Source organism: Cetorhinus maximus, chromosome 20, assembly GCF_964194155.1.
Source record: "Cetorhinus maximus chromosome 20, sCetMax3.hap1.1, whole genome shotgun sequence".
Classification (NCBI taxonomy): Eukaryota; Metazoa; Chordata; class Chondrichthyes; order Lamniformes; family Cetorhinidae; genus Cetorhinus; species Cetorhinus maximus.
Genome location: NC_135898.1, coordinates 23,408,808 through 23,552,986, shown reverse-complemented (window position 1 = coordinate 23,552,986; position 144,179 = coordinate 23,408,808). Strand labels below are relative to the sequence as shown.

Genomic DNA, 144,179 nt, shown 5'->3' with positions numbered 1-144,179 from the left:
CATCCAGCACAGTGACACCCAGCACAGTACCATCCAGCACATTGACACCCAGCACAGTACCATCCAGCACAGTGACACCCAGCACAGTGAGCCCCAGCACAGTGACACCCAGCACAGTGACACCCAGCACAGTACCATCCAGCACAGTGACACCCAGCACAGTACCTTCCAGCACATTGACACCCAGCACAGTGACATCCAGTACAGTGACACCCAGCACAGTGACACCCAGCACAGTACCATCCAGCACATTGACACCCAGCACAGTGACACCCAGCACAGTACCATCCAGCACAGTGACACCCAGCACAGTACCATCCAGCACATTGACATCCAGCACATTGACACCCAGCACAGTGACATCCAGCACAGTGACACCCAGCACAGTGACAATCAGCACAGTGTCACCCAGCATAGTGACACACTGCACAGTGAGATCCAGCACAGTGACACCCTGCACAGTGACACCCAGCACAGTGACCCCCAGCACAGTGACACCCAGCACAGTGACACCCAACACAGTGACATCCAGCACAGTGACACCCAGCACAGTGAGACAAAGCACAGTGAGACCAGCACAGTGACACCCAGCACAGTGTCATCCAGCACATTCAGACCCAGCAGAGTGACACCCAGCACTGTGACACCCAGAACTGTGACACCCAGCACAGTGACACCCAGCACAGTGACACCCACCACAGTGAGACCCAGCACAGTGACATCCAGCACAGTGACACCCAGCACAGTGACACCCAGCACAGTGACATCCAACACAGTGACACCTAGCACAGTGACATCCAGCACAGTGACACCCAGCACAGTGATATCTAGCACAGAGATATCTAGCTCATTGACACTCAGCACAGTGACACCCAGCACAGTGACGCCCAGCACAGTGACATCCAGCACAGTGAGTCCCAGCCCAGTGGCATCCAGCACAATGTCACCCAGCAAAGTGACATCCAGCACAGTGACCCCCAGCACAGTGACACCCAGCACAGTGACATCCAGCACAGTGACATACAGCACCGTGACATCCAGCACAGTGACACCCAGCACAGTGAGATCCAGCACAGTAACATCCAGCACAGTGACACCCAGCACAGTGACAACCAGCACAGTGACACCCAGCACAGTGACATCCAGCACAGAGACACCCAGCACAGTGACATCCAGCACAGTGACACCCAGCACAGTGACATCCAGCACAGTGAGATCCAGCACAGTGACACCCAGCACAGTGACACCCAGCACAGTGACATCCAGCACAGTGACATCCAGCACAGTGAGACCCAGCACAGTGACAACCAGCACAGGGATATCCAGCACAGTGACATCCAGCACAGTGACATCCAGCACAGTGACACCCAGCACAGGGATATCCAGCACAGTGACACCCAGCACAGTGACATCCAGCACAGTGACATCCAGCACAATGACACCCAGCACAGTGACATCAAGCACAGTGACACCCAGCACAGTGACACCCAGCAATGTGACACACAGCACAGTGACACCCAGCACATGGATATCCAGCACAATGACACCCAGCACAGTGAGACCCAGCACAGTCACATCCAGCACAGTGACACCCACCACAGTGACATCCAACACAATGACACCCTGCACCGTGACATCCAGCACAGTGTCATCCAGCACAGTGATATCCAACACAATGAGACCCAGCACCGTGACACCCAGCACAGTGACATCCAACACAGTGATATCCAACACAATGAGACCCAGCACAGTTACACCCAGCACAGTGACATCCAACACAGTGAGATCCAGCACAGTGACATCCAGCACAGTGACACCCAGCACAGTGACACCCAGCACAGTGCCACCCAGCACAGTACCATCCAGCACAGTGACACCCAGCACAGTACCATCCAGCACATTGACACCCAGCACAGTACCATCCAGCACAGTGACACCCAGCACAGTGAGCCCCAGCACAGTGACACCCAGCACAGTGACATCCAGCACAGTACCATCCAGCACAGTGACACCCAGCACAGTACCTTCCAGCACATTGACACCCAGCACAGTGACATCCAGTACAGTGACACCCAGCACAGTGACACCCAGCACAGTACCATCCAGCACATTGACACCCAGCACAGTGACACCCAGCACAGTACCATCCAGCACAGTGACACCCAGCACAGTACCATCCAGCACATTGACATCCAGCACATTGACACCCAGCACAGTGACATCCAGCACAGTGACACCCAGCACAGTGACAATCAGCACAGTGTCACCCAGCATAGTGACACACTGCACAGTGAGATCCAGCACAGTGACACCCTGCACAGTGACACCCAGCACAGTGACCCCCAGCACAGTGACACCCAGCACAGTGACACCCAACACAGTGACATCCAGCACAGTGACACCCAGCACAGTGAGACAAAGCACAGTGAGACCAGCACAGTGACACCCAGCACAGTGTCATCCAGCACAGTCAGACCCAGCAGAGTGACACCCAGCACTGTGACACCCAGCACTGTGACACCCAGCACAGTGACACCCAGCACAGTGACACCCACCACAGTGAGACCCAGCACAGTGACATCCAGCACAGTGACACCCAGCACAGTGACACCCAGCACAGTGACATCCAACACAGTGACACCTAGCACAGTGACATCCAGCACAGTGACACCCAGCACAGTGATATCTAGCACAGAGATATCTAGCACATTGACACTCACCACAGTGACACCCAGCACAGTGACGCCCAGCACAGTGACATCCAGCACAGTGAGTCCCAGCCCAGTGGCATCCAGCACAATGTCACCGAGCAAAGTGACATCCAGAACAGTGACCCCCAGCACAGTGACACCCAGCACAGTGACATCCAGCACAGTGACATACAGCACCGTGACATCCAGCACAGTGACACCCTGCACAGTGAGATCCAGCACAGTAACATCCAGCACAGTGACACCCAGCACAGTGACAACCAGCACTTGACACCCAGCACAGTGACACCCAGCACATTGACATCCAGCACAGTGACATCCAGCACAGTGAGACCCAGCACAGTGACACCCAGCACAGTGAGACACAGCACAGTGACACCCTGCACAATGACATCCAGCACAGTGACACCCAGCACAGTGGCATCCAGCACAGTGAGACCCAGCACAGTGACACCCAGCACTGTGAGACCCAGCACAGTGACACCCAGCACAGTGAATCCCAGCACAGTGACATCCAGCACAGTGACACCCAGCACAGTGACACACAGCACAGTGACACCCAGCACAGTGAGACCCAGCACAGTGACACCCAGCACAGTGAGACCCAGCACAGTGACACCCAGCACAGGGATATCCAGCACAGTGACATCCAGCACAGTGACATCCAGCACAGTGACACCCAGCACAGGGATATCCAGCAAAGTGACACCCAGCACAGTGACATCCAGCACAGTGACATCCAGCACAATGACACCCAGCACAGTGACATCCAGCACAGTGACACCCAGCACAGTGTGATCCAGCACAGTGACACCCAGCACAGGGATATCCAGCACAGTGACACCCAGCACAGTGACATCCAACACAGTGACATCCATCAGAGTGAGACACAGCACAGTGACACCCAGCACAGTGACATCCAGCCCAGTGGCACCCAGCACAGTGAGACCCAGCACGGTGACACCCAGCACAGAGAGACCCAGCACAGTGACATCCAGCACAGTGACACACAGCACAGTGACATCCAGCACAGTGACATCCAGCACAGTGACACCCAGTTCAGTGACATCCAGCACATTGACACCCAGCACAGTGAGACCCAGCACAGTGACACCCAGCACAGTGACACCCAGCACAGTGACACCCAGCACAGTGACATCCAGCACAGTGACACCCAGCACAGTGACACCCAGCACAGTGACATCCAGCACAGTGACACCCAGCACAGTGACATCCAGCACAGTGACACCCAGCTCAGTGACACCCAGCACAGTGACACCCAGCACAGTGACACCCAGCTCATGAAATCCAACACAGTGACATCCAGCACAGTGATATCCAATGCAGTGATATCCAACACAGTGAGACCCAGCACAGTGACATCCAGCACATTGAAATCCAACACAGTGATATCCAGCACAGTGACAGCCAGCACAGTGACACCCAGCACAGTGAGACCCAGCACAGTGACACCCAGCACAGTGACACCCAGCTCAATGACACCCAGCACAGTGACATCCAGCACAGTGATATCCAGCACAGTGACATCCAGCACATTGAAATCCAACACAGTGACATCCAGCACAGTGATATCCAACGCAGTGATATCCAACACTGTGAGAGCCAGCACAGTGACATCCAGCACATTGAAATCCTACACAGTGACATCCAGCACAGTGATATCCAACGCAGTGATATCCACAAAGTGAGACCCAGCACAGTGACTCCCAGCACAGTGACATCCAGCACAGTGACATCCAGCACAGTGCTATCCAACGCAGTGATATCCAGCACAGTGAGATCCAGCACAGTGAGACCCAGCACAGTCATATCCAACACAGTGAGACCCAGCACAGTGACACCCAGCACAGTGATATCCAGCACAGTGACACCCAGCACAGTGACATCCAGCACAGTGACACCCAGCACAGTGACACCCAGCACACTGACACCCAGCACAGTGACATCCAGCACAGTGACACCCAGCACAGTGATATCCAGCACAGTGACACCCAGCACAGTGATATCCAGCACAGTAACACCCAGCACAGTGACACCCAGCACAGTGACACCCAGCACAGTGATATCCAGTACAGTGAGACCCAGCACATTGACACCCAGCACAGTGACATCCAGAAGAGTGACACCCAGCACAGTGAGACGCAGCACAGTGACATCCAGGACAGAGGCACCCAGCACAGTGACGCCCAGCACAGTGACACCCAGCACAGTGACACCCAGCACAGTGACGTCCTGCACAGTGAGACCCAGCACAGTGACATCCTGCACAGTGACACCCCGCACAGTGACACCCAGCACAGTGATATCCAGCACAGTGACACCCAGCACAGTGACATCTAGCACAGTGACATCCAGCACAGTGACACCCAGCACAGTGACACCCTGCACAGTGACACCCAGCACATTGAGACCCAGCACAGTGACACCCAGCACAGTGACACCCTGCACAGTGACATCCAGCACAGTGACATCCAGCACAGTGACATCCAGCACAGTGACACCCAGCACTGTGAGATCCAGCACAGTGAGACCCAGCACAGTGACACCCAGCACAGTGACACACAGCACAGTGATTTCCCGCACAGTGACAGCCAGCACAGTGACACCCTGCACAGTGACATCCAGCACAGTGAGACCCAGCGCAGTGACATCCAGCACAGTGACACCAGCACTGTGAGATCCAGCACAGTGAGACCCAGCACAGTGAGACCCAGCACAGTGAGACCCAGCACAGTGACACCCAGCACAGATACACCCAGCACAGTGACACCCAGCACAGTGACATCCAGCACAGTGACATCCAGCACAGTGATATCCCACACAGTGACATCCAGCACAGTGACACCCAGCACAGTGACACCCAGCACAGTGACATCTAGCACAGTGACACTTAGCACAGTGACACCCAGCACAGTGTCACCCAGCACAGTGACACCCAGCCCAGTGACATCCAGCACAGTGACACCCAACACAGTGACACCCAGTACAGTGACATCCAACACGGTGACATCCAGCACAGTGATACCCAGCACCGTGACACCCAGCACAGTGAGACCCAGCACAGTGACACTCAGCACAGTGACATCCAGCACAGTGACACCCATCACAGTGACACCCAGCACAGTTACACCCAGCACAGTGATATCCAGCATAGTGACATCCAACACAGTGAGACCCAGCACAGTGACACCCAGCACAGTGATATCCAGCACAGTGACACCCAGCACAGTGACATCCAGCACAGTGACACCCAGCATAGTGACACCCAGCACACTGACACCCAGCACAGTGACATCCAGCACAGTGACACCCAGCACAGTGATATCCAGCACAGTCACACCCAGCACAGTGATATCCAGCACAGTGACACCCAGCACAGTGACACCCAGCACAGTGATATCCAGTCCAGTGAGACCCAGCACATTGACACCCAGCACAGTGACATCCAGAACGGTGACATCCAGCACAGTGATACCCAGCACAGTGACATCCAGGACAGAGGCACCCAGCACAGTGACGCCCAGCACAGTGACACCCAGCACAGTGACACCCAGCACAGTGACGTCCTGCACAGTGAGACCCAGCACAGTGACATCCTGCACAGTGACACCCAGCACATTGACACCCAGCACAGTGACATCCAGCCCAGTGACACCCAGCACAGTGACATCCAGCACAGTGACATCCAGTACAGTGACACCCAGCACAGTGACATCCAGCACAGTGACATCCAGCACAGTGACATCCAGCACAGTGACACCCAGCACTGTGAGATCCAGCACAGTGAGACCCAGTACAGTGACACCCAGCACAGTGACACCCAGCACAGTGACACCCAGCACAATGATTTCCAGCACAGTGACACCCCGCACAGTGACACCCTGCACAGTGACATCCAGCACAGTGAGACCCAGCACAGTGACATCCAGCACAGTGACACCCAGCACTGTGAGATCCAGCACAGTGACACCCAGCACAGTGAGACCCAGCACAGTGAGACCCTGCACAGTGACACCCAGCACAGTGACACCCAGCACAATGATTTCCAGCACAGTGACACCCCGCACGGTGACAGCCTGCACAGTGACATCCAGCACAGTGAGACCCAGCACAGTGACATCCAGCACAGTGACACCCAGCACTGTGAGATCCAGCACAGTGACACCCAGCACTGTGAGATCCAGCACAGTGACATCCAGCGCAGTGAGTCCCAGCACAGTGACACCCAGCACAGTGAGACCCAGCACAGTGACATCCTTCACAGTGACACCCAGCACAGTGACACCCAGCACAGTGACACCCAGCACAGTGAGACCCAGCACAGTGACACCCAGCACAGTGACACCCAGCACAGTGAGACCCAGCACAGTGACACCCAGCACAGTGATATCCAGCGCAGTGACACCCAGCACAGTGACACCCAGCACAGTGAGACCCAGCACAGTGACACCCTGCACAGTGAGACCCAGCACAGTGACATCCAGCACAGTGACACCCAGCACAGTGACACCCAGCACAGTGAGACCCAGCACAGTGACATCCTTCAATGTGACATCCTGCACAGTGACATCCAGCACAGTGAGACCCAGCACGGTGACACCCAGCACAATGACACCCAGCACAGTGACACCCAGCACAGTGACACCCAGCACAGTGAGACCCCGCACAGTGACACCCAGCACAGTGACACCCAGCCTAGTGACACCCAGCACAGTGACACCCAGCACAATGACACCCAGCACTGTGAGACCCAGCACAGTGACACCCAGCACAGTGAGACCCAGCACAGTGAGACCCAGCACAGTGACATCCAGCACAGTGACACCCAGCACAGTGACACCCAGCACAGTGACACCCAGCACAGTGACACCCAGCACAGTGAGACCCTGCACAATGACACCCTGCACAATGACACCCAGCACAATGAGGCCCAGCCCAGTTACATCCACCTGGCCCACAGTGAGTTGCCGTGCAGATTCGGACCCACAATCTGGTGATCACAGATTAGCCCCAGCGGTTGTGCGAGGATGTGACAGCCACGTCCCCAGACAATCGGAGGATTTCTGGGGGTCTGGCCCCTGCTGAGCTCATGTTGATCACAGGTGTCTGAATGTAGCCCCGTGAAACACTGGACATTCAGCAGACGCACGGAGGAAATATGTTGGAGATACCAGGGATTATGCACAGCTTTGCACGGGATATGGATGAGTGGTCGCACACCATGGATTCTGCCATGTCTCAGGCATTTGAGCAGATGGCTTCATCCATGGAGAAGATGGTGACCGCCATGGAGAGACAGGCAAATGCCACGGAGAGACAATTCAAGCATTCGATCCAGATACACTCTGACTCACACTCCATCACTCTAGCCATTAGCTTTGAGCAGCAGTGGCTCAGTGAGAGAGTGATGAGGTCCCTGGACCTCCCTCCAGGAGCCCCTTCCCCTCAGGGAGAGAGGGAGGTGTCGTTGCGCACCTGGATGGAGGTGGAGCATGTGCCAGCTGCCCAGGCTGCTCTCTCAGAATACCCCCTGGGCTAGCAGCAGCTCCTCATCCCCTCCACCATTGATCCCAATAGCTCCAGCAGGCAAGGCCGATGGGAGTGCTCCTGTACCAGTGCAGGGCACCCCCAGTAGGCTGGTGCCCAGAGGACCACACACCACCAGAGGACACCCGGCAGGATCATTCAAGGCAAGGGGACATCACACGGAGTAGACTGCCTCCAACTGCTGGTGCTGGGGCTGCACTTACATGTCGAGCCAGAAACTCTCTTTTAAATACAAGTGCGAAGGTGGCATGGATGATTGATCCATCTGTTTTGCACTTGTAAGCATATGCACAATATAATGTCATTTCTATAATTGTTGAGAAGTGTTGGGGCCTGTCATCGTATCAGGTATAATGGTCATGACCCAGTCAGGTTTGTCACAATCTAATGCTGCAGAGTAGATTGGGACAAAGACATTACTCCTGAATGATGTGTTGCATTTTCGTGCATTCTTTATTAAATGTGCATTTGAACTGTTACTTCTGTGATGATCATTCCGTGGAACATGGTTTAAAATGCAAGTACACGTGACCCCACGCCTATCCCTGCCCTTCTAGGCATTCGAGAGGACATTAGTCCACATCACTATCAGTGGGTATAAATGAGACTGGTGCAGTTGCAACCAATGCACTTTACCAAAGGTTCTGGATCAGAATAATTTGGCCAGGCAGGCTGCTACATGTATGTCCACGTACCCATGAGGATTTCATTGGAACCAGCGCTCACCAGCAATGTGTGCGACAAAGCTCTACTCCCCATTCTATTCCAGGTGGTAGAGTAGACAGGTTTATAGTTAAAAACAAAAATAAAAATGCCTGGAAAAACTCAGCAGGTCCAACAGCATCTGCGGAGAGGAACACAGTTAATGTTTCGAGTCCGTATGACTCTTCAACAAACTAAAGAAAAATTTTTTCCTTAGTTCTGTTGAAGAGTCATACGGACTCGAAACGTTAACTGTGTTCCTCTCCACAGATGCTGTCAGACCTGCTGAGTTTTTCCAGCTATTTTTATTTTTGTTCTGGATTTCCAGCATCCGCAGTTTTTTGCTTTTATCTTAGGTTTATAGTTAACTTGACAAGGGATTATGGCAGGACTATGTCAGTACACAAGTAAGGCAGTGGAGTTCCGGCAGTGGACTAATAGTCACGCAGATTTGTTATTGTTGTGCGAGCCTTGTATGGATCAGGTTGTCCTGGGCATCCCTTGCACATCTCTCCACGGCCCTGACATCCGTGAAATGCTCATTTGCATTCATGCCTCCTCATGCTCCAACAAATCCGCATCATCTGTGTTGGCCTGATGTTCCTCATGCTCTTCCCCTTGAAACATCTGTCCATGTTGAGGAGCCAGGTCGTGCAATGAACAGCAGATCACTACTTATTCACGACACCCTCTGGGATGTGTATTGCAGATCCCCTCCAGACCAGTCAGGTAGCAGAAGCACATTTTAAGAAGTGCAATCGGTGCGTTCTAGGCTGGCTCTTGTGGATGCATGAGTTTGATTGTGGTGCTCCTCTACATTGCTTTGGGGATGCCTCACTGGTATCATCAGCCATGTAGGCAGAGGATAGTCCATGTCACCAAGGATTCGTCCGTCAATCTGAGTAGGGACTTCAAAAGCCTCTGGGACCCATGGGTTGCGCAAGATGTATGCGTTGTGAAAGCTCCCTGGGAAACAGGCATTGAACTGCATTACTCTTCTCCTGTGCTCCCGCATTCAGGAATAAAAGCCTTTATGATTTACAAATGCTGCTGGCTGTTCCCAGGCAGTTTTTATGGCCACACGAGTGCAGTCAGTGACCCCCTGTGCCCGAAGAAACCAAGCGATGGCACTGAGTGTGGCTGACCTTGCCGCCTCGCAGGCTTCATCGGTGTTAACGTGGATAAAACCATTGGCACAGCTAAATAGAGCATCGATCACCTCCTTTCTACCCCGATGTGAGGCAACCTGTGAGGTGTCACGTATGTCACCCATCGCACCCTGGAAGCCACCGCTGGTGTAGAAATTGAGCGCCGCTGTGATGTTGAGGGCCACTGGCATGGGGTTGCCCCCCAAATCCACATAGCTGCACGTCTTGATCATCAATCCTAGGTATCTCGGTGACAACTTCCTGGGAAATCCTTGGATGTCTATGGCATCGCCTCTCTGACATCTGGAGGTAGTTTTTCTTGTCCTCTGGATGAGTTGAGGCGCCAGTGCCTGTCTTTGCCAATGCCTTCCCTCGATTTCTGCATCCGGTCCAGCCTCTTCCTCTGGTGCAGTCTGCTGTTGGCCTTGCTGCCTCTGTCGTTGGGCAGCAATATGTTCTTCGCATCCTCTCCTCCTGCTGCTGAAGTTGCAGGAGTATCGGGTGTATGTGACCCGTGGTTATTGGGGTAATTGCTCTGTATAAAGAGGGCAGACATACATGGTTCTCATCCATTGAACTAATGATTAGAGAGGCACTTATGCACAAGCGGAACTCCACCCTCCTCCCACTCCAATCTAAATTCCTTCCAAGCGAGGCAGTGTTTTGATTGAGCCCCTCATTATGGTGCGGGTGACCTTTGAGACCCATTCCTGTACCTTCCGCCCTCCTCCTGTCACCTTCACACTTGCCCCCATCACTCCTGACCCATAACCACACACCTTGAGGCTTTACTTGTGTGCTTTGAACCTCTCCCTGTTACCCTGGACCCCATCACCATTTCCCTTGATGCTCCATCTCTCCTTCCTGTGCCTACGCCCGTGACTGTCCCAATGCCCACACTGACCCTGCGCCCTCCCGTTATCCATTTTTATCTTTTCCTGCGGCCTGCCCCATGAGGCTCGACCCTGACACCGGACCCGCCCTCCTACCAAATCCAACTCAACCCTCTGACTGCGACTGTTCCTTCTGCCACCCACCGCCATCAATTCGACCCACAGGACCCCAACATTGATAGCAGCAACCCCACTCTTTAGGCCAATGATCCATTTTATTACCCATGCCTGGAAAGTCCCCCAACCTCCCACAGTACCACCAGACCCTGAATGTTCCACCCTTCCCTTCTGCACACCTCTCCGAACCCGAATACCACCATCTTCCACACCCCCCCGCTCCCCCGGTCTTCATCGCACCTGCCAGGACCCACATGCCCCCCTCTGTTCATCCCCTCTTCCCTCCTCCACACTTTCCTGCACCTGGACACCACTCTCTTTCCTCCCTCCCTTCCCTCATTCGCAGCCTCCATCACCCAAATAACACTTTCTATCCTCCCTTTTCTCCTTCCCTGCACCCAGGGCTGGTTCTACCACTGGGCAAACTATCTGTATCTGTCAGCGTGAAGGTGATGAGTTTGGTGTCGCTATCAGCCGCTTTCACCCCAGACTGAGGCGCCACTCAAGGGGGAGAGTAGCGTCAAGGTTGGGAACACGTTATCAATCGGGATTGAGAAAAATCAAAGGGAATCAAAGAATAAACCCCAATGTCCAGGCTTGAGAAACTGTAGTCAGGTCCCCTTTGGGAATTTGATTCCGTGCAGCTTGTCGAAAATGCTGATTCCGCCTTTTCAGCCAATCCGAAATGCAAATGGATTACGTGTAGGAATCCACCACAGAGCAGCGTGAGGCTCAACACCCCGGGTGCAACCCTGCTGACTTTATCTCCGCATTTCAACCGACCGTCAGGAAATCAGAGTTTCACATCACACCAAATTAAATCACCCCTCACACCATCTTTCCCACTCTTGCGGGTTCCATAAAACCCCCCACCCACTCTCTCTCTCCCTCTCTCTCTCTCTCCCCCGCACCCCCCACCCGACCCAAGTTCCCCCCCCTCCCCACCCCCCCAAACCCAAGTTCCACAGCAGATTAGCAGCAGGGGCTTCCTCACAAACTCTGTTCTATATTTTAGGAATTATGAGCTGTCATATTTGTATTTTGGCTGTTTTTCTTTCAGAACGTCGCATTCTGTGAGGAGCTCGGCTGGAAATACAATAAACCTTGAAAAACAAACCTACCGATTAATTTAAACAGCAAAAAATTCCACTGTATCCTTGCTTAGAAATTTAATTCAGCATTAACACAAATAGTTCTGTCCAGCTGCATGTAGCATGTGTGTGTTTTTCAGTTTCCATCCCTTACAACTTGTGATTAATTGTTAATACAGCACAACCCCTACAATGTGAAATGTGCAGCTATGAATGAATACTGGTTATCCCTTTCCCCCCATACTTATCCGCTCTTCTGGATGGTGTTGTCTCTCAGTTAGGATTACTGACCTCTCGTATTGAATGTGAATTGTATATTTTTTTCCATGAACCAGGAGTTTAAAATGAGAACGCTCTGATGTAAAGTAAAACTTCTGAAAAAGATTGGGAATACAGTATTACTTAGAGCTCAAAGGGTCCACTGAATGGATGACACTAAAGAAACAGTCTCCAAGGGCAATGGGTACAATATGGTTCCAGGATTTTTTTAAACCTGCAAAACTTTCCCATTGTGTGTGTGTTGTATCAGAGACAGTGCTGTCCTCAAATAGCAATACGGAAGAGAAACAGTTCAAACTGCCGGTCGTTGTATGTTTTGAGAGTCTGTGAGTGGAAATATTCAGTTAAAACATGTTTACCTATTTAACAATCAGTGCAGTTTAAAAACAATTTATTGCGGGTGAATGACTCAGAGATATATCTGAGATGTGGTGAGGTACTGTTTAAGCTCAAGTCTTTCCTTCCTATATAATGCTGCTGTCAATGCGTTCTGCCAGCTTTTATCCAGGCACGGCCAAGCCAGCTACACTATTAGGACCAACACAAGTTTGCTGATTCAAGAGGAAAAAGGAAAGAAAAAGGAGAGTGATTTTGACAGAATTTTAACCATTGGTGTAGATCTGACTTAACCCGCTAACATTTATGGCTAATTATCCTTTCTTTGCACTCTGTAGCTGATGTGTGGTGCAATAATGAATGGTGACAGTTAGTCATGTAGACTAAAGTGCTTCAAAACCATGATTTGCTTGTTGAATAAACTTTTACTAACATACTTATTTGAATGAATGTGCTTCATTGCCCTGTCTTCCAATTTTTCTACTTCATACCTCGCTCAATTAGCCATTTATCCTGGGAGAGGCTCAACGTTGAGTGGCAGAAGGCTGTTTTCTTCAGCTGTAGCGAGCCATCAAAGCTGAGTCCGGTTCTTACCCAACATACACACCTCATCCAACCCAGAGCAGCTGAGGCAAACTGCAGTGCCACAACAGACAGGGTCACTCAGCATAGACAGGGAGTCACTATTTCCTTTGTTTAATCTTGGGTTAGAGATGTAACTAAATGAATGGTCTCAACTGGTGCAGTCAAGGGGCAGATTCTGAAAAAACAGTAATCCTGTCAACTCCTCATCATTAACAGCCGTCATTAACAGCAGTCATTATTAAAGCAGGATAACTATAAGCAATTCTAAACGCATCCTAGCTCCTCCCGCCAAGTAATCAAATGGAATCATCAGTCTTCTTGGAGTTCCTCTTGTAACAAGCTGAAAACAAGCACTGAGCCTGACTCTCTGCTTTACCTGCCCTCCTAAATCTTCATGGCACTTTGACCTTTCACCAAGCTTTCCCATTAAATGAAAATGACAGGTTCAGGACCCTGGAGTTAGAAAACTAACTATCTGAATGACAGTAATCACACCATTCTTCACTCAAATACATCCAGAGAAATACAGTTCAGCCTAGGCTTCCACTGCTGTGCATTGTTCTACTGGAAGGGGGTGCCTGGAGTGGAAGAAGTAGGTAGATGAGGACAGAATCAGACTAAGCACTCCATGGGAATATAACGTGCAGATGGCCACTTGAGTGAGACGTCAGAGAGATGTTGGTATCTTTGCAAGTGCAAGAATCACAAAGCCCTCAGGAGCAAAGAAAGCCAGGATTTTAAAACAATAGGGTGTATCATTCGTATTCGTGTTCATTCCCCCTGGAGGGGCAAGTTATTTTCATTACTAACTCTCTATGAACACGGCACACGTCCTATTCTCAGGCTGAAGATGGTGCCTCAAACACCTCCACCAGTAACAATGCAGAGATCCAAAAGCAACACACTCAACACTAACACCAGATGCCTGATACCAAACAGTGTTTCCAATGAGAATTTTATTGACCCTAACTGAAACACAGTAATAATCAATGCTGAAAATAATGGGAAAGTAGGCCACAAGTGAAATGCTTATATAACCTTCATTAGGACATGCAGCCTGCTCTAGGGAAGGGGAAGTCCTCAAGTACCAGGAGGGCCTGCAATAGGAGAGTGGAAACAAATGGTCCTACTGTAGAGAAAACTGCAGTGTACGCCACAGCAGGAGTTCCATCGCTCATGTTACACAGCGTCACATCATCATCAATATTGCATTACAACTGGAATTGGTTGGATTAGTCCTGGTTTTGGTCAAGCAGCTACCTGGTGAGACCTTGAGGCTTGAGGGAGCCTGGGTGCAGTGTCCCGTTCAATTCTCTGTTCACACACAAATTAACATTGAAACGTAAGGTTATCTCTTAGACGCATCCCTGGGACACCTTCTGGACATCGTGGAGGCCCACCATGAAGTCCTCTACTCCTGCTTTGACTGCAGGGGGCCCATCAGTCTCACCACTCCGGCTTGGGAGGTGGTGGCAGAGGTGGTCAGTGCCAATGCTGCGCCCAAGAGGTCGGCCACCCAGTGCAGAAAACAGATGAATGATCTCATCTGTGCCACCAGGGAAAGGCAACCATCTCATCACTCTAAACTCACACTCACAAGGCTATCACACATTCACTGGCATCTCACTCACTGCCAGCTCAAGGGACATCACCACTCACTCTCTCACGCACAGACTCTCACATCTCCACCTGGCCTCATCTCCTCTGGAGACTCCCTCACCATCTTGAGGCCACTTGCACAGATCAACATGTGCCCCCACACGTACAGCCTGGGATACCCTCCTTCCCCAGTACAGCCCTCGCCCTGCAGTCTCTTCCCTTGCCTGAGGCCACTTCTCCCCCTTCCCCAAGAAAGCCCTAGCCCTGCATCCATTGAAAAGTCACCCCCGGCTTAAAGCTGGTCTGGTAGGTAGGGACCTGCCCGTGAGCCCTCCTGGAGCTCCCTCCCTAACAGCACGGTGGGTGTACCTACACCACATGGACTGCAGCGGTTCAAGAAGGCAGCTCACCACCAGCTTCTCAAGGGGCAATTAGGGATGGGGCAATAAATGCTGGACTAGCCAGCGAAACCCGCATCTCCTGAATGAATTTTTTTTAAAGTGATGTGGTGCTGCCTGCCTAGCCTGGTGCTGATGCCCGCGAGTGCTGCCCGAAGCAAGGTAGGCAAACAAGCCTCAAAGTCCCGGGCGAGGTGCAGCCCACCAGGTGCCCGTCGCTCATGTTCAGTTGTGAAACACGTCGGTGAGCCTGGATGATCCAGTGAGGGAGGGGGGCGTGATTCCAGCGAGCAGGGCTTATAATCAGATGCTAAAGTACTGAAATTAGGTTCCCAACGTGTAACGGTGGGAAACGCGGCCCGGCACTGACAGGTGGAGCGGACAATCGCAAACTGGTTTCACGACATCGTGAAACCAATTTTTGGCCTTCTCGCCATATGTTACTCCCCCCGCTACCTGCCTGCCATGATGTCTAATGCCAGAGAATTCCGGCCATTGAATTCACACTAGTGGCCACGGGTGTACATATAGTTTTTGCACTTTGAAATATCTGTTATGTTGCACTGTTTAGAAGTCTCCTGGATTCATTCTTGCTGCTAGTTGTTTTAATGGTTGCACACCTTCCGGGGTAGTGGGGGGAAACCAAGGATGGGCCTCCCTTCCCCAATACATGGCTACAGATGAAGGCATCACTCTTTGAAACAGGTGATGACTGCCATGTGCGAGAGGCCTCTCACTCATGCTACTCCACTTGCCTGAACCGCACTCAAAGCTCTATGGAGAGGCCTTGTCTCATTGGGAAAGACTAACCACATGAGATCTTGTCAGGCAGGTCCATTCCCCCAGGGGGATGGAGGTTCGCAGTTGCCATTGACTGCCATTCACCTGCATGCCCCTTGTGGCCTGTCCACACCATCCCTCCCCCACTTCTTCCCTAACTCTGACTGGAGCTGATGGCAAATGGCTCAGAGTGAATGGCAGCTCTGCACCTTGATGTGACCTGGTTGTGGTGAGAACCCTCTGGGCCAGACCTGCTGCCATGTGGTTTTCACCAGCCAGTGAGGGTTTGCAAAGCAAAAGGCTCTCAAACAGACGCCACATGATTATTAGTGTTTCCCTTTAGTTGTCCAGTTGTGCTGACCTTCAGCTCCACTCACCTGAACTGACCCTCCCCCCACCTCGGGATGCTTTGCAGTCGGACATTGAGGGTGTTTCTTTGTTCTGGAGCTGGCTCTGTCTCAGGATGGTGCGTGTATCACATAAAACTGTCTCCACCACCTATCACCCTCCCCCTGTTACCCACCAACTTCCCTCCATCACCATCGACCCCCCCAGTTTCACCTTCGATCTCCCCTCACGAAACTCCAGACTCTCCCTATTACCTTGGACCCTATCACTGTGAATCTGGAGACATCTTCCATCCCCGCTGAGCCCATCACAGTCACCGTCCCTACTCCCATGATCCGTGCCGCCATCCTTGTCCCCCTCGATGATCCCCTGGATGAGAGCTATACCCGTCATAACCGGATCCTGACCCTTCCACCCGATTGCATCCTACTCCCCCCCCCTCACAGTCACCATCCCCTCCTAACACCAGCATTCTCAGTTCTCCCCCCAGGATTCCAACATTCACTCAACCAACTCCTCCCTCTCAAACATCCTGGCCTCATCCCACCTCCCCCCTCCCCCTGCCCCTTCATGCCTTCCTCCTTCCTTTTTCCCCTTCGTTCCTTCCTTCCCCCCTCACTCCACCTACACACCCCACCCCTCCCACCCCCATTTCTTCTCATCCACAAGCACCCTCCAGTCCCATCCCCTCTGGACACCTACCCCTTCTTCCACTCTGGATTTGACTGGGGCGCACAATTCCAGTCTGTTGGGCTTTTAATGAGCATGCATGAGATGCCAAACGGGTTCCTGCTGGAGCTGACCTGCCATCAACCTGCCATGTCCGTCAAGAGGGGAAGGTCCCAACATCGGGAAACTGATTTTTTGCTCCCCATGATAGCTTCTGCCCCCGGCCGCCACGAATCCCGCTGATAGAGGAAGGGGAAGATTCTGCCCAGTGTCCAGTCCATCAATTCTGCAAGAGTTCTGCTTGAACGCTTGTGGAGCTGGCTTCAAGAAAGGCTCTAGAATTTGTTCGACAGTCCTCCCATTGAATCCAGAGTATGGAACAAAGGCTTTGCTAATGGAATTTCTTTAGCACCGTCAAGTACCACGGATACCCAGTCCAGGTCTCACTGCAGTACAGGAGTGTGGTGACGGCAACTGCTGTATACACTAGGGCTTCGGTTGACTTGCAGAGGTTGTTGTTGTCCAGCACTCACTGCCATAGTTTGTAGAATAGGAAAAGGCCAACAGAGATTCAGATGGAAAACAAAGATACCTGGAAAGACTCAGCAGCTCCGACAGCATCTGCGGAGAGGGATACAGTTGACGTTTCGAGTCCGTATGACTCTTCATCAGAACTAAGGAAATAGAGAAATGAGGTGAAATATAAGCTGGTAGAGGTGGGGTGGGACAGGTAGAGCTGGATAGGGGGCCAGTGATAGGTGGAGGCAAAGAAGAGATTGCCAAAGATGTCATAGACAGAAGGACAAAGGGGTGTTGACGGTGGTAATATTATCTAAGGAATGTGCTAATGGGGACATTAGGTTAGCAAGCAGGACAAGCAAGTGACAGATAACCCTAGTCGGGGTGGGGTGGGGGGAAGGGATCGAAATGGGCTAAAAGGTGGAGATAAAACAATAGATCAAAATAAATTTAAAAATAGGTGGGAAAAGAAAAATATATATTTTTTTAAATTATAAATTATTGGAAAAAGGGGGGATCGGAAAGGGGGTGGGGATGGAGGAGAGAGTTCATGATCTAAAATTGTTGAACTCAATATTCAGTCCGGAAGGCTGTAAAGTGCCTAGTCGGAAGATGAGGTGCTGTTCTTCCAGTTTGCGTTGAACTTCACTGGAACAATGCAGCAAGCCAAGGACGGACATGTGGGCATGAGAGCGGGGTGGAGTGTTGAAATGGCAAGCGACAGAGAGGTCTAGGTCATGCTTGCAGACAGACCGAAGGTGTTCAGATGGGTTCAAGTTTACAAAAGATGGGAAAGCAGCCAGGAATGCATAGGAATAGTCAAGTCTTGAGGTAACAGAGCCATGGATGAGGGTTTCAGCAGCAGACCAGCTAAAGTGGAGGCAAGGTGGGAAATGTAATGGAGAGGGAAGTGAAGTCTGCGCAATGGAGCAATGTCTCGGAGTCAACTATGACACCAAAATTGCAAAAGTCTGGCTAAAGCCTCAAACAGTAACCAGAGTGAAAGACAGAGTCAGTAGCTAGGGAATAGCATTTGTGGCAGGGACTGAAGACAATGGCTGTCATCTTTCCAATATTTAGTTGGAGGAAGTTTCTTCTCATCCAGTTCTGGGTGTTAGATAAGCAATGTGACAAATCAGAGAGAGCGTGAAGGAGTCGCAAGAAGTGGTGAGGTAGAGCTGGGTGTCCTCAGCATACACGTGAAAAACTGTATTTTCAGATGATGTTACCGAGGGTCAAATGTAGATAAGAAATAAGAGAGACCAAGGATAGAGCCGCAGGGGACGCTAAAGGTAACGGTGCAGGAATGAGAAGAAGAGTCATTACAAGTGATTCTCTGGCAACAATTAGACAGTCAAGAATGGAACCAGGGGAGTGCAGTCCCACCCAACTGGATGATAGTGGAGAGGTGTTGGAGGAGGATGGTTGGTCAGCTGTGTCAAAAGCACAGACAGGTTGAGAAGGACGAGGAGGGATAGTTTACCTTAGTCACAGTCACATAAGAAGTCATTTGTGACTTTGTTAAGAGCTGTTTTGGTACTGTGGCAGAGACAGACACCTGATTGGAGGGATTCGAACATGGAGTTCAGGAAACATGGGCATGAATTTCGGAGGCGACAGCACATTCAAGAACTTCGGAGAGGAAAGAGAGGTTGGAGATGGGACAGTAATTTTGAGAGGACAGAGAAGACAAGGGGTTTTGAGAAGAGGGGTGATGACCCGCTGATTTGATGGTGATGGGGACAGTACCTGAGGACAGAGACTGTGAACAATATCGGCTAACATAGGGGACCAGGAAGGAGAAGTTTGGTGGGAAGCAAGTTGTTGGGAATATGTTTGAGGGAACAGGAAGTGGGTCTTATGGACAAGGTGGACTTGGAGAGGGAATGAGGAGACAGGTGAGAAACTAGAGAAAGATGTGAGTTCAGGACTGGGGAAAATGGGAGCTTTAGAGGTTGTTTGGCCTAGTGAGCTAGGGGAAGGGAGGGTTATGGAATCAGTGGTGAGAATACAGAGCTTGTGGTGGGGTCCAAAGATGACAGTCATTATTATTATACAACATTATTATACAACATTAAGACTCATGGACTTGGAGGTAAGGGAGTAGGAATAAACAGGACAATTTCAGGATGGCAGCTTTTAAATAGTGGAATACCACAAGGGTCAGTACTTGGACCTCAGCTACTTACAATCTATATCAATCACTTAGAAGAAGGGCCTTAGTGTAATGTATCCAGGTTTGTGGATGATACAAAGTTCGGTGGGAAAGTAAGTGGTGAGGAGGCCACAAAGAGGCTGCAGAGGGAAATTGATAGTTTGGCTGAGTGGGAAAGATATGACAAATGGAATATCATTTCACGAGTTGTGAAATTATCCACTTTGGTAGGAAAAAGAGAACAGAATATGTTACGGGCCATGATGGGAGGAATGCACAGTTAATTGTAGCCTCACTTCTCCACAGGTCATAACAATAGTTTAAATGTTTAATTCACCTGCAAAAAATTGGCCAATTGTGATTCCCAGCATAAAAAGATTCTAATCAGGCTTCTTTCAGTAAACACAAGGAATAATTGATTTATTATAAAACAAACTTCTTTTTCAAAACAAGTTAATAAACTGGTTAACACACAAGTTGTAGTTTAAAAGTGTAACAATTTTCTCCTTTTTAAAAAAACAGATATTCGAACTCCCATACACATACACACAAAGACAAAACAGGACAGAAAAACACAGCCCTGTGTAGAGGCTGGAGTTTGGGAGCATTTCTTTTAAAAGGATAAGATTCAAAAATATCTCAATGCTGTTGATCTAACAGAATTCTGGTCACAATAGATCTGGAAGTTCTTTCAGACGGATTTGTTGGTGAAGCCATTCATGATAACTCTTATCACAACTTTGCAGACTTTCAAAAAGAACAGATGAGTTATCTTGATGAGACATTTCTGAGGAAAGTTTAACTCACTCTAGACTGCATGTATCACAAAGGTTTCTTGCAACCTGCTTTTAAGGCACCCTGACATATACTCCCTGACAGAGTTTTTTCTAAAAGCCTAAAATGTTCAAAGAATACTTCTCTTAGGACAGGTTATTTTAACCAAACAGCAACAGTCTATAGCCTGACAACAGCAGTTCTTTGTTAACTTAGATATACAAAGTACCTCTTCCCTCTCCAAGTGTTCCCTGCCAGACATCTATCTTGACCCATGGTTTCTCGAAGAATGGCATATTCACGGCTCCGAATTAATATTGCAAACTTTTAAAAATAACTCAGGAGGAAGGATGTCCAAAATTCAATGTCCTTCAACTTTTCCAAAACCAGGTACCTCAGAAATGCCTTTTGAATGTTGAGAGACTGGGAAATGTTTTCATTCCGAGAGATCTGGGTGTCTATGTACATGAGTGAAGAGTACAGTTCACTTAACCCATTATGCCTGTGTTGGTTCTTTGAAAGATCATCCAACTCTCCTGCTCTTTCCCCACAGCACAGTGAAAAATTTCCCCTTCCAAGTAATTCCCTTTTGAAAGTCACTATTAAATCTATTCCCACCATCCTTTCAGGAAGTGCATTTGAATCGTGACAAAACTCACTGCTTAAGAAATTTCCCCTTGGCTCATAACTCCAGGCTCCGCAGCATCGTAACTCTGGGGGGGGCATACCCCAAACATACATTGGGGAACGCCCCACCCTGCCCAGAATTCTCCAGGTAAGGATTGCCTGGCAATTGCGTGGGATGTTCAAACTTCCAGTGGCAATGGGAACCATCGAAAAGCACAATTTACATTGTAAACTTCAAATGGTCCCGACTATCTTACCAGAATACCTATCCTGGAAAGGTTAGAAGAATTAAAAACACTTCTAACTCCTGAGTAACTATAGTACCCGCCCACCACGCAACGAGTACCTCCCCCCACCGCCCCCCACCGCCCCCCCCAACCATACAGGACTCCCTCCACACCCCAGACCCCCCATGACTACCTAACCCCCTCCCACCGACCACCCCCCCACCCCCCTCCACTGACCATCCCCTGACCGCCCCCCCCACACTGATCACCTGACCACACCCATTGACCACCTAACCCCCCAATGACCACCCGAAATTCCACTCCCACCTCGACCCCGCGCCATTTTCGTGCAAACTTTTCCAGGTTGGGACAACAGCGATGCCGCGATAAAGGAGCAGACATTTCACATCTCCTCTGGTGCACTATTTTTGTCCACTCTAGCACGTTTTGAAGACTTTTTTTAAAAAAGCACGTCTCCTCCATTGTGTCACGATCACTCCCTGCCATGGTGGGAAAGGCTCAGAGAAGTTGTGAGAAACTAAAGACATTTGACTGCATATAAGCTGCATTTTGTAAATATTCTTTGTCATTATTCATCTGTGGGATGTGGGTGTCGCTGGCTAGGCCAGCATTTATTACCCATCCCTAATTGCCCTTGTTCAGAGGGCACTTTTAAAAGTCAACCACATTGTTGTGGACCTGGAGTCACATGTAGACCAGACCAGGCAAGGACTGCAGAAGGACATTAGTGAACCAGATGGGTTTTTATGACAATGGTTTCATGGTCATCATTAGACTTTTAATTCCAGATTTTTTATAATTGAATTCAAATTCCACCACCTGCCATGGTGGGATTCAAACCCGGGTCCTCAGAGCACTCCCCTGGGTACCTGGATTCCTAGTCCAGTGACAATACCACTGTGCCACCGCCTGCCTGCCACCATAGCCATGAGGATCATGGCCATTGGCCTCATCCTGCAGGGTCCCATGAGGGCCCACTCTGCAACAGCGTTACCTGCATCTCTGCAGGGTCAGCTCTCTTTGTTTGGACCCGGCCAACAGATGGTGCATTTGGCTGAGGGCTGAGGATGGTAAGATTCCCTGAATATGCATGGATTCCCTTGGCCTCCTTTTCTGATTGCTCAGCCCTTGGTGAGCTCCCCCGATGGCTGGATGGGTTGTGGTGCTGGGTCACAGCTGCCATTCCCTTTAGCCACTGATCTGCCACCCGAGAAACACAAGGCGATCATGAGACAAAGTCATGCAGAGCATCCTCTTAATAACCTTCTTCTAAAGCTACGCTGGTACCCAGATACTGCTTTTCAATGCCTCCCTGGCTAAACACTCATACCTTGGAGTTACACAATTCCATTTCCACCCTAACTGCTCTTCACAGACAAGTGCACCTAGGAGGGGAGGAAATCCAACCTAGCCAATTACTGCCCCATCAATCTACTCTCCATCATCAGTAAAGCAATAGAGGGGGTCATCAACAGTGCTATCATACAGCACTTGCTTAGCAATAACCTGCTCACTGATGCCCAGTTTGGGTTCTGCCAGGGACACTCAGCTCCTGACCTCATTACAGCCTTGGTTCAAACATGGACAAAAGAGCTCAACCCCCAAGGTGAGGTGAGAGTGACTGCCCTTGACATCAAGGCAGCATTTGACCGAGTGTGGCATCAAGGAGCCCTAGCAAAACTGGAGTCAATGGGAATCAGGGGGAAAACTCTCCGCTGGTTGGAGTCATACCCAGCACAAAGGAAGGTGATTGTGGCTGTTGGAGGTCAGTCATCTCAGCTCCAGGACATCTGTGCAGGAGTTCCTCAGGGTAGTGTCCTCGGCCCAACCATCTTCAGCTGCTTCATCAATGATCTTCCTTCCATCATAAGGTAAGAAGTGGGGATGTTCGCTGATGATTGCACAATGTTCAGCACCATTCACGACTCCTCAGATACTCAAGCCATGTCCAATGCAGCAAGATCTGGACAATATCCATGCTTGGGCTGACAAGTAGCAAGTGACATTCGCACCACACAAGTGTCAGACAATGACCATCTCCAACAAGAGAGAACCCAAATAGGGGAAATGCTAGAGTCTAGTATAAAAGACGTGGTAACAGAACTCTTGGAAAGTATTAACGAGATTAGATAAAGACAGCACGGGTTTATGAAAGGGAAATCATACTTAACTAATCTACTGGAGTTTTTTGAGGATGTAACTAATAGAATATATAAGGGAGAACCAGTGGATGTGGTGTATTTGGATTTCAAGGAGGCTTTCGATAAGGTCCCGCATAAGAGGCTGGGCAAAATTAAAGCACATGATATTAGGGGTAATATACTGGTATGGATTGAGAATTGGTTGACAGACCGGAAACAGAGAGTGGGAATAAATGGGTCTTTTTCCGGGTGGTAGGTGGTGACTAATTATGTACCGCAGGGATCAATGCTTGGGCCCCAACTATTCACAATATATATAAACGACTTGGATGAGGGAACCAAATGCAATATTTCCATGTTGACGACACAAAACTGGGTGGAGTTGTGAGTTGTGAGGAGGATGCAAAGAGGCTTCAGGGCAATTTAAACAAGTTGTGCGTGTGGGCAAACACACGGCAGATGCAGTATAACGTGGATAAATGTGAAGTTATACGCTTCGGTATGAAAAACAGAAAGGCAGAGTATTATTTAAATGGTGATATATTGGGAAATGTGAATGTACAAAGGGATCTGAGTGTCCTTGTACAACAGTCAATGTAAGTAAATAGGCAGGTGCAGCCAGCAATTAGGAAGGCAAATAGTATGTTGGCCTTCATTGCAAGAGGATTTGAGTTCAGAGTAGGGATGACTTACTGCAGTTATTCAGGGCCTTGGTGAGACCACACCTGGATCATTGCACGCAGTTTTGGTCTCCCTACCTAAGGAAAGATATCCTTGTCATAGAGGGGGTGCAGAAACGGCTCACTAGGCTGATATTGGGGTTGGCAGGACTGTCGTATGAGGAGAGATTGGGTCGACTGGGTCTGTATTCACTAGAGTTTAGAAGAATGAGAGGGGATCTGATAGAAGTGTATAAAATTCCAAAAGGGCTGGACAGACTGGATGCAGGGAGGATGTTCCTCTGGTTGGAGTCGTGAACCAAGGGCCACAGTCCCAGGATATGGGGCAGGCCCTTTAGGACTGAGATGAGGAAACATTTCTTCACTCAGAGGGTGGTCAACCTGTGGAATTCTCCACCACAGAAGGCTGTGGAGGCCAGGTCACTGAGTATATTCAAGAAAGAAATTGATAAATCTTTAGATATTAGGGGCATCAAGGGGTATGGAGAGAAAGCGGGAATATGGCGTTGAGGTAGGGGGTCAGCCATGATCATAATGAATGGCGGAGCAGGCGTGAAGGGCTGAATGGCCGACTCCTGCTCCGAGTTTCTATGGGGAGAATTTTGCCCATGTCAGGCGGGCCGGTCGGGAGCGGGCGCAGGTGGGCGCAGACCCAATCACGGGCGGCAATCGGGTCCACACCGGCATTTTACACGGGCGAGCCAATTAAGGCCTGCCCAGCATACTTCACGACTCCAGTGCATAGCGGGAGTGGGCAGGAGGGCGGTGGTGGGCGTCCTTAGCCCGCCAGGTCCAATGACAACCCGGTAGCCTGTATAAAGGAAGACCTGACAGCCTTGCAAAGGCCGCTCGCAATGGCTGGGCGAAGGGCTCTGCAGAGGGGCAATGGAGGTGATGCAAGTCCGGAGGGTAGGCCATTGGGGCAGGCCAGGCTGGAGGGTAGGCCATGGGGGCAGGCCAGGCCGGAGGGTAGGCCATGGGGACAGGCCAGCCTGGAGGGTAGGCCATGGGGGCAGGCCAGGCCGGAGGGTAGGCCATGGGGGCAGGCCAGGCTGGAGGGTAGGCCATGGGAACAGGCCAGGCCCAAGGCTAGGCCATGGGGGCAGGCCAGGCTGGAGGGTAGGCCATTGGGGCAGGTCAGGCTGGAGGGTAGGCCATGGGGGCAGGCCAGGCTGGAGGGTAGGCCATGGGGGCAGGCCAGGCCAGAGGGTAGGCCATGGGGGCAGGCCAGGCTGGAGGGTAGGCCATGGGGGCAGGCCAGGCCAGAGGGTAGGCCATGGGGGCAGGCCAGGCCGGAGGGTAGGCCATCGGGGCAGGCCAGGCCGGAGGGTAGGCCAGCAGGGCAATGTGCCCCTCGTTTTTCAGACGAGTGCCTAGCTGCCCTCCTGGAGGAGGTGGCAGGGCGGGTGGAGGTCCTTTTTCCGAGGGACAAGAGGTGGAGGCCTCCCCATCTGACCAAATGTGCATGGGAGGAGGTGGCCGAGAGTGTGAGTTCCCTTGATGTGGTGCTGTGCACATGGCTCCAGTGCCACAAAAGGTTGAATGACCTCCTGCGCTCGGGAAGGGTGAGTACCATGTTGCCTCTAGTCCCTTAATGCAGCCGTCACCCTTTCCCCCAAACCCCCCAACACCCCCGCCAACTCTGAGTACAGTAACATCATTGAATCCCTCATGGTATGGATCCCTCGCTGGGTGTGACAGCAGAGATTGCCCATGCCCAGTTCACCCTGAGAGGGTTAAGCTAGGATGTATTCTGCATCCACAGCATGTGTGACACTGACACCCAGAGTATAGAATAGGGTTGAAAGTCAAGAATCTGCACCTAGGCAGAGTGCTGGAACTGGGAAACATGTCACAGTCAGGATGCTAACATGCTGGGAGGGGAGCTTCCAGTTGACGGGGCACCAATCCATCTGCTGGTGTTTGCACTCCACGCGCTTGTGCCTCCTTGCTTAGCAAATTGACACCTTATGGTGCCACATGTGAAGGAGGCAGAATTTGGCCAATGGGTGGGGTTGGGGGGGAGGAGGGGGGTGGGGGTCAGCCCTGGCTTGTTTGGGTGAGTGTGCGGCAGCTGCAGGGTAATGAAGAACTGGAGTCCTGCAATGTCCCAGTCTGGCTGGGTTGGCAGGGATGCGATGGGAATTCAGGTGCAGGCTGGACTAACCAATGCTCCTCTCTCCTCAGGAAAAGACTGTGCACAATGCGTCGGAGCGAATGGAAAGAGTGTCCTCTGCAGTCACTGTCGCCGAGTGAAAAAAAAAAAGTGGCATCACAGGAAAACCGTAAGTTCATTGGTTGGTAAGTAACTGCTAGTTTGAACTACCTATTCTGAGTTGATTTCAGATTTCAGATCCTGGGCCCAGGATCGGAGGCCGAACACTTCACCTTTAACTCAGCAGAGAGAGCGAGTTCCAGTTAATTTTAAAAAGTGTGTTTTGAATCTCCATTCTAACTTGCTTTCAGATTAAAGGTAAATAGGAGAAATATTTTACAGATTGATAAACTAAAGACCAATAGGAAATTTAAAAACAAATTGAAAAACGAATTGAATAAATTAGAGATGCAGGGCCAGGCGATGTGTTGTAGCTGCATGATGAGGGAGCTGGTGGACCCCATTGTGGTTCCGAGTGACCACATCTGTAGCAAATGTTGGTTGCTTGAGGAACTCTGGCCCCTCTGCCAGTGACCGTGGCATCCGACGAGGCTGCAGCGACTGGGGAGAAGCCCACTGTGGAACTGGCCGCCAAGGTCATCAAGGTCAACAGGACAGCACAGTGAGCAGGCTGTCTCAGGTGCCAGTGCCAGCGAGGGGACAGCACCCAGACGTAGCACCCGTAAGGCACCTTAGGCACACTACGGGTTTCTCACTGGTCCTTTTATGTGGCCCATGGTACTTAGTTGAAGACTTGTTGTGATGTCCAACACCGCTTTTGTTTTACTTTATGAATTTACTTCTGTTCACTCAATAAATTTTGACATGTTGCCATGCCTCAGGGTGATTCCTTATTTCTGCAAGTGGACGGGAAGCCAGGATGTAATGAGTGAGTTGTTTGACATTGAGCTTTATTGACAAGGGCCTTAGTTAATGTTAGTATCCAGGCTGATTTAGCACTCAGGTATCGAATATGGAGCCTACAGGCCTGACATGTGCTGAAGGTCCATCTGTGCTGGGCTAGATGAAGGTTCTTTGGGTTAAAGCCTCCCGGGTGTCCCTGCCTCCCTAGAGTATGCCCGGGTCAGCGCCTAGCCCCTCAGTGTTCTCCTGTGTGTGCTCATCCTCAGACTCACTGCTGGACTCATCATGTGCATATGGAGCAACTGTGTCCATGTCTTCTTCATCCACTGCGTCGCCCCTTTCCAGTGCCAGATTGTGGAGAGTGCAACATACAACCACTATCAGTGACACACGATCTGGAGGGTATTGGAGTGCACCCCCTGAGCAGTCCAGGCATCGGAAGCGCAACTTGAGAAGACCAATGGTTCTCTCCACCACAGCCCTTGTGGAGGTGTGGTTCCTATTGTACCGCTGCTCAGCCTCTGTTTTTGGATGGCAGAGAGGCATCATGAGTCACCATCTGAGGGGATGACCCTTGTCACCCAGCAGCCATCCATCCAGCCGGGCTGGAGCCCTGACACCTGGGAGTGTCTGAGGATGTAGGCGTTGTGGGAGCTGCCTGGGTACCTTGCACAGACTTGCAGATTCTGCACCCTGTGATCACACACTATCTGCACGTTCATGGAGTGGAAGCCCTTCCTGTTGACAAAGGCACCGGGCTCACCTACTGGCGCTTTAATGGCCACATGTGTACAATCTATTGCATCCTGGACACGGGGGAAGCCAGCAATGGCCGCGAAGCCTCTGGTTCGCTGTGTCTGACATGCCTGGTCCCAGTGGAAGTGGATGAAGGTCAATGCACGTCTGTAACCTGCTTGACACAAGTGTGGACAGCTGATTGGGAGACACTGCAAAGATCACCCACCGACCCCTGGAAGGAGCCAGAGGCATAGAAGGTGAGGGCAGCTGTGACATTTAGAGCCACTGACATGGGGTGTCCACCCACACAGTTAGCGGAGATCTCAGGGCCTATCATCTGACACTTGGAGGTGACTGTCTCCCTTGAGAGTCGGAGCCTCCTTCGGTACTGCACCTCAGACATATTGAGGTAGCTGCAACACCGCCTGTAAACCCTGGCAGCAGGATAGTGGCGTCTTCTGTGGCTCCTTCTGCCTTGGACTTCCTGTTGGCCCTTTGCCCCTTGTGCCTGCGCCTCTCCTCTCAAAGGTGGCTCCCCTGGTGGCTGAATTTGCACTCCTGGCCTCCTCCCCCTTCTAGCCCTCCCTCTCTCCTCAGGAGTTGCCCCCAGTGGAAAGCACAACTCCCTTTCCCAGGCTAAGGGAAGGCTTCCTGAAAGCTGCAGGCCCCAGAAATTATTTCTACTGTAGAGTCCTGACCAAGGCTTTTACTCCTGTCCTAGCAGCTGGTATGAGTTTTGAAGTCTTCCTGCTCATTCAGGCAAGTATAAGCTACTTTCACACTTAAATCCTTCAAACATCACATTCGCCACCCCACTCACCCCTCTTATCCCGAGGTTTACACAAATGTCTCCTACCCGCCTGCCCATTGCGTCCATGCGATGTCCTGAAGATCACACGGGCTGTGAAGAATCGAGATCAATTGCTGCCTCAAGAGCCTTAACCGGCCGGTTAATTGATGGTGGGTGCGCTTCCGAACTTATAGCGCGCGCCTTCCCAAATATCGCGATGGCGTGCGGTGACATTGGGATGCTTGCCCAACGTCACCACGCGTCATTTTATGCAGGCCCGCCCCCCCACACGCCAACAGGAAAATTCTGGCCTATGTTTCTAATCATCATCCCTTGACATTCAATGGCATTACCATCACTCAATCCCCCACTATCAACATCCTGGGGGTTACCATTGACCAGAAACTGAACTGGACCAGCCATATAAATACTGTGGCTACAAGAACAGGTCAGAAGCTAGGAACCCTGCGATGAGTAACTCACCTCCTGACTCCCCAAAGCCTGTCCACCATCTACAAGGCACAAGTCAGGAGTGTGATGGAATATTCCCCACTTGCCTGGATGAGTGCAGCTTCCACAACACTCAAGAAGCTCGACACCATCCAGGAGAAAGCAGCCCACTTGATTGGCATCACATCCACAAACATTCACTCTCTTCACCACTGATGCACAGTAGCAGCAGTGTGTATCACCTACAAGATGCACTGCAGAATTCACCAAGGCTCCTTCGACAGTACCTTCCAAACCCACGACCGCTACCATCTAGAAGGACAAGGGCAGGAGATAGATGGGAACACCACCATCTGGAAGTTCCCCTCCAGTCAATCACCATCCTGACTTGGAAATATATCGCCGTTCCTTCACTATCTCTGGGTCAAAATCCTGGAATTCCCTCCCTAACAGCACTGTGGGTGTACCTACACCACATGGACTGCAGCGGTTCAAGAAGGCAGCTCACCACCACCTTCTCAAGGGCAATAAATGCTGGCCCAGCCAGTGAAGCCCACATCCCATGAATGAATAATAAAAAAACTATTCCCTGACTTCTGTCTCTTAAGCAGTTTTGTATTCACATTGCTACTGTCCCTGCAATTCCACAGGCTTTTATTTTGCTCACATCTATTGTGTGGCACTTTAGCAAACATCCTTTGAAAGTTCGTTGACACATCATTCAGATCACCTTCATCAACCCTCTCAGTTATTTCATGGGGTGATCGAAGGGAATCCTAGAATCTTTCAGCCAATCAGCCCATTGTGCACATGCTGTCCAATTTAGTCCCAAATGGCAGTTTTTTTGCCCTGAAGCCAGCAAATTAGTTCTCGCCATGGGCATGTCTAATTGCTTTTTAAAGGTTGAAATCTGATTCCACCAACCTTTCAAGAAGCTTATTCCAGATCTTGATAACCCTCTGTCTGAAAAACCAATGGCCTCCTTCCATGCTATAAAGTCAGTGTTGTCACTGTTGGAATGTAGGAAATGCAGCAGCCAATTTGTGCACAGCAAGCTCCCACAGACAGCAGCATGATAAAGACCTGTTTTTGAATCTTTTTTTTAATGATGTTGACTGAGGTATAAATATTGGCCAGGACATCAGGGATAACTCTCCTGCCCTTCTTTGAAGTAATGGCACCGGGCCTTTTTCCACCCACCGAGAGGGCTGATGGAGCATCAGTTTAATGTCTTATCTGAAAGATGGCACCACTGACTGTCCAGCTCCCCTTCAATAGTGCACTGGAGTGTCAGCTTTGTTTTTGTGCTCAAGTCTCTGGAGTGGGAATTGAATCCACAGCCTTCTGACTCAGAGATGTGAGTGTTGCCCACTGATGCACAACTGAAGGATGACAGGAGGCTAAAAACATATTTTGAAGGAGTTCCCTCCAATATTTGCCTCCAACTCCTGAGAATACATTCCTACAAGATGTAGGATAAAACCCCTTCTAAAGACCCTACCATAGCACTGACTGTGGTCCTGTGGAGTATAAAGTGTAGACAACCTGGCCTGGCTGTTTGAGACTTGTATAACCCAAGACCCAAAGATTTTTGTCACTGATAATGTAGGATGTGGGTGAGAAAGTGAACACAGTAAAAATTCCATGGAAAAAATGTGAAATTCTCCTGAATTTCTTCACTAGCAGCCTTAAAGTGAAGCCGTAAATTTAAAGTGGCTTCCCTTGAATGTGAGATTTTAATTCTAACTCAGTGACTGAAAGGTGATACTGCTTTAAGAACTGGCACACTGCTATAAATCTGTCGCTTTGACTAAGGGGCGGGGATAAAGGCAGGTCATGGTCCCTATTGGGTGAGCCTTCCCCGTTTTACACTATCCTGTAAGAGGCTAACAAAGTCTTTGGTCAGGGCTGCTGCTATATAACAGAGAGTCAGTGTGGTTTGTACAGTAAGGAGGCAGAGATGGCTCTCTTTCTGTTCCTTGTCTTTTTATCCTTCTCTCCAGGTAAGATGTTAGCTGCTGTGCAAAATGATTTTCTTTAGTGCAGGAGCCTCACGCGCACTGACAGAGGGCAGAGTTCCACTGACAGTCAGTGTTCATCGCTTCACACTGTTATGTGGCTTCTTTTAAGTAGTTGTATTGTTGCTGCTCAAGTTGTAATCCGAAATTGTAATCTGTTTCCACTTTGTGTGCCCAATGACACTGATGTGTTTAGTTTTATTTCAGGGTCTAGTTGTGTCCAGTGTGAAGGGATGATGCAGTTATTAACTGTAGCTATCATGAACTAAATTTCATCACCTTTCCCATATTTACCCTGTTTCAGGATTTTTATGAGCACACTGTGGAAAACTGGCATTACTCCCACCAATTGGAGAAATGCAAATCAACTGAAACAGGGGCCAGGAAAGGCATTGTGTGCTTGTAGTAACTGCATCAGCCTGACACCAGAGACACAAGTAGAAAATATTGAACGTGTAGACTGTCTGCCAGGAACCAGAACCCTTTTTCTATTGCGCTAGTTCGGGGTCCTGACCATCATCTCTTGCAAAACTGGCAAGTTTTCAGTGTTGGGTGGGCAATGTCTGCTAGAAAGGGAGCATATAATCTAAGCAAGCAGATCAGTGCTGTCAGAGGCTAAACTCAAGGTGCCATCTGCCCTCTCGGGTGGACATAAAAGATGCCATGGCACCATATTATAACAATGATTTCAAAGAAAATGTCTTCATTGGTTGTAAAACGCTTTGGGACATCATGGAGTCATGAAAGATGATGTATAAATACAAGTTCATTCTTTATTTACCCTCTCTACACCTGTCCTCTCTACCTCTCTTTCCTCCTTTAAGACGCTCCTTAAAGCCTACCTCTTTGACCAAGCTTTTGATCATCTGATCTAATGTCACCTTCTATGCCTCAGTGTCATATTTTGTTTTACAGTGTCCCTGTGAAGCGTTGTGAAAATGTTTCATTAGTTTAAAGTGCTGTAGAAATATAAGTTGTTATTGCAGGGCCCTCAAGCAACTCAAAACCCAAACTTTCAGCTTGTTTGAGAAAGAACTCAGTTTAGTCTGAGAGCAAGTCATCGACTTAAACCAAACCGTTGGTTGTGCCTTCTCTTCCAGCTCTCACGCTAAGAGTCCAGAGAAGCCTTCTGCTTGTAAAGTCATGAGGACTCGAAATGTCTACTCTTTTCTTCTCCGCCGATGCTGCCGGACCTGCTGAGTTTTTCCGGGTGGTTCTGTTTTTGCTTGTAAATTAACCCTGCCGGCTGCATGCCTCCATTCAGCAGCTTGCTTCTAAAGTACACGGTATATTTGCCTATGTAAACCGATTTAACAGCAAGTTCCATAGAACTTGACACCTACTTCTTGAAGGGACGAGGAAGAGGAAGAAGGTGCTTTTAATTTAAATACTTCCCAAAAAGTGTGTGTTTGTGTGTATGTGTTTGTGTGTATTTGTGTGTGTGTTTTTTTGTATATGTGTTTGTGTGTGCGTGTATTAGTGTGTATGTGTATTTGTGTCTGTGTTTGTTTGTGTGTGTTTGTGTATTTGTGTGTATTTGTGTGTGTATATGTTTGTGTGTGTGTTTGTGTTTGCATGTATTTGTGTGTGTATGTGTTTGTGTGTGTGTATTTGTGTCTGTGTTTGTTTGTGTGTATTTGTGTGTATGTATTTGTGTGTGTTTGTGTGTGTGTATGTGTTTGTGTGTGTGTTTGTGTTTGCGTGTATGTGTGTGTGTATTTGTGTTTGTGTTTGCGTGTATTTGTGTGTGTTTGTGTGTGTGTATTTGTGTCTGTGTTTGTGTGTGTGTATTTGTGTCTGTTTGTGTGTATTTGTGTGTGTGTTTGTGTATTTGTGTGTGTCTGTGTGTGTATCTGTTTGTGTGCGTGTTTGTGTTTGCGTGTATTTGTGTGTGTGTGTGTGTGTATTTGTGTTTGCGTGTATTTGTGCATGTGTGTGTTTGTGTGTATTTGTGTGTATGTGTGTTTGTGTATTTGTGTGTGTATTTGTGTGTGTGTGTCTGTCTGTCTGTTCGTCCTATGGTCCACATTCACTGTGCAGACACAAAACTTGATTTTCTTTCTAACTCCCTCTGCCTGCCCAAAACCAATAGAAATGGTGCAGGTGACCTATCGGCACCAGCACCCACACAGCCCCAAGCTGGCCGACTGTAATTTGGAATTGCAGGTCGAGAGGAGACCAATACCTTCCCTGCCCTACAAAGGGTATTTAAATTTGCAGGTCGAGTTCCCATTCCATCCTCAGGGTCCAATTGGCCACTCTAATTTGAGTCCTGTTGTGCTGTGTAGAGTAGTGTTGGACCCTCCATCCAAAAAAACCTGCCAGGAACAGCAGCCAGAGCCCAAAGCCCTCCAGGAAAGTGGAATTGTACTTTAAATTTTTCCTTGTGAGTGAGTAGGGTCAGGCGTAACTCCTCTGGGCCCTACAAAGAAAGCTTTGGTCCCCTTTTTGCCCTGCAATTTCTCCACTGGCCAGGATTCACCCTCCAGAAGCACTTGGCTGCTGGTGACAGTACCAGAGGTTGGGGACGGTCCCTAGTGAAAGCTTCCTTGTTGACCAGCTTTTAACTGCCAGGCAACCACATGCTTCCCACCAAACATACCTCCTTTTGGTCAGGAAGTCAGCAAGCGACATATTTGTGAGGCATGGCCATTAAATTGCTCCATAGGCCGGAATTCAAACCCCATCAGGGGCAGCTGGGGGAATTTAAATTCAATTCATTAATAACTCTGGAATAAAATACTAGTCTAATTATTAATGATCATGAAACTAATGGATTGTCGTAAAACCCATTTGGTTCATTAATGTCCTTTCGGGGGCAAGTCTGTTATCCACACCTGGTCAGCCTACATATGACTCCAAACCCACAACACAATGGGTGACTCTTAGCCACCCTCTGAAATGGCCTCATGAGCCACTCAGCTACAAAAAAGCACCTCTGGGTGTACCTAACCCACATGGGCTGCAGCAGTTCAAGAAGGCGGCTCACCACCACCTTCTCAAGGAGAATTCGAGATGGGCCAAGAAATGCTGGCCTTGCCAGTGATGCTCACCTCCCACCAACGGGTATAATAAAAGAGCAGCTCAAGTCAAGCCTAAGGAGTAATCATGCGGGGCCCAGAGGAAACCCAAGGAATTCCATTAGAGCCAGGAATCAGATTTCAGGAGGGGAGGGAATTAGCAACAATCTCCATGTGTTTACCTCAGTTCTCATGTGTCTTTAAGCAGGGTAGCATTAAAATTTAAATACCTTTTGCAGGGCGGGGAAGGGGCTGGTATCCTCTCGACCTGCAATTCCAAATTACAGTCGGCCAGCTTGGGGCTGTGTGGGTGCTGGTGCTGATAGGTCTCCTGCACCATTTCAACTGGTTTCGGGCAGGCAGAGGGAGTTAGAAAGAAAATCGAGTTTTGTGTTTGCACAGTGAATCAAACCATGTGGACCATAGGGCAGACACACACACACACACACACACACACACAAATACACACATACACACACAAACACAAATACACATACACACATACACAAATACACACATACACACACACACAAACACACGCACACAAATACACACACACATACACAAATACACACATACACATACAAATACACACAGACAGACACACAAATACACACATACACACACAAAGACGCACACACAAATACAAACACACACACATGCACAAATACATACACACAAATACACACACACAAATACACATACACACACATAAATACACACATACACATAAACACACGCACACGCACACACAAATACACACATACACACACACATACACAAATACACACACAAACACACAAATGCACACACAGACACACAAATACACATGCACAAACACAAATACACACATGCACAAATACACACACACAAATACACATAGACACACACAAATACACATAGACACACACAAATACACATACACACACACAGACACACAATTTTTTGAAAGTATTTAAATTAGAAGCACCTTCTTCTTCTTTCTCATCCCTTCAAGAAGGAGTAGGTGACAACTGTTGTCAAGTTCTATGGAACGTGCTGTTAAATTGATTAACGTGGGCAAGTATACCCTGTACTTTAGAAGCAAGCTGCTGAATGGCGCAATCATGCGATATTTTGCTCAGCGGATGTGCGCGGGAGTCAGCAGCACTCCCACTGACAATTAACACGCCAATTAAGGCCATTAAAGTAACAATTGAATTAAATTTTTCGCTGCCCGTCCAATCTTATGGTCGGCGGGCGGGCGAAAAGGCCAAGCGGCCTTTTGGATTTTTTTACATAACCTCATCGACGGGTGGGATGAGGTTTCGATCCATCAAGAAAAAAATTTTTTAAATTCTCAAACTAATTTCTAACATGTCCCTGGGTCACATGGAGGGGACGTGTTATAAACATTTTTAAATTCTTTATTTTCACTGTTCAAAATATTCATCTCCCTAAGGCAGCTCTGTGCCTCAGGGAGTTTTTCCTGAGCGCACCCGCGTGCATGTGCAAAGTTCCCCGCTTGCCCTCCTTTCCCCTCCCCCTCCCGCCCACCCCATCGCAGGCGGCAGTCGGCTTCCCGCCTGCCCCCACCAAGCCCGCCCGACGAGGGCAAAATCCCGGCCCGACGTTTCTATCTTTCCTCAGATCCCACGGAAGGTCATCTGGCCCTGAAACGTTAACTCTGTTCCTCTCTCCACAGATGCTGCCTGACCTGCTGAGTTTTTCCAGCATTTTCTGTTTTTATTGCAGTTTTCCAGCATCCGCAGTATTTTGCTTTTGTAGGCATATTGCTCTAGCCACAGCTGATTGTAACCACTAACTTTGAATGAAACCGAACGTAAATTGAATGTAGGCCTCACGGACAAAGGAGGTTACGTCCTCAAATCGGTTCTGAGGCAAGCATCAGATGGTGCCAGGAGACAGGAAATGCAGGAAGCACAAAGCAGGTCAGGCAGCGTCTGTGGAGGAAGGAAGGTAGAGTTTACGGTTCAGATCCAACAAGCTAGATCAACAGGGGGCATGGAAACTGGCCTCAGCATCCACGGGCAAAAGAGGGAAAAGTCAACTCTGGTTCCTGCCCCTCATCGCTGTCCAGTGACCTCAGCCTCAGACCATGTACCTGGTTTTAACTCTGTGAAGTGAATGGGTTTGGAGGGAATTAAAATTTGAACTTTTGTGTTGGGGTGGGCAATGTCTATCTGTTTTTGATTTCTCTCAGCTCTGGCCAAATTTGAACGGACGAATAAGTCATGTCCTCACGACAGAATAAACCAATGCCAGGACCTGCAGGTAGCCATGCAGTGCAGAGTCGTGAGTGATTGTCTGGAGACTGAATGGAGAGAGCCTAAAGTGGTAAGTGGTCTCGAGACTAATGTTATTGCTACGTGAGCGCAAAAGAACGAGTTCTCTCCCACACTAGATGAAGCTCCTTAATATTTGATGTCATTAGCTGACCCATAACTAATATGGTTTGTGCTTCTTCATCATATATTTATAAATTTTTAAGTCTGCCGTTGATTCTTTCTTGAGTTCAGCAACATTAGTGCTACAGTAATAGGCCCAGCTTTATGGTTTTAACTGGAGTGGACACACACAGTCCTATATCTAATCACTGCCCCCTATTACATATTACATAGGGTAACCTGGGCTCTAATCATATACCCTCAGGCTCTGGGTCAGGTATTTGTGTCATGTGTGTACAATTCTCGAATGGTTACAGCACAGAAGGAGGCCATTCAGCCTGTTGTGTCCATGCTGGCTCTCTGCAGGAACAACTCACCAAGGCCCATTCCCCCGCCTTTTCCCTGTGGCCCTGCGATTTTTTTCTCTTCAGATAATTAACTAACTTCCTTTGAAAGCCTCAATTGAATTTGCCCCCGCCACACTCTCTCGGGGAATGCATTCTGGATCCTAACCACTTGCTGTGTGGAAAGGTTTTTCCTCATATTTCCATTGCTTCTTGAGCCAATCACCCTATATCAGTGTCCTCTGGTTCTCCATCCTACCGTCAATGGGAGCTGTTTCTCTCTATCGATTCTGTCCAGACCCCTCGTGATTTTGAACACCTCTATCAAATCTCCTCTCAGGCTTCTCTTCTCCAAGGAGAACAGTCCCAACTTCTCCAACCTTTCCACCTAACTGAAGTTCCTCATCCCTGGAACCATTCTCGCGAATCTTTTCTGCAGCCTCTCCAATGCCTTCACATCCTTCCTAAAGTTCAGCGCCCAGAACTGGACACAGTACTCCAGCTGAAGCCAAACCAGTGTTTTAAATAAGTTCATCATCCTTGCTTTTTAAGTCTGTGACTATTTATTGAGCTCAAGGTCCTGTCTGCCTTCTTAACCATTTCCTCAGCCTGACCTTCCATCTTCAAGGCCTGAATTTCACACTTGGCGTGCAAGCCAAGTGGACAGGCCTGGAAGCGGATGCGAAATGCGCTTCCGCCCGTGATCAGCCCCCCCCCCCCCCCCCCCCGAACGCTATTTCACGCTGGCTGGCCAATTAGCGGCTAGGCCGCGTGAAACACGCGCTGAGAAAGCCTCAGCGCTGCCATGGGGAGGGGGGCAGGAAGAGGGTGGGCGCCGAGGGTGAGGGTGCAGGTGGGCGACACTAGCGAGTTCCCTGAAGGCAGACAGCTGCTGCAGAGCTGGACAGATTAAATGGGAAGAAAAGAAATGCAGCAAACTGTGCCAGTGCAACACATTCAAGCGCCTGACAGCGCAACTCAAAAAACATCTATCCCCAGGTATCTTTTTTTTTACTATATTTCACCCCGGACACATCATCCCACCCTTGGATGAGGTTTCCTTAAAAACTGGCTGCCCACCTGCTTGTTTTGCCCGTGTGACGAGCGCAAAATCGCACGGGCAACGTGAAAGCGTGGACAATAGGGTTTTTAATGACTTTAATTGGCCCCTTTAATTGTCGGCGGGTGCAGCTCGGACTCCCGCGTGCTCCCACCGACCTCCATCTCGCTGACGTGTGCGATGACGTTGGGAGTACGTGCCCGACGTCGCTTTCACATGCGTTCGGGTCGGGCGCACACCTGCTCAATCAACGTAAAATCCTGGCCCAGCAATTATACCCACCCCACCCCACCCCAGGTCCCTCTGTTCCCCAACCCCCTTTATTGCCCCCTTTTATTTTATATTGCCTCTCCTCATCCTCCCGAACAAAATGAATCGCTTCACACTTCTGGTGCGGTAAGTTTCATCTGCCAGTCAATCTCTCCGAACACAGACTGTGTTCGTACATCAGGCTTCATCACAATCATGAAGCTGCTTTATTTTACAGCAGTGAACATGGAGAGCAAGTTATGATCAGATTTACTTGATTCAATCAGCTATAAATAAAGCACATGCCAAGGTAGCCCCCACAAGGGAGATGACTCAGTCGTCCTCTAACTATTCTGCAGCATTTCCAAACATCATTATCACAGTGAAGCCCTTCAGCTTCAGACAGCCTTCCTGTTACAATAAAACAAAGTATTTTTATTTATATAGCGCCTGGCATCAGGATGGTCCAAAAGGTTTCACAACCAGCGATCTACTTTTAAAGTGTAATGCCTGTAGCAATGCCTGTGTCCCAGTGGACCCGCATCAAAGACAGCAGTCAAAAGGCTATTGGTTGTTGTTTAGTCACTGGGGGGAACCATTATAATTTGATATTAACTGCCTCTCATATAGCTGCCTTTATTTTAAACTTGTTGGAATACATTTTTCTTGAAAGGAATTTGGCAGATTGAGCATAATGTGTAAAATGCGAACACTTTACTGTTATTTAAATGGAGAGAGGCTGCAGAACTTGGTGGTACAGAGGGATCTGGGTGTCCTGGTGCATGAATCACAAAAAGTTAGCGTGCAGGTACAGCAAGTGATTATCGAGGGCAAGTGGAATGTTGGCCTTTATTGCAAGGGGAATGGAATATAAAAATAGGGAAGTTTTGCTGCAGCTGTACAGGGCATTGGTGAGACCACATCTAGAACACAGTGTACAGCTTTGGTCTCCTTATTTGAAAAATATGATTGCATTAGAAGCAGTTCAGAGAAGGTTCACTTGACTCACCCCTGAGCTGAAGAGCTTACCTTGTGAGGAAAGGTTGACCAGGTTGGGCCTATACCCATTGGAGTTTAGAAGAATGAAAGGCAATCCATATAAGATCCTGAGGGGACTTGATAAGTTAGACACTGGGAGGATGTTTCCTGTGGGGTGGGATCTAGAACTCGGGGACACGTTTGTAAATACAAACATTTGCAAGTCAAATAATACAGCAAAGGTTTTAGGCAAGAGATGCAGGATGGATGGGAGGAAGAATTTTTTGACGCATTAAGTGGCAGTGACCTGGAACTCGCGGCATACGAGGGTGGAAATTCATCCACCTGAAATGTTAACTTGGTTTCTCTGTCCACAGATGCTGCCTGAGCTGCTGAGTGTTTCCAGCATTTACAGTTCTATTTCAGGCCCCACTTTCTCGGTTTCACTTCTGCTTGAGGACTTGAATATTAGCAGCAAAAGCCAGCATTGAATTCTTCCCAACTCTCACACGCACTGACCTCTCTCCAACTCCCACACTCACTGACCTCTCTCCAACCCTCACACTCACTGACCTCTCTCCAACCCTCACACACACTGACCTCTCCCCAACTCCCACACTCACTGACCTCTCTCCAACTCCCACACTCACTGACCTCTCTCCAACTCCCATACTCACTGACCTCTCTCCAACCCTCACACACACTGACCTCTCCCCAAATCCCACACGGACTGACCTCTCTCCAACTCCCACACTCACTGACCTTTCTCCAACTCCCACATCCATTGACCTCTCCCCAACTCCTACGAACACTGACCTCTCTCCAACTCCCACACTCACTAACCTTTCTCCAACTCTGACACTCATTGACCTCTCCCCAACTCCTACACACACTGACCTCTCTCCAACTCCCACACGCACTGACCTCTCTACAACTCCCACATCCACTGACCTCTCTCCAACTCCCACACGCACTGACCTCTCTCCAACTCCCACACTCACTGACCTCTCTCCAACTCCCACACGCACTGACCTCTCTCCAACTCCCACACGCACTGACCTCTCTCCAACTCCCACGCACACTGACCTCTCTCCAACTCCCACACTCACTGACCTCTCTCCAACTCCCACACACACTGACCTCTCTCCAACTCCCACACGCAGTGACCTCTCTACAACTCCCACACACACTGACCTCTCTCCAACTCCCACATCCACTGACCTCTCTCCAACTCCCACACTCACTGACCTCTCTCCAACTCCCACATCCACTGACCTCTCTACAACTCCCACATCCACTGACCTCTCTCCAACTCCCACATCCACTGACCTCTCTACAACTCCCACATCCACTGACCTCTCTACAACTCCCACATCCACTGACCTCTCTACAACTCCCACACACACTGACATCGACACAGCTCCCATGCACAGGGAATTCTTACTAAATTGTCGTATGTATGTTTTTCTCCCCACGTTTTGTCCCCTCCGCTCCTGAATGTGCTGCCTCCTTGCTCGGTCAATGTGTGGTGTAGCGGAGCCATAAGGGGCCACAACTCATATTCTCAGATTTCATTCTTCCCTGTGTGCTAACTGAGATCCACTCTAATAGCAGAAAGTGCGTAACTACTGACCTCCACATCCACGGAGTAGTGAAAATCAGCCAGTGATCCCTTCACTATCCATTACCTCTACTGGAAAGTGCAACCTGATGATTCACTCTCTCCCGGGGTACATTTTACTGCTGTGTTTTTGCACAAATCAGTGACTGTACTTCAAACAGTAACCCACTGGTTGTAAAGCATTTTAAGAGCATGAACATGTCATTGTTCTGCACAGAAGCCGATTCCTACTTGTTCATTTTTGCTTGTTGGTGTTCATTGTGATACCACTGCAGTCAAATAGCCCACCAACACTCACTGTATTGGCTCATATATTTCTGAAGCTCACTTGCACCAGATACCCAGTGCTCATAGCCTTGTGAGGAGAGGAGGTGGTAGAAAACTGGGAGGAAGTGTAGAATAATTGAATTGTTTTTGATAATTTGATGCCTCTTTGCAAAGGTTGTAAAGCAAACAAAGGGATGTTCATCATAAATTACAATCCCATCAAATTCATTCTTGTTTTTCAGGATGACGACATCTGTGAGGAGTGTAAAAAGTTCATAGGGCACATTACTGATATGCTGAAGGCCAAAACTGTGCAGGTACTGGTCACTGATAATACACTTGGATCAGGATGAGGGAAGCCCAGAGAAAGCAAACACTGCAATGCTAAATATTCAGCCATTCCCCATAGTTACCATTTAACCATTAAAAGACAGCCTCAGCAGATTGTACTAATCTGAACTGATGCTGCTGCAAAGCTGATTGCAGGGTCTGGCCCTGTGGTCACAACAGGATCACCCTCCCCAGTATTCTCCAAGTATTAGCATCTGGCGTTGGAGAGCAGTCCCATCTCTGTCTGTCCCAGCCCTTCCTGTCTCAGCTCCGTTAGTGACGTGTGCTGCACTTGAGTGTGACGAGTTTGCAGAGGGTTTTACTTAACACTGACGTCAGGGGAAAGATTTCCCTGACACAAAGCCTGGGGTACCTGTCGCACTAGAGTGTTCAGGACTGGGTTAATGTGAGACTGGAGAAACAGTCGCATCCACATAATGAAGTAAAGGGAGTCACATGACTAGTGGCAGCCTGGAAGAAATCTGACTGGAGAGAGCTCCTGGCTGGGGCCAGAAGAATCCGACTGTCCTGTATGTACATAGTTATATTCTATAATAAATAGTGTTCAGACATGTATGGCCCTGTCCTTAGACAATTGCAACCACATACAGCTGTACCCAGAGCTGGGAGCTCAGGAATTTGCCAGGCAGGAAAGCAGAACATTTCCCTACTACATCCCAATAATTAGGCCATGGGCAATGCCAGTGGAGGTCCCACTCAGGATAATGGATTGTAGGAAGGCAGAGATGATGATCTGCAGTGTTCCAGGATGCAGCTACTGACTAACCAGCCAATCGGCCTGTTAAATAGAACCTGGGGATTGTTTCATGTGGTGAATAAAATGGCTCCTGTGCAAAGCCTGTGTTTTACCAAAGGTGACCTCAGAGATCACATGATTATGACAAGCCACAGCACTCAAAAGGCAACAGTGCACAAAGGTATTTCTCCAGACAGAGTAGACCTGTCAGCGGGGATTATCCTACAAGCAGGGTACTCCTGGCTGGATACATCCTGGGAACCGACCAGGCCAATTCACGGATAAGCTACGTGCTTTTCACTGGTTTAACTGCAGTGAAGCTGCTGAGGGACAACTGGTATATATGTGGGGAAGCCCTTTAGAGAACGAGAGCATCCAAAATAGGAACTCAACACCTGTAGCTTGCTACAATGGGTTGCTGCCGAATGGATACTGAAAGATACAGTTTGCATGGTGGACTGTGTTTGGTGTATTTTATGCTGTATGTGTAACTTGCATATTGCACATTATATGTTCTCTCACCATGCACGCTTGATGCTGAAATAGGGGCATCAAAGGCATCCATGCCAGATAATAGCTACCCTGAACAAATCATTTCACGCTGTATATCGTGTAAACTCCTGAACGGGCCTGAGGCTGTCACTCTTAGTCCTGAAAAGTGCCCAGTCTACCTCAGGTTACCCTGGAAGGGCGAGGTATCTCAAACATCTCAGCAACAGGTGAAGGGAACTGTTTCACGCTACTATACATTAGCAACACGTGTGGTATTCGCCACCAACAGGATGCTGCTGTCAAACCAAAAAGACATTCTGTCTCTCACACAAATGAGTAATGTAGTAAATGAATTTCAGTGCCAGTGTGATGCTAGGTATGTAGCCCGTACATCCCAAAGACTGGCAGATTGTATCAAACAACATGTCCCAGCCACTGTTCACAATGGGCAGGGTACAGACTGTACCCAACCAGCCTGTGCTTGCAAAACTCAAAACTCAGTGTCCAACATTTGATGTGATTCCGCGATTGGACAACATTTGCTAAATAATCCTCAGTTTGCTAAGAATTACACTGACAACCAGTTTAAGATTGTCAGCCGGGCTTGCAATGTGGCACATTTGCATGTACTGGAAGCTACATATATTAATACACAGGGCCCTGTTTCTTTACAGACAGAAAGAACATGTACACACATTGTGCCTGTTTCAGCCAAACAAAATAAGTGACAGCCATTCCCTGACTCATTCTTCAGGGCAACACCTTGACCATCAGGCTACCTGGTTTAAATTTCAAACAATGTTTGGCAGTTAACTGTCAGTCACCATCAATTGGTGCATTCTCCATGGTAATGCCTCTAACAATCAGAGTCTACTTGCCAACCAATCAGCATTCTCTTCGCATACAGTATAAATTGTTGTTTTCCCTTATATTGGTATTCTTGCGAAGTGCCCTGATGAGTGCAAGATGAAAAGCTTTAACATGTCTCTTTTTTCAGCAATACTTAAGTTCTGTACTACCTAATGACTATTTATATGCTCTCTACTGTATCATGCCTGCAGATCTGCCAGTTGCTCTCTTTTTTTACAGGATGCCTTGAAAGCTGCATTGCACAAAGGCTGTGATTTGATCCCAATCAAAGAGTTTAAAGACCAGTGTAACAACTATGTTGATACCTATCTGTCCATGATAATTCAATTACTCGAGGAAAAGGTGGTAAGTGCAGTATTAGAGTGTTCAGGGTTGAAAGGGTTAATGTGTGGGACTGGAGAAACAGTACTGCCCAAATGATGATAGAAGAGACACATGACCGAGAGTCAAGAGGAGCATGCTCATGGCTTAGACTGAGTAACACCTAGTCTAGTATATCTGTATATAGCTATGTTCATCCCATACACCAGTTATGGTTCAGACATACCTATGCCTCAACAATCGCTCCTTAGGCAGTCACAACCAACACATAACTTGGTCTCAGATGTGGGATCTTACAACAGTAAGTACATCACTGCAGTTGAAGTTGTGTGAGTTTTACTGCTCAGCGTCATGGAGTTACTGCCTAGAACGCCAGTGCAATATCCCACTTCTGTAAAACACTTGTGCAATTGTAGGGAACCCAGTACTTTCAATTCAGGGTCTGTGGTTGCCACAAAACCATGAAATGGAAAGTTGAAGGTGAGCTGTGTTTTTATCCTGGCTGTAAGCTGTGCATAGACTGTATTTAATCTATTTCACTAATCTGCAGCATTGCCAAAACTCTCAATTTTTCAAAGGGATTCTTCCAATCCTGTTACTGCAAGACCTTTGCTTGGACATTTCCTCTGAGAATCAATTATTAACACTGAAAGACCTTGTTGTATTTGTTGACTGTGATAGATATCTGGAAAGCCCCTTGGATTGTCATATAGCTGAGAAGGTGCAACAGCCCAGACTGAGTCGGGTTTACTGATCTCCTCTGGTCCTCCTGAAGACACTTGCCGATCTTGCATTTACTGTCATTGGTCACCCTCTACTAACTCACTCAAACCCCTCAAGGCAGAATGGTTGTGGGTCCAAACCCCACTCTCAAGATTTGAGCACATAATCTGCCTGCTACTTCAGTGCAGCACTGTGCGGGGTGCAGCACTGTGCTGGGTGCAGCACTGTGCGGAGTGCAGCACTGTTGCAGATGCTGTCTTTCAGATATTACACCAAAATCACACCTGCCTGTATTAGTCATTCTGTTAGATTAAGAAGACTTCAAGGCCCTATTCAAAGGGAGTCCACCCAATGTCCAGCCAGCTTTCTTTGCAAATGCTCTGTCCTCCCTCTCCAGAGTTAGAAACCAAAACAAAACGATGGATTCTATTTGCAAATTCAACATCTGGCAGCTCCAAAAGTCTCTCCCCATTTCCTGCTTTGACTCTGTGTACAATAGGCTTCAGAACTAGACATGCTGATTCAAACATTTCAGGTCTGTGTTCTGACGAAAGGACATCAACCTTGAAACGTTAACTCTGTTTCTCCCCCCACAGATGCTGCCAGACCTGCTGAGTATTCCCAGCATTTTCTGCTTTCAGTACAGCATCCGCAGTATTTTGCTGTTAAGTTGCTGCTTTCTGTCTCAAACCTGACAGACTCTTGTCACTTTTGAAAGTGTCTAGAAATGTAAATCAGAAGCAAAAAGTTACCATTCCCAATTCTGCACCTTGTGATCTGCCAACATCGGTTAATGAGATTCTTGAATGGCAAGAATTTTTTTCCTGTCACTGATCTGAAACCAGTCCATTGGTAATCTGCCTCTTGTCTAAGACGAAAGATGGAAATCACAGCCCTGACTGCCACTGTGTGGGACACCTTGTCTTCCCTGTTCCACCTTTTAAAAAGACAAAGAATGGTCGATGGGGAATAAATATCTATGGTCAATTCAGCTGTGCCACACAAGAGTGAGACCTTATGCATCACAATTTATACAACAATACAGACCAAATTCTAGATTTGAAAATTCCAGGCTAATTCTGGGGAAAAAGTCTATAAAATTATTTCCGGTCCCCTCCAACCCCTTAGCCGAACAAACTTGAAAGGACCCCCAGACTGAAATTTCAAAATAGGAGAGGGTGTTGAAGTGACAGTTCCAGTTCTAAAGGGAAGGGGAGGAACTGTTCTGTGCAAAGTGTCTCTCATCCCCAAATTCCTCTCTTCTTTTGACTTCCACCAGAAACCAGATGTGGTGTGTGCTGCTCTTGGCCTGTGCAAATCAAGGCAGCAAATTCATGCGCAAAAATCTCTCTCCAATGCCATCCCTGTGGATAAGCCAAATGTGGTCTATTATTCTCCGCTTTACAATGCAAGCCGGAAACATTTCCAGGTAAGATTACTATAGCCTGGAACTTACAGCTTTGGTGGGAGTTAGTGGGTGGGGGGAGTTGATTTTTGTTCTGTTATTCACTGATTAACTAGCCAGTGCAAAGAAGCCAAGAATGACAAGCATTGAAATGTATTAAGATATTTTTTTTTAATGGATTGACGATTTTTCCTTGAAGGCTCCACTGGAATTGCCTACAAGATATTGTAAATGAACTGGTCTGTTAAGGAACTCAAGTAGCTCGGTATCCCTGAAGATGACAGGCTTGTTACCTTGGATAAGCACAGCAGATACAGGCAGCATTTGGCTTGTATCAGTTCTCACTGCGTTGGGAAAACTGCACCCAAACCCATCCCCAATTTGCTGGGGGAAATAAACCTTTCACCTGTGGAATGCCCAGGTATAATCCCAGCCCTTTAACACCTCTGGGCTGAGAGTTTGAATTGAGCCCAGACCGATAGGATAAACAGCAGGAGGGTGTAAAGGGACCAAGGTGCAATGAGTTTCAGCCATGCCACTCTGATCCCATGCGGGCATGTACGCACAACACAAAGTGCCTTCAACTGGGCACAAAATTAGCAATCACCCCCAGAGGTCACAGGATAGCATTTGCCTGGGAAATATGTTTTAAAAAATGCAACACTGGTGTAGAGTTGTCTGAGGTTAGAGTTGAGATGTGCTGGTGGAACAGAATAAACTGAGTTTTACTCTGCACCTCAGCTTGTGAGTTGAGAATGCTTGTTACAGACAGTGGAAGCATTAAAGTTTTCTATTCCCAGCACAAACCAGCTTCGCCATTTGAGTGCCGGGGTTTCAAATGTACACTGATGTTTTATTTGTATTGAACAGGAGCCACTTCCCAAAGGCATGTTCATCTGCGAATTTTGTCGGCTTATTATGAAGAGACTGGAGCAATCACTGCCCGAAGAGAAAACTGAGGTAGGTTACTGTATCGAGATAAAATAAAGAGGTCGTAAGCACAAATTCTGGGAATTCACAAGTCCTGTGTCCAAAAAAAGGGGGTAAGCAGTATCTCTGGATCTGCTGTGCATTTCCACCTATTTTTCTCTCCTCTTCTGCTGACATTGGCCCAGATTTTCACATTGATGCCAAAATCCCGGAATTGGCCAAAATTTACGAGTCCCAACCTGAAGCCAGCGTTTGCGGGGGTGGGAGTGGAGTCAGGCTGCGGGTTATGCATGCGTGATTCATGTAGGCGGCTGGCCATTTACATTTCGATAAACCAGGGGTGTGAAACCCAGATTGTGAAGATTAAAGCAGGTAGGAGGTCTGAATTTAAGATAAAAGCAAAATACTGCGGATGCTGGAAATCTGAAACAAAAACAAAAATAGCTGGAAAAACTCAGCAGGTCTGACAGCATCTGCGGAGAGGAACACAGTTAACGTTTCGAGTCCGCATGACTCTTCATCAGAACTAAGGAAAAATAGAAATGAGGTGAAACATAAGCTGGTTGAGGGGGGTGGGACAGATAGAGCTGGATAGAGGGCCAGTGATGGGTGGAGGCAAAGAAGAGATTGCCAAAGATGTCATAGATAAAAGGTCAAAGGGGTGGTGATATTATCTAAAGAATGTGCTAATGGGGACATTAAGGGTAGCAAGCAGGACAAACAAGTGGCAGATAGCCCTGGTGGGGGTGGGGTGGGGGGGAAGGGATCAAAATGGGCTAAAAGGTGGAGATGAAACAATAGATCAAAATCGAGATCTGAACTTGGTGAATTTGTTCGTTTAGCCAGGGAGAGCTCTTTGGAGAGCTAAGGTGCCCCTTTGGATGGGAGCTCAGGACCCCTTTGGGAGAGGTAAGGCACACTTTGGGATTGGGACTGTTAAAATTGAACATGATTTTGCACTTTTATGCACAAGCTCATTCGAACTGTCCAGCCGCCAAAGTCCTGCATGTGACTCCATATCCACAGCAATGCGGTTGACTCTTAACTGCTCTCTGAAACGGCCTAGCAAGCCATTCAGTTGTTTCATGGGCAGTTAGAGAAGAGTCATAAATGCTGGGCCTTCAACAATGCCTACCATCCTGAGAATGAATAGAAAATAAATACTACCCTGGCCGCTGAGATCAACTAACTCCGCACACATTGGGGATGGTGCTCAAAGGAATTCCTGGCTGGCATGGATCAGCTACTCATTGCCTTGATCGGCTAATCCAGCCCGGGAACCATGACTTTGAAACCCGTTCGTTTAAAATTTTTTTGACATATCAAAGTGTTGGTGGATTTCACTTCTCAGCTTTGGTGTAAAGTAAAACAGGAACTGAAATGCAGAGATGCAATTATTCTGAAGAGTCTATGTTGACGATTTGAGTGTTTTAATTTGTCACCATTCATTTACAGAGTGTCATCATCAAACTGCCCAGTAAGGTCTGCTCCCAACTGCCAAGCAAATACTTTACAAAATGTCACAACTTAATGGAAAAGAGAGGGGAAGCTGCCGTTAAGCTACTTATCGAAAAACTCACGCCCAGTGGTGTATGTGACACTCTTCGTTTCTGCTCCAGGGACAAGAAAGACTCAAGTACGTATCCAAACCACCAAGAGATCTATAACCCAAAGCAGGAGGTATTCATTTAAAGCTCACCATTTCTAAACCGAAGATTGTGGTTAAATGCAGGTCAAAAACCATAGGCAGGATAATACGCTCCCAAATCCAGAGCATTCCCCACATCCGGAGACATATTATCAGACATGGTGACATCGGGCAGTGTTCCCGATGTCATCACGCCAGTTTTGTATAATGCAGCAGGCAAATGGGCTTAAAAGTCGGGACCCTACCTGTGTTATATAAATATCAATTAATAGTGTATTTAAGATCGCTTTCGGCCCAATTGACTGCCATAATTCAGTGTGAATGCTTTGATACAATTTTAGAGTCAAATTCACACCATGTGTCCCGATTTTTTAAGGGGCAGCTTGTCAGGATGGTTTAAAAGCTACAGATGAGCCCTGAATCTCAGTATATCTGTTACTGCTGGGAATGCTTATTTGAATGAGCAGACTAGCCATTTTCAAATCATATGAGTTAGAGGTCTTTTCTGGGCTGCTGAGAACTCTGCTGAGTGCTATATTTGTTCCTGGCCATCTCCCAGAGCTATAAAGTATCTGAGAAAGATGGGTAATGTGGTCTCACTTCTTCTGAAGTGATGTATAAGAATGCACTCTTTAACAACTTCAGGCTATTTTATGGCATGCTGCCTACCCATTATTTGCTGTGTGTGTGCCAGCCTGGATATTGTACACATCTGTCATATGCTCATTCTGCCAACCACCCACCTCACAACTGGGTCAAAGCTTTAAATGCACATTGTCATCGTCAAAGATAGCTGTGTCCGTTGTTGAATCATGCTGCCTTTGAGGTGCAGCCAAGCTCCTTAGACAGCACCTTCCAAACCCACAAACGCTCCCATCTAGAAGGACAAGGGCAGCAGACACATGGGAACACCACCACCTGGAAGTTCCCCTCCAAGCCACTCACCATCCTAATTTGGAAATATATCGTCGTTCCATCATTGTCACTGGGTCAAAATCCTGGAACTCCCTCCCTAATAGCACCTACAGCAGATGGACTGCAGCAGTTCAAGAAGGCTGCTCAACACCACCTTCTCAAGGGCAATTAGGGATGGGCAATAAATGCTGGCCTAGTCACCCACATCCTGTGAATGATTAAAAAAAACTGGCTTTCCTCCTGCATTCAGGGGCGCGCCTGTAATACACTGGCACAAGATTTCACATACAGAGGCCTTACTCATCCTGGCTACTCTTATTAGGTCATTGAGCATTTTCTGGCATTGGGGCCATGCCCTTCTGACCAGCCCAACATGGCTGACCTCCTCAGCCACCTCCTCCCAGGCTGCACATGCCTGGCTCAGCTTCCTCCTCTTACCAGTGGTAAGTATTCTTTCACGGAGGTTGTGAACTGAAAACTGATGCTGGCAATTCACTATTCCGATCGTGTTGACATCACACAATGAGAGAGGCATGCATCAGTCTTGTGGGTGATGGTACAGAATTTCCAGCAGAAGCAGTGTAGATGGAGCCGGATGTCCAACCTGAGCCAGAGCTCCTTGTCTATGAGGCTGCTAGTCAGATGATAAAAAAGCAGATTGAGACTTTGCAGTTCAGCAAGGCAATATTATTGGTTCCACTAGACAGAGGCCCAATCCCACCTCTCCGTAATGTCTTTGACAAAGGGCATGTATCCCTCTTCTGGATCTCCAAGATTGTTAAATGTCTCAACCATTAAGAATTGAAAGGAAGGTTGCAGAAGAGCAGGCTCCTGTTGGCCAGCCTGGGTTATGAAATGCCGATGGCCTTTGTATAGCTCTCTTTGAATTTAGTCTGTGCAGTCCACAGGGGGTCGTTAGTGGCTCTTCAGGGATACCGAGGTGCGAGTTCCCCAAGACTGCCAGGTAGGTTCTCCTGTTCGGGGGCACAGACAGATATAGATTCAGCCATTTTAGGTATTTGTCCATTTCACTTTTTTTTAGAGATAGCAATGAGCATATCTCTATATATTTTTTAAGAAAAATATACAGGGTGAGGTCTTAATCCCTCACAGTGGAGATAATTGAGATAATTCTGGATTGATATATCACAAAAAATGGTTGGCCATGTTGGGCCAAATGGTCTTTCCATGTTCCTAAAAATATTTGTCTTTTAAGGCACTACCATTGGTAGTGGGATGCATTGTCTCCCTTTGATACTGAATCACAGGACGGTTACCGTGCAGGAGGAGGACATTTGTATCATTGCATCCATGACAGCTCTGCAAGAGCAACTCAGCTAGTCCCAAACCCCCACCTTTTCCCCATAGCCTGTAAATTTTTCTCTTCCCTTTGAAGGCCTCAATTGAATCTGCCCCCACCACACTCTCGGGTGGTGCATTTCAGATCCGAACCACACAATGCATTAAAAAAAGTTTTTCCTCATGCCACCATTGTGCCAATCACCTTAAATCAGTGTAATCTGCAAACAGCACACGTTGCAATAGAAAATATGGACACCTTTCTCAATGAGTAGACTTAAGCACAAAAGCTTTCAAATTAGCTTTGGGTCAAGTTCAGAATTGGCCAATGTACCCATCAGAGGCTGATCACAACAATTTCTCTCATTAACTTATTGAGCCATAGAGGCCTACAACACAGAAAAAGGCCCTTTGGCCCATCCAGTCTGCGCTGGTCGAACAAGTATCTAACTATTCTAATCCCATTTTCCAGCACTAGGCCCATAGCCTTGTATGCCATGGCATCGCAAGTACACATCCAAATGCTTCCTAAATGTTATGAGGGTTTCTGCCTCTACCATCCTTTCAGGCAGTGAGTTCTAGATTCCCACCACCCTCTGGTGAAAACATTCTTCCTCACATCCCCTCTAAACCTTCTGCCCCTTATCTTAAATCTATGCCCCCTAGTTATTGATCCATCCACCAAGTGGAAAAGTTCCTTCCTCTCTACCTTATCTACGCCCCTCATAATTTTATACACCTCAATTATGTCCCCCCTCAATCTCCTCTGCTCCAGGGAAAATAACCCCAATCTTTCCAATCTCTCCTTATAACTAAAACTCTCCAGCCCAGGCAACATCCTGGTAAATCTCCTCTGCACTCTCTCTAGTGCAATCACATCCTTTCTATAATGCGGATTCCAGAACTGCACGCAATACTCTAGCTGTGGCCTAACCAACGTTTTATACAGTTCCAGCATAACCTCCCTGCTCTTATATTCTATGCCTCGGCTAATAAAGGGAAGTATCCCATATGCCTTCTTAACCACCTTATCTACCTGTCCCGCTACCTTAAGGGACTGGTGGACATGCATGCCAAGGTCCCTCTGATGCTCGGTGCTTCCCAGGGTCCTACCATTCATCGTGTATTCCCATGCCTTGTTTGTCCTGCCCATGTGCATCACCTCACATTTATCCAGATTAAATTCCATTTGCCACTGATCAGTCCATCTGACCAGCACATCTGTATCCTCCTGTAATCTAAGGCTATCCTCCTCACTATTTACCACCCCACCAATTTATGTGTCATCCGCGAACTTACTGATCAACCCTCCTACATTCAAGTCTAAATCGTTTATATATACCACAAACAGCAAGGGACCCAACACCGATCCCTGTGGAACCCCACTGGACGCAGACATCCAGTCACAAAAACACCCCTTGACCATCACCCTCTGCTTCCTGCCACTCAGCCAATTCTGGATCCAATTTGCCAAATTGCCTTGGGTCCCACGGGCTCTTACCTTTGTTATCAGTCTCCCATGCGAGACCTTATCAAAAGCCTTGCTGAAGTCCAAGTAGACTACGTCAAATGCATTGCCCTCATCTACACACCTGGTCAGCTCTTTGAAAAATTCAATCAAATTGATCAGACATGACCTCCCCTTAACAAAACCATGCTGACTGTCCTTGATTAATCCCTGCCTCTCCAAGTGTAGATTAACTCTGTCCCTCAGAATTGCTTCCAATAGTTTCCCCAGCACTGAGTGACTGACTGGCCTGTGGTTCCCTGGTTTATCCCTTCCTCCCTTCTTGAATAATGGTACCACATTGGCAGTCCTCCAGTCCTCTGGCACCTCTCCTGTGGCCAGAGAGGTATTGAAAATTATTGCCAGTGCCCCTGCTATTTCCTCCCTTGCCTCATTCAACAGCCTGGGATACATTTCATCCAGGCCTGGAGATTTATCTACTTTTAAGCCTGCAAGACCATTTAGAACCTCTTCCTTTTCTATGCTAATTTCTTTAATTATATCACAGTCCTTCTGCCTGATTTCCATACCCACGTCGTCCCTCTCACTTGTGAACACCGACACAAAGTATTCATTTAGAACCCTGCCTACGTCTTCTGGCTCCACATACAAATTACCACAATGGTCCTTCATGGGCCCCACTCTTTCTCTAGTTATCCTCTTACTCTTAATGTACTTGTAAAATAACTTTGGATTTTCCTTTATTTTACCTGCCAATGTTTTTTCACGCCCCCTTTTTGCTCTCCTAATTTCCTTTTTAAGTTCCCCTCTACACATTCTATACTCCTCAAGGACTTCCATTGTTTTCAGCCCTCGGTATCAGCCATAAGCCTTCCTTTTCCTCCTGTATATCCCTCGACATCCAGCGTCCCCTTTCTCTTTACTGGAATATGTTGGCCCTGTACTCTCCCTATTTCCTTCTTGAATGAGTCCCACTGCTCTGACGCAGATTTACCTAAAAGTAGCTGCTCCCAGTCCACTCTGGCCAAATCATATCTGATCTTATTAAAATCAGCCTTCCCCTAATTTAGAACTCTGATTTCTGGCCCATCCTTGTCCTTTTCCATAACAACCTTGAATCTAACGGAGTTATGATCACTATCTGCAAAATGCTCCCCCACTGATACCTCTACCACTTGCCCAGCTCACTCCATAAAATTAAGTCCAGGACTTCTCCCTCTCTGTAGGACCTACGTACTGGCTTAAAAAACTCTCCTGGATGCATTTTAAGAATTCCGCTCCCTCTAAACCTATCACACTATGACTAACCCAGTTAATGTTGGGGAAGTTGAAATTCCCCATTATTACTACCCTATTATTTTTACACTTCTCTGAAATTTGCCTACATATCTGCTCTTCTATTTCTCTCTGACTGTTTGGGGGCCTATAGTACACTCCCGGCAATGTGATTGCTCCTTTTTTGTTTTTCAGTTCTACCCATATGGCTTCATTTGAAGAGCCTTCTAAGATGTCATCTCTCCTTACTGCTGTAATTGATTCCTTGACCAATATTGAGCAATAACTTGCTTTGATGTTGCATGTATTTCCCCAGACCTAGTGCAACAGGAGATTCATTGGTGCCAACTAATTTCTCATGGGTGTTTTTCCTCATGTTCCAGCTAATACATTAAAAGCATCCATTTATTGTTTGCCAGGAAAAGCTTGCTGTTCAACTCTTCACACTGTTTAATCTGAATTTCTCCCACATTTTCACAATACAGTGCTGCCGAAAATGTCCTGTAATATGTGTGAGGACATAGTGCATCAGCTCCAGTCAGCTCGGAAGCAGGGCACAGAAGTGGACGTACTCCTGCCAAAAGCCTGCAACTCATATTCTGATGTCTCCAATTTGTTGGTGAGTTCTTGTCAGAGGGAGTTAAAAGGGGTACTGCAGACCTCGTCAGTAATGAGATCAGATGAAGTACTGACACCAGGATTTCACTAATCAGTGAAATGGATAAAGAGTTGTCAGGCTGAAATGTGAAACACTCAATGGAACAATTCTTCCCTTCCAAATTAGAGTTGTGCATGGCGAGGGCATTCTGGATCTGGTGAGTATTGGCCCATTAGTAATGGTGGTAATGAACTAAGAACATTACAGAGGAAACAGATGGCACACTGAAATGTTTTATTGTATTCTCCCTCTTGTTTATTGCTTACCAATACTTTCCCTGGTACAGAAAATGGGGGAGGGAAACAAAGATTGGCAGGCAGACTTGCAAAGGACACACAGCCAACCATTGCAAATCATAGCAATAGACACAGAGCAATAACAGCAGGTGTCAAAAGGGCTCTGACATGGTGCACACCCTTTCTTCTCAAAGAGAATGAGAGTGAAGTGAAAAAAGGAAGTGAAACCATGTTAAAGCTAATTCTACCAAAAACAGTTGAACATTGAGGAACTGACTTCACATTTGGATATCTGTGGTTTAGAATCACAGGTTCGTTTTTTTTTTACATGGAATATGTGGGCATTACTCAGGGACAGCATTTATTGCCCAAGCTTAATTGCCCTTGAGAAGGTGGTGGTGAGCTGCCTTCTTGAACCGCTGCAGTCCATGTGGTGTAGGTACACCCACAGTGCTGTTAGGGAGGGAGTTCCAGGATTTTGACCCAGCAACAGTGAGGGAATGGCCAATACATTTCCAAGTCAGGATGGTGAGTGGCCTGGAGGGGAACTTCCAGGTGGTGGTGTTCCCATGCATCTGCTGCCCTTGTCCTTCTAGATGGTGGATGTTGCGGGTTTGGAAGGTGCTGACGAAGAAGCCTTGGTGAGTTGCTGCAGTGCATCTTGTATACAGTACACACTGCACCCACAGTGCACCGGTGATGGAGGGAGTGAATGTTTAGGGTGGTGGATGGGGGTGCCAATCAAGCGGCTGCTTTGTCCAGGATGGGGCTGAGGTTCTTGAGTGTTTTGGGAGCTGCACTCATCCAGGCAAGTGGAGAGTATTCCATCACACTCCTGACTTGTGCCTTGTAGATAGTGGACAGGCTTTGAGGAGTCAGGAGGTGAGTTATTCACTGAATAATTCCCTGCCTCTGACCGGCTCTTGCAGCCACAGTATTTATGTGGCTGGTCCTGAACATTTGTACATTATGCCCCCTCCCCTCTACCCACTGCAATACTACTATACCCCAAAGATTTGTGAGATTTTGGGTGGAGGTTAACCAAATATCATATTCTTAGATAAATAAAAGCAGAAAGGGCTGGAAAAACTCAGCAGGTCTGGCAGCATCTGTGGAAAGAGAAACAGAGTTAACGTTTCGAGTCCAATATGACTCTCCTTTGGAACTGAAGAGGAGTTATATTGGACTTGAAACATTAACTCTGTTTCTCTCTCCACAGATGCTGTCAGACCTGCTGCGTTTTTATTTCAGATCTCCAGCATCTGCAGTATTTTGCTTTAATCCCATATTCTTACCTTGTTTTTGCGAAGTTGCACAGGATGCCTGTGCCCTAATGAAGTGACTGGCTCTTAATGACCACAGCCCCAGCAATGTCGCCTGTATGCACCTGTTCATTCATTCTTCATGGTTTTACCTCTCTCTTAAAATCTCCCCTGTTGTTGCCTCTTCCCTGCTCTAATCATTTCCTTCTATCAATCTCAAATCTCTCCCACTTCCCTAGCCCAACCCTACTTCCTTCAGTGTTCACCCCTGCAGAAAAACCATCTCCCAATTCACTTACAACTGCTTTTTCAAAATCCCAACAACCAAGCCTTCTATCGATCCTTCATCCACCACAACATTTCTGCAGCTACTCATTTACTCAACCACATCCTCAGCTCCACCTTTGATGCCATAGTCCCCAATAAACCATTACTCTTTCTCATCCTAGTCGTTCCCTCATCCCTCTCCCTTAAGTCCAAGAGTTGCCAACGTGAATAAATATGGCAGACAACTGGTTTAGTCATTCACTGCCACATCTGGCTGGGTTACGTCATGCACTGTCAGGTCCTCTCTGATCTGCTAAAATGGCTCACTAGTTAAAGGATCATCCTGAATGCAAAGATAACCCCCGGCTTCTTTGCTCTAATGCAGACCATCTTCTTAACCCCCTCCCCCCGTCTCCTCCATCTTTACTTTCAACTGTAGGTGCAAGGGGCTCATGGACTTCTTTTCACCAAGGTTGAGACCATCCGATCAGCTGCCTCTATTGTTTCCTTCCCTTTCTCTAGTCCACCAGGTCTAACTTTATCTCGAGCTTCCCCCACCTTTTCCTGAACTTGCATCTTTTTCTAGTTTCTCCCCTCATTCCCTCTCCATGTTCATTTTGTCCATAAGACCCACCTCCTGCTCCCTCAACCCTGTTCCGACTAAACTGCTGCCCACCCCTCCTGGCCCCCATGTTAGCCAATATTGTAAATGGTTCTCTCTTCAGGTGTTGTCGCTTCCTCCTTCAAATCTGTTGCCATCACCATTCTCCTCAAAAACCAACCCTTGACCCCTCTAGCCTTGCAAACTACTGCCCCATCTCCAACCTCCGTTTCCTCTCCGAGGTTCTTGAACTTATTGCCTCCCAAATCAGTGCCCATTTTGCTCTTGCTTTTTGTTTCTGTTCCGTCTCCATTGTGTAAGCCACTTAGACATGAAGAACATTGAACCAATAGAAGCTATTAGTTGTACGAGAATGGGATTGGCTGATTTTCTTTTTTATTTAATCTGGTTCTTATAGTGCGAAGACTTTATCTACTCCCATAAAGCCCGGCTCAGCAATCTTCTTCAGAATCAGGAGGACAAAGATCTTTGTGGGGTAAGTATATGAAGATTAGCACTCTCTCCAAATATTGCACTATCAGAGAGAGGGTGATCTGGTAATTCATGTAAAGAGCTGGTGCAGACTCAATGGGCCAAATGGCCTCCTTCTGTGCTGTACTGTTTTACTTTAGATATCTTCTTGTTGGAATGAAATTTCTGCTAGCATCCTCCGAGGCAAGCTGATAGAAAATGTGAAGATGACTGGTGACATCAGGTTCAACTGTTTGGTCACAGTCAAATAATCTGTCAACGTCTGCTGCTCAAAATCACTTGAAGAATAGCCACTTGGTCAGGGTATCAGAAAGCAACCAGCACCCTTGGTGCTGCACAGATATGAAGATTCATGAGGGGATAAAGTTGAGAATAGCAACTCGGCTCACTGCTTCCTCTATCTAGTAAAAAAGTGTATCCTGTGTTTGATCTCTCAGAGAGCTGTATAAACATATGTTCATTCAGGAATAGGCCTCACCCAGTACCATCATTATGTATTTACTGACAGGAACTGGATTTCTGTGTAAGAAAAGTGGAGGCAAAGTTGCTTGGACGCGATGAGTGCACCTGGGGACCATCACACTGGTGCACATCCCAGGAAATTGCCGCCCGGTGTAAAGTAAGTATAACTTCAACCCTCTGTGTAATGAATGGCAGTGAGTAAAGATTTATAGATAACAGATGGTGGATGACAGTCAAAACTTATTTAAAGGCTGTTTGTTATATTTATTACTATTTGACTTTTGCACTTATATCTTATTTTGATTCCACAAATTTGGAATCTACTCTCCCTTCATAATGCGATCATGGCTAATTCCTGACCTAGTAGTAGCAGAACTTTCATATATACTGTTCACACCAGTTGTCACAGGAACGTGTGGGCAGCGAATGCAGACTTGCTAAATCCTCATACAGCATCGAAAGATTATCTTTCATGTGACGTTGGCAGAATTTCGGGCAGCTTTCTGTTCATTTCCAAAGTAGACTCGAGCTGTGGTGGTTTGTCTGATGCCTTAATTAGTTAGGTAGTGATTTTGATTTTGCAATCACCATCTGTTTATCTGCACTCTGTAGCCAAATAGTATCAGCAAGACGCCAGCCTGCATTGAGGCATGAAAGCAGTTTGCAGCTAATAACAGTTCCACTGCTGCTCAAACCAGTACCCATTCTCAGCTCTGTACTTATTTTGAACAGTTCTACTGCTCAAACCAGTACCCATTCTCAGCTCTGTATTAATTTTGAACAGTTCTACTGCTCAAAACTGTACCCATTCTCAGCTCTGTGCTTATTTTGAACTGTTCTACTGCTCAAACCTGTACCCATTCTCAGCTGTCCTTATTTTGAACTTGGAGGTTTTGTGACAGGCCACAAAAGTAGGGAAGCATTGAGGGTGAAAAGAGATGAAATTCTCAATTAGGAAGCATTGATTAGGTGATGTCAAGCTTCAGGAACTAGGGAACAATTTAGTTTCACAGGAAGGTCAGCAGACAATGATGTCCTCCCGACGCCTGTTCTGTATTTTCAAAAGAGCTCTCATATTTGTATTTTGGCTGTTCTTTCTTTCAGGCTGTCGAATACTGTGAGAAGTATGGCTGGATCTAAAGCCACCCTGCAAATTATAAAAAAGAAATCTCTGGCATAAATTCAAACAAAAAAAAAAATTGCCTCTGTATCCTTGCTTAGAAACTTAATTCAGCATCAACGCAAATAGTTCTGTCCAGCTGCATGTAGCATGTGTGTGTTTTTCAGTTTCCTACCCTTACAACTTGTGATTAATTGTTAATACAGCACAATCCCTACAATGTGAAATGTGCAGCTATGACTGAATTCTGGTTATCCCTTTCCCCCCATACTTATCCGCTCTTCTGGATGGTGTTGTCTCCAGGTTAGGATTGCTGACTTTTTGTATTGAATATGAATTTTATACTTTAATCATATCTATCCCATGAATCAATAGTTTAAATTTAATAAGTTCTGATTAGAAAAAAACTTCAGAAAAAGATTGGGAATAGAACATTAATTACAGCTCAAAGGGTTAATTGGATGGATGGGCAGTGGGTACAATGTAAGATGGAAACTTCCTAGTATATTCCAGGATTTGTTTCAACCTGGGAAAGGATTTCCCATCGTGTGTGTGTTGTATCAGAGACAGTGCTGTCCTCAAAAAACAATAAGTTCAAACAGTTCAAACTGCTGGTTGTTGCATGTGTTGAGAGTCTGAGGGTGGAAATATTCCATTCAAACATGTTTACCTATATAACAATCAGTGCAGTTTAAAAACAATTTATTGCGGGTGAATGACTCAGAGATATATCTGAGATGTGGTGAGGTACTGTTTAAGCTCAAGTCTTTCCTTCCTATATAATGCTGCTGTCAATGCGTTCTGCCAGCTTTTATCCAGGCACGGCCAAGCCAGCTACACTATTAGGACCAGCACAAGTTTGCTGATTCAAGAGGAAAAAGGCAAGAAAAAGGAAAGAAAAAGAGTGATTTTGACAGAATTTTAACCGTTGGTGTAGATCTGACTTAACCCGCTAACATTTATGGCTAATTATCCTTTCTTTGCACTCTGTAGCTGATGTGTGGTGCAATAATGAATGGAGACAGTTAGTCATGTAGACTAAAGTGCTTCAAAACCATGATTTGCTTGTTGAATAAACTTTTACTAACATACTTATTTGAATGAATGTGCTTCATTGCCATGTGGTTCAATTTTTCTACTTAATACCTCGCTCAATTAGCCATTTATCCTGGGAGAGGCTCAACGTTGAGTGGCAGAAGGCTGTTTTCTTCAGCTGTAGCGAGCCATCAAAGCTGAGTCCGGTTCTTACCCAACATACACACCTCATCCAACCCAGAGCAGCTGAGGCAAACTGCAGTGCCACAACAGACAGGGTCACTCAGCATAGACAGGGAGTCACCATTTCCCTTGTTTAATCTTGGGTTAGAGATATAACTAAATGAATGGTCTCAATTGGTGCAGTGAAGGGGCAGATTCTGAAAAAACAGGAATGTCCTGTTAACACTTCTTCATTAACAGCCATCACTAACAGCAGCCATCATTAAAGCAGGAAGATTATAAGCAATTCTAAACGCCTCATGGTTCCTCCCACCAACTAATCAAATGAAATCATCAGTTTCTCGGAGTTGAAATGATAATAACAGTTACAGGACTTTAGAGTTAGTTTTGCCCACAGACCCTAACTAACCATACGATGGTAATTAGGGGAGATGGTAGCGTAGTGGTAACGTCACTAGACTGGTAATCCAGAGACTGTGGGGGAACATGGGTTCAAATCCCACCATGGAAATTATTAAAAATTAATAAAAATCTGGTATCGATAGCTAATCTCATTAATAAAACTATCATTGATTGTCATAAAAAGCCCATCTGGCTCATCAATGTATCTTCTTCAGAGAAGGAAATGTGCCATCCTTACCTGGTCTGGTCCACAACGTGGTTGACTCTCAACTTCCCTCTGAAATGGCCCTAGTAATTAGGGATAGGCAACAAATGCTGGCCTTGCCAAAGACACCCACACCCCATAAATGAATGCGAATAAAATCACACCATCCTTCCCTCAAACACATCTAGAGAAATAAAGTTCAGCCTTAGTTTCTACTCCTGTGCATTATTCTGTGGGTCCCACTGGAAGGGGATTCCTGGAATGGAAGTAATTGGTAGATGAGAGGTGGGATCTTCCGTTCTGGAGTCTAAGTTGGAGTGATTCCCGCTGGGCAGCGGGATGGCTGAACATGGATGATCTGCCACGGTTCAGCTCATTAATTATACATCCGCGAGTAACACGGCGCATCTTGTGGCAGGGACGGCAGGAAGATCCGTGTGCCATATTTAAACTGCACCCAGACAGCCACTTACTCAATGCAAGCCTGGAGATCCGCATTACTCCTTCAGAGTCATTACGGGCGCAGCTCGTACTACAGAAGCTGGCAGATGTGAGCAACCGCATCGTGGGGCTCCAGTATTGCCTTTCGCTCATTTCTAGGGCACCACCAGCGATATGCCCGTGGTCGGGCCAATGAGCACCACTACCGTGGACCCTGTTCGCCAGCACCGTGACCTTCTGGAGGCCCTGGTGCCATTTGCTTCTTAGGTTCTTACTCCACCTGGCCCTGTGCCAACCTGCCATGAGCCCTCCTTCTCCTCTTCTGGATGAGAGCCACTAACAAGGCAGACTTGCCTGCAGAGCATTAATCAACAGCGCAGTGGGTATGTGAACGAATTGAAGTGATAAATTTAGTGAGCGTCCTTTACATTTCCCTCCATCTCAAAGCCAACATCCAGTGGATCATAATTATTAGGGTGTCCATTTAGTCGGCCACTTGTACTGACCTTGAACTCCACCCACCCGAAAAGGCTCTCCTCCCACTTCAAGAGGTCTCACTTACTGATTAAGTGCATGGTCAAGGTCATATTTGAAAAATGGTACGCGTCACATTCCAGTATCGCTCCATCACCTTCTACCCTCCCCCCTGTGACTTACCAACTTCTCCCATCACTATTGACCTATCCATATCACCATGACTCTAACCTCTGTCACCCCTGAACTCTCCCCCTGGTTAGCCTGGACCCTATTATGATCCACTTCCACATGCCTTTCCTCCCCTCAGAGCTGACACCTGCCACCGTCCCAATGTCCACCCTGACCCTGCCCTCTCCAGTTATCCAAGCCACCTCTCCACCTGTCTAGTCCCTCAGTGACCCACACCCCCAGCCCCCCACAATGAGACCTTCACCTATAAAACTCTCACCATCGACTTGCAACCCTACTGCATTCCACTCCACCTTCTGACTGCGACTACCCCAAAGTCATCAGCACCCTGAGTTCGCCCCCCAGAACCCCACCACCGACCCTGCCCTATAAGACACTCCCCCTCCACCCCCTCCAGCCCAGCCCCTTCCCTGGACACTCGCGCTCTCCCTCACCCAACTTCCCCGCTTAGTTTGTCTCCCGTGTCCAGCCTTGGAGCAGCATTTGCTACCTGCACTCGATATGAGTGAAGTTAGCACAGTCCCCAAGGATCTCAAAGCCATGGAAAAAGTGAAGCTTCTCCAGGTGCACGCCACATATGTACAGTCATAAAACGTAAAGTTCTAAATCCTCACTGGCAGGGAACTTAATTTGTTTGACAACTTAGTGATAGCGAGGTGTCCTTTCAATGAGCACGCACGAGATGCTAATGTATGCAAATAGGGTTCCCAACATTGTTTATCGGGAAGCTTGCCTTGTCTTTAACAAGCCTTGAAAGTCAGGAGAACAAAAAGTTTATCCCGCTGTCGAGAAACATTTATTTGCCTCCTGCCAAATTAAGTTCCTGCACCCACCACAATTCCTCCTGCTGGTATGACAGAAGATTGCACCCGAGGACAGAATCAGGCTCAGCACTCCATGAGCATGTAGTCTGCAGATGACCACTTGAGTGAGGCATCAGGGAGGTGTTGGTATCTTTGCAAGTGCAAGAATCAGAGCCTTCAGGAGCAAAGAAAGCCAGGATTTTAAAACAATAGGGTGTATCATTCGTATTCGTGTTCATTCCCCCTGGAGGGGCAAGTTATTTTCATTACTAACTCTCTATGAACACGGCACACGTCCTATTCTCAGGCTGAAGATGGTGCCTCAAACACCTCCACCAGTAACAATGCAGAGATCCAAAAGCAACACACTCAACACTAACACCAGTTGCCTGACACCAAACACAGTTTTTCCAATGAGAATTTTATTGACCTTAACTGAGACACAGTAATAAACAATGCTGAAAATAATGGGGAAAGCAGGCCACAAGTGAAACATTTTACTTATATAATTTTCCAAAATCATACCATCAAGAGGAATTATTCCAAACTCCCTAATCTGAATAAAATTGAATCCTGAGGTTGCCCTTATTCACCGTTCCGACATTCAGGAAAAGGCAGGCTATTCCAAAAGGTTTTGTTTGCCAGACTCTGCTTTACCAGAGCTCCGTACAACATGACAGAGAGAGAGTATGACAGATGGATTTTACACAAAAATGCCAACAATCTAAAACAAAACTGGAAAGTTGCTTTCTGCTCCCAACTCTACAGCACCTTATGCAGCAGCAGCCAGAATGTAAAATGCTGTCTACACTTGAATAAAAAGGGAGCAAGATGATAACAAAAACACAGTGAGAATTGTGACATCCTGTAGGAGTAATTCTGCCAGAGCTCCACAAGCAGAATACACGGACAAAGATGAGACGAACAGGGAGGTGTTTAATTCAGGTTGGTGCCATTCCCAGGCGAATCAGAGGATCTCTGCTATTGCTTCGCAATCCTTCAAACCAGAATCTTCCCATGAAAATATTCATTGAATATTTTCCTGTAGTTACTGTAAACCTTTACATGTCAGTAATGGAGATGTTGCAGATTTGGACTTGTCATGAGGTCGGTACACAGTCTGCACACAATGTAACCTCAATGTCATCCACACTTTCCAAACACTTCAGTTTACAACCTACTGTCAGACTTTGTTTTAAATATTGCTGGGTTCTTTCAGGTCCACCCAAGTAAGTCCCCACTTACCATGGGTAAAGTGCCTATCATTCACAATCTTTTCCCCCAGCCCCAGTTCATGCTCCTTTCTGACTGGGCAGACTTTCATCACTGTCCTCACGTCTCTTCCAGATCTGATGGTGAAACAAAAGTTTTTTTTTAATAATATGCAAAACAGCCAGGGGTATTTAGCTTACTCACATACTCTTAACATTAACAGGGTAGTCACATTCCCACCTGATTAACCTCACATTATTCAACTCATAAAGGTGAATTCAAGCAATAGCACACTTGTTAATCCACCACCGCTAAATACATCACCTATTTTCAGTAGCTTTTAGACAAGGTGCAGCATAATAAAGTGTGCTCCAACCAATGTGGTGTTACAACATGGACTCCCACAAGCATCAGAGTCATAGAGTCACTTATGGCACAGAAGGAGGCCATTCAGCCCATCAAGTCCATGCCGGCTCTCTGTAGGACAATGCAGTCAGTCCCACTCCTCCACTCTATCCCTGCAAGTTTATTTCCATCAAGTGCCCATCAGATTCCCTTTCGAAATCATTCATCTTCTCCACGTCCATCATCCTCGTGGGCAGCGAGTTCCAGCTCATTCCCACTCGCTGCATAAGAAAGTCTTTTTCTCACATTCCTCCCTGTAGCTCTGCCCAAAACCTTAAATCTGTGTTCCCCTAGTCCTTGCACCATCAGCCAATGGGAACAGCTTTTCTTTGTCTACCTTACTAAACCTGTCAGAAGCTTGTCCACCTCTATCAAATCTCCCCTCAATCTCCTTTGCTCCAAGGAGAACAACACCAGCTTCTCCGACGTAACCTTGTCATTAAAATCCCTCATCCCTGGAACCATTCTGGTAAATCTCCTCCGCACCCTCACATCCAGCCTAAAATTGGTGACCAGAACTGAACATAATAATCGAGCTGTGGCCTAATGAGAGGTTTCTGGCGTGAGGACAGCTCTGGTACAAAGTTTGGTTTCTTAAAACATTACTTCCAACTTTTCCAGCGCCCTGGTTGGAACCAGCACACATAATGTCCTATCTGAATCGTCATAAGTATTATAGGAAAAACTCACTATTCTAGGTATTTTCTTACTATAAAGCAACTGAGGTGAAGGGCCAAAGTTCATAGTGTGGGACAGCAGTAAGCCTAAAGACAGTGGGAGGGAAAGCACAAGCAAGCATGTAGTAACGAGGGACACAAAAGATTGGTTTTAAAAAGCCTTTACTACTGTACTAGCGACCCAGATGACCTAAAGACATAGATCCATTTAGTCTATCTTCCTGTTGTCTTTGCAGTTATAACTGAGGTGTGTTTCTCAATTTTGCTTTAAGGTGCTGTAACCAATTGCCTCCACAATTACTATTAGTAAACTGTTCCAATGACCAAGTATATTGTCAATCAGGTCCTTACATTCCATCTGAATCTGCCTTTTCTTAGTTTAATCTCGTGTCCCCTCATTCTGTGGTCTTGCATCAGTGCAAATTGTAAGAACGTGGCCATAGAATGTACAACAGTTACTCACTGCCAATATGATATTACACAAAATGTTTGCATCTTCTGCAGTAACAGGAAAGCAGTATGTATCCAACACTGCCATTGATAATACTGACCTGAATGTAGGCCTCAGAAAGGGTAATCATTTGTGGCAAGATGTCAGATACTTGTAGATCCTGCAGCTCATACCACTTCCCTGTGCCCTGAAGGAAGTATACCAAACAGGTTAACATTTCAATAATATAAAAGCAAAAAACTGCGGATGCTGGAAATCGAAAACAAAAACAAAAATACCTGGAAAAACTCAGCAGGTCTGGGAGCATCTGTGGAAGGGAGCACAGTTAACGTTTCGAGTCCGCATGACTCTTCAACTCATGTGGACTCGAAACGTTGGCTGTGCTCCCTTCCACAGATGCTGCCAGACCTGCTGAGTTTTTCCAGGTTAACTTTTCATACTGAGAAGACAGAATCTCATACTACAGAGGCTAGTACACAGCGCTGTATGTCTCTCGGTACTTCCTAGATTACATACTACCTTTATCTTGCAAAAACACATGGGGCAGCAAGTGAAGAACAGCAGGCATGTAACATACACAAAAACAAAATCTAAACTAACTACTGGAAATCTAAAATAAAAACAGAAAATTCTGGAAATACACAACTGGTCCATCAGCATCCAAAACAAAAGGAAAGTTAGATTAATGTTACAGTAAAGACCCTTTACCTCAGCTGAATAGAAGAGAAGCCCCCTTGTTGGACTGAGCAAAACAGGGGGACTATAATGAGAAGTCAAGAGTACAGATAACTATTTACATGCGGCTATGGCTTCAAAATTCAATAGACACCTTTCTATTCCTGATGCTAACTATTGTTATCCTTTTCACTTTACTGAGTGTTATGAAAAAGGTCTTCTCCTAATTACTACACCAGTTCTGACAAAGGGCCCTACCGAAACATCAGTCTTCCTTCAAAGATGCTAAAGATCTTCTATGCATTACAGGTTCCGTCATTTACAGTTTATATTTATAATCACAAACTATTTGATCTTTACTTGTGCAATTTAGAACACTATAGGTATCCCTCGACTACAGATCACTGCAACATCCTGTCTCCTTCACACTGAATTCGTGAAATGAACCAGAGAAGATGAGAGAGTGTTGGGTAACATTGAGGTAATAGTGACCATAATATTATTTGGTTTAGGATAATTTGTTTTATCATTCTTTCATGGGATGTGGGCATCACTGGCTAAGCCAGCATTTATTGCCCATCCCTAATTGCCCTGAGAAGGTGGTGATGAGCCGCCTTCTTGAACCACTGCAGTCCCTGTGGTGTAGGTACACCCACAGCGCTGTTAGGGAGGGAGTTCCAGGATTTTGACCCAGCGACAGTGAAGGAAAAGCGACATAGTTCCAAGTCAGGATGCTGTGTTATGATTTGGTGGGGGTGGAGGGAGAGAATTTGCAGGTGGTGTTGTTCCCATGTGTCTGCTGCCCTTGCCCTTCTAGGTTGAGGACATAAGTATGACAAGAGCAGGTTAACAGATTGAAGAAAAGATGATAGTGAGGGAACGAGAAGGGAACTTGTAAAATGGACAATATTGGCAACAATGATGTAGAACAGCAAGAAGAAACATATAAAAGTGTTCAGAGTCCAGGAAAAATAGATTCTGCTAAAAGCAAGAACTTAACACTAATGATCATCATGGATGAATAAACACATATGGAATTACTGTTGCTCACAATTTATATTAACGCTTTGAAATCAAAAACATTATTTCTAAGTTTGCAAATTACACCAAATTGGGAGGGATAGTTGACAGTAACGACTGGGACATATTTCAAGAGGACATTAATAAACTTTGAGGAATGTGCATATAACTGGCAAATGAATTTCAACATAAGTGTGAGATATTAAATTTTGATTAAGAAAAGTAAGGAGGTCACATATAACTTGGAAAACAATCCAAACGGGGTAAAGGAACAATGGGATCAGAGAGTACAAATACACAAATCAGTAAATGTTGTGGCATAACAACAACAACTTATATTTGTATAGGGGGGTGGTGGGGTTGGAAGAGATTACAGAGATAGAGGGGGGCAAGGCCATGGATGGATTTGAAAACAAGGATGAGAATTTTAAAATCAAGACATTGCTTGACCGGGAGCCAGTGTAGGTCAGTGAGCGCCAGGGAATGATAAAACAGGACTTCTTGTGAGTTAAAACACGGCGGGCAGCAGAGTTTTGGATGACTTCAAGTTTACAAAGAATGGAATGTGGGAGACCAGCCAGGAGTGCATTGGAATAGTCCAGTCTAAAGGTAACCAAGGCAGGGATGAGGGTTTCAGCAACTGAAGAGCTAACAGAGGACAAAATGGTGGAAATAGGCAGTCTTGGTGGCACGAGTATGAGATCAGAGTTCATCTCAGGATCAAACATGACACCAAGGTTGTGAACAGACTGGCTCAATCTCAGACTGTTGCTGGGAAGTAGTATGGAGATGGTCATTGGGGAATGGAATTTGGAGCAGGACTGAAATAAATGGCTTTAGTCTTACCAATAATTAATTAGAAGAAATTTCCCCTCATCGGTGCTAGATGTCGGATAAGCAGTCTGATAATTTAGCAACAGTGGAGAGTTGAGAGAGGTGGTGGTGAGGTAGAGCTGGATGTTGTCAGGGTATATGTGAAAACAATGCAGTGCCTTTGATGTCACCCAGGGGCAGCATGCAGATGAGAAGTAGGAGAGGGGCCATTGATATTACCCCAGCCAAGGATATATGTGAGGTAATGATGTGGGAACAGCACGAGAAGCCATTGCAGGTGATACTCTGGCTACAATTAGATGGATGAGAATGGAACCAGGTGAGTGCAGTTCAGTTTTCACCTCTTCTGGGGCCAGTCAAGCTTAAGGACAAAGACAAAGTACTGCAGCTGCTGGAAGTGTGAAATAAAAAGGCCATCAGCCTGAAACGTTAACTCTTGTTCCTCTCTCCACAGATGCTGTCAGGCCTGCTGAGTGTTTCCTACATTTTGTGTTTATATTTCACAAGCCTAAGTACATCTTTATTTCCAGGACAAGCCTTATATACACCAGAGGTATAAATCCCCAGCAACTGCATGAGCATCAATGTCTATGTACTCACATGATGTAGCACGTGGACCCGATATGCTCCCTCACCCGGCTTCCCGTCATGTACCACATTACCAATCAGGTCATAGGTAGTGTGTTTGTGGATGGCCTGGACCTCCTCGGACAGGTATTCTCTTAGATCAACATTGCTGAAACACACATTTCAATAAGCAAGTCAATTTTATTGTAATATTGAGATCCTCACTATATCCCCAACTCTATAGAAACTGGTGGCTCAACTTTTTTCCCTTAATTCCACAGGGTATCTGGCACAGAAACAGGCCATTCAGCCCAAACAGTCCGTGCTGGTATTTATGTTCCAATCAAGCCTTCTCCCATCTTTCCTCATCTAAATCTACCATCATAACCCTCTATTCCCTTCTCCCTCATGTGTTTGTCTAGTTTCCCCTTAAATACATCGATACTATTCAATTCAATCACACCCTGTGGGAGCGAGTTCCACATTCTCACCACTCCGTGGGTAAAGAAGTTCCTTCTGAATTCCCTATTTGGGACCCAGTTATCAGATAGCCGCAATCTAACTTCCCCCACCCGAGAGCATCTACACAATTCTGGTAAACTCGCATCAAAGTGGAGACTACAGCACAAACACCAAATACATTGAAGCTGCTACGCAGGGTTCCAACATAAAGTTAATAAGTCCCACTGCACAATTTGACTTCAGATTCAATCATCCGCCTACACTGTGATGTCAGGTGAGCACAGCTGATGAGCAGCAGTTGATGGGCTAGAACTGGCTCAATGCCCCTGGGCTGGGGAGGAAGCAGAACATTTCAGTCAGTATTGCTGAAGAGAGCTGAAAGCTTTTCATCATAGACTCATCAGGACAAATGCAAGAATGCCAAATTTCAAACAACCGCAACAATTTATATTACAGGATTGCTGTGATCTATCTGAAATTTGGCATTCTTGTGTTTGTCCTGATGAGTGCAAGACGAAAAGCTTCGGCAACATGTCTCGCTTTTCGGCAATGTCCAAATTTCAGTAAGTGTTCCTATGCCAGACCGCTGGAACATAATAGCGGATATCAGATGATATCCACGATGGAGGATCAGGTAACATTCGCCATTTCATTTAAAATGTGGTCACACACTGCTGATGGAACCGTACCCAGAAATGGGCACCTTTAGGAAGAGAAAACTGTAAAATGCAAGTTCTAAAATGGCTTACGTGATTGGGAAATTGACAATGGTGGGGTTCTTCTCTATGAAGAAGTTATTCTTTGTGAATCTCTTGATGTAGAAAATGAGGTAAGGTGGGAGCTTCGTCAGCTGGAACCTCTTCAGGAAATTCTCCTTGTAGGTTTTATACTCCTGTAGAAAATACAAAAACATTTACTACAGAGATTTTGTATCTATATAGTGCCTTTCATGGGCTCAGGATGTCCTAACGTACTTCAATGTCAATGACATACTTTTGAAGTGGAATCATTGTTGCAATTGAAGAAAACAGAGGTATGACAGTATAGTGGTTGTGTTACTAGACTAATAATCCAGAAGGGTGGACTATTATTGCAGACAATGAGAGTTAAAAATCCCACCATTAGCTTAAAAAAGAGAATTTTAAAAAAAAACTAGTATCAGTAAAAGTATCCAGGAAGATGTCGGAGCAAGGAAAATAGAGATGGGTAACAAATGCCAACCTTCCCAGCAACTTCCACAGGCAGAGAATTAACTAATAACAGAGCAACAAATTTGCATACAGCAAGGTGCCACAAACAGCAGATAACCTATTTTAGTGATGTTGGTTGAGGAATAACTATTGACCGGGACAGTGCAATTTTCAAACTGTGTCATTGGACCTTTTATACCCACCTGAGATGACAGACTGGGCCTCAAATTAACATGTCATCTGAAAGACAGCACCTCCAGCAGAGCAGCACTCCCTCTATACTGCACTGAAGTATCAGCCTAGATTATGGGCTCAATTTAAAAAACCGTACAGGATCCTGGGCTCTAACGGAGGTATAGAGTACAAAAGCAAGCAAATTGCAATAAACCTTTATAAATCACTGGTTAAGACTGAGCTCGTATGTTACACCCAATTCTGGGTACTGCACTTTAGGAAGGACGTCAGGGTCCTAGAGGGGGTCTGGAGGAAATTTACTAGATTGGCACCAAGGATCAGTTATGTGGAGAGCCTAGAGTAGCTAGAATTGTTCTCCTTGGAGCAGAGAGGATTAAGGGGAGATGTTCAGAACTATAAGATAAAAGTAAAAAACTGAGGATGCTGGAAATCCAAAACAAAAACAAAAATACCTGGAAAAACTCAGCAGGTCTGGCAGCATCTGCGGAGAGGAGCACAGTTAACGTTTCGAGTCCGTATGACTCTTCAACAGAACTAAGTAAAAATAGAAAAGAGGTGAAATATAAACTGGTTTTTGGCGGGGAGGGGGGGGTAGAGCTGGGCACTCACTGGCCCTCTATCCAGCTCTCCCCCAGCCCCCCCCCCGCCACCCCCCCTCCCCCTCCCCCCGCCTCCCCCTTCCCCCTCCTTCCCCCCTTCCCCCCTACCCCTCCCCCCTCCCTCCTCCCTCCCTCCTCCCCCCCTTACCCCCCTCCTCCCCCCTTCCCCCCTCCCCCTTCCCCTCCACCCCCCTTCCCCCTCCACCCCCCCTTCCCCCCCCCACCCCCCTTCCCCCTCCCCCCTTCCCCCTCCACCCCCCCTTCCCCCTCCACCCCCCCTTCCCCCTCCACCCCCCCTTCCCCCTTCTCCCCCACCCCCTTCTCCCCCCCTTCTCTCCCCCCTCCCCCCCACTTCTCTCCCCCCTCCCCCCCCTTCTCTCCCCCCCCTTCTCTCCCTCCTCCCCCCCCTTCTCTCCCTCCTCCCCCCCACTTCTCTCCCTCCTCCCCCCCCTTCTCTCCCCCTCCCCCTTCTCTCCCCCCTCCCCCCACCTTCAACCAGCTTATATTTCATCTCTTTACTTAGTTCTGTTGAACAGTCACACAGACTCGAAACATTAACTGTGCTCCTCTCCGCAGATGCTGCCAGACCGGCTGAGTTTTTCCAGGTATTTTTGCTTGTGTTCAGAACTATAGGCGTTTTGATAGAATGGACAGGAGAATCAGTAACCAAAAGACAGATTTAAGATAACTGGCAAAAATCTAGCAGGCAAATTGAGGGTCTTCCTTTTTAAACAAAGCAAGTTGTTGTGATCTGGAATGCACTGCCTGAAAGGAAGATGGAAGCAGATTCAACTTTCAATGAGGCATTGTATATGTACTTGAAAAGGAGAAATTAGCAAGGCTACAGGGAAAGATCAGGAGTGGGACTAATTTCTTTCAAAGAGCCAGGACAAGCACAATGAGTCAAATGGCTTCCTTCTATGCTGCATTATTCAATGAAGTCTCTGGCGTGGGGCACAAACTCACAATCTTCTCACTCAGGGTCAAGCCTGACACCCAATAAATGGGAGTAACTCGCGTATACACCAGCACTGGCAGGGCATTGTCAGAGCGGTTAGTGGCACAGTGAACTACTCTAAGTGGGATTTTGTTCAATCCTATTACACACTCAGTAATCGACACAGCTCCAACAGTGCCATTAATTCTGCTCTGTTTACTAACAGAATGTTCAGGCATTACTCATTCTGCTTGGAGTTTTGTAACAACCTTCTCTGTGATGCCGTTGAACTTTGCCAAGATGTTGAAGAGTGGGACCTGCGGAATGATCAGCTGTTCCTTCTCATCTTTGTACAGAGGGGCTGTGGGAAGGTCGAGTGTTAAGTATAAGAAAGTGGACTCTGTCATCGATTCCTTGAACTCCTCCATTTCCAGCAGTTGCTCTTTCTCCTCCGGTGTCTACGTGTAGGATATAAAACTGGTTAGAAAGGAAGCTTTAAAACACAAATTCTATGAAAATGTTTGAAGATCAGAGCAGCTGATTAATATCCATGCTGACTGCATTACCTCAGGCTGAACAGTCACAAGTGGAATCTTTATCCTAACCATCCATCAAGTTGACAGGATGCAAACTCAGCTCTCAAGGTGATGTACAGTGTTTTTAAATCATTCCCTCAAGCCAGTTGGAATCGCTCTGTTCCCCTTTAAAAAGTGCAATGCGCTCACTACCATGTTTCTATGTCCAAAACCAATCAAATACATGCCACTGGTCCACCATTTTTTAAACACACAACTTATCAGCATGAAAAGGCCAGTGACCCAATGAGCCTGTCTTTGTGATCACAGCCTCACCTAGTTATCTTTTCAACCAATCCATCAATACCTGCTCTGGCCATCTAATTGTTTTGCCAGCACATTCATAATGATCTTCCCTTGAAATTTATACCACAGTCCAAACATACTCTGGGGAAGTAAGTTCTGCCTGACTGTGATCCGAAGTTCAATATGGATAAATGCTGAGAAATATTGCAGACAGGTTAGAACTGTTTCCCTTTGAACTAACTAATGTCAAATGCCAGTGGAGCATTTACTGTTAACGAACTAGAAATAATAAAAACTAAGAACAAAAACTCAAAAACAGACTTTTTTTATATTTTAGTTTGGATTCATAAATAAAACTAAATAATTCTAAATATCAGCAATCTCAAAGAGGTCACAACACTTCAGTGTTGAATTTGAGGCTATTCTTCTAAGATCAAGGCCAAGGGATCCTGCTGGGAGCTTCATTCTGTATGAAACCCAGGTTGCATTCTACCTGAGAGTTTAATAGGGCAGTGTAGTGGGAGCTTTACTCTGTATCTAACCCCGTGCTGTATCTGTCCTGGGAGTGTTTGATGGGGAGAATGTAGTGGGAGCTTTACTCTGTATCTAACCCCATTCTGTACCTGCTCTGGGAGTGTTTGATGGGGACAGTGTAGAGGGAGATTTACTCTGTATCTAACCCCGTGCTGTACCTGCCCTGGGAGTGTTTGATGGGACAGTGTAGAGGGAGCTTTACTCTGTATCTAACCCCGTGCTGTACCTGTCCTGGGAGTGTTTGATGGGGACAGTGTAGAGGGAGCTTTACTCTGTATCTAACCCCGTGCTGTACCTGCCCTGGGAGTGTTTGATGGGGACAAGGTAGAGAGTGCTTTACTCTGTATCTAACCCCGTGCTGTACCTGTCCTGGGAGTGTTTGATGTGGACAGTGCAGAGGGAGCTTTACTCTGTATCTAACCCCGTGCTGTACCTGCCCTGGGAGTGTTTGATGGGGACAGTGCAGAGGGAGCTTTACTCTGTATCTAACCCCGTGCTGTACCTGTCCTGGGAGTGTTTGATGGGGTCAGTGTAGAGGGAGATTTACTCTGTATCTAACCCCATGCTGTACCTGCCATGGAGGCATTTGATAGTAATCCAAGGCGCTCGCCATTTCCAGCACTAACATCCTTCACCTTCATGAGCTTTAAATTCATGTAAAATTGTCAACAAAATGAAACTTTTTTTAAAAAAGTTTGAACTCAAACTTGTTCAACTTATGAAACTGGCAGATGCTGCGCTGACTTGTACTTCTGGCTATTTGCTGCCACCGTGTGGTTAAACAAATAAGTACATTTAAAAACAAATTAATCTAATGGTGGTCAGCATGAAAACCATGAGAAGCCAGGCCAGGAATTGCACTGTAACTTTAAATGCTGCAATGGTTGCTAAGAGGATGACGCCAGCTGTGGCAATAATGTGTTCTTGCAACTTTGAGCCTGGTCAATTCTCCTGACAGGACGGAGGGAGCCTGAACCTTCATCTTCTGAAGGTCGGTCCACTGCTCAACAGAATCCCAATCTGCCCCGTTCTACAGACCAGTGGAAAAAGTAAGAAAAAAAGACACAACAGAATACAAGGCCGTAAGGGAGCAATAAGAACAAAGGGAACTAACCAGGTCTGGTGGAGGCAACTTCTTCGTAAATATCCGCATGGATCCCTGAAACACACTGTTGATGATGGCTGCAAACGAGGAAAACATTCCAACATTGCAGAACCATTTAGAACAAAATATGGGGAAGAGCACAGTAATATTAGAATCACCAGGAGTTTTGTATAATACCCAGCCTCTCATTCAGCGCCAATTAGAAAGCTCACAGAAAACACAAGTACCTCCACAACAGTTGTGTTCCTAATGTGGAACGACACAGTTTCTGAAGACAAAATGGCTGCCTTACTTCCATTTGTTTTATAAAAAGCTAAACTAGAAATTACACCTGCCACCCCCCCACCGGATTGGCATCAGGATCCCTACAGTCAGCCACTAAACGGCCAATCTCCAGTGTGAGCCCAGTGAAGTTTCAGCTCCTTATCCAGCCTAAAATTGGGATGTCACAGTAAGTTAGCTCCTGTGTTTATCTGCCAAGCACTTTGCAGTGCGGTGGCAGGGGTGAGGAAGGGGAGGTCACTGAAGAGTGACCAGGAGCAGAACCCAGGATCATTTGTCCTCTGCTCCACTGAGACTGACTGAAACTCAGCAGACACCACGGGATCGAACACAGGGCCTCCCCCATCCACAGCAGTCAGTTGCCGCATGTACCCACTGAGACATGGCCATCTCACCACCCAGTCTTTCCCAAACTAGATGGTCAGTTTATTGCCGTCTTCACAACCAGGCTACACAATCCCTCAGGACTCTTAAAGCAATGCATCTTTTCACAGCAGCGACACAAGTAGTAAAGTGTAGCGGTGGCATAATAAAAGCAAAATAGTACAGATGCTGCAAATCAGAAATAAAAACAGAAAATGCTGGAAAAACTCAGCAAGTCTAGCAGTGCCTGTGGAGAGACAAACAGGGTTAACAATTTGAGTTGAATGACTTCTTTGGAGCTGAAGGGAGGTAGAAATTTGATCAGTTTTAGGCTGTTGAAAGATGGGAGGGGGAGGTCGGACAAAAGGGAAGGTCTGGGATAGAGTAGAGGGCAGGAGAGATTAAATAACAAAGACGTCATGGAACAAAAAGCAAAGGGAGTGGTAATGGTTGTAATAAACAAACAAAGCATTGGTCCAGAGTGAGTGTTAATGGCAGAATAATGAACAGCTGTCTGAAAGCAAAACGATGGAAACAAGATACAGGCTGGCACTCGGCAAAAAAAAATCTAAATGAAAAACTGAGTTCATGGGCTGAAGTTGTTGAACTCAATGCTGAGTCCAGAAGGCTGTAAAGTGCCTAATCGGATGATGAGATGCTGTTCCTCGAGCTTGCTTTGAGCTTCATTACAACATTGCAGCAGGCAGCGGATAGAAATGAGAGTGCGAGAGCAAAGCGGTGAATTAAAACGACAAGCAATCGCAAGGCCGGGATCATGCTTGGCAGACTGAGGGGAGGTGTTCCGCGACCTCCCGCAAAGCAGGTCACCCTGTCTGCGTTTGGTCTCCCCAGTCTGTAAGAAATTTTCACAGCTTCTCCCTCTGAACTGTGAAAAACCCGAGGAAAGCCACCAATTGGAGCAGTCGGAGTGCTCAGTTCCTGATGCTACTTACTCTTTTTCTTCTTATTCCCTCCTAGCGCCATATGGAGTGCATTCAGGAACCAAGACAGGAAGTCGACAGCATCACCTGTAATGGCAGACAAATATTCCACACTGCTGCAAATGTTTTGGGGAATTATCGAAGTAATTGCCTGCATTAAGACCTGCAGTGACACACTAAAATAAAATAAAAACTGAAAGGTTGGAACTAGATCACAGGCATGTCAGCAATTGAAAGCAAAGGGAGAGGTCAAGGCCTCGCAGTGTCTACCCTTTGTCAGAGCACTGAATGGACACCTCAAACATTTCCTTGTATAACTACAAAGAGACCTGCTGCATATTTTAGCAATGTTCTGTTTTAATATGTGGTGTATAAAACTTCCCTTTTTACCTCAATACTAATGGAGACACGTGGTAATTCAGAGGTTACAGCAGAAGTTTGTGAGATTATGGTACATGATACACAATGATAGAAACAGCAAAATAATTCTATCCAAAGAAATCTTCCAGTAGATAAATGCTAAGGAATGCTCTTTGCTATCTATGCAAGTTGTTGATGCAGTACAGCCGCCAATTATCCAACAAAACTCAAGTTTTGAGATAGCTGCACATCAAAGACCCAATTATAATATTTCATTGTTCCCTATTTAGAAATTTTTAACATTTGGGCGTGACAGAATTTTAAAGTTGATTTGAAATAGCTGTTCCTGATATACACTGAGTTTGTTTGTTTTGTGATTCTACATGCTGTTACATTTATTAAATATCGTTTTAAAGAACTTACATACTTTGAAAGCAACAAGCCACAATGGTACTGAATTTCAGTTGGTTTTTTGCCACCTCTCACAAGGTTACAGACATCCCAGAGAAATAGGGTGAGCAGCCATTTATTTTGTTTTCCTGAGGTTTCCGATCATATTTCAACAAAGTTACAGTGGAAATTTTGCCTCCACCAGTTCTAGAAGGGTTTACTACTGTAGTCACTATTATTAAGAGCAGGAAATACAACAGCCAATTTGCACACAGCAAGCTCCCACAAACAGCAACGTGAAAATGACCAGATAATCTGGTTTTTTTACATTGACTGGCCAGGGCACCAGGTAACTCTCCTGTTCTTCTTCGAAATAGTGCCATAGAATCTTTAACATCTACCTGAGAAGGTAGATGGGGCCTCCATTTAATGTCTCATCCGAAAGATGCTACCTTTAACAGTGGAGCACTCCCTCAGTGCTGCACTGGAAGTGTCAGTGTAGATTCTGTGCTCAAGTCTCTGAGTGGAACTTGAACCCACAATTTGCTGACTCAGAGGCGGGAGCCATGATTGAAACGAAATTCTAGGACTCTGAAGTTAATGACTTCAAACTTACTAGAGGATCAGGCTCAGTCACCTTTTCCCACCATTCCTCAGTCCAACTTTGAAGCCTAGCAATAACTGAAATGAAGGGGATATCCTGGGAAAGGTTCCACCTAAATTTCCATTGCACACGAACATGGAGCAGGAGTAGGCCACTCGGCCCCTCAAGCCTGCTCCGCCATTCAATGAGATCATGACTGATTTGACTGTAACTTCCTACCTACCCCCGATAACCTTTCAACCCCTTGTTAATCAAGAATCTGTCTAGCTCTTTCTTAAAAATATTCAAATGCCCTGCTTCCACTGCCTTTTGAGGAACAGACTCCAAAGACTCGCGGCCCTCCGTGAGAAAAAATTTCTCCTCAGCTCTGTCTTAAATGGGTGACCCCTTATTTTTAAACCGTGACCCCTAGTTCTAGTTCTAGGTTCTCCCACTCGAGGAAACATCCTCGCTACATCCACCCTGTCAAGACCCATCAGGAACTTGAAGTGATCAAGCCACCTCTTACTCTTCTAAACTCCAGTGGGTACAAGCCTAATCTGTCCAACCTTTCCTCATAAGACAACCTGCCATTCCTGGAATTAGTCTGGTAAACCTTCTCTGAACTGCTTCTAACGCATTTACATCTTTATTTAAATAAGGACACCAACACTGTACACAATACTCCAGATGTGGTCTCACCAATGCCCTGTACAACTGAAACATAACCTCCCTACTTTTGTATTCAATTCCCCTCACAATAAACAATAACATTCTATTAGCTTTCCTAGTTACTTGCTGTACCTGCATACTAACCTTTTCTGATTCATGCATTAGGACCCCTAGACTTCTCTGAATCTCAGAGCTCTGCAATCTCTCGCCATTTAGATAATAAGCTTCTTTTCATTCTTCCTGGCAAATTGCACATTTGCCCACATTATACTCCATTTGCTATATCTTTGCCCACTCCCTTAACCTATCTATGTCACTTTGTAGCCTCCTTGTGTCCTCTTCACAACTTACTTTCCGATCTTTGTGTCATCAGCAAATTTAGCAGCCATCCCTTCAGTCCCTTCAGCCAAGTTGTTTATATAAATTGTAAAAGGTTGAGATCCCAGCACTGATCCCTGTGGCACACCACTCGTCACATCCCGCCAACCAGAAAATACCCCATACAATAACAATTAACCCCTCCCAATTCAGAACTACCTACATCCTTAAAGCAAAGCTTGGTCAATCTCCAGCATGCAAGTTTCCAATCTGCTGTGGTAAAGTTTCCTCAACCACTGGGAGCTCACTCGCTCACTCACCCTGTTTGGTAATCTGGAAACGTTTCTTGCTGCATAAAACTACAGCCTGCAACATCTCATGCGGGGAAACATGAGCCTTGAAGTTCCTGGGGTTCCTGAGTTTTCTCATTAACTCTCCAAATCTCTGCACCAGCAGGAACATGATATCTCCTGGAGGCCGTTTGATATCTTTGTAGTTCTCTTCCTCTAAGAAATAGTTCCGTAGTGGAGGCACATTGGACAAGGCCTGAAATAGAAGCAGAGACAGATGAATGTAGCACCTTGGAGAGGGACGGGCGGAGGAGCCGGGCCGGAGAGGGACGGGCGGAGGGGGCGGGTTGGAGAGGGACAGGCGGAGGAGGCGGGCTGGAGAGGGACGGGCGGAGGGGGCGGGTTGGAGAGGGACGGGCAGAGGGGGCGGGTTGGAGAGGGACGGGCGGAGGGGGCGGGTTGGAGGGGGACGGGTGGAGAGGGACGGGTGGAGGAGGCGGGTTGGAGAGGGACAGGCGGAGGAGGCGGGCGGAGGGGGACGGGCGGAGAGGGACGGGTGGAGGAGGCGGGTTGGAGAGGGACGGGCGGAGGAGGCGGGCTGGAGAGGGTCGGGCGGAGGGGGCGGGCTGGAGAGGGACGGGCGGAGGAGGCGGGCTGGAGGGGGGGCGGGCGGAGGGGGACGGGCGGAGGGGGGCGGGCGGAGGGGGGCGGGCGGGGGGGGACGGGCGGGGGGGGGGGGGGGGGCTGGGGGGGAACGGGCAGGGGGGGAACGGGCGGAGGAGGGACAAGTGAAGGCAGTGCAGATAAATCACAGGCCAGCTATCAAACCTGGAACCACTTGTTGTCGCGGTTCAGCTGCTCACTGTTTTCACCATAGAGGCAGCATCATTCACAATACACACCTTACACTTGTCTGGATCACTGTTCTTAAGATTTCCTTACCTGTAACACCACATTAGCATAGTCATTGGCCTTGATGTTGTTCAGTCCGACAATTCCTGGCAGATAGGTGGTCCCATCGTACGCCCGGGACAGTTTGGACTGTTTGTCCAGGTTTGCAATGTGTTGCTTCGTGAAAGTTGGCTTTAGTACATACTGGAACATAAAGCACAATGCGAGACGGCTCACTACGTCAGTACATACTGGAATATAAAGCACAATGCGAGACTTCTCATTACTTCAGTACACACTGGTTTATAAAGGACAGGGCGAGGATGCTCACTAATTCAGTACATACTGGAATATAAAGGACAGTGCGAGACTGCTCACTACGTCAGTACAAACTGGAATATAAAGAATATAAATACATATGGATTATGCTTTCTTCACTATTTCCATTAGGCAATTCTACGTCCTAATAACCTCTAAATTCTCCAAATTTCTCCCTCTATTCCCTTCCTAATAATCTTGAATTTCTGTCCTCTAACTACTGTCTCACTGGCAATAGAAAGACTTTCTCCCAATTTACCTTATCGAACCTTCCTAGATTTTTGAACATACTGGATACTTGGCGAGGGAGGGGTCAGTGAGGGTTCCTGCTCACTAACCATTCAGTGAGCCCCCCCTCCCCTGCCAACTCGTGGGAGTTACACCTCATGCAAGGGCAGGGTGAGATATAGTCAGTCTTGCAAAATTCATTCTCTGGGCTTGCATGGGTGTAGTATCGATGGATATTCAGGGCCGAAATATCTCAGCAAGAGTCAAAAGTCTTCAAAGGGGGAAATAAAATGGGAAGCGACTTTCATGGCCCCTGTACTCGAGCCACATTCTTACCGTGATGTCCTCGAGGGAGGAGTCAATGATTTCGTAATTGTCCGGTAGGCAGTAGAACTTCAGCGTGTGCAGGTTCAGAAAGACGTGATGTCCAACCTGAACACTATGAATGTTGGCGTATGACTTCAGGCCTCGTCCTAAGGAACACAAATCACTCACAATCAAAGCCATGTCCACATTAATCTCTCTTCCGACTGAAGATGACAAGCTCTTTTTTAGGAGAAGGTTCTACAGTTACCAGCCTTGACCATGGGACCATGCATCATCTGTGAGCCCAGAAATCAAGTGTCAAACAACAATTCTAGATGCTTCAGGGACTTGGACAACTTACAACAGGCACCTCAAAGAACTGGAGAAGTTCCACCAGCAATGCCCTAGTAAGATCCTCCAAATCCGGTGGGAAGAGAGGCACTCCAGCAGCAGCGTCTTGTCTCAAACCACCCTGTCCAGCATCGAGCACTAATCACTGGGCGGGACACGTCGCTCGTGTGCCTGACACCAGACTCCCAAAGCAACTGCTCTATTCGGAATTCAGTCACGGCAGGACACTCCCAGGAGGAAACGCTTTAGGGATGTCCTCAAAGCATCCCCGAAGAGGTTAAACATCCCCACCGACTCACAGGAGACCCCGGCTTGTGACCGACCGAAATGGAGAAGCTCATTGGGGAAGGCAGTGGACACATCGAGAGACTTTGTCGGGAATGTGCAGAGGTGAAGTCGAGGTGTCGGAGGGAGCGAACAAACCTCCAAACAGCCCATCGAACCAACCCTTCAAACACCACCTGCCCCACACGTGGCAGAGTCTACAGATCGCACATTGGATTTATCAGCCATCTCAGAACCCATCGAACCGGGGTGGGAGCAAGTCATCCTCGATCCCAAGGGACTGCCTCAGGAGTAGTAGCCAGCAGAAAATGAAATCCACAGCTGAGTTATAAAATATCAATGTGTGAAGCCGTCAAAGGCTTAGAGTAACCTTACCTTGAAAGTATTTGCCACAAACCAGACAAGCGTAGACATTGATGTGAGAAAGGGAGACTGAGCACAGTTTTTCAAAATCAAAATCCAGCACACTCCTGTTCACAGAAAAATCAATGAATATCCATCAGCTCTGCAGATTATGTACTACTTAAAACAGGACCTTAAATGCACCCTAACGGGAACAGCACAGCTCCCTCTCCCAACGAATTACACCCAGAGCAAAGACAGTGTCGTCAAACACACAACATAAAGCTCCTTTAGCTTAACTGCAGCAGCCCCACCTCCAAATCAGAGTATGCATTAATGTCAACATAGATGCACCAGGCCTGCTGAGTATTTCCTGGCATTTTCTATGTAAAATCTAACTGGCTGTTAACTTCTGGTGGAGTGGAAATCGAGTCGGATTGCCACTCCGCTCATAGTTACTGGCCTTGAAATCCAACCTGTCCTATCTCAACCAACCTGCCAGGCCGGGCCTGCCGTACTGTGGGTGGGGGTGGGGAGGGTCAGATCAGGTTGGGCTAGTGGGGGTTGGGGGGCTAGTGGGATGACGGAGGGAGTCCTGTGGGGGTTTGGGGGGAGTCCCATGGGTGTGTAGTTGAGGGGGACGGAGTACGGATTGAGGGGGGGTGTCGTAGTGGGGTAGTCAAGGGTTGGTCGTGGGCTGGGGGTGGGTGCTGTGGGAGATGGGGGTACCTTGTGGGTGTGGGGGCCTGGGTGGGTCAGTACTATAGTTACCCAGGAACTAGGAGTGATTTTAATTCTTCTAAGTTTTTCTGGGTGACTATTGTCGTAAGGCAGTTGGAACCATCCAAAATTTGGGATTTAAGTCGCATTTTCAGATGGTTCCCAGTGTGGGCAATTGCCCATTAGAACTTCCCAGGCAACTGCTGAGCAAACCTTACCTGGGAAGTTCTGGAGGGGGTTCCCCAGTGCATCTTTGGGGTAGCCCCCCCCACCCCCAACCCACCCACCCCAGATATACTGCCCCGTGCTCAGAAGTGATGGTCCATTGTCTCAAAATGATGCTGGATTAATGCAAACAGGTTGCACAGGCTTGACTTGTACAGAAGATTAAAGGGTGATCTGGTCAAGGTATTAAAAATGTTACAGGGATGGAATAGAGTAACTACAGACAATGGGGGATGCAATCTTAAAATCAGAGCTAGGCCACTCAGGAGAAAAATCAAGCAGAGAAAGGCATAAAGAGATATGGCACAAAAGTGGTAATTGTAAGCGAGGTGCACATCAGTCAGAGTCTAAAGGAATGTCAGAGCATGTTCAAGGGGCTGAATGGCCTCCTCCTGTTCTTATATGTCATGTACACTGTCCCGACATTGTCTGACCCTCAGAACAGCATTGCCCTCTGTGCCAGTCACACTTTCCATGTCCCACACCAGCCCACCCTACAGACTTTAACCCAGCAAATCAAACAGGTCAAACCAACAGAGGGGGGGGAACTTACATTCCTACCTCCAGCATGTTACTAATCCTGTGCCTGGGTATAGCACCCAGATGCTTGTTTTTATTTGAAGATATTACAGGACAGTCCAAGCTCACACTCACCGATTGATAGTGTCCAGATAGGGGCAGTGTCTGCTTCGGTCATCCTCCTCTTCCTGAGCATGAATTCTTGCCACCTTTGAGGCTGCTAGGCAGAAAAAGAACGTACATTGGAATGTCCTGAGAAGGTGAAATTATCAGTGCATCCCACAGTCAAATGAATTACTTTCCAAGTGTAATCACTGTGGTGACCTGGCAGCCAATTTGCACCCTGAGCAGTGGTGAGATTAGCAATGTGGTGGCAATGTTTGAAGGATCGATATAAAAACAAAAAACTGCGGATGCTGCAAATCCAAAACAAAAACAGAATTACCTGGAAAAACTCAGCAGGTCTGGCAGCATCGGTGGAGAAGAAAAGGTCATGAGGACTCGAAACGTCAACTCTTTTCTTCTCCACCGATGCTGCCAGACCTGCTGAGTTTTTCCAGGTAATTCTGTTTGTGTTTTGAAGGATCGATCTTGGCCTGGGCGCCTGAGGTTGGGCAGTGCCATGAGATCCTGCCCAAGAGGATGCAGCAATGTTCTCAGTGCTGAATTTCGGTGTCAGACTAGATAATTCATTCAATTCCTTGACTGGGGTTTGAATCGAGCACTCAGACTAAACGGTGTCACTGAGGCAGGGGTGACAAAAACCCCAGGCCATATTCCCACATCCACTCTAACTTGGCTCCTCTGGCAGCACCTCAGTGAGTCCCATTGCAGGACCCCCTAACCTGGCACTGCGGCTGCGCGAACCTCTCTCTCTCTCTCTCTCTCTCTCACACACAGCCTGGTGACACTGCGGCTGCGCGAAACCCTGATCCTCCAGGCAGCAACACTGCGACTGCGCGATCCCCTCAGCCTGGTTACACTGCGGCTGCGCGAAACCCCGATCCTCGCGGCGACGGCACTGCGGCTGCGCGAACATTCCCCCACCCTCCCCCCCCCCCCCCCTCAGCCGGGTGGCATTGCGGCTGCGCGCCGCCAGGCTATGCGGTGCGGCTCCAGGAATATTCTGGAACGAGGTTCGGGCCCTGCGGCCGCAGAGTGCGAGGGTTGAACGGCCCGGTAGCCCCGACTGCCCTCCCCGCTCCGCCAGTCGCTCACAGCCCTTTTCTTTCTGGTGTCGAATCGCGGTACCTGGCTCCAACTCGGCCTCATCCCCGCTTTCCGGCTCCAGCTGCCGCTTCGCCGCCGCCATCACCGACCGTCCCGGGCCACTGGGTGGCCGACCGCCTGCTTCCCCGGCGGTTCTGCGCAAGCGCTGGGAACCCTCCAATCGTTGAAATAAATGCAGACATTCATTCACACAAAAGAACCCATTTGTTCACCTCTGCAGCAATTGCTGCTTCAAACTTCAGCACTGTTTTAAGTTTGCACGCTCATTAAATGCCACGTTGACACCAAAGTTTAACAAAAATAAAAACTAGATCAACAAATTGGGCAGGTCAAAATTTGAAAAAGATATTTGGCCTGCTCTGTTTCGGTAATCTTGGCCAAAACTTCACTCTCCCACTGTTAGTTATATAGTAATAAGATTAGACCAAGTGAAATAAGCTGGTTTTATTTAGGAAAAAAATTAGTGATTTAAAAATAATGTGCCCCAGCAGCATATTTTTTCCTCGAAATATGCTTTTGTCATTTTCTTTGTGTGACAAACATCAGAAAAGTTGAAATTAATTTACAAGCGTTTGTGACGTGGGATTTTTGGTCTGAAAATCACCAAATATGTTTCTTGATGGAGGTTTATAATTGATCTGTTCCATCGGTAAATGTGGGGCAGATGAAAATCAGGGGCCGTGAATATCTGATAGTCACGAATAAGTCCAATAGGGAATTCAGGACAAAGTTCTTTACCCAGAAAGTGGTGAAAATGTGGATCTCTACCAGGTGGAGCAACTGAAGCGAGTAAACTATTTTAAGGGGAAGCTGGATTAACCTGAAGGAGTAAGGTATAGAAGGATGTGCTGATAGGGTGAGATGAAGAGGGGTGGGAGTTAGAGTCATAGAGGTCGACATTACAGAAAAAAGCCCTTTGGCCCATTGAGTCTGTGCCAATCAAATAAGTACCTAACTACTGTAATCCCATTTTTCAGCACTAGGCCCATAGCCTTGTATGCCATGACATCGCAAGTGCACATCCAAATGCTTCTTAAATGTTATGAGGGCTTCTGCCTCTACCATCCTTTCAGGCAATGAGTTCCAGATTCCTACCACCCTCTGGATGAAAACATTTTTCCTCACATCCCCTTTAAACCTCCTGCCCCTTATCTTAAATCTATGTCCCCTGGTCATTGATTCCTCCACCAAGGGGAAAAGTCCCTTCCTCTCTACCCTATCTATGCCCCTCATAATTTTATACACCTCAATCATGTCCCCTCTCAATCTCCTCTGCTCCAGGAAAAATAATCCCAGTCTATCCAATCTCTCCTTATAACTAAAACTCTCCAGCCCAAGCAACATCCTGGTAAATCTCCTCTGCACTCTCTCTAGTGCAATCACATCATTCCTATAATGCGGATTCCAGAACTGCACGCAATACTCTAGCTGTGGCATAACTAGTGTTTTATACAGTTCCAGCATAAGTTCCCTGCTCTTATATTCTATGCCGCGGCTAATAAAGGCAAGTATCCCATATGCCTTCTTACCACTTTACCTATCCTTAAGGGACTGGTGGACATGAACACCAAGGTCCCTCTGATCCTCAGTACTTCCCAGGGCCTTACCATTCATTGTGTGTTCCCGTGCCTTGTTTGTCCTATGTTAGTTGATTCCTGAAGAGCATAAACATTAGTATAGACCTTTTGTGCTGAATGGCCTATTTATGTATATTATGTGGAATTTACACTGAAAAACATTGGCAGAGCTATCCAATTAGTCCCAGTCCCCTGCTTTCTCCATAGCACTGAATCAACATAGGCATGATGGGCTGAATGGCCTCCTGTGCTGTATCATTCAATAATCCTCAGTTATTTTTCTCCCATTAAACATTGGGACAACTGAAGCTATTCTCCTCGCCTCCTCAGACCAATTCCCTTTCTTCATCGCTCCGACACCTCTCTTTGGCCATAGCAGGTTGAACTAGACTGTCACCACTTCAGTGTCCTATTTGACTCTGCTGATCTTCCAAACCTATATCTATCACAAAGTAAACCTATGTCCATTATCTGTCTCCACTCCACTTCAATCCACCTGCTGCTGAAACCCTCATCCGGGCTCAACTATTCTACCACTCTCCTGGCTGTTGTCCCATCTTCCACCCTCTATAAACTGTTCAATTCAAAACTTTGCTGCCCGTATCTTAATTTACATCAAGTCTCACTCACCCGTCACCCCGTGCTCACTGTCCTACACTGGCTCCCAGTCCAATGCCTCAATTTTTAAAATTCACATTCTTGCTTTCAAATCCTTCCCAAGCTCTGTGACCACCTCCAGCCTTAAACCTTCCAGGAATTCTGCATTCCCCCAACTCTGGCCTCTCGTGCATCCCTTTTTGTTGCACTCTTCGTGACTGTACCTACAGCTGGTGAGACCATAAGCTCCAGAATTCCTTCCCTAAATCTCTTCACCTTTCTCTCTTCCTTTAAGACAATTTTTTGACTGTCAGCTGTGGCTCAGTTGGTAACATTCTCACCTCTTAATCACAAGGTTCCTAGCTCAAGACCCAATCCAGGATTTGAACACAAAAATAATCAATGCAGTACTGAGGGAGTGCTGCACTGTCAGAGATGCTGTCTTTAAGATGAGGTATTAAATCAAGATGCCATCTGCCTCCTTGGATAGACATAAAAGATCCTGGCACTATTTTGAAAAAGAGCAGGGGAGTTATTCCTGGTGTCCTAGTCTATATTTATCCCTCAATCAACATTAAAAAAGATAAGTTAAAAGCAAAATACTGCGGATGCTGGAAATCTGAAACCAAAACAGAAAAAACAGGTTGTCTGGTCATGATCACATTGCTGTCTCTGGAAGTTTTCTCTGCACAAATTCGTGCTGTATTTCCTATATTACAGTAGTGACTACACTTCAAAAAGTACTTCATTGGCTGTAAAGCACTCTGAGATGTTCAGCGATTGCGAAAAGCGCTGTATGAATGCCAGTTTGTTTTTCCCTTAAGACCTACCTCTTTGTTCAAGCTTTTAGTCGCCTGACACCTGAGTCAATTTTTTTGCTGATAACACTCTGTGAAGAGCCTTCAGACATTTTTTCTATATTAAAAGCACAATATCAATGCAGGTTGTTATTAAAAATAAACAGAGCCCCTCTGTGTGTTTAATGGATCTAAAATCTGTCTCAGCCTGATCTCTAGGGTCTAACTCTGCAAACTACCTTCCGGCAGGAACATTTAATGGAAAATAACATTGCTGGAAGGTTATCGACAGTCAAGCTCTCTGCCCCATTCACAGTTTGTGATTCTGAGGCTTGCAGCCCAAGCATTCTCAGACAAAGCATTAGGATGTCTTCAGCGGAGGGTGCTTGCGTCTAACTTAATATACCGAACCTCAGGGTCATAATGTCTGGATTACTACCTGAGCTAACAGACCTTCTGTGTGTTTGCAGAATCTTCCGTTTTCTTTTAGATTTCAAATTTCCAGCATTTGTGGCTTTGTTTTGTAACAAAGTGGTATTCTCAGACAGGATGTATGACACGATAAGAGTGCAACAATTTGATGAGTATTCAACAAACAATATATTACGCACAAAGAAAAATGCTCAGCCTGGAAAGAAAGAGCTCTCATTTATCTGACAGGTTTTAACACTCCCGGGATGTTCCAAATCACTTCTCAGCACTTTTAAAGTGCAGTGACTATATTGCAGACGAATGCAGCAGCACATTGTAACAGTGATTGAATGATCAATCTGTTGGCAGTGGCGATATAGGAACAGACCACCGGAACAAGCTGCTTATTTTTCCATATTATGTTATGGGATCTTTCATGTTCATCTGAGTAGGCAGACATTTCACCTGAAAAACAGCACGCCGGACAATGCTGCACGCCCTCAGCCTTGCATCAAAGCCTTAGGGTATGTCATGGACGTTTGAACCCTTAACCTTCTGGCTCAGAACCAAAGAGCTCGACCGATGAGTCCTGCTTACGAGGAAATCCGAAAATGCTGAGAACGCACTTCAGGTCAGTCAGATGTTGGCAGATGTCTGTGTATGTCCAGCATTTACTGCTTTTGTTATTGTGGCAGATAAACTTTGATGGGAAGTATAGATTGTGCTTTTGTAATATTGAAGTCTGTTGGCACATTGGTATATCAACCTCCTCTACAAATCCCTCCTTGACCTCACCTCCCCTGACTTTTGTAATCTGCTCCAATCCATCACCCTTCTCAAATACTCCGGTCTACTACGTCCTCCCCTCCCGAATTGATGGCAGACGCTTCAGCCACTCGGGGTCTCTCTCTCAGCCTTATAATTCTCTCCACCTAAGCCTCCTTAAAATCTATCTCATTGACTATGGTTTTGGCCACCTCTCTGTTCAGGTCTAAAGAAAAAAGTTTAATTTACTTAGTATCTTTCACAACCACCGGACATCTCAAAGTGCTTTTGAACAGGTAACCTTGTTTTTTTTTGAACTGATGGTTGACTGAAGAATAAATATTGGCGACAACACCAGGGAGAACTTATCTACTTTTCTTCAAAAGATACCATGAGAGATTTTACCTGAGGGCACATGGTTAAGCATCGTATCTGGAAGGTGGCACCTCTGACAGTGCTGCACACCCTCAGAACTGCACTCAAGTGCTAGTACAGATTATGTGCTCTAATCTTGAGTGGAACTTGAAGCCACAAACTTCTAACACAGGCAAGAGTGCTACTGAATGACACAAGATCGAACCCTGAACTGTGAATTTTGCATTGGATGATTTTTTATATCAGAGGAGTTGTAAATTTGTCAGCACAATAGCAAATGGCAGAGAATCTGCAAGATTCACTAACCACAACTATATCATCTAATTCTTGACTTGCAGCATTTCTGGCTTTTGCTTTCAATGGTGCATGATTTTAAGGTGGGCTGAATTAGTTGCAATCCTATAATAAATAATTATTAAAAAGATAAACGCAAAATGCTGCAGATCTGAAACAAAAACATAAAAAGTTGGAAAAACTCAGCAGGTCTAACAGCATCCGTGGAGAGAGAAACAGAGTTAACGTTTCGAGACCGTATGAGCCTTCTTGCAGCCCATAATGGCCACTCTGAAGAAGGGTCATACAGACTTGAAACATTAATTCTGTTTCTCTCTCCACAGATGCTGTCGGACCTGCTGAGTTTTTCCAGCATTTTCTGTTTTTCATTATTACAAAGATGTTAGGAATGAGAATTATATGGGGGTGCAATCCTTTACAATGTGCCAAGAAAGTAGAGGTGAAAATTAAATCAGAGAATGTGTTTTGTACTCGTGTTAACAAGATTTGCATTCAAATGGCCTTTCACAACCTTGGGATGTCCCAAAACGCTTTACAGTCAATGAAGTACTTTTGAATTGTAAACAAGGAAACCGGGCAGCCAATTTGCACATAGCAAGCTTCCACAAACAGGAATTAGGTCATCTGTTTTTGTGATGTTGTTTCAGGAATATATATTGTCCTAGACACACTTTTGGGAAGTAGTGCAGCAGGATCTTTTGCGCCCACCTGAGAGTGCAATCGGGCCTCGGTTTGATGTCTCATCCGAAAGGCAGCACCATCAACCGTGCAGCACTCCCCCAGTACAGCACTGGAGTGTCGGACTAGATTTTGGGCTTGGGTCTCTGGAGTGGGGCTTGAAGCCAAAACCTTCAGGACTGCTACCCACTGAGCCAAAACTAACTTTTATAAGAAGTAAACTGGCATGAAGGGAAACAATTTTCCGCCAAGGAAGTGGAATTATTTTTCTGAAATGTGAGAACAGGCCATGTTTCCCAAGTGAGTGACTGCTGCCAGCTCTGGGCAATGGTTGAAGGGGTTTGGTCCTGGGGAGTGAGTTGTCACTCTGGGATAACAGCTGCTCGTCCATTTCCCTCCGCGCTCCGAGAGGCGGACGCCGGCCTGGATGGAGCTCGAGGACGAGAGCTCCGGATCCCGGGACAAAACGGCGGCCAAATCCGCCCGGCTCGACATGAGCCACGGCTTCGTCCACCACATCCGCCGCAACCAGATCGCCAGGTGCGTGTCCACCACTCCGCCGGTTGCCGGGCCAACCGGGAGGGAGAGACCGGAAATGGCAGGGTGATTGACGGCTGGTCTAACCAATCAGGAAGCGGGGTTTCCCTCCAAGGCGGCAAACTATCCGATTGACAGTGAAGCCGGCCAATGGGAAATGGAACCTTTTGCCCCAGCGGCCAATGAGAGATGGGTGGGGGAAGGAGTTCCGGTTGAGGGTCACTATTGGGTGATTGACAGTCTGCTGGTCCAGACTGGGCAGCCCATGTCATCTAGATCTGTCTGGATACAGAGGCTCTGGGAAATAGCCCAGCCATGGAGACTTACAAACACTTTCTGGTTCAGCGAAGGCAACCTTTTTTGATGCAATGTAGGAATTGCAGGAAGCAATAATCCATCCCACAGCAGTCCTTGTGAATGGGACCAAGGAAGATGTTTGCTCGTTCCCCACCCTTTGCCCCCATTGGGTCTTGTTCCAATTTCCCCTTGACAAGTGATTGCTGCTACAATTTATATTTCTGAATTGTATTGGATGGTGGAAGCAGATTAAATTGTACAGTTGGAGGGGGTTGCGGGGTGGGAGTTGAGTGCTTCAAGATGAATGCTTTGAGGGGGAAAAAAGTTTGCAAAGGAGAGCTTGGAAGCTATTTTCCTTGGATGAGAGAAAGAAGGCTGAGAGGCGATTTGATCGAGGTGTTCAAAATCATCAGGGGTCTGGACAGAGTAGATAGGGGGAAACTGTTCCCGTTGGCGGAAGGATCGGGAACCAGAAGGACACTGATTTAAGGTGATTGGCAAAATAAGCAACGGAGACATGAGGAGAAACTTTTTCACGCAGCGAGTGGTTGGGCTCTGCAGTGCGCTGCTTGAGAGTGTGGTGGAGGCAGATTCGGTTGAGGCATTCAAAAGGGAATTGGATAATTATCCGAAAAGAAAGAATGTGCAGGGCTACAGGAAGAAGGCTGGGCAGCGGCACTAGGTAAATTGCTCCTTTGGAGAGCCAGCACAGACATGATGGGCTGAATGGCCTCTTCCTGTGCTGTCACTATTCTATGAAGGCTCTAAGGAAAGGGCACGGGTGTGAGACTAACTGGATAGGCTTACCAAAGCGTTGGCACAGGCATGATGGGCCAAATGGCCTCCTTCATCACTGTATCATTCTGCACTTCTTCAATGTCACAAAACATCACAATGTGTTCACAAATCAGAATGGGAAGAGGATTGGGAAGGAGTTTTTTTGTTTCATTTGTTCACAGAATGTCGGCTTCGCTGGCTGGGCCAGCATTTATTGTCCGTCCCTAATTGCCTTTGAGAAGGTGGTGATGGTGAGCCGCCTTGAACTGCTGCAGTCCATGTGGTTTGATACAACTGAGTGGCTTGCTCGGCCATTTCAGAGTCAACCACATTGCTCTGGGTCTGAAGTCACATGTAGGCCAGACCAGGTAAGGATGGCAGATTTCCTCCCCTGAAGGACATTAGTGAACCAGATGGGTTTTATGACAATCAATAATGTTTCATGGCTGCCATTAGACTAGCATTTAATTCCAGATTTATTAGTTGAAATTAAATTCCACCAGCTGCCGTGGTGGGATTTGACCCCGTGTCCCCAGATCATTAGCCTGGGTCTCTGGCACTACCATTATGTCACCGCCACCCCAAATTAGGAGAGGTGGGGAATGATGTCTCAATTTCCTCAAAGCCTTGGTTCCTGAGCGCCAGACACTACTGAAGCAACCTAAGCTGCTCCTTTGGTAATTTTACTTACTGTTTGTGAAGGCTACGCAGTGTTCAAAAGAAAAATTGAAGAAAAACGTCATTGCATGTTCAAAATAAAGACAGACCTCCATGCTCACTCACATCAGGTATTTATCTTGGCTCACTGCGTGGCGCTCTTGCCTTGCAATCAGAAGCCTGTGAGTTTAAGCCCCACTCCAGAAACTTGAGCACCCAATCCAGGCTGACACTTCGTGCAGCACTGAGCGGGGGGAGGTTTGCACTGCCGTAGGTGGCGTCTTTTGGGCGAGATGATAATCCGAGCCCCCGGTCTTTCCTGTGAGGTGGATGTAAAAGTATCCAATCAAGAAAGAGCAAAGAGGTTCTCTCCAGGGTCCTTATTGTTCAGCCAATATCACTAAACAGAATATCTGGTCACTTGTCTTGTTTGTCGAACCTTTTTGTGTTTAAATTGGTTATTGCATTTGCCCAAGTCACACCAGTTCTGACACCTCCTACCTACTTGCAGGAAACGGCTTTGAGACATCCTGAGGTTATGAAAGGCAGTATATAAATTCACAAATCTCACAGACATCTTAAATGCTTTATTTATAATAAAATTCTGTACCTTGCTGTTGTGCAGGCAAACGCTACAGCCATTTTGCACACAGGACAATCCCTTTAACAGCATTGAGATGAATTATTGATCAGTCTGTTTTTGGCTTGAAGGGAAGAATTGTTGGCCAGAGCTCCTGAACTCGCTGTTGTTTGTTGAAAAGTACGAGGAGCCCTTTCACATCCACCTGAACAGGTAGATGATGCCTTGATTTTCTCTCAGAACTCCAGTGAAGTCTTAGCCAAGATTGTATGACTGATTCCTGGGGCAAGATTTTCTCCTGCAGGTTTCAGGACCCCACAGTCAGATTCAAATGGGGGTTAGAAACCCACACTTTTTTGGAGAACAGACAATCACTTGCAATTTTCCCCAAACTGCCCAATTAATGGCCAGAGAGCAGGCTCACTGTCCAATTAGGGATGGCAGGCGACTCTCAAAGCTGGAGGGCTAATAGGAGGCCGGTCAGCACCTAAGAATCAGAACCTGGCCTCTCAGGTAAGTGAGAGAGGGCGCCGCCATTTCGAGGTGCCCTCTCTCCAACTCTTTTACCTTTGAAATTAAATAAGCCCTTTATACTATTCTGGAGGGGGAGCTCGCTTGCGGGTAGATAGCCCTGCCTCACCTACCCCCTCCGCCTCTGGGAAAATGGCCAAGGGTGCAGGATAAAGACAGGGAATAGGAACACTGGCCGGAGGCGTGAATTCCACTCCTGCCTCCGGGCTCAGGCCCATTGGCAACTGAAAGTTCTCCCCCTGGTACTCGAACCCAAAACCTTCTGAGGAATAGGTGAGAATGCTATCAGCTGACCCAAGCTGGTAGTAATTATAAAAAGAAAGCTGCATGAAATGATTGAGCCAGCCTCCTTCCCTGTGGGATACATTGGTTTACCTACAGTTTAAAATACATGTGTCTGATTAGGCTCCTGGAGCAGATGTGATTGTGAATGTTGGTGACTTTACAGGATGAGCTGATAGCCAACACGGACACCGTGGGCTGAATAGCCTTCTTCTGGGCTGTAACCATTCAGTGATTGTATCACATACTCTCTTGTTACCAATTCAACAAGCGTTGTCCATTTACATTTTGTCAACCTGGAAAGTTTGGAGAGGGTCACTGTTCCTTTGTCCTGGTTAAATCCTCAACCATAACATCAAAGATCTGTTAGCATCAGCAGCTTAAGATTCATGCAAGTCGGCGGGAACTTGGATTAGGTATGAGATATGGTCCTCAAGACTTTGCAGCTTTTCAGTATTCATTTATGGGATGTGGGCGTTGCTGGCTAGTCCAGCATTTATTTCCCATCCCTAATTGCCCCTTGAGAAGGTGGTGGTGAGCTGCCTTCTTGAACTGCTGCAGTCCATGTGGTGTAGGTACAGCCACAGTGCTGTTAGGGAGGGAGTTCCAGGATTTTGACCCAGCGACAGTGAAGGAACGGTGATATATTTGCAAGTCAGGATGGTGAGTGGCTTGGAGGGGAATTTCCAGATGATGGTGTTCCCATGTGTCTGTTGCCCTTGCCCTTCTAGGTGGTAGAAGTCATGGGTTTGGAAGGTGCTGTCTAAGGAGCCTTGGTGAGTTCCTGTACCATTTGAATGTTCCAGTATTCAAAGGTTGATAATGTCGTTCCACTGTATCTGAGGGTCAGGAGGTTGACTGGCTTTGAATTTGTTATCTGTAGGAGTGTAATTTTCAAACCCTCAGCATTTTGGAAGATCACGAGGCCTTACTTCCAACCGCTGACATTCATGGGCAGAAAAATTGCAGGCAACGCTCCTACAGTTATCTGATAAGGTCCCCGCTGCCTGTGAAACTGTGCCCTGGGCACATTCCACTCCTAGTTATTTTGGACGTAGGGCCTCGCTTACCCACCAACGCGAAGAGCCTGTACTCGGCAAGTTGCTTTCCCAGCTAGCAGTGGCTGGGGCCCAGTGTGCAGAGGTTGGCAGGAGTGAGGAAGGGACAAAAGCAAAGTGGTGACAGAAAGAATAAATGAAGAGCTTTCTGCCTGCTCCTTTTGCAGAGATGATTACGACAAGGAGGTAAGACAGGCAAAGGAGAGGCTGAAGAAGAGACAGACTCCAGCTCCAGTCCGCCCTCGCAAGCCTGACCTGGAGGTGTACCATCCACGCCGCAGGAGTAAGTACAACATCTTGGTTACAGACAAGACTCTCTGGAAGGAATTATAGTATATTAATGCAAAGGGATATGACAATTAAAGGACATTTTGTGTATGTAAATGCAATGTAAAGGAACAACAAGAAGTTACATTTCGATAGCACCTTCAACATAATAAAATGTCCCAAGGCGCTTCACAGGAACATTATCAAACAAAGTATGACCCCGAGCCACATAAGGAGAGATTCGGTCAGATAACCAAAAGCTTGTTTGAAGAGGTCGGGTTTAAGGAGCGTCTTAAAGGAGAAAAGTGAGGTAGAGAGGAGGAGAGGGGTAGGGAGCGAATTCCAGAGCTTGGGGCCTCAGCAACTGAAGGCATGGCCACCAATATTAAAATTGGAGATGCTGAAGAGGACTAGCACTGGGGACACGGGTTTAAATCCCACCATGGCAGCTGGTGGAATTATGGAATTTAAATTCAATAACTTTTTTAATTCAATTAAGTTTTAAAAATCTGCAATCGAAAATAGTGTCAATAATAATGATCATGAAACTGTCACTGATTGTTATCAAAGCCCATCTGGTTCACTAATGCCCTTCAGGAAGGAAATCTGCCGTCCTTACCTGGTCTGACCTACATGTGAATCCAGACCCCCAGCAACAGAGATCTGGAAGCCCCCAGACTAATCCCTGATCTCTGCTGAATGAGTTGATCGTAGCCAGAGGCAGCCTCTGGGTTAGTGGGTGATAAAGGAGCGAGTTTTCTATTCTCCTGATCACTGCCCAACGAGCCCTGTTGTGAATCGCGTGTCTCCATGGTTAAATAGGTCACCTAAGGGGAAGGCGGCTCATGTTGATGAACTGTACCTAAGTCAGGAAGTTAGTACAGGAGGAGAGGAACCTGCAGAGGCGTGTTTGAAAGAGCGAGGTTGGGTCTTGACAGAAACGATCCATTCTACTTTTGATCGTGGTTTCCTTTGCAGATGGAGCGGAGAATTCCTTGGGGTTTGAGTGTGAGGAGTCAAATGAAAGTAGCTCTGGCACCGATCCAGAGCCTCAGAACGCCATGATGGAGTCAGAGAACACTGAGCTCTTCTGTCTGGATTACCAAGCAGATGATAAAATTGTCACATCAGTTATTATTCATCAAGTGAGTTGGCATTTGGGTGCAAGGGCAGACCCTGCCTAGTGTACTGTGTCATACCAACCCCACACCTCCCAGCTTTGATTCTGCGCTCTGCTGATCTCAGCCAGGACAATGGTTGGGGACTTGCAATCAACCTGAGAGGATCAAGCCAACTGGGATCCCCGTTGGTGATCACTGTCCAGTGGCCTGCTACAAAGTGTCTGTGCCTCAGACTTGAGGTTCACATGGGAAGAATAGCCACTGGGGTGAGGTACCTGTAGCTCCCAGCGCCTTAGGGGAGAAAAATATTAGAAAAGATGGGAATTTTTTTAAAAAAAGGAGAGAGCTTGCTGTTCAGATCTGGAATGCACTGTCTGAACTGGCGATTCTGTAATAACTTCTGAAAGGGAATTGGATTAATAGTAAAGAAGGAAGATTCGCAGGGCTAAAAGGAAAGAAGACTTGCATTTATTGCTTTTCACAACCACAGGATGTCTCAAAGCGCTTTACAACCAGTGGTGTACTTTTTGAAGTGTCATCACTGTTGTAATGGCAGCCAATTTGCACACAGCAAGCTCCCACAAACAGCAATGTGATAATGACCAGATAATCCGATTTTGGCGATGTTGATTGATGGATCAATATTAACAAGGACACCGGGGATAACTCCCCAGTTCTTCGAAATGGTGCCATGGGATCTTTTACATCCACCCAAGAAGGCAGATGGGAGCTTGGTTTAAAACATCGCGTCCAAAAGACGGTACCTCCAACAGTGCAGCACCAGCCTTGATTTTTGTGCTGAAGCCCTGGAATGGGACTTGAAGCCAGAACCTTGTGATTCCAGAGGCCAGAGTTCTACCAACTGAGCCACGGTTCACACAGACAAACATGGGGAAAGAGCAGGGGAGTGGAACTAATTGGAGAGCCCTTCCAAAGAGCTGGCACAGGCACGATGGGCTGCACGCTCTCCCGTGCTGGGTGATCCTATGAAAGAGAGAACAGGGCGCGAAAAGCAGGAGAGACCGCAGGGAGCAATGACTGCCTTTAATTTTTCTCTCACTACAGGGTGATGATCCCAAGAAAGTGGCAGAAAAAATTGGGAATAAAAATAGCCTGGAGCCACTGATGAAAGAAGCACTGAGACTGCGAATCCAGGAGGAAATTGAAAAGAGGGTCTCAAAGCGTTGAGTGTGGCCACAGCTTCATTGGGCAGTCCAGTTTTGTTCTTTGTTTTTGTGTTGTTTTTTCCCCAATTCCAGAATGAAGTGTGAAGAGATTCAAGGTCCTGGGGCTACAGCAACTGTTGCAGGGACATCTTGGTCAAGAAAGAGGGAAAGAAAACAGGAAAGGAAGGTGACTTGAATTCCTGAAGGAGACAACACACATTGTTGGACTAACTGCCAAATACAGTGGGTGCGACCCTACTGGATATATATTTAAGACAGACTCCACAATTCACTGTGCACAGTGTTAAACAAACATAAACTTGGTGGTACAATATTACCTTCGGAATTAATGATTGATACAAAAGTGTTAGGGTTTTATTTGTTAACAATCTTGGCCATTGCCAGTATTCCTGAACAAGATCGCCCATTTCAGAAAGAAGCACTAGCAGGATTTCTACATTATCCCATTCTGCAATTTGGTATGGTGCTGGAATAAAAGGATTGTAAGATAGTTATAGTCCCGGTACTACTTCATTCAATTGCTGACTGCTAGAATACAAGGAACAAGGAGACTGTCACCTTGAATAATGTATAGAAGAAACTGTGCAGCATAAGGGATGGTTTTATGATCATTGTATAAGGTTAACTCCAGCCACCAGGGTTGGAATGGCTCTGCCCAGTGATTTCCATTCAAAAGCACTTGGCTGAGGAGAGCTTCCCTGCTGAAATTTTTGATGGTGTTTCAATGTTCGTGCGATGGGGCAGTACTTGGTTCCAAGTGAGCAGCCCTCACCCACAAGGGGACACTGTCTCACCCCCATCATTTCCTGCCACTCCCAGGAAGTAGTGCATGACAAGTATTAGGAAAAAGAGGGTGCAAAATTTCAGTCACCAGCAGCTGATAAAGGTCTGCTGGCTATCTCTTGAGCACTAGCAGTGCTTTGGGTGGTTGGGGGGGCGGGGGGTGAGTGGGGGTGGGGGGGGGGGTGGTGGGTTATAGTTGGCAGGGGTTGTACATAGGCATAGAAATGGCAGTGGGTGGCTGGGGACAAAGCGGGCCAGGGCTGGAGAACTTTTTATTTAAAAGGGGCACAGCTGCATATGAGAAGAGCCACAATATAACATTTTTGTGCAAAATTATTGCACGGTCTGTGTAAGGCTCCCAGCTATATCAGAGTGCACAGCCAAGTTACAGAGCTCAGGTCACCACACTCAGCAGTACAGAGAGTGGGCTCCCACCATTGCATTATCAGCCCAGGAGCTGACAAAGAGAAAGGAGCCTCTTAAATTCATATTGTGCATATGTTTTACTTAAGATGAGAGGAATCCAGGATAAATGCTGATTCCTATCAAAAATAAATGTTGTCCCCCCTTTCCCGGATGGTACAGTGGGTAGATATCTTGGCGCTGAACCACACAGGGCTGGTTTGATCCTTGGTTCATATTCAATTCGCCAATCCCAGTTGCAGCTCGGGATGAGGTGCTAAGATTGACTTCTGCAGGGACGAGACAAGGTGGGGGCGGGGGAAAGAAAATTCAACCATAGTTCCTGCTCCTGAACTATATCCCGTTGAGCCAGCTGCCAATAAGCGTGGGCGTGTTTGGGTATCACTATCACTCCCAGCTGAGAGTCAAAAACTCAGCACAGGTCAGACTTGGGACCCTCCTGATCTTGTTCAGTGTTACAATGGACAGTGTATATAGCCCATCAGGGAACTCAATTTGTTTGTAACAGGCACCATAAACTCACAAGATCAGGTTCATCTGGCCCAGTGTCTTGTATCCTCCATGCCATAAAGTAAAATGTGTGGTATCAAACTTCTGTTTTCAATTTTGGGCAGAATGAGATGTAAAAGAAAACAAATTGCAGATTTTTAAAAATTGTCTGATGTATTAGCTAAACTACTGTCCTGTTTGTTTGCATTTTCCTACATGACAACAGTGACAAAAGTCCTTCATTTGTTGTGAAGCACTTTGGAACACCCCGTGGTGATGAAAGGCATGATTGGAATGCTCGTTATTCCTTTCTAACCACAGTCTTCTGCCTTGGTTGAAATTTTCAAGAACGTCTTGCTAAACATATTAATGATTTTATTTGGTTAGGGTGTATTTTGATCCTAGGTCTGTATAGAAAATTGTTCTGATATGAATTTGTTTCCTGTTCCTTCTTAACCCCAGCACTCTGCCATATGTCAAATAAACTTTGTATGTTTCTAAAAAGTTTGCATACTGTGCCCATCTGTAGAAAGGTCAGTACTGCTTTAAGTGTGGGTGCCCTGTCCGACACGCCTTCCCTAATTCTGAATCCTCACTCCGTTTGAAGTTTATCTCCTGCTCTTACTCAATTTTTCACAGGTACTCCTTACCTTCTTCAGGTTTTCTCTTCTTCCTCAAATCTCAAGGTTCTTAAACCCAAACTTGATGTTACCTACAACAACAATAACATATTTATATAGCACCTTTAACGTAAATGAAACATCTCAAGGCACTTCACAAGGCCAGAATTAGAGGAGCGCAGAGATCTTGGAGGGCTGTTGGGCTGGAGGAGATTGCAGAGATAAGGAGGGGTGAGGCCATGGAGGGATTCGAAAAGAAGGATGAGAATTTTAAAATGGAGGTGTTACTATAACCAGGAGTCAATGTAGGACAGCAGCACAGGGGTGATAGGGGCTCAGGTCTGGTGCAAATTGGGACATGGGCAGCAGAGTTTTGAATGACCTCAAGTTTATGGGAGCCAGCCAGGAGTGCCATGGAATAGTCACGTCTGGAGGTAGCAAAGGCATGGGTGAGGGTTTCAGCAGCAGCTGAGCTGCAGTGGGGCCAAGACGAGCAATGTCTTGGTTAATAAACAGTCTTAGTGATGGTACAGAAAGGTGGTCGGAAGCTCAACTTGGGGTTAAATGTGATATCAAGGTTCCAAACGTTTGGCCCAGTTTTACATGTCTTCCTTGCTAATTTAAGTCTTGGTGCTGTTTTGCACTGTGGCTCTAGGCTCCTTAGTAAATGGAACAAAACGGTGCAGCAAACATTAATTGATGTTCTTACTGACATTAGGCTGCATCCTTAATAATGTGCTTTTACAAATCTAAGTTGTGTGGTTCTTGTAACGGACACTGGTCACACCCCAGTACAGTCTGGACATCTAATCGTAGGAAAGAAACTGTCTTCAGGAGATAGTAACAGAAATTAATCTGGATATCGGGAATTTAAGTTCTGAGAATACAGTAAGAACTTGTTTCCTTTGGAAAAGTAAAGACTTTAAGATGACCTCATTGACATTTTCAAGGTTATGAAGACAATTCACCAAACTGACCCAACAGAATATTTATTCTGGTGAAGGTTTAATTCCCAGAGGAATAGGATTGTCAGATGTAACTTTTTCAGCCAAAGGATAATTGAGTTCTGGAATAAGTAACCAGGGAAAGATAATTCAATGCACAGTAGGTCACTCAGTCTAACATCAGTGATAGGAAAGCTACATAAAGAACATCGTCAAGGACAAAATTAACTTGTACTTGGAGAAGCATAGATTAATATGGGACAGATCTGTGAAAAGCAAATCGCAACTGACTATCCTAATTGAGTACTTTGTTGAAGTAATAGAGAGGGTCGATGAAGGTAGTATATTCAGATATTTATACGTGTATAAGGACTTTCAAAAGGCATTTGATGAAGTGCCGCATAACAGGCTTATTTGGAAAATAGAAGCTTATTAAAGGGACGGTGTTAGCCTGGGTATTAAATTGGGTAAGGGATAAGAGGAAGAGTGTATTGATGTAAAGGTCAATGAATGATTTCAAAAAGAAATTATATAGGCAATTGAGGGAAATAAACTTACTGGGCTATGGCTATGTATGAAACTGATTGGATAGCTCTACAAAAATGAACACGATGGGCTTAATGGCCTCTTTTTTTGTGCCATTTTGACTATAAATGGCTTGGACTTAGGTATAGGGGGTACAAATTTCAAAGCTTGTGAACACTACAAAATAGTAAGTATTGAGCATGACAGTAGCAAACTTCAGGAGGATGTGTACTAGTAAAATGGGCAGACGTGGCAGATGCAATTTAATGCGGATAAATGTGAAGTGATGCACTTTAGGAGGAACAACATGGAGAGGCAGTATAACCTAAATGGTACTATTTCGAGACAGATGCAAGAACAAGGACATGGGGGTGCACATTCACAAATCTTTGAAGGTGGCAAGTCAAGAAGGTTGAGGCAGGTTGAGAAGGCAATTAAGAATCATAAGGGATACCCGGCTTATAATCAAATTATGTACATTGAATAACAAAAGTCATGCTAAGGCAGTCATGCTATATTTTACAATTTCTGGTTAGGCCTTAGCCGGAGTATGGTGTGTCATTCTGGGCATGACACTTTAGGGAGGATGTCAAGGTCCTGGAGAGGGTACAGTAGAGTACAAAAGTACAGAAGTCTTGCTACAACTGTACAGGGCATTGGTGAAAGCGCACCTGGAGTACTGTGCACAGTTTTGGCCTCCTTACTTAAGCAAGGATATACTTGTATTGGAGGTAATTCAGAGCAGGGTCACTAGGTTGATTCTTGGGATGAAGGGGTTGTCTTATGAGGAAAGGTAGAACAGGTTGGGCCTATACTCATTGGAGTTTAGAAGAATGAGAGGTGATTTTATTGAAACATATAAGATTCTGTGGGGGCTTGACAGGATAGATGCGGAGAGGATGTTTCCCCTCGTGGGGAATCTAGAACAACGGGGCGCAGTTTCAAAATAAGGGGACTCCCATTTAAGATGAAGATGAGGAGGAATTTCTTCTCTCAAAGGGTTGTTAGTCTTTGGAACTGTCTTCCACAGGTGGCTGGGTCATTGAATATATTCAAGGCTGAGTTAGTCAGACTTTTGATCGATGAGGGAGTCAAGGGTTATGGGGGACAGGCAAGAAAATACTGTTAAGGCCACAATTAGATTATCCATGATCCTATTGAGTAGCGGAGCAGTATCAATGGTCTGAATGGTATACACCTCTTAATTCTTATGATATTAAGACTAGGGTAATACCAGGGATGATTAAGTTCAGTTATATGGAGATATTGGAGAAGCTGGAATTAAAACAGAAAACCATGAAAATACTCAGTAGGTGTGGAGAGAGAAACAGAGTTAACATTTTAGATCGTTTCAGCTTTGACAAAAGGTCATCAACCTCAAATGTTTGGGGCACTGGTGTAAGTCAGCGAGGACCAAGGATGATGAGTGAGCAGGATTTGGTGTGCGATATGGGCAGCAAAGATTTTGATAGCAGAGGCCTATAAAGAGGGGGGATGGCTAGGAGATCATTAGAAAGGTGGGAGTCCGGCAAAGATGAGAATGAGAAGTTCAGTAGCAACTGGGCTGAGGTCGAGGCAGATTCAGGTGAGGGAGGTAGAAGTAGGTGGTTTTGGTGATAGAGTTGTATTTTGGTTGAATCAGACTCAGATATTGTGGACAGTAATTCGAAGGAGAGGAGTAACACACCTGGTAAATAGGTGGAGTTGATCTATCAAAAATGGAGCGGCTGTATGGGCCTAATGGGCTTCTCATTCATTACTTGGGCATTTGCAGTCTCTGCTAGCCAACTGTCTAACTCAAAGTTACATGTAGAAGGTTTATTCCTGCAAATGTTTTTTATTCTTTCATGGGATGTGGGCATCACTGGCTAGGCCAGCACTTATTGCCCATCCCTAATTGCCCTTGAGAAGGTGCTGGTGAGCTTCCTTCTTGAACCGCTGCAGTCCATGTGTTGTAGGTACACCCATGGTTAGGAAGAGAGTTTCAGAATTTTGACCCAGCAACAGTGAAGGAACGCAGGTGTATTTCCAGGATGGTGTGTGGCTTGGAAGGGAACTTGCATGTGGTGGTGTTCCCATGCGTCTGCTGCCCTTGTCCTCCTAGATGATAGAGATCACGGGTTTGGAAGGTCCTGTCGAAGGAGCCTTGGCAAGTTGCTGCAGTGCATCTTGTAGATGGTACACACTGCTGCTACTGTGCATCGGTGGTGGAGGGAGTGAATGTTTAAGGTGGTGGTTGGGGTGCCGATCAAGTGGGCTGCTTTGTCCTGGATGGCATCAAGCTTCTTGAGTGTCGTTGGAGCTACATTCATCCAGGAAAGTGGAGTGTATTCCATCACACTCCTAGATGGTGGACAAACTTTGGAAGTCAAGAGGTGAGTTATTTTCTCCGCAGCATTCCCAGCCTCTGACCTGCTCTTGTAGCTGGTCCTGTTCATTCTGGTAATAACCAGGATGTTGATAGTGGAGGATTCACCAATGATAATGGCATTGAATGTCAAGGGTAGCTGGTTAGATTCTATCTTGTGGAGATGGTCATTGCCTGGCATTTATGTGGCGCAAATGTTATTTGCCACTTATCAGCCCAAACCTGAATGTTGTCCAGGTCCTGCTACATGTAGGCACAGACTGCTTTAGTCAATGGCTTTTTAACCAGAAATAATAAAGATAACTCATTCTAAATTTTTTGATTCATTTCTGGGATGTGAGTGTCACTGGCTAGGCCAGCATTTGTTGTCCATCCCTAACTGCCCTTGACAAGTTGATGGTGAGCCTTCTGCAGTCGATGTGGTGCGGGTACACTCACTGTTGTGTTAGGGACGGAGTGTCAGGATTTTGACCCAGCGTCAGTGAAGGAAAGGCGATATAGTTCTAAGTCAGGAACATGCTTGGTGGTGGCGTTCTCGTGCGGCTGACACCCTTGTTCTTCTAGGTGGCCGAGGTTGCATGTTTCGAAGGTGCTGTCGAAGGAGCCTTGGCAAGTTGCTGCAGTGTATCTTGTAGATAGTACACACTGCTGCCACTGTGCGCCAGTGGTAGAAACAGTGAACATTTAAGGTGGTAGATCTGGTGCCAATCAAGTAGGCTTCTTTGTCCTGGATGGTGTTGAGCTTTTTGAATGTTGTTGGAATTGCACTCATCCAGGCAAGTGGGGAGTATTCCATCACACTCCTGACTTGTGCCTTGTAGATGGTGGATAGGCTTTGGGGAGTCAGGAGGTGAGTTACTCTGTGTAGAATTCCCAGACTCTGACCTGCTCTTGTAGCCACAGTATTTATATGGCTAGTCCAGTTCAGTTTCTGGTCAATGGTAACTCCCAGGATGTTGATAGTGAGGAATTCAATGATGGTAATGCCATTGAATGTCAAGGGGAGATGGTTAGATTCTCTCTTGTTGGGATGGTCATTGCCTGACACTTGTATGGCACAAATGTCACTTGTTCTGCGGTTCTAGTGTGTTCAGATGTTTCTGTTTCATTTTGAACAGGCTGAACCTGCTGATATTTTCATGTGCAGCAGGTGGCGTGTTTCAGCCACTGGGAACATGAAGGCACATTTCAGCTGGCAACACTCTGTATAACAAGCTCTTCTGGCTTCAGTGTTCAGTATTGTATGCTCACCTCACCTTAATGGTACAGTCATGATGACTCAGTGGGCAATTACATAGAGACTAAGTCATACAGATCAATTTCCATTCCAAGTTGGTACTCAGTTCTCAGCTATGGTGGTGATAGGGGTTCCTGGGGTGGGAGATGGGGAAAATAAACTAGGACTCTCTCTCCTGGTCATCATACAGTGACGACTGTCTTCTGTATGAGGACCTCAGGTGAGAATATGAGGACTTGGTGGCGACACTCAGGGAAGATGCTGGCTTGGGCAGGATAGTGGAAAACGCTTATTGCCTGTGATATCTCAGTAGGGATTGGTGCCATCGCTTCTGACGTCCCTTGAAGGAGTGATCTTGCTGCATTTTCACTCCTTGCTGCTTGTGCTCCATAATGGTTTTGCCAGTGAGTGCAGAGCTTGTGAAACGAGTAGCCCTGAACTGAAAGCTGTACAATGTGATTAAGGCACTCCTGTGATGACCAGCCCCATCTTCCCAATGCTCTCCCCACTCCTTCCAAAGGCTGACTTTTGATGGGCTATTTTCACCCTCTGATGCCCTTACATCGCCTCAAGTTGTCATCCTCAGCCTGTATAGTGACTGTTGGTAGGTGCTTTCCTACAGGAGGAGATTGCTGTCAAACGTGTTTTCACTAAACATCCACCCCTTAGGCCAGCAGTATAAGGCTGGAATTAAAATGCGAACATTTGGTAAGACTGTAACATTCCTTTGTAAACCGCAGCATCATGTCAGGTTACGTGTGTGTGAGAGAGAAATTTTTTCAAAATTCAAAAGAGGTTGGAAGCATTTTTTAATGCAGGGGGTTGTTAGGGCATGGAGGGGGATCACGATATACCTTTATCCCATGCACAATGGAAGTAATGCAAACTGTATGCTGCCTGCTCATCTCCATGGTTACAACATGTAGCCCAGCATTAAACATGCTGGTTTGTGCGAGGCTAGCACCCAATTTTAAAGTTAGCCCACATTTCTTAAAGGCAGCATGCACCTCTTAAAGGGGAGGTGCATTCTGGCTGCAGCAGGTGCTGGAAGAGGCTGAGGAAGAGTCTCTGAGAAGGATGAAACCAGGGCAATGAAGCAGCAGACCAGAGAGGGGACTCTAAGGTTCGCAGATGCAGCACTGCAGGCCCTTAGAGCAGGAGCTAGAAAGGTGGAGAGAGTTTCTCTTTCCACAGGGGGCCTGGAGGCCTTACAGACAAGTACGTAGATGGCAGTGGGAGTAGATAACCACAGAGGTCAATGCTGGGAGTCTAGCCCTGAGGATCTGGATATAATATCGGAAAAAAGTTCAATGACCCAACACGAGTGGTTAAGGTCAGTAAATGCATCTTCAAATGGCACACAACTAGCCTTACACACTGCTCAATGCACCAAACCCCCATCTCTCATTGATCAGCAATCACTAGCAAACATGACTCATGCCTAACATTCATATGTCCCACCGCACCCTCATGCACTTACCACTGCTGCAAGCCTCATACCCATATCACACAGCTTCTAAATACTTTCAGCTATTCAAAACATCACCCAAACAGATTGCAACACATTCACTGACACTCCCTCTCTCTTGCAGGATAAGGTGGCCCATAACAGGAAGCAGCAGCAAAAGACTATCGGGGGATAGGCATGGCTGCATGTCCTCACTCCCTTGGAGGAGACGGTGTTCCACATTATTGGCGCGACTAGATTGTCACTGAAGCCATGGCAACTGGCGTTGTTGAAACTAAAATGATGACAATATGTTCCTACCTTCTCAGATCCCACTTCACCTTCATCCCACAATCATGTGTGATGTACAAGGTGTAAATGATATAACCATGCACCCTCTTGCTTCCCATCCATGAGAATATAAGGATATAAAAAATTGCAACAGTAGGCCATTCAGCCCTTCAAGCCTACTCCACCACTCAACAAGATCATGACTGATCTCGTACCTTAAATCAACTTCCTACGCTATCCCCATATCCCTCAAATCCTTTAGTACTCAAAAATCTATCAACCTCTGTCTTGAATATACTCAACAACGGAGCATCCACTACCCTCTGGGGTACAGAATTCCAAAGATTCACAACCCTTTGAGTGAAGACATTTCTCCTCATCTCAGTCTGAAATGATCACCCCTTATCCTGAGACTGTGCCCCGTCTTTTAGTTTCCCCAGCCAGGGAGAATATCCTCCCAGTATCTCCCCTGCTAAACCCCTCAAGAATTTAATCTGCTTCAATTAGATCACCTCTCATTCTTCTAAACTCCTGGGAATATAGGCCTAATCTACTCAATCTCTCTCCATAGGACAATTCCCTCATCCCAGGAGTCAGACGGTTGAACCTTCGTTGCACTCCCTCTATGGCAAGTATATCCTTCCTTAGTTAAGGAGACCAACACAGTACTCCAGCTGCGGTCCCACTAAAGCCTTGAAGGATTTTGAGGTGTAGAAATTGAGGGCCACAGTGACTTTGACAGGCACTGAAAGCACTGTCCTCATCCCACTCTGTGGCTACAGGTCTATTTCAAGGAGGTGGCACAGCTCTGTGATCACCTCCTTGCTGAAGTGCAGCCGCTGCAGACACTAGCTGAGGTTAAGGTAGGAGAATTGCTCCCCGAAGACCCTAGGTAAGGCTTCCTTCTCTCCAATCTGTGGGCAGCTTCACCTTTCTGCTGCCCTCTGCTCCATCTCCCTGTCACGCTGCAGTCAAAGAGGAAGTGCAACTATAGCCCCCATGACTGGGGAGCAAGTGGTGAATTCAGAGGCTTTTCAATCCACCCCTGCTCCTTCCAAAGGCCCAGCATCCATTCCCTTCTGACTGAAGGAACTGACGTTGACTCCCCCAACACCACATCGCGCTTCTGCAAACTCTGCAGCAGCAAAAAGCATAGTCAAAGGCAGCCCTCCTGAAAGGTGAATGGTGATGCCTTCAAATGGTGGGGGCCCCTGTTGAGCTGCACTTGTTTAAGGGAGGACTGGCAAAGTCACAGGTGGCAGCTCTCGAGAGCCAAATCAGAGTTGGTCGCTGACGGATGGCTTGATCTGCCCACTCCACATGCCATCGGCACACGGGCAGATAATCACATCATCACACAGTGACCAGCGCAGGCTGGGCCAGGAGTCATCAGGAGCAGAGCTCCTGCTATTTTACTCATCCTCTTCCCATAGCGCTTAAAACCAGCACTGCTGCTGAGTTAAATTTTGGTGGCCAGAATGCCTCACTGGTGCTGGAACCAGAACACACAATAGCTTCTAAAAAAAAAAGGACATGGATAAACAATTGTAAAAGAATAATAATTATTTTTTTCTTCATGGGAAAGGGAATAAGAACAAGTGGGGAGACTCTTGGCACCGGTATGACGGGCCCTTTGCGCTATTAGAATCCATGATTTCAAAGCATTACAAGCTGCACTTACAAAATTCATTTGGAAGCTCCACACCACGTCTGAACCTTAAAGCAGCTCGATAATAAAACTTGGAAATGTGTTAAGACATTCGCTGTCGGAACCAGCTTGTTCAAGGGGTGATGTTGGGGACAGACAAAGCGCAGGGTAGACACGGGGCAAAATTTAGTGAAAGGCAGCTGAAAGAATGTTATTTCTATCAGTTTGCGCGAGATTCCTGGTATCTAAGAGTAAAGATCTATAGTTGCATGGGAGCTGTATGTTAGAATGTTAGCACATGGGTGTTTTACACAATGTTCGAATGTTAAACTTCTGCTTAATTTTTGAGCCATATAAATGTTACTTATTTCAATCAGCTTCCCATTTTTGGTCTTCTCACTTGTGCTGAATGGTGAGACCAATGCGTGTCTTTGAGAGGGATGCTGCCATTATGCTTTCTGCCTGTGACAATCCACCCACTCTGATCCCCGGGGCGGGCTGGCAGACAGGCGGGACTGTAAAATTGGGCGCATTGGCAGGGATGCTGTTCCCAGAGTCTACCCAAACTGTAACGTTACACAAGGCAGGGAGGCGGCGGGGGGGGACAGGGGGGGCACCTCCCTGTGGGCCAATTAATCAGCCACTTTTCCTGCTCCCTCCACAAATTCTCCCATGGTAGGCAGAGGTGGGGGGTGGGGGTGTGGGGGTACCTTCTTTGCTGGCACCTTGGCCTGTCAGCGATATCTTCCCCACTGCATTTCCCTTGCCATGTGGGCTGTCCACCCCAACATCCCCCAACCCCTTCACCCAAGTCTTTGCTGGGGCCTGGTCAGCCTTGTCCCGGCGATAAGCCCCTCACTTACCTCCTCCCCACCACTTATCTCAGTGTCCGACGCCAGCAACAATCGCTGTTGGGGTTGGGTGTAGTCCCAGCCATGGCCGCCGCTTCAGGATACAATTTAATTCCATTTTAAATTTCAAACCAAAATACTCAAGTCCAAAACAGGAAATTTAACTTAAACAAAGACAATTACATAGGTATGAGGGAAGATTTGGCTAAGGGTAATTGAATAAATAAATTTAAAGATATGGCAGTAAATAAACAGTGGGAAACTGTTATGGACAGGAGGGGGTTTAATTTAAACAGCCTTGATTTCTCCTCTCACCACCCATCCATAAACGGAAAGGTGTTTTGGATTTGCTTCTCTAGCGGCATATTTCCCAACCTCTCGGTTTTGATGTGATCCAATTTCTGTTAATAACCCCACAGCAAACTTGAGATAGAATGAACTCAGAGGGTTAGTTTATTTGCACACACTCAAAATGTGGAAAGGGGGTCACTACGTAGCCCCCTGTGCATTCATACAATAAAAGAGGGATAGAGAAAGAAAGATTTACAGGGCAAAGACCACAGGGAAAAGAATAATTAAAGTCCAGAATCCAAGTCTAATGGTGAATTCCTCCATAGAGGTCGGCAGGCTGAACTGATGCTGGATAATTCACTTTTCCAGTAGAGTTGACTTCCACGATGAGATAGGCACACAGAGATGAATCAGTCTTGTAGGCGATGGTATAGAAGTTCCAGAGGTGTAGATGGGGTCAGGCATTCAAACCTGGACAGAGCCCCTTTTCTTTGCTGCTCCTTGGTAGATGGGTAGATGGCAGCCTGAGCTTTGCAGCTCTACAAGATAATATTACAGGTTCTGTTAGCGGGGGAGGGGTGGGGGGGGTCATGTCACATGACTCCCAGTTCTCCACACCACTTGTGACAAATGATGTGTATTCTTCCTCTGGGTCTTCGAGATTGTTAATTGTCCAGGCATTAAGAATTTGAAAGGAAGGTTGCGGGGTTCTTTGTCCTAGCAGACTCGTAAACTCCGGCTGGCTAGCCTGGGTTCTGAAATTCAAATGGCCTTTGTATAGTTACCTTTGAAGTTGGTCCCTACACCCACAGGAGACGTTAGCGTCTCTTCAGAGATAACGAGGCGTAAGTTTCTGTGATACTGCGAAATAACCCCTTTTGTTCAGGGTCCCAGTCAGACATAGCTTCAGCCATTTTAAAAAGGTGTTTTTCAAGTTTTTTTAAATTTTAGAAATTACCTATGAGGATATATATATTATATATATATATATTTACAAATGAAATAAAAATATAGTGTGAGATCTTAGCCTCATTACAGAAACATTTAAGGAAGTGGTTCAAAATGTTCAACGACAATACATTCCATCAAAAAACATAAACACAGCAAGGAAGATCCATCTATGGCACACTAGGGATGTTAAGGATAGTATTAGATTAAAAGAGGAGTTTCATAGTGTTGCAAAGAATACTGGTAAGCCTGAAGGTTTTGGAATGTCTTAGAAACCAATAAAGGGCAACAAATAGTTAATAAAAAAGGAAAATAATAGAATGTAAGAGGAAATTAGCCAGGAATATAAAAACAGATTGAAACAGCTTTTACAAGTTTACAAATGGAGGAGAGTAGCTCAAGTAAACATTGGTCCCTTAGAGGCAGAGACAGGAGAAATTATTATGGGGAATGAGGAAATGGCAGAGACATTGAACAAATACTTTCTATCTTCCTTCACAGTAGAAGACAAAAATTACATATGAGGAATAGGGAGTAATCAAGAGGCTAACAAGAGTGAGGAACTTAATATAAGCAGAGAAAAGGTGTTGGAGAAACTTAAGGGAATAAAAAGCTAACTTGACCTACATCCAAGGGTTCTAAAAGAGAGCTGCAGAGAGAGTTGATGCACTGGTTATGATTTTCCAAAATTCCCTAGCTTCTAGAACGCTATAGCAGATTGGAAGTTGGCAAATGTAATACCCCTATTCAAGAAAGGAGGGAGAGAGAAACGGCAAACTATTGGCCAATTAGGTGGAACCTAATATCAATGCAGTCATAACAATGAATTTAGAAAAGCACAGTATGATTAGAATAAGTCAACATGGTTTTACAAAACATGGTTTTATCCTGTTTGGCAAACTTATTAGAGTTTTTTGAGGATGTAACTATTAGCTAAAGGGGAACCAGTAGATGCAGTATATTTGGATTTCCATAAGGCATTTGAAAAAGTGCCACACAAGAGCTTAATATGCAACGTAAGGGCTTATAGAGTTGGAGGTTAGCATGAATAGAGGATTGGTTAATGGGCAGGAAGCAAAGAGTTGGGATAAACAGGGTGTTTTCAAGTTACCGTTTAGAAGTTTCACTCCTTTTAAAATATATTCTATTTGTCTATTCTTACTGTCTCTTCAAGACTATTCCTAGGAGGAGGGGGAGCAACATGATGCAGCCAAGCTACCAGCAGCGGTGGACATTGCTGTCCGAGATGCCCAGAATGCCCTCACTATTGCAAGGTTCAGTTAGATTTCACCATTCACCCACATGCAAAAGCCACTTCCCCCTTACTTAACTCAACACCAAGCAGTCATGTAAACAATCAAACATTGCACAATGTGCCTTGGCGTGACGATAAATTTGTTCACTTCTGTGTGGTGCAACCCCCGTGGTTTCAGCAGAGGCAGGGAGCTCAGATCCCTGCGCCAACTGCTCAGACTTCTGCATGTCAGACCCCGTGAAGGACTGCTCCAGCTGCATCCGCGCAGGGGCAGACTTGGCCATCAGGGCACAAGGCACCATGTGAGGTACTAACTCTGGGTGTGGGTTGATGGGGGGGGTGCAACGGGTTAGAAGTGGGCCATTCCCTCCCTCCTCCCTTTCTCCCTCATTCCTGTCGTGGCAACCCATACTTCCTTGCTAGCAATGAGATGGGGAGCACCTTGCTGCAGATCAGTGGGGTACTGAACGGCCAAGGCTAAGGTTTCCTGAATCTTGTTTAAGGTGGCATTGTATAGTGTGCATGTTATTGGTGAGGGCTGCATGCACTGGTTTGGTTGTTGGGTTTGGTGCTTCATGCAAGTGGCCACTCTCCATCGAAGAAGACATTGTTGCAAAGGCCTGAGATATCATGCCAATTATGTCTGAGACACGCTTCTCCAACTTCTCTGCAATATATAGTATATAGTGTAGATCGCACATTCTTCACTGCAGTCTAGAAGTATCGTCTTCATTGATAGGCAGCTGAGCAGAGCTTTGAGTGTCCAGTGCCCTCTTATGCGGACTCTCTACTGCTGATCCAATCTCCATTACCTGCTCTTGCTCACTTGTGATGCAGGAGTCCCCAGGTAAAAACCCAACTCTCCTCCTTACTGGTCCCATTGAAGTGTGAGTATCTGAGGGGCTGCATGGCCTGCCTGAGTCCCGTGACGGTGCATCCTCAGAATGACCTCCTGTGAGGATTTGTCATCATCCTCTGGCACTGACTCCCTGTGAGATGCTTGATAGCCCTGAGGGAGATTAAAGAAATGAATTAGAGTGGTCAAGGTAAGGGTGTTTGAATTTTTGCACGTGATCATGTTTCACTCACTGCTGACATCAAGTCACCATGAGTGAGCATTGCAGAAGTGTAGAAAATGTACAGCACAGAGACCATTCAGCCCATCAGCAACTTTAAGTCCAGCCCTTACAAGCCAGAAGGCCCAGGTCTAATCTCTGGTCTGTGCTGAGGCACCAGGAGAGGCATTACAATTGGCACAGCCCCCCAGCCAGTGTTCTCACTCCTGACCCTCTATCCAATAGCCTCTGCTTGACAGTGCCTATATGGATGTTGATTGAGCAAAAGCCACTTAAGCGAGCACAGAGTTTGGCGGCCATGATGTCATAAGCCAGTTGCGAATTAGCACCCGGCAAAGCCGGGTAAAAAAAAAAGGAGTGGCCAAAATCAGAGAGAAGCACAAATGGCAAGCAGGAAACCTTTCAAAGTTCCACATGCTCCACTTTTCTTGGCCAAGTGACTCTAATCTTTCCTGACATTGTTCCAGTGGGATTGTGCTAACTCCACTATTTCCTTAAATGAGGTACACAACAGGATGTGATAGGATCAGCTACTAATGGAATAATTGCATCAGAATGTCTTTATGCTTTTTTCACCTTAAGGAAAATAGATGCAGAGATGTACGATGGAGTCTTTCTGCTATAAAGGAGTGTGGGCAGCCTTCTCACCACAGACTTATCCAAACTCTGTTTTCTGAATGTGCAACGACTAACGCAGCATCTGTAAAACAAACCAAAAAAAGTTTTGATACAGGCAAATTGGGAAACAGGGCGCAGGGCCAAGGCAGCTGAATTCTGTCACAAATGGTGTGGCTAACAGTGGGGATGTGCAAAAGGCAAGAGTTGGAGGAATTGAAAATGATTGGGAGGCTGCAAGAGTTTACAGAGGTCAAGATTGAAGATTTGAAGACAAGACACAGAATTATAAACATTGGGGGAACAAAAAGCGGGTCAGTATGGACAGGGGTGATGGGTGTGGAGAATACATCCAACAGATCAACTGGCCTAAAATAAAAACAGAAAATGCTGGAAAAACTCAACAGGTCCGGCAGCATCTGTGGAGAGAGAAACAGAGTTAATGTTTCGAATCCGTATGATTCTTCTTCAGAGATAAAGAGGGCTAAGATCAACTGGCCATTCAGCTACTTGCTATTTGAGGGATATTTCTGGATGTAAATCAGTATCTGCATTTAACCATTTAAGAACAGTGACTATCCTTCTAAAGCAACTCACTGGGTGTGAAACCAGTGCTTTACTTGACCTGGATGTGTGTGATGGGACAGTGTAGAAGGAGTTTAACTCTTCCAGTAATAAAAACAGAAAATACTGGAAGTAATTAGTGGAAAAGGTGGCATCTGTGGTGATGGAAACAGTTTTTGTTCCAGGTCAGTGACCTTGCATCAGAATTGAAACCTTAACTCTTTCTTTCTCCACAGATGCTGCCTGACCCATTGAATATTTCCAGCATTTTCTGTTTTTATTTGCAGCATCTGCAGTATTTTGCTTTAGCTTTACTTCTGCGTTGTGCTCCTGGCTGAATTCCGATCTTTCACCCTTCAAAAATTAAGCTTATCCAAATCGCTGCTGCCTGTGTCCTAACTTGCGCCAAAATGCATTCTCCCATCACCTTGTGCTCGCTGACCTACACTGGCTGCGGTCAAGCAACACCTTAATTTTAAAATTCTCATCCTTGTTTTCAAATCCTTCCATGATCTCTCCCTTCCCTTTCTCTGTGACCTCCACGAGCCCTAAAACACTCTGATGTCTCTTCATGCTTCCATTTCTGCTGTCTAGTGCATTCTCAATTTCCTACATCCACAATTGGTGGCTGTGGCTTCAGCTATGCAGCCCTAGCCTTTGGAATTCCCTCCCTCAACCTCTGCATCTTAGTACATCTTTCTGCCCTGCTAAGAAGCTCCTTAAACCTCATTGACGAAGCTTTTAGCCATTTACCCAAATATCTCCTCATATGTTCACGTATGAAATTTTATGTCATTCTGCACCCTGTGAAACACCAAAGGATGTTTTGGGAGTGTTTGATGGGGACAGTGTAGTCAGAGCTTTACTTTGTATCTAACTCTGTGCTGTACCTGTCCTTGGAGTGTTTGATGAGGACAGTGTAGAGTGAGCTTTACTCTGTACCTATTCTCATGCTGTACCTGCCCTGGGAGTGTTTGATGGGGACAGTGTAGTCGGAGCTTTACTCTGTATCTAATCCCGTGCTGTACCTGCCCTGGGAGTGTTTGACGGGACAGTGTAGATGGAGCTTTACTCTATCTAACCCCGTTCTGTACCTGCCCTGGAAGTATTTGGTGAGACAGTATAGATGGAGCTTTACACTGTATCTAACCCCGTGCTGTACCTGTCCTGGGAGTGTTTGATGGGGACAGTGTAGAGAGAGCTTTACTCTGTATCTAACCCTGTGCTGTTCCTGCCCTGGAAGTGTTTGGTGAGACAGTATAGAGGGAACTTTACTCTGTATCTATCCCCATACTGTACCTATCCTGGGAGTGTTTGATGAGACAGTTTAGAGGGAGCTTTACTCTGTATCTAACCATTCTGTACCAAGGAATGCCTGTTAAAATTAAATGAAAACAAGCTCCATTTCCAACATTCATATCCTTCAGTGCGATGAGCATGCAATTCACAAAAACAAATCTTCCCATGGGAGATAGCAATCAAGTTTTACTTCAGGGGCTCCATTGATATCTAGCTGGTTAAAGGCAGTGAGCTGTATAAATTAGTAAAATCCCAGGGTTAATCCCTCAACTGCTAATCTGAGTCACGTCATTGATCAGATGCCTTACAGCAGGAAAGGGGAAGTGTGCAGTTGTTGGTTGAGGGCAGGTCTTGACTCAGCTGCAATGCTTAAATAGCGCCTGTTCTCACCGTCTAGACACAGATGAAGAATAATAAGGTGCTGGAGAGCTCCCAGCACCAAAGGAAGAAAGCAGCAAATTAAATAAGAACGTTGCTTTTGAAGGGTCTCTGAGGGCACTCCAAGGTTTCAGACTGTGACCTGATATTCTCCCTAACCAGGGAGACTGAGCAGCTCATGATCATTTTTAAACACATGCATTCAATATTTAGTCACATAGTACCAAAACATTGCCACCACCAATTTTGGGTAAACAGTCATTAACGTGATTGAACGCACTGTGACTTTTGGTCTCTGTGTGTTTGTGTGCTTCTTCCAGCTGCCTTGGACAGCATCCCAATGAAGGCTGAATGTAAGTACGTTTGTAAATAAATAATTGCAGCATCGTCACTGAGTGAGAGCAATTCAAACCTAGCAACAACCTGGTCAGGAGGCTTACATCACAAGCAGATGTTCCCTGAGCTATATCTGGTCACAGAAACAGAAGCATAGTTAAAACCAACAGACCGCATGGGTCATAAGAGATGGCCAAGTTGCATAGATGTATTCTTCTCTTTACTATGTGTTTACTCAATGCTGTGCCCGAAAGAGGAACTGAAGGGATAGGGGAACAGTGAGTTTATGGGAGCCTCTGGGAATGTTTGATGGGACGGTGCAGAAGGAGCTTTACTCTGTATCTAACCCCATGCTGTACCTGCCCTAGGAGTGTTTGATGAGACAGTTTAGAGGGAGCTTTACTCGGTATCTAACCCCGTGCTGTACCTGTCCTGGGAGTGTTTGATGTGACAGTGTAGAGGGAGCTTTACTCTGTATCTAACCCCGTGCTGTACCTGCCCTGCGAATGTTTGATGGGGACAGAGTAGAGGGAGCTTTACTCTGTATCTAATCCGTGCTGTACCTGTCCTGGGAGTGTTTGATGGGGACAGTGCAGAGGGAGCTTTACTCTGTATCTAACCCCGTGCTGTACCTGTCCTAGGAGTGTTTGATGTGACAGTGTAGAGGGAGATTTACTCTGTATCTAACCCCGTGCTGTACCTGCCCTGCGAATGTTTTATGGGGACAGTGTAGAGGGAGCTTTACTCTGTATCTAATCCGTGCTGTACTTGTCCTGGAAGTGTTTGATGGGGACAGTGAAGAGGGAGCTTTACTCTGTATCTAACCCCGTGCTATACCTGCCCTGGGAGTGTTTGATGAGGACAGTGTAGAGGGAGCTTTACTCTGTACCTAACCCTGTGCTGTACCTGTCCTGAGGGTGTTTGATGGGGACGGTGTAGAGAGAGCTTTACTCTGTATCTAACCCCGTGCTGTACCTGTCCTGGGAGTGTTTGATGGGAACAATCTAGAGGTAGCTTTACTCTGTATCTAACACATGCTCACTTTAACTAAGGCCAGGATTTCTGGCCCCAGCACGGCAGATCCGGCAGGCCATTCAAAAGTGTATTCACTTCGCCAGGACCAGCTAGTAGGAGGGGCCAGAAAATTACAGCCTAGGAGTCTTTGGAGTATTTCTCCAACAAGAGGGAACCTAACCATTGCCCCTTGATGTTCAATGGCATTAGCATCACTGAATCCCCCACTATCAACATCCTGGGGGTTACCATTGACCAGGAATTGAACTGGACTAGTCATATAAATACTGTGGCTACAAGAGCAGGTCAGAGGCTGGGAATCCTGTGGTGAGTAACTCACCTCCTGACTCCCCAAAGCCTGTCTACCATCTACAAGGCACAAGTCAGGAGTGTGATGGAATACTCTCCAGTTGCCTGGATGAGCGCAGCTCCAACAACACTCAAGAAGCTCGACACCATCCAGGACAAAGCAGCCCGCTTGATTGGCACCACATCCACAAACATTCACTCCCTCCACCACTGACACACAGTAGCAGCAGTGTGTATCACCTACAAGATGCACTGTATGAACTCACCAAGGCCCCTTAAAAAGCACCTTCCAAACCCACGACTGCTACCACCTATAAGGACAAGGGCAGCAGACACAGGGGAACACCACCACCTGGAAGATCCCCCCCGAGCCACTCACTATCCTGACTTGGAAATGTATCACTGTTCCTTCACTGTCACTGGGTCAAAATCCTGGAACTCCCTCCCTAACAGCACTGTGGGTGTAGCTACACCACACAGACTGCAGCGGTTCAAGAAGGCAGCTCACCAACACCTTCTTAAGGGCAATTAGTGATGGGCAATAAATGTTGGCCTAGCCAGCGACATCCATACTCCATGAATAAATAAATAAAAATTTGGTGGTATATAAGAACATCGGAACAGGAAGAGGCCATTTAGAACTTCGATCCTATTCTGTCATTCAATGAGATCATAGTTGATCTGCACCCAAACTACAAGAGGGCCTTTGCCCCATATCTCTAAATATGTTTAGTTAATATACATCTATCAATCTCAGATTTAAAATTAATGATTGATCTAGCATCAATTGCCGTTTGCGGAAGAGAATTTGACACTTTTTACCCCACTTTGTGTGTGGAAGTGTTTCCTAATTTCACTTCTGAAAGGTTTGGCTCCAATCTTTTGACTATTGTCATGACTCACTGGGGATAGTGCGCTGTAATATGAAGCCCCACTATTCCCTGAGCCGCGACAAATGTGAAAAGTTTGACCAAACCACCAGATTGCCCCAATTCTACCGAACAGTTTAATTTATGTTAACAGAATACGAGCACCAGGGAACCAGATAGGGTAGATACTTTCCCTGGTTGAAAAGTCTAGGACTAGTGAAAATAGTGTAAAGAACATATCTTTTTATCTTCTGTTGGACTGTGGATTAAAATTACAATGGCTGCAGTTTGAAAGACATGTCCGCTGGAACAGTGTGAGGGATATATATAGGAACAATGTAGAAGGAGCTTTACTCTGTATCTCACTCATGGTGCAGCTTTTCTAGGAGTATTTGATAAGGCAGTGTAGAGAGACAGTTTAAAACCTCTTTACTACCTAATGCACAACCTTGTCCTGTCCAACTCTAAGCAGAGCTTCAAGCTCCATATCCTAATACCAACTCCCTATATTCACCTGAAAGATATTGCCCATTTCCATCCTGAACTTGCCCCACTGTTGTGCAAATCTTCATTTGTGCTTTCATCATCTCCAAACTCAACTTTTTTAATCCCGTTCCCACTCCAGTTCCATCCTGCATAAATGCTGACTCATCCAGTCTCTGCTGCTCCCATCCTATCGCACACTTGTTAATGTCAAACTACGCCAGTGACTATCTACCAGCTTCACATTGACCATTGTTAGAGGATGTGCTTTTTCAAGATACAATTACTAATCTTTCTTTTGCCGGCTGGATTTTTAAAAACTGGAACACCCTGAAGACATTGGAAAACTACCCAAACTGCTATAATACATAGTCACATTCTACCAGGTGAGATGAAAAAAACAGACACTCAACCCCTGGAGAGCATGAAAGATCCAAATACCCAGTTAGCTTCACACTACCTTGAGACTTTTCAAATGTTTCTGACATGAGATGTCAAAATACAATTATCTGTTCTGAAACAATAACTGCAGCAGACATGAACTAATAGAATTTCTCTAGAATACACAGCCAGCAAGGTACTTTCAGGACTCCTTACCAAGTATGAGGGAGAGAACAAGACAAAGACAATGCTGTCTGAAGCTGTGTGCCCCTCTCTGCCTCTCTGTCACTTGGAAGTGCTGCCTGGTTTGCAAAGTAGCCATCCTGAGAAGAGAAATCTACAGTGAACCGAGACCTTTTGGGGGAAAAAATGTGGAAATCTGCTCCATGCAACTATACCCAGGGATAAAACTGAACAAAACAACCGCATCGAGAATTGCCACATCAAGACCTGCCAAGTGTGTGTGTGTGTGTATTGTGCGTGTCCACTCCCAGATGAATGCACATGACGTATGAATGTGGTTGCCATTTGCCCAGTTTTTTTAGCTCAGGAAATAGTTTCAATAAACTTATCTTGTTCTTTGTTTAACCTAAGAAAACCTGTCATGACTAGTTCTTTACAACCTCAAGGAATAAGAGTGGGACTTTTACAAAATTGGTGAGGCACATCCTCTGTAAATTCACAGAAAAACCCTGTTATGGTCAAACCTGGAGTGGGCGAATAGGGGAGACCTTTGATCCCCTCCTCACATGGTCGTGACACCATCTACCTTAAGCATAACCGAGCAAGACATGAGTTTGCAGGTTGTTGATAACATCTCGTGCCTTGATGGGCTTGTTTCAAATTGAGGAAGGAAAACAAAAATAATATATGTTTAGTTGCATTACTAATTGTTTATACAGTAAGCACACACACACACATTATCCAGCCCCATCAGCAAATGAATTGCCTGCTATAAATATATTTCACCTTACTTGCAGCATCTAACAAAGGCCTCTTCAAAAGCTTAACGGTTAACAGTACTGAAGCATGACCTGTTTGAGAACAGTTCCTCTGTGCCCCAGGTCCCTTAAAGCAAAGTCAAGTGCGCACTATTAGTATGCTGCTTCTTTTTCAAGGACATGTTATCAGAGCAATCTCAGTACTCTGAGTTGCCTCAGATTATATAAGAGAAGAATTTATAGTCAGGAAAGTTAAGCTGAGGTTGAGGACATCTTGAGGCCAAACATCTTCCCTGCCATTTTAACTGAGGTCAGTCAAAATTAATGGGTTAAATTAGTTTACAATGCAGCACATGAGGGAGACAGAGCAGCAGCACAGAAGACAAGCTACTCAAAGAGTGAGTGGCAAATGTGTGTGTGTGTGTGTGTGTTTGTGTGTGTGCATCTGTTTGTGTGTGTGCGTCTGTGTGTGTGTGTGTGTGTGTGTGTGCGTCTGTGTGTGCATCTGTGTGTGTGTGTGTGTGTTTGTGTGTGTGCGTCTGTGTGTGTGTGCGTCTGTGTGTGCATCTCTGTGTGTGTTGTGTGTGTGTTTGTGTGTGTGCGTCTGTGTGTGTGCGTCTGTATGTGTGTGTGTCTGTGTGTGTGTGTGTCTGCATCTGTGTGTGTGTGTGTGTGTGTATGCGTCTGTGTGTGTGTGCATGTGTGTGTGTGTGCGTCTGTGTGTGTGTGCGCGTCTGTGTGTGTGTGTGTGTGTGCATCTGTGTGTGTGTATACGCGTCTGTGTGTGTTTGTGTTTTGTGCAGTCTGTTTTACAAAGGAGGGGTTCACAGAACTCTTCCACCCCTTGGAACCAGACCTGCAACTTCAGAGCAGGGCAAGGTTGGCACTGCCAAGGCTATGAAGGTGACCGTGACCCCTAATTTCTTCACGTCAGAATCCTTTCATGCTGAAGCAGGGGACATTTGTAACAGCATTCACACAGCTTTACCAGGATAGCAAGCTTCTCCATAATACAGGGTGGCATCAACTGCACCCACTTGGTTTTATGAAATGTATCTCAAGCGAAAAGGTTGCCACACGCAACCTTGCAGTTGGTGTGCGACCACGCTCAGCACATCATGCTGGGTGAATGCCCATTATCCTGGCATGATGTTTTCATTCTGCTCCAGATTGGGATTATGGAAGTGGGATGGAAAGTGGATCAGCAAGGAACATACCGTCATCCTCAGTTGTGGCTGCACCAATACCGGGGTTGAGGACATGCGTTCGATTAGTTGTTGCTGCCTCCAGTTATGCGCCCCCATGTCCTGCATGAGAGGGAAGTAGTCAGTTAGCGTGCTGCAATGTGTTTAAGTGATGCACCTGCTACAGTGAGACGTGAGAGGCTTGCAATAGCGCTAAGTCTGTGAGGGTGAGCTAAGGCCATGAATGTTAAGTATGAGTTGTGCTTGATGGTCTGTTGGTGGGTGAGTTAAGGATGCAGTGAATAAAGCAGTGTGTGTGAGACTAGTGAGATATTTGTAAGGATATGGCATGCAAAGATGCATTCACTTACCCTGACAACTCATGTGAGGTCATTGAACTTGTTGCGGCACTGCATCCAAGTCCTCAGAGCTCAACGGCTGACACTGGACGCTAACTTCGCATTGTTTTCTTGCTGAGTGTCCTGGCCTCCTCAGGCTAGGACCTCTGGACATCTCTCCTCCTGTCACCTCCTGCACACAAGCCTCCGGTGCAGCTTCGGAAGACCTTGGAGTTCCCACTTCCCCTCCTCTTTCTGCTCATAAGCTTTTCCATAATAACTTCCCGCAACTGCTGCAACTAGAAAGCACCCTCGCCTTTAAGAGGTGCAGGCTAATTTGGGCTTGGGGCCTATTGCTGAGGTATATCGGCACTCAGCAGCACACTAAACAATGGGCTATACACCACTAAATTAGGACACAGCATGAAGTTCGTGTGCTGCCTGGTTTGCTACACGTGGGTGTGGGTTATGCAGTTTCTGGCCTTATCCAATTTTCTCCCCTCATTTGCTTGTTTTGATGAAAGTGAGTGTTTCTCAATACATATCACCTTGTCATATTCCCTAGCACCTTTGTAACTGTGGCTTTTTTTGAAACATTTAACTTTACAATCTGGTCTCAGCTGACTGCCAGGCACAGTGTGGAGACAGTGAGTTGTCCTTTGCATCACTGAATGTACCTGCCAGATGAAGTACAGACTGCAGTACACTGTCTGCAGCCACGTAGCAATCACAGGACACAATGTCCCCGGACAGAAATAGAGCATGTGTTCTTTTTAAATGTAAAAGGGCCAAATTTGTTATGAGTTTTCAAAACTCCCCACGGCAGCAGCCAGAATTGGAATCTGGGGGCTGAATTTTCCGGTTCGAGTTGAGCTGTCCAGAAGAGGGCACTTGAGGAAGCCGCCTCTGAGCATGAGGGAGGACCCATCGGAGTGACCAAAGTGAGGACTCACTGTGAATGCTGGGAGGTGCTAAGGCAAATGGAGAAGGAGGGAGGGGCACAAGATGGAGGTGCCGCACTGCCGGTGGGACAATTCTTCACACCCAGCACTATCCTGTGGACCCATGCGCAGGCGACAAGCAAATGCCTGCGGACATCCTTAGCATGACCAATTTTATCGTTTACAGTGACCTCTGCATATGAATCTCATGCCCCGTTTCCACCCCCCCACCCCCCCCAACTTTCCTCTCTGCTCTTGCCTCCTGTGAGCAGGCGAGCTGTAAATACAAGTGGGGGTCCCCCCTGCAAAATTCCATAGCCTTCCAAAAAATGCCCGCCAATTTGCCTCCATCGTTACCTTCATTGGCGTCCGCGCATGCATCTCACCCTGGGAAAAATGGGAGGAGTCAGGAACACATCTGGATACCTGCCTGATTTTTAAAAAATCTTTCTAGCTGCCACCCCCCCACCCTCAACCACGCCCCTCCAACCACACCCCTCCCCCTCCACCTCCGAAGGCCTGGGAAAATCCCCCCTATATCTCACCACGTGCTTGAACATTTGGATGAAACTCTGGAATACATAGCAATGCACAGTGACAGATTTTCCCTGACTGACTCTGCTCCAGCTCCTGCCAACTCTGAAACCTGGAACAGGATAGGGTGGAGCAGGGAGTGGGGTCGGGATGGAGGAGATCTAAGGTTTGTTGTCTGGCCAGTGAAAGATTACTGATGTCGGTAGTAGCTAACCACAGCGCAAAAGTGAAAAAGAGTGATTTCTGTTTTGAAAAAGCTCCGACATTTGGCTGACATTTTCCAGCTCAAAGGCTGATCCGAAATCAGGTAGAGAGCAATGGAAAGAAACATGGGGTGGAGGTGCAAGTGGGGTAAATTTCATTCCTCCTCTCATGAGAATTTGATGACTCCTCACTGGGGGGGCAGTTATATGGGCCCCAACAGCTTGCTTACTTTGCCCCTGTGAAGTTAGACAGAGAGTTGACACCCCTGGCTTGTCTCCCACATTCTACCCTCCATAAACTTGAGGTCATCCCCAACTCTGCTGCCCGTGTCCTAACTCACACCAAGTACTGTCACCCCTGTGCTGGCTGATTGATTCCTGGTCAAGCAATGTCTTGATTTTAAAATTCTCATCCTTGTTCTCCAATCCCTCCCTATCTCTGTAATCCCTCCAGCCCCACAACCCTCTGAGATATCTGAGCTCCTCTAACTCTGGCCTCTTGAACATCCCCTGATTTTAACTGCTCTACCATTGGGGGCCGTACCTTCAGCTGCCTGGGCCCCGAGCTCTGGAATTCCTTTCCTGTTATAGAGTTGATCTTCAGACAACTTTTCTTAGTGGAAACACAACTTTATTTACAAGACAGCAGCAGCAACTACAAATGTGCACCAACCTCCATAACTACAGAAAGACTCACTTATAGAAGTTCCCCACTCTGTTAACACATTGGTTTACACAGATCATGTGATCTTACAACACAGGATTATTCTTAAAGCTACAGTCCTACATTTCCCAAAACTATAATTACTACACTCCCTAAACCTCTCTACCTAACTTTCCTCCTTTAAGATACAGGATACAAGGCAGTCTTCTGGTTTCCGCTGTAGTGGTCAACACTTGTGCTGTTAAGCATCGCCTGGTGTGACTTACTGCAGAGGAGGACATTGGCTGAGAAGGTGCGTGATTTGCTGGCCTCTGATCCCTCTGGCTCTCTCTTTGGCCAGCAGAGCTTTTCATTCCTGCTCGCTCTTCCGAAGCCCTTCCAAGCAGTCAGCCTCCAGAGGTCATGGCCGTCAGCGACTGCCTCCCAGTTGTCAGTGTCAATGCCCATCTTCTTCATATCTCACTTGCAGTTGTTCTTTCAGAGCTCTGAAGAAGAGTCACACAGACTTGAAACATTAGCTCTGTTCCTCTCTCCACAGACGCTGCCCAGACCAGCTGAGTTTTTCCAGCGTTTTCTGTTTTTATTTCAGATTTCCAGCATCTGCAGTGTTTTGCTTTTATCCTGCCGTTCAGTTTGCTTTCCAAAGTTCTATTCTCAGCCCCTCAAAATCAGCTTTTCTCCAATTTGTTATCCTATTCATTGTCATGCTTATGCCCTTCTCAAATATTAAAAAAAAGAAAAATGTGCATTTAGATAGCGCTTTTCACGACCCCGCATGTCTCAATGTGCTTTACTGCCAGTGAAGTACTCTTTGAAGCGTGGTCTCTGTTGTAATGTAGGATTGCATATTAGAGTGGTTATTGATGCCTAGATGATCTCCTATCCACTCTGGCTCATTCCTCATTACCAGATCCAGTAGCAAATGCTCCCTTATTGGGTGGAATTTTTCACTCCCGCCAGCAGTGGGAATTGTAGGGGGCGGGGCACATAATTTGGCAATCTGTTTCGCGGCAGCAGGATAAACTGATGGAATTCTGTTCTCTCGACTTTCAAGGCAGATTAAAAGTGGGTCGAGCTTTCCGATAAACAAAGTCGGGAACCCCGTTTGCATGTATTAGCTGGAACTTAGTTCGCCCTCCAAGTTAAGTTCCTCGCCAGTGAGGACCTAGAACGTTCAGTTTTACAATTCTACATAAGTGGCGTACACCTTGCAAGCTTCACCTCGCCCATGACTTTGAGGTCTGTAGATGTTGCTTTCTCCTTCTTGGAAACCTCGCATAACTTCACTTGAGTGCCGTTAGCAATAGCTGTATCAAGGCTGGACAAGGGAGGCAGGCAAAGGCTGGAAAGCGGGGGTGGTAGGCTGAAGGGCGGGGTGAAGGCTGGACAGGAGAGGCAAGCTCAAGGGGGAAGGGTGAGGAGACTGTCTGGTGAAGGGTGGGGGGAGTGTCTGGGAAAGATGGGGTGAGTGTCTGGCGAAGGGGGCAGAAGGGGGCATCAATGTCCAGGGAAAGGGAGGGGGGAGTGTCTGGGGAAGGGGGAGTGTCTTAGAGGGTGGTGTCTGTGATTTCCTGGGAGGTGAGCTCAGGGTACTGGTGACATGAGGGAACAATCACAGTGAGAGGGGGGAGTGGGATGCGTTAGGGTGGCAGGTCCAAGGTGAGAGTCTGGTAGGTGAAGGTCTCATTGGGTGGTTCATGGAGAGGGACAAGTTAGGTGGCTCGGATAATGGGAGGGGTCAGGGTGGGCATGGGGACAGTAACGGGTGTCGACTCTGAAGGGAGGAAAGGCTTGTGGAAGTGGATCATGATAGGGTCCAGGGTAACTGCAGGAGCTTCAAGGGTGACAGAAGGGAAAGGGATGTTGGGTGGATTTATGGTGATGGGGGAAGCTGGTAGAAAGGGGGCGGGTAGAAGATGGTGGAGCGAGTTTGAAAGGTAATGCTCACCATTTCTCAAAACTGACCTTTTTAGTCAGGCAGTGAGATCTCTCAAGGTGGGAGGAGGGTATTTTCGGGTGGGTGGAGTTCAAGGTCAGCACAAGTGGCTAACCAAAGGGACACCCTAATAATTATGAGGCAACTGGATATCAAAGATGCTCACTTATGTTCTCTTCCCTATGGTGAAGCCATATGCCTTTTTCACCACCCCACTAATGTGCCCCTCCGCCTTCAGAGATCTATGGACACACACGCCAAGGTCCCTTTGTTCCTCAGAACTTTCTAGTGTCATGCCGTTCATTGAATACTTCCTTGTCAAATTACTCCTTCTAAAGTGTATCACCTCACACTTTTCAGGGTTAAATTCCATCTACCACTTATCTGCCCATTTGACCATCCCGTCTATATCTTCCAAGCCGAATCTCTGCCAAGCTGAATAAAGGATTGAGGGAAGGAGGGGTGTCTAAACACTGGAGAGAGGGGAAGATAAAGATGCTGGAGTTTTCCGTTAAAACTGGTGTGCCACTTTGGCTTCATTAGTTTCATTATTCCTTGAAGCCAGAAAATTGCAGTCTGAAGTTCCACAGCAGAACTTGGGTCCGGAACTTGGCCGATACTTCAGTGCAATATTGAGGCCTGAGGTCAAGTACCCTTTGGGATTGTTAGAATTAGGCACAGATGTGCATTAAAAGCGTAGAAACTCATTGGAACTGTCAAGATCATTGGAACTATCAAGACAGCCATCAGGAGAACTGTCAAGGGAGCTATCAAAGGGAGCTGTCAAAGGGAGCTGTCAAGGAATTTCAAATTGCCGGCCTTTAAAACTTTGAAAAAACTGTCTGCAGTGTCAAAACAATCAGTGCTTACTGTTTCACTTTGTCCGTTGACATTAGCCTGAGGGCTACCATTATAGGGATGGTGCTGCATGACGATTTCACAACCTAATCATTATTACAGTGGGGTGCCTGTCAGTTCACAGTTTGATTGATAGCTCTAAGTGCTTATTGAATCTATGAAGTGGTACTATAAATACAAATGCTTGTTTTTATAAGAGATTAAAGGAAGTTAAATGTAGAGAATGAGATTTTATCAATTACAGTATTTTTTTAAATAGCGAATTCATCAATAGACTCTTAAGAACTTTACTTAATCTCATCATGGTCCTGAGGTCTGCTGGGTGAGTTGGCATGGAGGGTGTAATGGCAAGGGCTGGTGGGTGGGGGGCATGGGTTGGCATGAGTTGGCACTAAGCTGGCAAAGGGGCTATAAATGGCTAAGGGGATGATTGTGGAGCATGGTCTGAGGGGCCATGGGGGTGGGTGGGGAGCATAAGGTGGCATGAGTTATCACTGAGTTGGTATAGGAGCTGTGGGGATACGTGGAGGGCATGGGTTGGCATGGAGGGTATATGGGGCCATGGGGGGGTGAGTGGGGGAATGAGGTTGCATAGCTGGGGCATGGGGAGTGTGTGTGTGTGTGTGGGGGGGGGGGGGTGGGGGTGACAGGGTGTGAGGGCTGCAGGGCTGCTTTTTGTTTCGTTCCTTTCTCTCATAGCTTCGACAGAATGCCAGAGCTCCGAGGCTGGTGATCTGCCCAGCCTGCCTCCTCAGCCAGCTGCCTCCAAACTCTTTCCGGGGCACTTTATCCCTGGTCAGGTTTGCAGAGCCGGGAATTGTCCCAACTCTGCGCTCCCAACCCAGGAGCAAAGATTCAGGCCTGAGGGTCTGAAAGCTGCTTTGCTGGAGGAGCTATCCCTTGAACGAGAACTTAAAGGAAAGCCCCATTCCAACAATTCACGTGGACACTTACAGGTCCAGCGGTACTTCTGAAAAAAAAGAGCAGGGAGTTCTTCTGATGTTCTGGGCAAAGTTATTCTCTTTCTATCAATACCACCAAGAACACATAAACTGATCATTCATCTCAATGCTGTTTGGGGAAACTTGCTGGGCAGAAATTAGCTGTCACTTAACAGCACCAGCTACACTTGAAAAATCATTTTGTGTCTACAACGTTCTTTGGGGCATCCCGGGGATGTGACAAGATGCTATAAAAATGCAAGTTCTTTAAGGGTCAGCCTCAAACCTCCTGGATATTGCACACAAAAATCATACAGGGTTGATCTTATCAGCCCCACGCTGTCCCCACCGATCCACCCTCACCAATCACCCCTCACCAGTCCCACACACTGCAGTAATGCCTAACCAAGATACTTAATGTTAACGTTCCTTGTATTACGGAACATTTAGCTGAGAAAGTAGATGGCTATAAAAAAAGGCCAGCGATAGCTCAGTGGGTAGCGTACTTGCATCAAAGTCAAAAGGTTCTAGTTCCAAGTCCCACACTGGATTTTTGTGCGCAAGATGGAGACTCAGTACAGAGGAAGCGGCTGTCAGAGGTTCTGTGTTTGGCAAAAGGTGTCAAACTGTCAGGGCAGAATATAATGCTCTCTTCCTGTGGCGCGTTTGTTGGTGGGGGGTGTGGGCAGTTAATCAGGCAGATGGGACTCGCCCACCTTCCCACCTCCTGCGGCCTGGGATCCAGTGATGATACTAGGCCTCAGGTGGGTGTTGTACCAACAGCAGCAGCCACTGCCTGCCCCGTGGCACTGCCATCCATAGAGCTGCCAGCCTCTGATTGGCCAGCAGCTGGGTCTTCCGCCCTTGAGGTTCTTGATCCCTCGGAGAGGACCACCACTGTCCAGTCAAGTGCCTGAGCGGCAGTCAATACGACAGGCCTTCCCGAAATGAGGCAACGTGGGGCTTTTGCTTGTTCTCCAGCCAGGGAGTAAGAACACCCCGCCAGGTAGATGTAATAGATTCCATGGCATTAATTTGAAGAAGAGCACAGGAACTCGGCTGGTGTCCTAGAACGATACTTATCCCTTAACTGAAATAATCTGTTACTCTGGGTTAGATTACTGAGTTTTCCTAAATCTGTTCTTAATCTAAGGGTTTCAAAATTCAGCCCTCGAACCCTCCCTCCATCATACCCGTTAGCAATAGTTTTACGACGTGGAATATGGAACTTTTTACTTAAAAAGCAGCTCATAGCATTAAAATAAAGAACTTAAAAGTAAACTATGTGGTCCATTATCACATTGCCGAATACAAATTGGCTGCTACATTTCTTGCTTACTACACTCCATGAAGTATTTCATTGGCTGTAAGGATCCTGAAGTCATGAAAGGTGCTATAGAAATGCAAGTCTTTCTATTTTATTCTTTTTACAATTAAAAATATTACTGAGACTAATATTATATTATTGAGACTGTTCTTACTGTAGCTTTAACTGGAGCTTTTATCAGAGAGGACATTATGTTTCACAATGCTAAGGTGGGTCTTGTTGGGTGGATTACAACAGGCTAACACTCCTCACCTTTCTCCTATCTTGATGTTCTCTCAGCTATTAGCACACATGAAAACAAGCCCTGTTGCTAAGCTACATTGATGACATATCTGGTAAAGCCAATTAAATCAGATGGTCCCGACCAGAAGGTCACGGGGTTGATCTCTGCTCTCCAAGTTAGCTGATCCTGCAGCAAGTTGCTGTTTTAAAACCGGCCTCAGTGTCACTGAGATAAAAACAAAAAACTGCGGATGCTGGAAATCCAAAACAAAAACAGAATTACCTGGAAAAACTCAGCAGGTCTGGCAGCATCGGCGGAGAAGAAAAGAGTTGACGTTTCGAGTCCTCATGACCCTTCAACAGAACTGAACAGTTCTGTTGAAGGGTCATGAAGACTCGAAACGTCAACTCTTTTCTTCTCCGCCGATGCTGCCAGACCTGCTGAGTTTTTCCAGGTAATTCTGTTTTTGTCTCAGTCTCACTGAGTTAGGGAGGACACGATAAAATCCTCCCAGATTCAGGAATAGACAGTTGAATGTCTAAGTCTGACACTAAATCAAGAGGCCGGGGAAGCTATGTGAATGGGAGCACAATGTGACAAAGGGTGTAGCCAAAACTATCGCAGCCAGCATTTGATATGAAGTCATCCATTTTGAATTCACATTAAGACAAATTGTCATATTTTCTTAATGGTGAGAGATGAGGAGCTATGAAAAACCAAAGGCACTTAGATGTCCATATACATGAGTAAATAAAAGTGAATGCACATGTATAAAATCTAATCAAAAAGACTAATGGCATGTTAACCTTTTTTTAGCCACTCTGGCAATTTAAGCTGAAATTGTCCAGACCAGGTGCCTTGGTTCTCCTAGTCTGCACAACTCACCGTTGAGGTACTCAGTAAATCCTGCTTGATAACTGTTCATTTCAGACACACAATACTACACTTCGATGCAACAATATCTAACGTCCAACTACTGCGAGCAAATATTTTCATGATTTGACTGATGCTAATTATGTCGGTTATACAAAACTCATCTACTCAGGTAACAAGTGGGTTGACTGTACTGATAAACTCTTTGGTTAGGTTAACTAGGGATGGAATTTTCCAAGCCCACTGGCGGTGGGCACGATAGGTGGTGTACGCCAGTGGAAATTTCCAAGCCCTCCTGGTGACCTAGCTGTATGCCTGGCAACCTACAGAAACCGTAGAAGACAGAGGAGAGAGCGATTGAGGCACCTGGCCGCTCAAAGGCAGGAGCAGCACCCTCATGAAGACAGGGCAGCAGGGGCTCCCGCGCACGCTGCCCAGGAGCGACAGCGAGCCGTGGCTGGTCAGCGCCTAGCGGCACCCAGGGTCTATGGACGCTGCCTGGCATTCCTGCAGATGACTGAGAACCAGTGTCGCCAACAACTGCGCACGTCTAGGGACCTGGTGGCTCACATCTGCCACTTACTGCAAGACTTGGCACCAAGGGTACATGGAGGGCATCCACTGCCAGTGGCTGTGAAAGTGAAAGGGGCTCAATTTCTATGCCAGTGGCTCCTTTCAGGGCTCCACAGGTGACCTCTGTGGGATTTCGCAATCTGCCACCCACAAATGCATCCATGAGGTCACGGATGCCATCTTCTCCATGGCACACAACTTTGTGCATTTCACCCGGGACCAAGACAGCCAGGATGCAAGGGCCATTGATTTCGCCGTGATCTCGGGATTCCCATAGGTGTAGGGTAGGGTTGACTGCACTCATGTGACGCTCAGGTCTCCGTCACTACACTCAGTGACTTCATCAACCGCAAGGGCTTCCACTCACTGAACATGCAGCTGGTGTGCGACCACCAGAAATGCATCCTTCGGGTATACGCACGGTTTCCAGGGAGTGTGCACGGCGCCTACATCCTGAGTCACTCGCAGATCCCTGCAGTCTTCCAGGGTCCAAAAAGGCTGCAGGGTTGACTCCTTGGGGACAAGGGCTACCCGCAGAGGCCGTGACTGATGACACCCGTGCAGTGGCCTCAAACTGCAGCAGAGCGACGCTATAATGAGGCTCATGCTGCAGCTCGCAACTTGGTGGAGCAGACCATCCGGATGCTGAAGATGAGGTTCCAGTGCCTGGACCGGTCTGGTGGAGCCCTGCAATACAGTCCACAGAGGGTATCACACATCGTCGTCGTCTGCTGCACCCTGTACAACCTGGCATTGCATCAGGGAGAGGAGCTGGCTGAGGAGGAGATGGAGGAGCTGCATGTCTCCTCTGATGAGGAGGACGCTGATGGGGATGAGGGTGACGCTGATGGGGATGAGGGTGTGCAGGTCCTCGGTGGTGACGACGATAGGGATGAGGCTCTTGCACTGGCTAGACGAGGCAGGCGCACTCGGGAGGCCCGCATAGCTGCCAGATTTGTGGAGGATGATGACTATATGCAGTGAGGTGCCCCCGTCACATCGCAATTATGAACGTTTGACTCCAGTCTGGCTTATCTCAGCGCCAATACCCTCTGAGAGAATGCTCCTGTCATGGAGATGCAGTGGAGGCCCTAATAGTCGCTCGATCGCAGGGGGATGATGACAACATGCAGTGAGGACACTCCATAGATCTTAACATTGCCTCTGAAAATGTCTGACTCCTGTCTGGCTGAGGGCAGCTCGCTTGCGCTCCATGATCAGGGCCAACTCAGAGACGCAGCCATGAAACTTTAGATGCAATTGATGCTGTGTCCGCCTTCAGCACCTCAGCTCTTCAGGAGCTGGTGCACAGCATTACTGGTCACAGATGCTGGTGTGATGGGGGCCAGCCCCACCTTAAAGGTGCTGAGAGCACACAGAGAGTATGAGAGAACTCTGTGGCACCTGCCCACTACATTCTGGCAGCACTGCCAAGATGCAGGCTTCAGTAATGTTTCCAGGGAGCATGAGGCTGGACCATCACTGTGGTCTGCAAGCCACACAGAGCACAGGGAAGAGGCCCTGGACTGAGACACCTGCCTTTTATCTTGTGCATAAAGATTTCACATCTGAATGTCAAGAACACTACTCATCAGAACAAGGAGCCATAGGTAGGGAGACATTCTTGGGAGTTTATCGACAGTAGTGAACATTATGTACAAGTGATTAAGACCCATGCCCAGGCTGTGCAACTAATTCTCCTTAACTGTCCTAACTCTGCCGCTACGTCTTGGTGCTCGCTGGACACAGTGGAGGTGGAGGCAGCCTGTTGACTGCACGCCCTGTCTGTGATGACTTTGACGGGCATCCTATGGAGGGCCGAGACTTGGAGGGCCCCGGCCTGCTTTCGGGATCCTGCTGTGTGGCAGTGGCACCCTCCTCGGCCTGTGGGACTGGATCTGCGGAGATCACAGGAAGAGGGGAGTCAGATGGGTCGGTCACCCCCAGAGTCACCTGGATGGATGGCCCCGGGGTGTGCACCTGCTGATCCTCCTCCCTATGGGTGCCCGAGGGTCCCTAGTTGACTCCGTGAGCGGAAGGGGTAGCTGGAGTGAGATCGAGCTGCCCAGCACCCCTCTCGCGTACACACTGTTGGAGGCCAACTATGGCATCAGCGACGGAGTTAAGCCCGAGCAGCAGTGCAGGAGTGACATCCTGGACCAAGGTCCCCATGGCAGCCGCCATCCTGCCAGTGTTGACCTTGGTGCGTTGCAATGCCAGCGCTATCACCTCAGCCTGAAGACGATGGACTCTTCCATCGTGCTTTGCAATCTGAGGAGTGCAGCAGACATCCCTTCCTGATGTTCCCGAGCTTGCCTTTGCAGCTCCAGCAACTGTGACATGACCGAGTCCAGAGGCTTGTCATCCGACTTGGACTCAGCACCATTCTGGCCTCCAGCAGTCCTCCGAGTGCCGGGGACCTGGGAAGACCCTGCCTCTGCCTGCTGTGGATCAGAAAGTGCGATGTGCTCACCAGGTTATGATCCCGAGGCTACTCTAAAGCTAGGTCCCACCGAGGTGTGTGTCTCTGCGCTGGTGCAGGGTGTGGGTGAGCGCTGTGACGGGACTTCAGGGAGGGTGCCTTCAGATTCCTCTTCAGAGGTTTCTTCAGAGTTTGCTTGGAGGCTCTGGGTTGTGGACTCCGTCTGCTGCTTCCCAGATGTGCCTATGAAAGCAAGAGGAGATAATTAGTGCATGGCAGTGGCCTGTGAAAGAGGACATATCACTCACGACATGGTTGTATGATGTATGTTGTATTGCTGGATCCTCACTTGGTAGAGCAGCGTCGACCTCACCGTCAGCACAGGACCAGTCCTGGTCATCACCGGCCAGCTGGATGGCTCTGTTTTCAAATTCTGTGAGGACTTTGAATTCCAGCATCCCTCCTGCTGTCTGCGACCTCTCCCTCCTGTTGTGAGCCAGTTTGTCCTGCATGGATAGAGATGGGGAGAGTGTATCAGGACGCCTGCCGGGCTAGATGATAAGTGTGCCTGGCCTGTGTGGGTGGTGAGTGGTATCATGGACAGAATGAGGACAATGACGGTGTGTGTGAATGGTGATGTCTCTTACACTGGCAGTGAGTGAGGGCCCTGTGGGTGTGTGATGGGCTTGTGAGTGTGTGAGTTGGGAGTGATGAAAAGAGTGACTTACGCTGACGGAATGGAGGAGATCATTCATCCTTTTGCGGCACTGGGTGGCTGTCCTCCTCTGCAAGGCATTGGCGCTGACCACCACTGCCACCACCTCCCAAGCCAGGTTGGTGACATTGCTACCCATCCTGCAGCCGGAGCGGGGGTACAGCACATCCTGGCAGGCCTCTATGGCATCCAGCAGTCACTCAAGGGACTCGTTGTTGAAGTGGGGGACTGCAGTCTTTTTTCCTTTGCTGACCATGTCTCTCAAGCAGCAGTGGTGAGCTGGTGGTGATCAGCGCCATGGAAACAGTGTGTTTCGCAGGAGTGAATATATAATGAGGCGGGGTCGGGAATATACGGTGTGAAAACCCGTCATTTTCATTGACAGGTAGGGCTCCATTTTACCCACCCACTAGCGCACTTAGTGCTATTCTGGGAAAATTCTGCCCTAGGTGTGGCACTGTTTTTTTTTAATCACTCCTGGGATATAAGCGTACTGGCTAGGCCAGCATTTATTGCCCATCCCTAATTGCTTCAGAAGGTGGTGGTGAGCCATCTTCTTGAACTGCTGAGGTCCATGTGGGGTAGGTACACCCACAGTGCTGTTAGGAAGGGAGTTTTCTTTTATTTGTCCATGGGATGGGGCCATTGCTGGCTAGGCTAGTATTTATTGCCCATCCCTAATTGACCTTGAGAAGGTGCTGGTGTGCTATCCTCTTGAACCACTGCAATCCATGTGTTATAGGAACACCCACAGCGCTGGTAGGAAGGGAGTGTTGGGATGGCGGCATCGCTGGGTAGGCCAGCATTAATTGCCCATCTCTAATTGCCCTTGAGAAGGCGGTTGTGAGCTGCCTCCTTGAACCGCTGCAGTTCATATGTTGTAGGTACACCCACAGCGCTGTCAGGGAGGGAATTCCAGGATTTTGACCCAGTGACAGTGAAGGAACGGCGATGTATTTCTAAGTTAGGATGATGTGTGACTTGGAGGGAAACTTCCAGGTGGTGGTGTTCCCATCTATCTGCTGCCCTTGCCCTTCTAGATGATAGTGGTCATGGGTTTGGAAGGTGCAATCGAAGGAGCCTTGGCGAGTTGCTGCAGTACATCTTGCAGGTTGTACACACTGCTGCTACTGTGCATCAGTAGTGGAGGGAGTGAATGTTTGTGGATGGGGTGCTAATCAAGTGACTGTTTTGTCCTGGATGGTGTTGAGCTTCTTGCCTGCTATTGGAGCTGCACTCATCCAGGCAAGTGGGGAGTATTCCATCACTCTCCTGACTTGTGCCAACGTCTGACCTGCTTTTGTAGCCACAGTATTTATATGGCTGGTCCAGTTCAGTTTTGGGTCAATGGTAAGCCCCCAAGATGTTGATAGTGGGGGATTCAGCAATGGCGATGCCATTGGATGTCAAGGGATGATGGTTAGATTCTCTCTTGTTGGAAATGGTCATTGCCTGGCACTTGTGTGGTGCAAATGTTACTTGTCACTCATCAGCCCAAGCCTATGAGTTCTTCACAGGAGTAGTGTAAAACAAAGTATGACACCGAGCCACATAAGGAGATATTAGGTCAGATGACAAAAGCTTGATCAAAGCGTTAGGTTTTAAGGAGCATCTTAAAGCAGGAAAGAGAGGTACAGAGATGTAGGGAGGGTATTCCAGAGCTTTGGGCTGAGGCAGCTGAAGGTGCCTCCACCTTTGGTACAGTGATTAAAATCTTGGATGCACAAGAGGCCAGAATTAGAGGGCCGCAGATATCTCAGTAGGTTGTGGGGCTAGAGGAGATTACAGAGGGAGGAGTGAGGCCATGGAGGGATTTGAAAACAAGGACGAGAATTTTAAAATCAAGATGTTTCTTGACCGGGAGCCAGTGTAGGTCAGCAAGATAGTGTGAGTTAACACATGGGCAACAGAGCTTTAGATGACCTCAAGTTTACAGAGGGTAGAATGTGGGAGACCAGCAGGGGTGCGTTGGAATAGTCGAGTCCAGAGGTAACAAAGGCAGGGATGAGGATCTCAGCAGCAGAAGAACTGAGACAGGGATGAAGTCAGGCGATGTTACAGAGGTGGAAACAGGCAGTTTTAGTGATGGCACAAAAATAAGTTCGGAAGCTCAAATGTGACTCTAGGGTTGCGAATAGACTGGCTTAATTTCAGACTGTTGCCAGCTAGGGAGAGGGATGGGGTCGGTAGCTAAGGAAACGGAGTTTGGAGTGGGAACCGAAACCAATGGCTTTAGTCTTCCCAGTATTTAATTGGAGGTACTGGATGCCAGATAACAATCTGACAATTTAGCAGCAGTGGAGGAGTTGAGAGAGGTGGTGGTGAGGTAGAGCCGATGTGGTCAGCGTACATAGGAAACTAAAGCTGTGATTTCAGATGATGTCACTGAGGGGCAGAACTTAGATGAGAAATAGGAGGGGGCCACGGATCGATCCTTAAGGGACACCAGAGGTAACGGTGCAGGAGCAAGAGGAGAAGGCATTGTAGGTGATTCTCTGGCTACAATTAGATAGGTAAGAATGCAACCAGGTGGGAGCTGTCCCACCCAGCTGGACGACAGTGGAGAGGCGCTGGAGGAGGGTGGTGTAGTCAACCACGTCAAAGGCTGCAGACAGATCAAGAAAGATAAGGTAAAATAAGTAACTTAGGCTGTCATTGTGACTTCAATAAGAGCTGTTTCAATACTGTGGTGGGGGGACGGGGGAGGGCATTTGGACCTGATAGCAGGAATTCAAACATGGCATTCCAGGGAAGATGGGAATGGTGCAGAAAAATAACTATTCCTGTTCAGACTATCTTTCATCTTTGGAAATTTCCACTGGCTATTTGTGGAGCTGACTGCAATTATTCAGCAATGTACTAAGGTTGTTACGAATTTGTGCTCTGGAAGTTTTCAATTACGAGAACATAATGGGGGGGTTGACGTTTCTCCTAGCATGTTTATTAATCTCTTAAAATAGTCCTTAGCACAATTTCAACGCCAAGCCTTTTAGCAGCAGGAAGAGACCATTAGTCCCAATATGCTTGTTCTTTTTCCACAGATCAAGTTCACCCTCAATCCCAACACACCCACCATCTCCCAGGCCAATTCACACTGCCTGCTGTAATGGCCTTCTCTGGTAACTTATTCCATAACTCAATTAGTCTTTGAGGGAACGAGTTCTGCCTGACTTCCCTTCTGACTCCTAAGTCTGCACTTTTTAACTTGTGTAGCATGGTTTTTCAGCCCTTTGACGTTGTGAATAATTAGCCAGTTCACCTTCTTCTCTTCCATAAGGTCATCTTAAAATATTTTCCAGTGGGAACAAGCTGAACTTTCTGAAAGATTTCTCAGAACTTCAGGCATTTGATGCAGGTTGGCAGTGTCGGGGGGGCACAATACCTCATAAAAAGGCTACAATGGCAAAACTGAGCACATTAATGCAGGGCTCGGTTACAGTAAACTGATCCCATTTATGGAGCCATCTGTTGCTCGGACTGTGTACATACAGTCGCATTCTTTAACCATTCTGGGATCGCAGTAGCATTTAGACTACATGACATCAAGTAAGGCAGGGTGAACTTAATCCTCAACTGTGCAATACTCTTGAGTACAACAAAACCCCTCCTCACTCTATGCTGATTCAGTATAACATTGATAACCCCACCCCACCACCAACCTCAGATACATCACATCCTCTGTTTAAAGGTAAGGATACAAGAATTTTAATAGATGTCAAAATTGTGGATCTCTTCCCCTCTCTCTGCTGTAGCTGAGTGGTAGTATTCTTGCCTCTGAGGCCAAAAAGTTTGTGGGTTCAAGTCCCCACTCCAGAGACTTTAGCACATAATCTAGGCCAAAACTTAGTGCAGTAAGGGAGTGCTGCTCTGTCAGATCAGGCACCATCTTTCAGATGTAATGTTGAACTGAGGCCTGGCTTGCTGTCTCAGCTGGACATAAAGGCCCCCATGGCACCATTTCAAAGAGAGTTCTCTCTCAACCAACACCTACAAACAGATTATCTGGTTGTTTATCTCATTCCTGTTTGTGGGAGCTTGCTGTGCACAAATTGGGTACCTTGTTTCCTACTAATTATTTGGGAAGTCCTGAGGATGTGAACAGCACCATATAAATGCAAGTCTTTCCTTTCCTTCCTTTATTCCTAGAATCTATTGATTTATAAATTTTGCTGTCAAATAACTACTTCCTGACTTAACCTCATCTGCTCTCCTATTCTTTAGTACCTTGCTGATGACCATCATTGTGGGATTTGGATCTTCAGCTAGTGTGCTGAAAATTTGCACTTTCTTGTGTGCTAAATGAAGGATGCTTGTTGGGTGAGGCTTGACAGAGCTACCAGTGTGTCGGGAAGCCGTCAGACGCAGGTATGTCCCAGTCCATGAAAACGAATGGCTAATTTCTCCCACCCGGTGGTGACATGGGTCAATGAAATAGGGAAATGGTGGACATGTTGAATAATTACTTAGCATTGAGTAGAGGAAGTTGGGGGGGTGGGTTGGGGAGAAATAGTGGAGGAAGAGGTCAACTTGCAGGAAATCCCAAGGACACTAATATTGAATCAGGGACTGAGGCTCAACAAAATTAACATAAGCCAAATAACAGTAACGAAAGAGGGACAAATTCCCAGGAACAGATGGTTTCCATCCTAGAGCTTTATAGGAAGTGGGTGGGAACATTGCAGATGCCCTAACGTTCCTTTGGCTTGGAAAATTTTGCATGACACTGCTATTTAAGGAAGTTGAGAGAGGAACACTGGGGAACTGTAGACCAGCTAGATTAACATCTCTTGTTAGGAAATTACTAGAGTCAATCTTTGAGTATAAGGTGACTGAACACTTTGAAAATTTTCAGCTGATCAGCACGGATTTGTAAATGAGTAGGTCACATCTGAAAACCTGACTGAATCATCTGAAGGGGTGACTAAAGTAGTGGACAGGGGAATACCTGTGGATGTTATTTATATGGACTTCCAGAAGCCGTATGACAAAGTCCCTCATAAGAGACTGTGGCGGAGAAATTTGTCCGCATAGTGTTACTTCCTAGCAGAACTACACAGACTTATATCAATTCACGAAGGCAGGTGCTACCTGCTAATGGAACCCTGCAATGGAATGCTGGTCTTAATATCTAGAAGCATAGAATGAACTTATGGTACTGCTGTAGAAAACCCTGGATAGACCACGTCTAGAGTTACTGTGAGCATTACAACTTAGGAAGAATGCTCTGGCCTCGAAGGGGTTGCAGTGTAGAATTACCAGAATGATACCCGGACTCCAAGCGTTAAATTAGGAGGAGGAGTGACTCAAACTGCAGTTGTATTCCCTGGAATTTAGAAGGTCAGGGATGATTTGATCGAAATTTTCAAGATATTAAGGGGAACATTTTTTAAAAATTCATTCACAGGATGCGAGCTTCACTGGCTGGGCCAGCATTTATTGCCCAAGTTGCCCTGGAGAAGGTGGTGGTGAGCTACCTTCTTGAACCGCTGCAGTCCACGTGGTGTAGGTACATCCACAGCACTGTTGGGGAGGGAGTTCCAGGATTTTGACCCATATAAGGTAAATAGAGAGAAACTATTTCCACTGGTTGGGGGTCTATGACTAAGGGGCACAGTCTAAAAACTACAGCCAGGCCTTTCAGGAGTGAAATTAGGAAACACTTCAACATGCAAAGGGTGGTAGAAGTTTGGAACTCTCTCTCACAAATGGCAATTCATCAATTGTTAATATTAAAACTAAGTTTGATAGGTTTTTGTCAACCAAAGATATTAAGGGAGATGGGGTAAATATCAGGTCAGCCATGATCTCACTGAGTGTGGTGGAACAGGTTCAAGGAGCTAAATGGCCTACTCCTGTCCACGGTGCCCAACCCTAGAAAACTTCAGCAGCAAGGTCAGCAGGAGTTTACACCTTCAGGACAGGAAGTAAAAGCAAAGCTGAAAGAGTTAAATGGTGTCAGTAAAAGTCAACGAGACTGAGATAACCCTGGCGTATCACTGGCAGGTCAGGTTTAAACAGCTGAAGGATTTATTTTACTGCTGACGACCCTATTTAAAGGCTGCGATACAGAAATGTAGTTGCCAAGACAGCAGACTCCAGCGTGATGGAATGACCTATGGGTATTTATGGGGCAGCTCAAATAGTTTCTAGTCAATTTGGAGGAGATGGCTTAAAATATTAGTTAAATAGTCTAAAATATGAAACAACTCACATGTGACTTTGGGTTGCACGCTGTTATTGGGGTTAACTCCTGTTTGCAATAGCCTGATGCAGACATTCCCAGGCACAGCTGGAGGTTGAGTGCTAAACCCTGTCAATGGGAATTTTTTAATGCAATTGTTTCAGTGGGGCTGGTCACTGGGGGAAGGGGCACAAAAGGACTTTAAGCAGAGGCAGCAGTCCAGTGACTCTGTACTTGTCAAATCCCTCATTCCAGTCAGCATGTTTGGGAATAACTTCCCTCTGTGGGAGGAGAGGAATCCTTTAAATACTATACCTTTTATATTCCACCTTGATTTTGTTTAAAATATCATTTTTTTAAAGTGTGGTAGTTGATGAAATCTGCAGAGCAAGGGGTTCACAGGTTCGACTCCTGCTCTATTTGGAGGCCACTACTGTAGGGGGGAGGGGAGGTGGGTGGAAATTAGCCAGGGCTTCACTCAATGCCCTTCCCTGTGTGCTTGCAGCCAGAAGTTTGAACAGGATCAATATGTCAACTGTGACAAAGCCAAAAGTCAAGTCAGCTGACAATTAACATGCACGCATTCGTCAGTCATGTCTACAGTCTACCAATATTGCATGCATGACCAGGCACAGGCAAATTTCATGCAAATACAACTCAGCTGCTTGCCCTCATTGACTGAGCTCGCGCATCAAAACTAAGTCAGGTAGGATTGGGTGAGGATGAAGTGTCAGGGTGCCCCTGGGCCCACACTCCATGCAGAAGAAAAGGTGAAGAGAAGATTTGATAGCGGTATTTAACATTATGAGGGGTCTGGACAGAGAAGATAGCGAGAAACTGTTCCCATTGACAGATGGGTGGAGAACCAGAGGACACTGATTTAAGGCGATTGGCGAAACAAGCAACAGAATGCTGGGAAAAGCTCTTTTACGTAGCGAGTGGTTAGAATATGGAATGCACTGCCTGAGAGTTTGGGATGGGCAGGTTCAATCGTGGCTCTCGAAAGGGAATTGGACAATTATCTGAGGAGAAAAAGATTTGCGGGATTACGGGGGAGTAGCAGGGGAGTGGCACTACATGAGTCGCTCTTGCAGAGAGCCGGCATAGACACAATGGACCAAATGGCCACCTTCTATGCCGAAAGCATTCTACGATTCTAAGTCAGCACCATTAGGAGAGAGGGAGATAAACCTGCAACATTACAAAGAATGAGGTGCCTGTCTATGTGTCACTCATTTTCACCAAACATACTTCCAGCACACGAGGCCCTGGTTTTAACTCCGGGTGAATTAGAAAATTGCCTCCTGCACCAAAAGTTAGGCCAGGCCTGTTTTAACAGTGATTATGATCTGAAATTGTTGAACTCACTGTTGAGCCTGGAAGGTTGTAAAGTACCTCTTTAATGTTGGCAGGTTGGCTGTACATTTCCATTTCTGTTTGTTTGCATTTTGGACTCCCAGCAGTTGCTCTTTTTCACTTTATATGTTAGCTAGTAACATGACCACCAATTGCTGTCCATTGTCCAAATGTCACTCAACCCCTATGAAGCAAGCACCTCATCACTTCATCTCTAGCCAGGCGTGGAGAGATTTGGAGTGGATGAATGAACTTTGGCAGGTGCCCTATCATCATGAATCTGTACTGACATTAAGGAGGTGCTGGCACACACTCATTTCTGATTGATATGCAAGCTAGCTCCAGGCAAGTAAACAGCTGACATTTAGAATCACAGAATCATAGAGCACAAAAGGAGGCCATTCAGCCCATCGTGCCAGTGCCAGCTCTTTGAAAGAGCTATCCAATTAGACCCACTCCCCTGGCCTGAATTTCTTCCCCAATTTTAAGTATTTATCCAATTCCCTTTTGAAGCTTATTTTTGAATCTGCTTCCACCACTCTTTCAGGCAATGCATTCCAGATCATGACAACTCGCTGTGTAAAAGTAAGACACACTTTTTGTTTGCAAACCTGACTGCTCAGTGGGATTATACAATTCCTGGTGAGATACTGAAATTACCAGGAAAAATCCCAGGTTTGGTCCAGAGTTTGTGCAAAACTGCCTGACATTTGCTCCTGAGCTTGTAGCAGGGGGTAGTTTCCTGCTCCTGATTACCCACCAGCTCCAGGCAAGTGAATGTATTTGCATGTCGAGTGAGCACAGCAAAAACCTCTGAGTGCGCCTCTGTGTGCCCTTCCCTAGCCCTATGGTGACAGGAATTGGGCCAGTTGGCTAGATATGCTGAGAGGAATAGCCAGGAGCAATTGCATCTATGCTGTGACCCCCTACAGCTCTCTCAGTGCTTTTCCCACCTGAATAAGATTCTGATGATAAAACTAACATGGCTTAAGCCAAAGAAGGAAACTAGGAAGAGAATGAAGGAAGGACTTTGGAGAGCAGGAAAGGGGTGTAGGAAGGGAAGGAAGACCCTTGCACCGCAATGCCCCATTTCCTCATTGGTGGGTAAGTCCTCAATGAGAATATTTGAGCACCTAATCCAGGTGGACACTTCAGCGCAGTACAATGGGAGTGGTGTACAAGTGGGGCTGAATAAATGCATTGTTAGGCCTTACCATAATCTCTGCAGGCTCCTGTTCAACGGCTGGAGCTAGAGATCCCAGCAATTTATGAGTTCTTTTAATTACCTTGCTCATTGTCCAGACGGTACTGAGGAACTGCTGTACCATTGAAGGTGAGACATTAAACAGAGACCCTGCCTGCCCTCTCAAGCAGTTGTAAAACACCGCACGGTGTTTTACGGCATTCAACAACAAAGAGGTGCACCTGAATTTGAATCTCCAAAACCTGAAGCTGGAGTGGAGTACAAAGTTTTTGAAACGCCATTATAGATTTGTTAGTACCATCTTGGGATGCACACAAATTAATGGAAACAAGGGCTTAAATTATGCTTTTCCTGCAAATAGATCGGGTAGGTGCCCATTAGGAACAAGGGAGCTGAGGAATATTGGGATATAGATAGATAGGTCATTAACAGCGCAGGTAGATAAGCCCATAAAAGGTGAATGGAACAGTTTGGGATTAAAAAGAAAGGACTTGCATTTATATAGCACTTTTCACAATCTCAAGACATCCTGAATATCTTTTTGAAGTGCAGTCACTGTTGAAATGCAGCCACTTTGCGTACAGCAAGCTCCCACAAACAGTCCAATGATAATGAGCAGGCAGTGGCATAGTGGTATTGTCATTAGACTAGTATTCCAGAGACCTAGGGTAATACTCTGGGGACCTGGGTTCAAATCCCACCACAGTAGATGGTGAAATTTGAATTCAATAGAAACCTGGAATTAAAAAGTCTAATGATGACCATGAAACCATTGCTAACTGTTGTAAAAACCCATCTGGTTCACTAATGTCCTTTAGGGAAGGAAATTTGCTCTCCTTACCTGGTCTGATTCCAGACCCACAGCAATGTGGTTGACTCTTAAAAATGCCCTCTGAACAAGTGCAATTAGGGATGGGCAATAAATGTTGGCCTAGCCAGCAATGCTCACATCACATGAATGAATTAAAAAAAATATATATATATTTTTGTGATTGAGGGGTATAATAATGCCCACTGTTCTTCAAATAGCACCATAGGATTTTTTATGTCCACCTGAGAGGGCAGACAGGACCACGGTTTAACAGCACACCCAAAAGTCCTCTCCAACAGCGCAGAACCTCCTCACTACTACACTAGATTGTTGGTCTAGATCTATGCACACATGTGGCTGGAGCAGGATTTGAACCAATAGCCTTCTGACTCAGACATGAGAGAGCTACCACTGAGGCCAAGTGGAAGCATAGAGCTTTTGAATTCATTCCAGACTCTTAGTTAGACCACAGCTGGCGTACTGTGCAAAGTTTTCAGCACCTCATTATAAAATGGTTATAAAAAACAACATTGGAAAAGGTGCAGTGAATATTGATTCGGATGGTACAGAAGTTGAGGGGTTGCAGTTATGAAGAGAGATCTGAGATGTTAGAACATTTATTGGTAGAGCTGCAAATTGAAGGGAGGACCTGATAACAGCTCTGCAAGAGATGGGTTCTGATAGGGTAAATAATGAAAGATTGGGCAGAATTTTACGGCCCCTCCCACCGGCAGGATCTTCCATTTCTGCCGGAGTCAATGGACTTTTGAATGGCTTGCCACATTTTACGGCCCTGCCCCTGCCACAATGGGGCTGTAAAATTCTGCCCATTGTTTCCACTGATCAGGCCCAGACGCAAAGCAATCACAAAAGGTGGAGCTTAGGAAACAATGCTGCATATGAGGGCACTTATCATGTAGACTACCCTGACACAAACCGTTGTTCCTGTAGATTACATAAATTCTTTTAACCCACACATGGGAACATTTCGGGTACACACCAGGGAAGGGAGAGGGGTGCTGCCGATTCATGCTTACTTCAATTCCTCACTCCACGCTCTTCAAACTCCTTTGACGGTAATCTCGTGAGTCGACTTGGTAACCAGAGAAAGGATTCAGTGCCTCAGCTTACAATGAGAACCTGGAAGTGATTTTCAATTAACTCAGAGTTAAACAGGCATTGCAGATCAATGTTGTATTGTTATAGGAAGGATCTGACCTTCCAAATCGGATTTGACATTTCAGCAGTAATTTGAACATGGTCCCCATTGTTACAAGGGACAATAGTGAGATATTTAGTCTCACAGTAGTGTGTAACTGTATCCTATAATGTGTGCTATATTATTGCATGGTTTCACTGTACTGGACTATTGCATCATTTTGCACTACACTGTGCTGATCCACATGATTTCACTGTGGAGTGTGATTGCATCAGCCCCTGCATTATAGTCAGAGACTGACCCTATCAGTCAGTTCACTGCACCCATTCAAACAGGCCTCTGGTACTTAGCCTGTGCATTGGGCAGCGTGCACTGCCAAATATTCCACCCACTAAGCAAGAAGGGCTTGATCCCTTTTCCCCTCCCCTGACCTAGTTATAAATGCATCAAGGAGCAGGAGGTATGCCAAATTTATCCCAAGCAATATACTGTGCCTTTCCCTCCAGGCTCTCGGACAGAAAAAGTCTAAAGGCTCAGCTACCAATGGTTTTAAACAGGAAGCTAGGTAAGTTCATGAGGGAGAAGGGAATAGAAGGATATGTCAGTAGAGTGAGATGAAGTCAATAGAGTGGGAGGTGGCTCATGTGGAGCATAAAAACCAGCATTGACAGGTTAGGCTGAATGGCCTGT

At 46.7% G+C, this 144,179-nt stretch overlaps 4 protein-coding genes across 6 annotated transcripts in view; 3 read left to right on the top strand and 1 right to left on the bottom strand.

Annotated features, from left to right (window-relative positions):
- Nucleotides 1-13,276, top strand: part of LOC144694961 (prosaposin-like) — a 174,515-nt gene extending 161,239 nt beyond the window's left edge. Inside the window, exon 11 of the mRNA XM_078565771.1 lies at nucleotides 13,007-13,276. Within this exon, the coding sequence (XP_078421897.1) occupies nucleotides 13,007-13,138 (132 nt within the window). The 3' untranslated portion in view covers nucleotides 13,139-13,276. The remainder of the gene's footprint in view (nucleotides 1-13,006) is intronic.
- A 17,941-nt stretch (nucleotides 13,277-31,217) lies between these two features.
- On the top strand, nucleotides 31,218-59,931 carry LOC144694960 (prosaposin-like). Of its 2 annotated transcripts, none has more exons than XM_078565770.1 (11): nucleotides 31,218-31,368; nucleotides 36,607-36,740; nucleotides 41,552-41,626; nucleotides 43,978-44,103; nucleotides 46,082-46,231; nucleotides 47,078-47,167; nucleotides 48,593-48,773; nucleotides 54,228-54,361; nucleotides 57,185-57,262; nucleotides 57,767-57,877; nucleotides 58,825-59,931. In XM_078565770.1, the coding sequence occupies exons 1-11, from the start codon at nucleotides 31,326-31,328 to the stop codon at nucleotides 58,858-58,860; spliced, it is 1,158 nt and encodes a 385-aa protein (XP_078421896.1). In that variant the 5' UTR covers nucleotides 31,218-31,325; the 3' UTR covers nucleotides 58,861-59,931. The 2 variants fall into 2 exon arrangements, with proteins under 2 accessions (XP_078421896.1, XP_078421895.1); XM_078565769.1 differs by having other exon boundaries at nucleotides 31,222-31,368; nucleotides 59,649-59,931.
- Nucleotides 59,932-63,049: 3,118 nt separating this feature from the next.
- usp39 (ubiquitin specific peptidase 39) lies at nucleotides 63,050-84,018 on the bottom strand. The gene is made up of 13 exons (XM_078565768.1): nucleotides 83,895-84,018; nucleotides 82,779-82,863; nucleotides 81,213-81,307; nucleotides 80,232-80,368; nucleotides 79,401-79,553; nucleotides 78,489-78,714; nucleotides 75,858-75,932; nucleotides 74,269-74,336; nucleotides 72,069-72,257; nucleotides 69,628-69,770; nucleotides 68,450-68,585; nucleotides 65,421-65,507; nucleotides 63,050-63,924 (listed from the first exon to the last, which is right to left on the bottom strand). Exons 1-13 carry the CDS (start codon nucleotides 83,953-83,955, stop codon nucleotides 63,868-63,870), a joined length of 1,512 nt encoding a protein of 503 aa, XP_078421894.1. The 5' UTR covers nucleotides 83,956-84,018; the 3' UTR covers nucleotides 63,050-63,867.
- Nucleotides 84,019-89,770: 5,752 nt separating this feature from the next.
- c20h2orf68 (chromosome 20 C2orf68 homolog) lies at nucleotides 89,771-97,589 on the top strand. 2 transcript variants are annotated; one of them, XM_078565766.1, is made up of 4 exons: nucleotides 89,771-89,907; nucleotides 94,254-94,369; nucleotides 95,332-95,498; nucleotides 96,540-97,589. In XM_078565766.1, the coding sequence occupies exons 1-4, from the start codon at nucleotides 89,795-89,797 to the stop codon at nucleotides 96,660-96,662; spliced, it is 519 nt and encodes a 172-aa protein (XP_078421892.1). In that variant the 5' UTR covers nucleotides 89,771-89,794; the 3' UTR covers nucleotides 96,663-97,589. The 2 variants fall into 2 exon arrangements, with proteins under 2 accessions (XP_078421892.1, XP_078421893.1); XM_078565767.1 differs by lacking the exon at nucleotides 89,771-89,907 and adding an exon at nucleotides 90,578-91,766.
- Nucleotides 97,590-144,179: the final 46,590 nt, after the last annotated feature.

Excerpts from the sequence above, each read along its gene's own strand:
- LOC144694960 (XM_078565769.1), top strand. The coding sequence starts at position 31,326 with ATGGCTCTCTTTCTGTTCCTTGTCTTTTTATCCTTCTCTCCAG. Across the intron at positions 44,104-46,081 it reads AATTACTCGAGGAAAAGGTG|AAACCAGATGTGGTGTGTGC; the intron begins GTAAGTGCAGTA and ends GACTTCCACCAG. Across the intron at positions 47,168-48,592 it reads TGCCCGAAGAGAAAACTGAG|AGTGTCATCATCAAACTGCC; the intron begins GTAGGTTACTGT and ends ATTCATTTACAG.
- usp39 (XM_078565768.1), bottom strand. The coding sequence starts at position 83,955 with ATGGCGGCGGCGAAGCGGCAGCTGGAGCCGGAAAGCGGGGATGAGGCC. Across the intron at positions 82,864-83,894 it reads TGAGGCCGAGTTGGAGCCAG|CAGCCTCAAAGGTGGCAAGA; the intron begins GTACCGCGATTC and ends TTTTCTGCCTAG. Across the intron at positions 74,337-75,857 it reads AGGGAATAAGAAGAAAAAGA|CCATCATCAACAGTGTGTTT; the intron begins GTAAGTAGCATC and ends CCTCGTTTGCAG.
- c20h2orf68 (XM_078565766.1), top strand. The coding sequence starts at position 89,795 with ATGGAGCTCGAGGACGAGAGCTCCGGATCCCGGGACAAAACGGCGGCC. Across the intron at positions 89,908-94,253 it reads CGCCGCAACCAGATCGCCAG|AGATGATTACGACAAGGAGG; the intron begins GTGCGTGTCCAC and ends CTCCTTTTGCAG. Across the intron at positions 94,370-95,331 it reads GTACCATCCACGCCGCAGGA|ATGGAGCGGAGAATTCCTTG; the intron begins GTAAGTACAACA and ends TTTCCTTTGCAG.